The 144,179-nt window shown below is 39.4% G+C and overlaps 2 protein-coding genes across 10 annotated transcripts; both read right to left on the bottom strand.

The window, feature by feature from the left end:
- Nucleotides 1–4,043: 4,043 nt before the first annotated feature.
- Nucleotides 4,044–43,774, bottom strand: MND1 (meiotic nuclear divisions 1). Its single transcript, XM_051617861.1, has 8 exons — nucleotides 43,702–43,774; nucleotides 41,011–41,076; nucleotides 40,154–40,211; nucleotides 38,286–38,434; nucleotides 23,224–23,298; nucleotides 21,328–21,442; nucleotides 5,969–6,013; nucleotides 4,044–4,295 (listed from the first exon to the last, which is right to left on the bottom strand). Exons 1-8 carry the CDS (start codon nucleotides 43,702–43,704, stop codon nucleotides 4,189–4,191), a joined length of 618 nt encoding a protein of 205 aa, XP_051473821.1. The 5' UTR covers nucleotides 43,705–43,774; the 3' UTR covers nucleotides 4,044–4,188.
- Nucleotides 43,775–48,901: 5,127 nt separating this feature from the next.
- TRIM2 (tripartite motif containing 2) lies at nucleotides 48,902–137,682 on the bottom strand. Of its 9 annotated transcripts, none has more exons than XM_051617386.1 (13): nucleotides 136,718–137,083; nucleotides 105,243–105,259; nucleotides 88,023–88,204; nucleotides 86,105–86,342; nucleotides 79,750–79,901; nucleotides 78,851–79,031; nucleotides 75,073–75,796; nucleotides 66,634–66,737; nucleotides 65,233–65,400; nucleotides 58,849–59,029; nucleotides 57,131–57,201; nucleotides 54,336–54,476; nucleotides 48,902–53,329 (listed from the first exon to the last, which is right to left on the bottom strand). In XM_051617386.1, the coding sequence occupies exons 3-13, from the start codon at nucleotides 88,154–88,156 to the stop codon at nucleotides 53,177–53,179; spliced, it is 2,247 nt and encodes a 748-aa protein (XP_051473346.1). In that variant the 5' UTR covers nucleotides 88,157–88,204; nucleotides 105,243–105,259; nucleotides 136,718–137,083; the 3' UTR covers nucleotides 48,902–53,176. The 9 variants fall into 9 exon arrangements, with proteins under 9 accessions (XP_051473346.1, XP_051473343.1, XP_051473342.1 ...); XM_051617383.1 differs by lacking the exon at nucleotides 136,718–137,083 and adding an exon at nucleotides 107,531–107,775; XM_051617382.1 differs by lacking the exons at nucleotides 105,243–105,259; nucleotides 136,718–137,083 and adding an exon at nucleotides 137,421–137,682.
- Between the last annotated feature and the right edge of the window lie 6,497 nt (nucleotides 137,683–144,179).

Genomic DNA, 144,179 nt, shown 5'->3' with positions numbered 1-144,179 from the left:
TACAAGAAACAAGGTGAAGATAAGCACCAGCCAGATAATCTGACTAGTGGCAATATGCCTGGGTGACAGGAGGACTGTAAGGAGCTCTGATGCCAAACTTCTTAGTCATCATCACAGGTTGGGTTTCTTTTCCTGTTGTTCTCCCAGGAAGTTTCAGTTCTAGCTTTGCCAGTCAGTGACAGCACCACTGTGCCATTTGCTTCAGAGCCTGGATTTTCCCTTTTAAAACATGTAGGTTACTACACCCCAAAAAAGCAATGACATTTCAGAAGACACATTAACAAAAGGTTTAGCAGCTGAATTGCATCAAAACCTAAACCCTTGTGACTGTTAACATTTTAATGCTCTGCATGTACCACAAAACAAGCCCTGGAGTTCACGTTTGGCGTTGTACAGAGCAAGCAGATGGCTGGTTTAAAGAAAAGCTGAGGAAGAATAGCTTGTTTCAGGGCAGAGAAAGTCAGCAAACGTTCTTCAAACTGGTAAGGTTTCTAAGTAAATCAGGTACAAAATAATATTTTCTCGTGTCCAGGTTTGCTTCACAGTGGCTCATCAACATCAGTCTCAAAGAGTAGGTTTGCCCAACATCTCAGCCTAGTACTGTGCCATATAAACTCCTCATGAGATCATTTTGAAATCTGGAGCTGACAGTGCTCCTGTCAGAGTTGCAAGCTCTGCTGAAAAAAACAAAACAAAAATGCCTTCGATTTTCACACATTGCACTAGTAGCTGCTATAATTATAAACCTGAATTGTAGTAAAAGCCTGATGTCCTGACTTAGCTGTAACAGTTCAAAGTATTTACCTTACATGGGCAAAAAACCTACAGGGCAGAAGAAAAAAAAAAAAGAAAAAAAAAGAGGAAGACACATACATAATATAGCTGTGACATAACCACAAGAGTGACAGCAGAAGTGAGCATTTAAATCCCACCATTTTCATGTTACATTCTTTAGAAATATCCCAGATTCCATCTCAGGGAAACTGAAGAAACAAATTGGGACACAAGATTAATTACTTGTGTTACAGGCTAATAGACAAAAACATCTCAGGAGAAAGAAAAACCTTTTAACTGTTAGCGATATTTTAACTCAGCAGAAAACAAATTTCTCAGCTTCTATTAAAGTGAACATATCTCAAACCACATCAGCATACAAGGTTTCATCCTGTGGAATTTAGCAGTCTGCTGCATATCTTTTTAGAGAAAGAGCTTCCAAAAGTGAGCAGATGCAGCAGTCCAAAAGTGTCTTGGAATATTCCAAGACATACAAATTGTCTCTTTTTGTCTCAGAAAGGATCTGCACTTGCTTTTCCTGTTGAAAGTTTCTGATAATGCACCACCTCTTCCCTGCCTCTCCTTAGCTGAGAAATTTCTTTTCTGGCTGTTGCAAAATTGTGTCCTTACAGGAGGAAACACGTCCTTTCACCAGGCTTCCTAATCAACATCAGAAGACAGGGGCAGAGAACACAGTACAACTGCATGTCTGTGTTATATTCTGTACCTGTAAAACCAAACCAAACCTGTACAGAAAAGGGTATTGTTAGAAATTCCTTGCATTTGAAGTTTTGTGTCCAAAGCATGAGGGCTGTGTTTGACATTTTAAAGGTATTGCTTATGCTGGCTGACTGCAGCATCTCTAAGCAAGTCTACCTCAAGTAGAGTTATTATTTAGTTGCTATTTATGTATTTAATGGTTTTATTGCAGTCCACAATGCTTTCACCCTACAGACAGGAAGCCACAATATTGCAGCTAGACTTACATAGTTGGTCACCTTCCTTTCCTTCTTCAATTTGGAAAGTAGCCAAAGCAGTAAAAATCAGTAAGAAATCCTCATTTGACAGATACAAAAGGAAGCCTCAGTGTACTAACTACTACAGGCCATAAATTACCCAAGAATCCCTGACGAGTAAAAGTTCAGCCATGTGAAAGTGATTCTAAGTAGTAAGAACCATCAACAAATTCACACGCTCAACGTTCCTTTCTTTGAACAAGTCTTTTGAGTCACCCACCATCATACCTCATGTGTGGCAGATACATGCTCGCAAATGCAGATATGCCAAGGAGCTTCGGACACCTGTCCAGTGGTACAGAACAGATTCACAGAAAAAACAGACACTCTGCAAGGACAAAAAAGAAATATTTAAAAGCAAACAAACAAACCAAACACTTAAGAGATATCCTGCAATACTCTACAAAGAGAAGAAAAAAGCTTTCTTTAGGGTTTCACAGCACAAAATCTAAGAGTAAGAACAACCACCCAAGCTATGGTTTGGCACCATCACTTTGGTGGATGGCAAGAGCCAGCCCTGTAAAGAAACACCACATTCAGCTCAACATTATATGTTAAATATGGAATATATTAAGAATAAAATATTTTCAAACACAGGAAAGGAAACATCTCCATTGCAACAGTGTTGTAAGCATGGTGAAATTTTACTGTGTGCCTGGCATCACACATTTTCCTTTAGGCAGCAGATCGTTTGCTACGTTACCTCTGCAAGAAGACAATCTTCCACTTGGAAACCTCCCGATAACTTTGCTGTCTGTGTAGACATGGAATGGTGATAGCCAGGGGCACACCTAAAATCCTTGGATTTTAACATGCACTGAACTGCTAGGAAACATTTCAATTGGAAAGATCACAGGAGGCAGACTTCTAAGCATATTTGCAGCTAAATGTCACCTTTTCAGCAATACTCTCATCAGAGGTTACAAAAAAGACACTTTCCAGTGATGCACACATCTACCTTGCAGCAGGGCCCACCTGACTCCTACAGGTAAAGCATGTATCCTCCAGAGCTGTACAGCAGAAATGTGGTCTCACCATCCACAGCTGTGGGAGGTAGACCAGGCTGTACTCTCCCCTTCTCTTTTTGTAGCCACAGGTTGATCAGAGCTAGAAACCGAGCCTGATATAAAGCAAAGTGCCTGTGAAATGAAACGTTCTGCAATTTGTTTTGTTTGGCTGCTTTTTTAGCCTGAAACTGGAAAATGTGCATAAACCCAAAGATGCTTGATTTTGAACAGCAAATTTAACTTGGTTTCTCACATTTCAGATCAGCATCCTAAATCGTGGTGCACTGTTGTGCGAATGGATGGATGGGTGCTCCTTGCTCCCTCTCCTATCAGTAACAATCTTGACTAGAGAAGCTTTCACAGAATTGCTAGAGTTGGAAGGGACCTCTAGAGATCATTTAGTCCAACTCTCCCACTGAAGTAGGATAACCTAGAGCACTTTACACAGGACTGTATCCAGGCAGGTTTTCAATATCTCCAGAGATGGAGACTCCACATCCTCCCTGGGCAGCCTGTTCCAGTGCTCCATCACCCTCATTGTAAAGAAGTTTTTCCTCATATTTGAATAGAAATTCTTGTATTCCAGCTTGTACCCATTGCCCCTCATCCTGTCACTGGGAACTACTGAGAATAGCCTGTCTCTATCTTCCTTGCACCCACCCTTTAGGTACTTGTATACATTGATAAGATCTCCTCTCAGACTTCTCATCTCCAGGCTAAAGAATCCCAGCTCTTTCAGCCTTTCCTCATAAGACAGATGCTCCAATCCCCCTATCATCTGCATCGCCCTCCTCTGAACTCCCTATCAGTGTCAAATCCAGCACATTCACCGGAGCAGATTTAGCTCTGATGAAATTTTCCCAACAACAAACAAAATTTTGTCTTTAAACTTACAAACAGTTCTAGCCACACAATAAATAATCTGAAATCAGCCTTTCTACTCACATCCTTACTGTCCCCATGTTCCATTAATGGATTATGCCTCTTTTCTACTCCATTGTTGAGATGAGGGAAAAATTCTATTCCATTTTTTCCCTCTGCAATTTCCATGCCAAAGTCTTCAGTGTGTTTACAAATAAATACCTAGAGATTCCAGCTCTTAGTACTACTCGCAGTGAAGCAAAGGAATAGTAAAAACCAGTCTCAGGACTTTGTGATAATTACTCCCTATAGCCCTCATAAATTCTTACCGTGTCGCACAGAAGTAACAAAGAGACTGCAAGGAAAAAAAGGAAATGCAACAAGTATTTTTAGAATTTTATTAACTTTAACAAAAACTGCAAAGTAAAGGGTGGTCAGTTGTTTGGAGATTATTTGGATACACATTTAAATGTCAACTGAGAATATTTAACAAACTATGTACAACTATGTCAGCCATCATTTGCTGAGCACTAATCAATGTAATCCAAGTCTTCTGGGATTCCAAAACTTTTGTCAATTCTGCTCTCTTCAAATCCAAATTTACGTTTGGCCCAGGACTTTATTGAAAAGATGTTATCTGTAAGAAGAATGAAAATAATTCCATTTTGAATATTTAGGAAATCATGGATTATAGTCTTGGCTATAACAAAAATCCTTCCATTTGCACTACCTCTGTGTATTTGAATAATCACATAGAGAGAACATGATTACTAGGTAGATTTAGAATAGAAAATGTGAGGCTTTTATTAATGACATACTTTTACTCAGTATTAAGTATTCTTTTTTGGAGGTTCCCTTTATCTTTCCTTGCTTCCCTTCTATGAGAAGACTAAAAGCTACAATGACAGTGTAAGCCTGCTACAGAGTGATGAGGGTGTCAATATGCACAAGCTTTTTGAAGGTCCTTTTTCAACTAGACACCTACTGTGTGACTGTTCACAACTGCAAAAGTCAGATTAAAATTAACTATAAAGTCCTTTCTAGTCCTGTGATGTTTGTTCAGATAATGTGCATTTTGTTTGAAAGTTAAAACAAAAGGACATTCAAATAGCTTTATTTTACTCATCACTTGTCTTTTAGCATCACATTACCGCTATTTTATAGCGTATACCTTCTCTGCAATTTAACATAGTAATTCACTGCATTGTTGATGGTAACTCACTACATCATTCCTATAAATTGCAGCAGCATTCCTTAAGACAGGAAGTGTTCTTCTTAGAAATATTTTCTCTCCTTCAACCATCAGAAATTTGGTTTGAAAACTGTCTCTTCAAAAGATAAATATGCTACAGCATGTAACATAACAATTGTCTAATTAAATAGCAAAGTACTTTCTACAGGCTGAGGCATAGTGCCTTTAACTCTCTTAAGAACTTGAGAGCAACAGCCTGTCATCAACAGTAGAAAGCCCTGACAACAGTACTCCCAGCAGTTATTTTCAAATACAGAACTCTATTTCCCCATATGCAGTAAACAACTCACTGCAAATGAAAATGTAAAAATAGTCAAGAGACTATAACAATTGTATTCTGCTGCACTTGGCATAACCAATGATAGTGTTAAGTCCATCAGTAGTAGATGAATTCTAAACAAAAAATTACAAACTATATTCTAAATAATTTTTTTAAAGGACATACATATTGCTTGCTCTGCAAAATAGAAATAGAGTGATATAGCAAAGCTAAGCAACAAAAGAAAATTGAGTTAAATGTCAAAAAAATGCTATCACAGTCATGTGCCTCAAAACTGCACAGCATTTCTCCTATATGTTCGAGCTGACAAATTATTTTGAGAAGTACCTACTTTACATTAGCACCCATCATATGGTAGCAGCAATAAGGTTCCACAAAGCATTCTACTTTTCAGAAACAGATGAAAATTCAGAAAAGAAGAACTGAACTTTCTGAATATCTGGACATCACCATTTTCCATCTCTTTCTATTAATGTTTTCCTTATCTTAAGAGACTTTAAATCAACCAGGAAAATGAGCTGCAGGTTTTAAGATGGTGTGCAAGATAGCACCAGAAGAACAAATATGTTATGTGCAGTACATTCAGTAACTAAACTGAGAAAATGTATTCTTTTTTGAATCATGGTAATTTATTTGTAAGCAAAATACACTTCTGCATGCTTTTGTGAGGGCTATCCTACATCAATCTCTAACAGAATTCAAAATTCTTAACAAAGAGGTCTTTTACTGAAATTGCTCTACTCTGAAGCTGTGCTAAGAAATATAAATGTATACACACCAGTCCATCTATTGGCTGCCTCCTTGGCTACTTTGTTTGTCTGGCCTGAAACAGAGAGGAAAACAAGAAGAAAAAAGCATACATCAGAGCAAAATCATAACATAGCTTTGAGGCATAGAGATTAAATTTTATTGCTATCATTTTTAGGGAACCACACAATATAAGGAAGTTACTCTGCTGCATCCAAACCCTTCTTCTGTTTTATGCTTTTAAAGTTTCAGCAAGCACAAAACTAAGTTAAAGAGAAACAGGAGCAAAGCAACTTAAGATACCATATGAAAAACGGCGAGTTTTTGAAATGTATTTTAAAATAAAATAATCCTAGTTTTGTTTAGCCTGGGGGCTTAACTGTCTGTACCAAGACTGGATCTAGATATATGGCCTGAAGGTACTAGAGGGAACCGAGATGGAAAATACTTTATAATCCTCTCTATACATAAGTAGTCCATTATATATGTATGCATGACTCAATATAGATAAGGAAAATGACAAGGGTAGCAGTATATAGTATTAATCCAAAAGTTTATCATATTGCCCTGAAAGGTCTCCCGAGCTTTGAGAACCCCCCCAGTGAAATTAACATAAAATAGTGTTCCTGATTATTTCACCTGGCTTCCCTCCCTTACCACTGCTCCAGATCTAAATAAATAATACTAAATTATCATTACTACAAATAGCTTTTATACAGTTTCCATGAGGCAAAACAGTATCAAGAAAAATTCCTCTTAGATCATCTTCCTCCCATTAAAATAAGTACTGAATCAAATGAAGCAGGTTGGTTTGTAACGTGGGAATTTATCAGAATCATTATGGTTCTCATGCCTACACATAACATACTTATTCCAAGTCAGTCTTGTTAGTACTTGCATAATAATACTCATTTGAACGGTCAGCACAAAATTTATCTCCAGGGGTACTGTGAAGTGAATATATGATCAGGTATCTATTGTTACACAGATTACACTTCAGGCAGAATTAAATTATGTTGAAAAACCATCTGCTAGTACAGGAAACTAAGCACTCATTATTCTATCCATAATAATTCAGTAAGTGATCTGAATAATGTTTTAATCAGAGTAAAACATCATGTCAAAAATAGTGCAGTTTACAGAAGTGACCTACAATTAGAAAGCTTGGGCATAGCACAAGAAAAAAAAAAGAGATGGGCAAAAAAAGGGATTATTCTTACCTTAAGAAAGATACTCCTTATTTCCTTTGCTGACTGCTTGTTGCCACCCCCACTTGTTCAGTGCCATGACTGGAGCACTGACAACATACTGGCAGCCACTGCCATTTTGAACAATACCTAATGCTACACAATGCAAGTCTGCAGAGTAAGGGCTTTCACTGGTCAAGATTTTAATGTGCTACCTATTATACTTCACTCAGCATTTGTTTGAAATGCTAGACTGGGAAGCTGTACTTGACTCCAAGTAATGAAGGTTGAAATGAAGGGGGGAAATAGGATGGTATTAAACTCTACGGATCCACAGCTACAAGATGACAACACCCTAACTGGCAGGTGAGCCAACCTAGCCAACAGTACCTGTCAGATCTCAGCAAAGATATCTGCTTTGCTGGAAGCAGCTAACCAGCTGAGCCCTGCACATCTGCATCACACAGCAGCTCTAAGTCCCTGCAGCTTCCAGCACACAGCACTCTGCTTAATGCACAGTGACTGTATGGTACAGTGCATTAAAAAAAATTGTGGCAGCATGGTGCATTGACACCTTTTGAATGTTGCTTATGTATGTTAAAATACACACATGCAATCATGTGGTTTTAAAATGTGACTTGCCTTTATCAAAGAAAACACTGAGGTGACCAACAGATATAGGTGGGCAACAGGGCAGTTAGAATGACAGTGGCTGCCTATAACTGAGTTGTGGCTAGAAATGAAATCATGGCAGTAAGAGCAGGAAGCTATAATGGGGAAATCCCACAGTGGGCAGCACCTTCAATGACTTAAATAGTAGAGAAAAATTAAATAGTAGAAAAAAAAAACCCTCCAAACAAAATAAACTCCTGAGAGTAAGTTATACAAATAAAACAAAGAAATATTTTAACCATGTAATTCTTTCCACACACCACCTGGGACTGATCACAAACTGGCAGCAAAGTGTCATAGTAGAAGTGTGGAAGGATCACAAGTGGAGGCAGAACTTCAGGATGGGGAAGGTGACATTCAAACAATCTAGCTGAATATCACAGAAAAGGCTGCCTCGGTTCTTCAGAGGCTGGTAACACAAATCCCCCACATTACTTTACTGTCAGGGGTCTCAGGGTTGGGGAAACAAAAGTCACTTGTAAAGTCTCCAGCACATGATATCTCCAGGAAATGAATTCACAAGAAGTCAGAGCAAGTGTTTGCTGCTTGTGATTTCCCACTTACACTGGCTGGCCCACATGCCCATATACACAATAGCACCATAGAGATGCAGGTATGGATTTATTCTGCCATATTGGAAGTTGCTTTGACCATCAGGCCCATTATAGTCACAGCGATGCCAGCTAGCTTGGCAAGCCGCAAGGCACTCGCATGTTCCTCATACCCAGCTTGAGCAAGCTCAAGCTAACAAGTCAGCTTGCGCTATCTCTTGACATCAGGTGAGACTGCTGCAGGATGGTGCTGCAGTCTGTTCCAGACATTAATTCCTTCACTTAAAACTTCCCCTCACATTTCTTTTTTAATTTTGGGGTGAGGGAAACACACCTCATCCATTTCCAGAAACTATTATGTCATCAACTCAGCTGTTGCCTCATGGCTATGGGCTGAGCATTTAGCTATCTGAAGGCAAGAGTTAAGTCCCATGGGATCAGGCTCAACTATTGCCTACAGCTCCACCATAGATTGTCTGCCTGCTGTATCCAACACCAAAGAGAAACAAGCATAGGCAATTACGGACATGCATCACCTGAAGACACCAGCTACATCTGCATTGTCACCAGCATCTTCCAGAGGCCCCTAAAACCATCACAAGAACTGAGAGAAATGGAGGAATCTGCACCTTCACTACTTTCTGGAAATCTCTCATATTGCTTGTTGGAACTTTCACTGGTTGAGTCATCTATTTGTGAACGTGCATGGACGGCAAGGGAAAGGAGGAGTAGTAAAACAGATCCTCCCAGACACACCTACTTTATGTACTGATATAACTCAAAGGCATGCTACTTCTAATTGACTATTCTCTAGCTCCACAGGACCAGACATTGGCTTCCCGGTTTTTAGATTGCACTGAAAAGGAAAGTTTAAGACGTAAAGAATACAATAGCACAAGAACCTAAAAATGTATACACCAGAGAAGAATCAGGCCACAAACTATGTGAATTGTAAAAAGAGGAAACTAAAAACCAGCACTGAGGGCAAATGGCAAGTTGCTGAAACCACCACAACCACTGGGTTCCAAGCTCGGCTGGAGTCCTGCTGATCCTCCTTCTGACCACAGCTGCTCTATCAGAACTTGATTTTTGGCGGCTACCAAGTACTGCTTCAGAATGAAAGCTGTGTGAGACAATGAAAAGGCCAAATGTGCAGAACAGGTGAGCAATACAGGAGGCAACGTATGTTCCAGATGTTCTCGTTACCACTATTTCTGCACATAGACTGACCAACTACACAGTTGCTGTCTGGAAGCAACAGAATAATCCATCTGTTCTGGACATTACGTATTTATTTCACTAATTTGTGTGACAATGCATCACAGACTTCCTGCTCCCATGCCTGCAGGATACAAGTCGCTCACTCAGCTGAGGCACACACCTGTATTCTCCACTGACCAGTTTCAGGCATACTTGGCATTTTTTAAACAGGAAAATGGAAGCTTGCGTTTTCTGTCCTGAACTGAACAAAACCAGTCACTGTGTGCACAGCAATGCAAGACCCAGGAGCAGCCTGGCTTGTAACACTAGTCTACTATATTAGCAAAACACACATGGAAATATGCCCTAAACAGTGAAAGGTTATGGGTCAAAGACTTAGTTTTGACTAGTCCTTATGGATGTCTCTTCTTCCCTCAACACCAGGTATCTCTGGAGAACTGCATGAAACTGAAAGAACCCAGATTCTGGGAACTGAATCCTTGCCCAAAGCATCTGTGAGTGCCCTCCTCACAGAGACAATTCCCTGTATTCCCTTAGAGGAAAGCAAAGGCAGGGAAAGGAAGGACCAGCAGGAGGGAATGCCTAAAAAGAAAGTGAGGGAGGGTTGAAAACATTTTTTAATGTAGGCAAGTGACACTCTGCCAGTGACCAGAATGGATTCAGGAGCAGATCAGGAGATAGCTGACAAAAGGGTGTGTGGACAGCTGTAGGAGGGGCAGTAAATGCACCTACAGCAAATGAACAGCATGGGGTCAGGAGTGAAGTCATCAGAACAAAACCTTAACACAGCCACATTTTTGAACAAACCTTAACTGCGCAATATACATTGACTCAAATCTTAGCATGGTCAGGCCATATTGTTTCTGATCTTACTCAGGAAGCCCTAGTGATCCTCAGCATACTGCTGAACTACAGCCTCTATTCTTTCTGCCTTCCCCCAGATTCGATCACTTTTTTTCCTGGAAAGGGTGGTGGTGGGAATTAAAGGTCCTACTTGCATTTCAAAATGGAATGAGCAAAAATTGTTGAAGCCTTAAATACTTCCACAGGAGGAAAAGACCACTACATGCCTCATCAACACAATATTTTTATGCTCCAGGAGACTAAGTCAGTCTTTTTATCAGACTTTGGACACTTCTATGGGTGCAAGACAATTGTGTTGGCAACAACCACTACCATCTCCTCACAAATATTTTTCCAAACCTACTTTCAAGTTCTTTATAAAAACTTCTTTAAGTCCTGCACATATCATTAAAGGAATACTGAGGAAGCAGTCACTGGATAGAATTCAAATTCAAACTGTAAAGGTATTGTATTCCAGCTCTAATAGCTACACTAAAAACATGTCAACAGCCAGGACCAGCTCACAGCCACCTATAGACTTGGAAATGAAGAAAGAGCTCTAGCTTTCTTTCCTCTCCTAACTTCCAATCTGGCATTTTCAAGGTAACTTTGATTACTGTAAGTAATGTTTTTATGTGTCAACAAAATTTTCAGGTCTAGGAACCTCTTTTTCTACAGAATAACAAAAGCTAGTCATATTTAGAAAAGTAGCACAGTCTGGTGCCAGTTTTGACCTACCAGAACTACTGCCATGAATACATGGCATGAATACATACACAAATACATGCCACGTGTATGGATTGAACAACTTAAAAGATGCATGATTGCAGAGGGAACAGCACCTTTTCAAGGAGACAGTCACTCATCAACAGGAGGGCTTGTTAGCAGACACATGCAATTTATAACTGCAGACTTCAGCATGTGTGTGAGGGAGTAATTTTACAGTGTGAATCACAACTCTCCTGCATGAAATGCAGATAACAGCTGCCACTGTTCTTAAGGGCCAGCGAGGATTATTAGCTCAAAGATTCCCAATATTTCTCATGAAACTGGTCAGGGTAAATTAATTGCATTAAGTAGATTTGAATTCCAGCAATAAGTCTGCATCCACTTAGACTGAATTTAAATATGAAAAATGACAACTACCATAAGAACTGTATGTGAACTTGAATCTCCAATGACTGGTTACCCATTGTGTTACACAGAGTTACCCATCCTTCTGTTCACAGGCTGCCCTCATTTTACAGAAACCTCATTTGCCTTGCTGTCATCACACTGTGACAGATTTGTGTTTCCCTACCTCACTTATATTCACTGATGCACAATTTCAAAAACCTTTCCCCATAAATGAAAACATCTCATGCAAATAAAGAGCCCGTGTCTAAAGGCCAGAGTAGAAGGTGAACAACAGAAATTATATACAAGTCATCCACAGAGAGCTCAAAAGCTAACTGCCTACTAACTCCTACTGACATGTCCATTCACAAACTGACACCACAGACCCTGATCAAGAGACTGTAGCTTGCCACTTGGAGATTGTTCATGGCAATGACGTGATCACGTGGCTTCTTTAAAGTCCGTATTTGAGTATCCTGGAGACTACGTAGCCAACAACGCTGTCAATAGGGTAACTCAACATTGCAAGAACGGCTTTGAGAAGAATGTTTTGTAACCAAGTATTAGGCAGACAAACCCCTACACTATATGCAATCTTTACCTTCCCCCATATTTCCTAAAGAGGTGTTTCCTCTTAGAAGGAGGATAGCACATCAGAATTCTGTCAACTCCTTTGAATCCAAAATAACACTATTCTTCCCCCATACTCCAGTATTCCACATAACACTTAGCCCCGTGATATTAATCAACAAGTCACAATGCTTCAGAATTCATTACTAAATTCAAGCCAGTGCATAGATACAATCTCTCATTTAAATGATATCAAATTCAACAGAATACTGAGATATTACTGAATAATAAAAAGGAGTACCTCTTCTTACATTTAGACGCTGAATAAAATTTCCAATCACAAGTGCTGACAATTATGAATCCTACCTATTAATCTACAACTATTTTGAAAAGCACAGAACATAAGCCATTTGTGATAGAAAAATACTCCAGGCATTTTGATACATGAATTAGAAATTCTGTTGCAACTTCTGTGTGTGCATACATATGTATATGCTTGAAAATAAATCTAAGCAAATACAAACCATAGTGCCAGTCTTGTCTACATGGCAAAACATGGCAGTGCATAGTAAGACTACTAATAAGCTGATCCACATCTCTGGGAATATGCTTTTAAAGGGTCTGTGATCTTTGTTAGCATGTTTGAAAAAAAGTGTCAAGTCCCATCAGCAAAAGCTCCCTCTGTCCCATATGAAAAGGTCACACTGTCAGATTTCATCAGTATGTACACAGTGTCTCTTTGAAAAACGTCCAACAGAATTTGTCAGAATTGCTACAAAAAAATTCCTCTGTGCAAAATACATGCTCTTGCACTTAGGTTTACTGCATCCATGTACCCACAGAAAAGGCCATTTACCTTTCAAGCACCCTACCTGAAATCCCATGCTGAGATCTTAGTTGCATAACTACATCTATTCTTACCCAAAGAAAAGAGGGAGGCTACGCACTTACAAAAGGGAGGCAAACACACCAGCCTTCACATTCAGGGCTCCCTAACAATACTTTGTTTTTCTTTCAGGAGACAACCCCACTCTCTACACTTCATTTACTAGCAAAAGCTCTGTACTCCATACCCACAGCAAACTGCTGCTGAACTGCATTTCACAAGGAGACTCACCCCAGAGCACTATGGTGTTTGTCCAGCTTAGGATGTCACTCTACTGCACACCTCTTGTGCCAAAAGGGTTGCAGGGAAGTGTGTGGAAGGAAATGCAGGAGGGCCTCTGGTCTCAGCGCATGTGACTCAATGCATATTCAACCATACCTATGCCATTGCTGAGATGTTTGCAGCATGTTTTTAAGGTTTCCAGTGCTAGAGCTTTTACAACCTTCCCAAGCAAACTAGTTCTGTATTTCATTATTGCCATCCTTAGAATAGTTTTTCATCTTTTTTTTTCCCCCCCTGCAATTTAAGGCCATTATTTACTGCTGAGTTCTCCATATACAAGCTATTCCTTTCCTTTTTTGAAGGAGACTTAAGTATGTGGAATCCACCAGGACCAATCTTCTTTGAAGCCCTATTTTTGCAATTTTTTCCCTTAGAATGTGGCTAGTCAACATCTGTTCTTTTTGTTCTACTCCGAACTCCCTGGTTAGTTACACACCTCTGAAGTAGGATATCCAACAGTGACACAGTGTTACAGCTGAAGCCTCAAGTAGAAAAAGTATTTCACAAATCTCTGCTGGATATATTTGGTTTTGTATCTTACTATGGTGATTTTGCTTTTCTTAACAAGATTGTCTTATATTCAATCTGTAAACGACTATAACCTTGCCGTCTTTTTCAAACCCTTCCCCCTTAACTAGCTGCTCCAAATCATTTATGTAACACTATCCTCGCACTTGCCACTACTTATTTTTATTTAATATTTAGTCTATCTGCACTTTGTCATGCTCATTTTGAAGTTTCACTTTGTCCTTTGTCTATGCAGCCTCTCCTAGTTTCATCATCTACAAATTTAACAGCGCATCTTCTATTGTTCAGGTCATTAATATAAATACTGAGACGTTGACACCACAGATGGTTAGAACTCACTCGATTCTACCTTTCTGATACAGAATTGCTAATGAGCACACCTTGAGTACAATTATAAAGCAGTCTGAGATTCACAGTACTGCAGTTTCATCAAGAGACTGTTTCCCTACTCGCCTTACCACAGTGTCATGCAAAACTTAGCCAAAACACCAAAGACAAACTTCTAATCTACAAAGGTCTCTTACAGTTGCATAGACAAAACTTTTGTACCTTCTTGGTGTTTCCAGATTGTTTCTTCTCATTTGTCTGCAGTTAAACAGCACAGAACAAGGCATCTATATTAGGAATATACACTGATGGCATATATGTGGTCCTAATATATATATAGTTATAATCCAGATAAATCCATAAGGAAAACATACTCTACCATCTATAGCATACAGGAGATTTCCTAACATACAAGATTGGCAACACATTTTTTTCAACAAGGCCAGGGAAGACTACATTTGACAGTTCTGCAGCTTAGCACTGAAGATAACAAAATCCAGAATACCCTTCCTGACCTCATTTTGCATAGGCAAGTAATTAAAAGAAATAAGCCAGTATTTACATTATTTTTAGAAATCCTTTTGAACATAACCAGAAATTTATCAAAAGGGTCTTAATGAATGGCACCATACACAACTAACCTAGCAGATCTTATACTTGGAGAGAGAAGCAAAGTAATTACTTCACAAAAGCCTTTCTGTTTCTTACACAAATTAGCTATAGATTACTCCCATTTGATGCTCTCTGCCTGGCTTTAAAACATGGCCCAAGAGATTCCTGCTGAATAATTTCTAATCATGGAGTATTATAAGTATAGTCACAAGTAGCCATTTTCCACATCACAAATTTTATCAAGTGCTTACCATTCCTATGCAGCTCAACAGCTTTTGCCATAAAGATTCACTAGGCTCAGACAATAAAATTATTCCCACATATTTCACCTGTCTGCCTGTCACCCTACATATTTTTTCTCCCACTCCAATAAAAACAAATAAGAAACAAAACAAACAAAATGGAATAAAAATAAGCCTTGTGAGCTTTCCCATTTAATTTTTAGAAAACGTAACTTGCCAGAGTAGCCATTTTATTTAAGCAGGGTGTTATGTATGTTAGATAAAGATTTTACAATCTTGGGAGATGAATGACAATTATGAAAGCCAGCTGAAGAAGGTGGCGAAAGACTTAATCAGACAGATTATTCAGTGGAAAGACAGATTTCAAAGACCCAAGAAGAGTCCACCACAAGACAAAAATATAAATACCATCAGTTCCTAACTCAAGATCACAACTCTGACTCACTTGCTGTTACCACCAGTGAATTGCAGCACAGGAATGAAAAGCCAAGCTGGGAAGTTTTGTCAAGGAAGATTCTTAAACATACCACATTATGGTCACCAGTAATCACAGCCAGATTCTTCTCTGCAAATTCTGAAAGTTTGCTCTGTAGAAAAGATCAGCAACCACTCTCAATAACTGATGGCAAAGAAGTCTTCCTTGATTTTTGTACTTTTGTTTCTATTATTAGTAGATACCCCACAAGTTATGTACATGACTGTATATTGTCTGTTTCTTGTCCTATCCTCATCCTGATCTTCAGGAGATCAACACATTAAATACACAATTCTCTGAAAGATGAAACTAAGTAAAAAAAATAGGTATCTGCTTTTAAATCTATTAGTTTTGCTATGTACTTTCAAGCAAATGGCTGGTTCACTCCAAAGAAAGCTTAGTTTAACCCTCTAAGGCTAACATAAGAGTGGATGGAGACACCAGTCTAACTTCAACAGAACGACTAATTTGTAACTGCAGACTCCTGGTTAATGGTATTGATGCATAAACCATAAAAGGCACAGCTTGTCTCTCAGATGCCAGGTGTGTATTTCATGGTCAATAGCTAGAAAACATTCTTAATTGCAAACTGAACATATTGGATCTAGAGGTGATTAAAAAAAAAAAATTCTCTCTACAGGCTTGATCTGTACCCTGTTGATTTGGTGGCACCTAGAACTGGGCTTAAAATTCTTCGTAGCCATTCACTTTTCCAAGTGAATCACTAAGTTTATAAAAATAGCTACCTAATAGTTCATTAACCAAAAGTACTGACAAGGCTCTTTATTTTAAACAACTTTGCTCAGATATTTTCTGAACAACAGACTTCGCCACAAAATATAAAAATAAACAATTTTGTAGATTATCAGTGTTTTGACAAATGTTGAGTAAAACCGATGCAACTCATTTTTAAAGCCTCTCCATCAGCTAGTATAGTCTAATCTTCAGTTTATTTCTTTCCTACTGTTCCCTGCTTTGGGAACAGGGATTATTCCCAGTATTAGTAAGAAATCCCAAAAATAATCTAACATTTGGTACAAAGTTTTTATAACATTAAATACATCTGTATTCATAAGACATTTTCAAGTTGATTTGAACCTAACAGAACATAATAGCTGAGTGTATCAACAACAAAAAAATCCAAAACAACAACAAAAAACCCAAAACCCAAAGTATGCACCCCACAAAACCCAGCAGCTAAATCATTACCTTTTCAGCATTCAGCCTCAATATACTAAAATGAATGGAGAAACTGGTAAACCCAGAACTTTTTTCTTACACTATCTACATACCCCGATATAATTCTTCACAACAGCTTGTCAAGTTGTCATTTTCAGTGTTTAAACACATTAGAATTAGAATTTTTTGAAGCATCTACAATGAAAAAAGACATCTTCAAGTACATACTCCATATAGAATGCCATTTTCATGGTATTCAGTAAAGTCCAAATGTTTTCCCAAATTTTATTTTCATGTAGCCATGTAAGTATTAGTTTTAGAAAATAATCTAACCTTTCACTGGACTAGTAGCGATGCCTCTGAGATCCCACTTCCAAAGATTCAAAAGGGTAACTATCTGGGTATTTGTAGTTTGGAATCCAGTCCATTTGAAGGACTTACAACTCATGCCACAGCATAAAAATAAACAAAGAGAGCAGAAGCAAAATGGTTGACACAAAAATTGCTACATTACACATGGTTATATCTGGCAGTTTGCTAATTTTGGAGAATACAGTTAGTCCCGGCAAGTTCAGATCAGTGTTTTAAAGGGAAAAACCTAAGACATAAAAATTAGCAGCAATTGGACATTCTAAAAATATGCTAAATAAAACAGGAATGCTGAGAGGCAACATTTAAGACCAGCCCCATAAATATTAGAAATCAAACCACAGGGAAGACACATACTTCAGTCAGTATGTAACTATTTCTGAGATTACTGTCCTATGCAAAGACACAACTTAACCAAAGCATCCCAATATTTTAGTATAGTATAAATCAACATTCCTCTAGCTACAGTGGAAGAATAAGAAGTTTGACATTCTAGAAATGTTTATTTTAGTTTTTTAAGTTTAGCAGTTACAAGCTGGCCAACAACTCAGAGTATAATCCATATAATTTAAGTACTTAGGCTGCCAGACAAACCTTCCTAGAAAATTAATTATAAAAAAAAAATTATCATGTCCCTAACATTTAATTCTGATGGGCAGAAATAACTAAACTTATGTAGCAGGTTAATTTTGATGTTACATGAAGCTTCTTTTGTTTGCCTTATGAAAATCTGGATAAATTATGAATTATGGAAAGCTTGCATTCTTCATGCTTTTCTCCTCTATCAATCTGCAGGGAATCTAGCAGCATCACATGTATCCAACCACCTCTGCATACACACACCTTATGTCATATCAGCCTTTCTCCTGGAGATGCAGAGAATCTCTTCTCTAAAATGGCTACCTCCCTGTGAGAATACCCTTCCAGCATACAAAAACATGACCCTAAGCTGAGAAACAAGGTCTTTGTTCTGTTGCCAGCTGAAGTAGGTTTACAAGTTTAACAGAGAAGTATAAAAGTCCAAAGTTTTGGTTTTTCTTCGGGTTTTGGTTCTTTTGGTGAGCTTTGTTTCTTTGTCTGTTTGATTTTTTAATTCTGATGACTATTGTCATTTTTACTGCCTTCGATGTTGAGGAATATATAACTCAATTAACTTATAACTCAATTAACTCAGACAAGATGGCTTAAACAACATTTCCAAGTGGCAAAGACAAGCTTTAACCACTGAAATGCAGTAGTTTTTAGAATAAAGATGTATTTTTACAATAGATATATTTTTACAATGCCCTATCTGTAAAATGGAATTATCCAAATATATCCACAAGACAAGACTATTATGTAGCTTCCTCTAGTGGTCAGTCCCTAAATCTTGTTTGTTCTGCTATTTACTGTACAAATACTGATACAATATCAATACAAATACTGACATTCTGGATTAAAATGCTATAAACTTGGGAAGGCATTAGAGTTTATAGTCCAATACAAAAGCCAAGAAAATTAAGCCAAAACATACAGCAAAACATTTTTTACTGATACTAAAAGGACATGCAGTGAAGTCAGAAAAAAACAGAGTTAGTATTTTAATATTCTGATTTGCCCCCTAGTGAATATGCATTATAGCATATTTTAGTTACATGGTCAAACATTATTTTCCCACCACAAGACTCAGGAAGCAAGACAGATGTTCAGCTTTTAACTGAGTCTTCAGATATTTGCTATAATCATCCAAACTTTGTTTTGACCCTGAAATTAGTGTGTATATTTTAATAAGGCTCATCATTATAGGGTAGGTTTGTTTTTGCAATAATTCTTTGAGGGAAAGAGCAATTAAAAAGACATAGCAAAGCACTCACTAAATTTGAAGACCACTGAAATCAGATGACAATCTTTAAAATACCAGAATGAAAATCAAGGCAGCTCAAGAATATGGGATGGGAAATTAATAGATTGAAATATTATACTGAGCATCAGAAAAAATGCCTTACACATTGAAGTAATTAAGGAAGAAGAGGGAAATGCCAAATATAGGAAGTGGTAACTGCCCATTACAAAACATGTTATATTGAACAGTCCAACTCTTAAAAGGAGCTCAATTACACAACACAAAAGCCATCTCTAATCTCTAACTCAAAATTAAAATAAGGTAATTTAGAGTTAGCAATCTGTTCAGGTGATCTAAGTGAAAAGAAACACAAGGATTATATTACCCAAATAGCACAGCTAGTAGAACTTCCTCACTTATGTGCAGTTTGAAAATGCTTTAAAATCTGTGAAACCAGTGTTATGGTTTAACCCCAGCTGGTAACTAAATCCCATACAGCTGCTTGCTCACTCCTCCCCAGTGAGATGGGAGCAAGAATTGAAAGGGTAAAGCTGAGAAAACTCATGGGCTGAGTAAAGGATAAATTAAAAAGTAAAGCAAAAGCCACACGCACAAACAAAACAAAGCAAGGAATTAATTCACTGCTTCCCATAGGCAGGCAGGTGTTCAGCCATCCCCAGGAAAGCCCATCACACATAATGGTTACTTGGAAGACAAATGGCATCACTCTGAATGTCCCCCCGTTTTCTTTCTTCCCCCAGATTTGCAAGCTAAGGATGATGTCCTATGGTATGGAATAGTCCTTTGGTCAGTTGGAGTCAGCTGTCTCACCTGTGTCCCCTCCCAACTTCCTGTGCACCTCCAGCCTACTTGCTGGTGGGGTGCGGTGATAAGCAGAAAAGGCCTTGATTCTGTGTAAACACTGCTCAGTAATAATCATAGAATGGTTTAGGTTGGAAGGGACCCTGAAGATCATCTAGTTCCAACCCCTGTGCAGGTACAGGGACACTTCCCAATCAACCAGGCAGCTCCAAGCCCCACTCAAGCTGGCCGTGAACATCTCCAAGGAGGGGGCATCTACAACTTCCCTGGGCAACCTGTTCCAGGGTCTCACCACCCTCACAGTAAAGCATTTCTTCCTAACATCTAATATAAACCTACTCTCTTTGAGTTTGAAACCATTACCCCTCAACCTAGCACTACATGACTTTGTAAGAAGTCTGTGAATTATTTCAGGGAGAGCTCTACAATAAGATGATGGTATCTTATTTCAGTAACTCAGACAAGTGTTAGCGAAAAATTAGCAGTACTACTCCTCTTACAATATAAAGGTACAATGAAAACATTTCTGCATTATCAACACCCATTTCATGCACAAAGTATAGTCCCATACTAGCTACTATGAAGAAAATTAATGCTATCCCAGCCAAAAGTAGCACAATCAATAATTTTGATTACAAGCTTATTCTGTCAAACAGCACCAATAACTTTCAGGTCTAGCTAAACACCTTCCATTGCCTGAGTTTGCTTATTCCTTAGCATACCATTACATCCTTGGGGAAGGATAATGCAGCTGAAAAAAAATGTCACAGCCCCTCAAAATAAGTAACATCCATCCAATTTGGTGTGTGCTGCCAACTCTGTTTATGTTCCTGGCTTTCTCAGCACATTTCTAAAGGTGTGTACTTTGTTAGAAGAATCAGGAAACAGAAAGGTTCAGTCAGATATGTTCTCAGAAAAAGGTCTGTGCCTGTTTCTCATCACTCTGTAATGGCATTTTGGCATTACAGCAAATAAATATGTAGTGGTGTTTGGGTAGCAACATAAGAGCCTAATAAATAAAACATGAAAGCTGAAGTACAGAAAATTAAAAAAAATTTCATGCATGCTTTTTTCATGCAAAGGATCAGGATATTCCATATATTTCAGTGCCCAATTCCAATTAAGTATTAAAGTCACTCACCATTCCTCTTACTCCATTAGAATTAGAAACTCCAACCAAAACCCAGTATGCCAGAGACAGTACAAACAGAAAGTCAACAGTGTAATACCATATTTACAGATCAGTGAAAACTGCGTCTCTAATGAAATGCTTATGCGCTAAATAGAAAAGACAAATTAAGTAGAAAGATACCTGTATTGCCAGCATGGAATTAAAGGTAAATGGGAGCCAGAGACTACTCATTCGACATACATTCTAGGGGTCAGCACACTTAGAAGTGATAGAATTAATAGGGTCCTAAGAAGAATGGCCCAGATATTAATTCAAATGCATGAGAGTATTTCAATTTTAGGATTAACTGCTCAGTTACTAGCAGAGTGTAAGTATCAATAAAATCCCCCTATATAATAAATCAGAACGTGAAAAGAAGCAATCACTGTATCTGCATTGCTTACAGCTTTAAGAAAAGCTGCTCTTCTTTAGCTTATCTCTGCATATCAGATTTTAAGCTAAAGAAATGCAGATCTTTTTGTGCAAAAGTTCACTTTAAACAATAGAAAACTTACGCATTTCTTCAATGACGTCTGGATCACATTCTCTGTATTTGTCTATTTCTGCCTTCAGCTGCTCTTTCTTCTGCTGAAGGGCAGCAAGTTCCTTTATTAGAGCTGCACGTTCCGTCTAAGGATTTAAAGTATGTTGGGCAATATAAAAAAAAAAGCAAAAATAAAAATCAGTAACTACTGCACAGAACATTTTAAAAACAACAAAAATACATAAATTCTAAAGCTGTTTTCCCTACTGCTTTCTGTCAATTAACCAGTTGAGCATTTTGTACATACTCAAAACTCTCAGCTACACTAAACAGTATCAAGTAAAAACTGGAAGGAAAAATTTAAGGTCAAAATGGACAAACAAAATAACAATTTTTTACAACCTCTGAACTTGAGACAAACTCCAAACAGAACTCTTGTTTGGCTTAAAGGTTAAATGATACTTAGGGATGCTAGTCTAGTAATTAAAGAAAGCATTACAGAAAAATCTACCACTCACACCTCCACAAGTTGATATGCTGTGTATGAACACCCTCTGAATTTATTTTTCTCCTTTTTTCCCCCCACGATTTAAGAGCAGCGACCTCAAAAAACAATTCAGATATTTATGACGCAGCAGTCTTTTCTGGGAGAGTATACAATATCAGTCTCAAAGATTCTTTTGAGCAATGAGATCAATATGATCATCAATACCATCAACATGAGCTCTCCCATGGCCAACAAAGTACATAATTCTAATTCAATCTGTAGTTACAGCCAAACACTGTGACTGGCTGATATTCAAAGGACTCATGATAGGGCACTGGGTAGCCTAAAAAAGCTAGATAGCACGAGTTTTTAAACCATCAGGTTTTTAGTCAATGGTAATTCCCACAGCAGCCCAGCAGTCTGAACTGGTTTGTTGGTTTGTTTTTTGGGGGGGGGTTTTCAGACTTCCCTAGTCCCAGTATTTTGCCAACAGTCTGGATTCAGCACATTCTGAAAATGCAGATTGAAAATGGAAAGCTTTGAGACCCTGGGGTTGGGAGGGCAACTGCTCAGAGACCCACATTGTGATCTAGATTTCTCAGGACTTCTTCCTGTTGTATAATCCTGAATCAAAATGTTGGAAGCATCAGCCAACAGGACTTCCAGGACCAACAGCTTTTTGTGACTAGGGCAGGCGACATGGTGGAGAAGCCCAAGTCTCAAACAGTCTGACAAGCACAACTGAGAAACCTACCTGTATTTCCCTGATGACAATCAAATCCAGAGTATTTCTATAAAACATTTTGAATTGTAAGATTTGGCACTTTGCTACAAAACTGAGTTCCATCTGAAAGCTTCTGACCGCCCTTGTTTATGCATTTATTTATTGGAGGTTTAAACCACTTTAGACTCAGCATCTCAAAACAAATCAGCAACTTGAAGTATTTCTAATATGCTACTTCATATGTATGGTACACATGAAGCCTAAATATTATTTTGCAGCATTAACAGATACAGCATGCAAAAAACACCGAGTTTACACGGCTGCTCAGAATAGTAATTTAGAAATTTAGATTATAACTAAGATTAAAAAAAACAAGACCCCTAACACCTAAGTTTGCAGTTACTAGATTTGGCAGTTGAGCAACCACTGGAAAGTTTGGTATCTATCTTTGAGTAGTTCAAGATTTAAGTCTGGAAGATTACCAGACTGCAGGCAGTCACGCACTTTCACAGCCATGGGGCAGCCAGTTGTCAATATTTTACTCATTACTGCATGATCAACTAAGGAATAATCTGTTTGGGTTTTTTTGTCCCCTTCTCATCTCCAGTAATTAGAATTCTTGAAGGATTTCCAACTACAATATTAGCAGTTACAATCCATGCATACTTGTAGCCCTGTTTCCTGGTAGGAATGCCTCCCCCCATAAAGCAACTTACAGTATCTTCACGTCCAATTTTTGATTTCTCAATGCTTTTTTGTAAAGCCTCTTTCTTCTGATTGCTTTCAGAAAACTGATAGATGAAACAAAAAATGAAATAAACCTATTTCTGAAACATATATCAAACATACATACAGAATGTGTATACACAGAAATACATTTAGATGAACAGGTGGACATATGTATTTATAACTTTTGTAATAAAAATAAACAACATAAATACAAAAGCACGCAAATATAAGTCTGAAGTTCTGAACCACAGAAAAGAATTAGAGGAAGCAACCTGAAGTCTAAGACATTGTCACGAGCCAATGCCAGGGGTCTACATTTTCATTCCTGTGGCACATAATCTTGTTATGCACTGCATGTTCAGCATGGGGCCAAAATCCTATCTCATACCATAATCTGGCATCTCTATACAAGGGACTCCATGACATAGATCTTTTCAATTAGATGATTGCTTCAGTCCTTTTCCAGCTCTTCTTATTCAATGGAAGAAGTGACAAAAGCTGTAGCAGATGCACCTGCTCAGCTGCTGGTAGCAGTCTTCCCAAAATCCAGTATGCCACTGGCATGGCCGCAATCCCTTTTGCATACTGGTGAATAGAAGCCTCTCTAGCTCAAAGGCCTCTAAAGTCATGGCCCCCTTTTTCTGTGCTGCACTTGCACTGATACATTTCAGAGTTCCCTTCCTTCAGGCCTGAGGCAGAAGAACATCACAGAAGTCATACCTCACAGAGCTGGTGTGAATACTCCCTGCATTTTTCTTTTACTCCAGGAGGAATCACTCCTTATGAGAGATTCCTCTCCATTAACCTGTCACCCATCTTGAACCAGGCCCTTCCAGTTTAGTTGGAAGTTTTCCAGAGAAACTTTGGAAATCCTCAAGCTGAGCAGGATGTATGACTTTCTCCTCAGGGACAGAATACTCATCACTAGCCAAAGTACCTTGAAATATGAAATGGGACGAGTAAGAATGCAAAAAAAAAAAAAAAAATTCTAAAAAATATAGTTTGGAAAGTAGTTACTGCATTTGAAACCAACCAACACAAAACCAAAAACAAACAAACAAAGAAGAAACAAATAGTATACTTTGCAAGTACTCCCTCTTTGGTGTAGCTTTAAAATGTTCTTAGCAACAGAAGTTAGAAAACTAGTATATCAGACTAATTGTGAAGGCAATGAAGGTGGCTGCTATAGCACAGGCTTAATTTCCCCAAAAACCCTCACATGAAGCCTCCACTTCTATATTCCCTTCCTCACTGAGCGTCCAAACAACTGGAAGAGCATTCCTAGACATTTCTTGCAATCCCTGATCTTGGCAATTTAACCACATTATTTATCTACCTGGAGAGCTGAAACACCACATTAACACAATGCAAACAGAGCTGTTATAGAGCTATAATCAGTTCTCAATTTCTATTTAAACTCACATTCATTCCATATTTTCAGAAGTACATATGAAACGTAAATGCATGATGCTGCCAAGTCTTAGAGATCAGCCATAACAATAAAAAGAAACTCCATACTGGTGGTCCACATAGGTTAGGACTAACCCCAACTGGAGCTCACTGGGTTTAGGGATTCCTTTTATAGCTCCATCTTTAAAAATTACTCACTCCTTCTGTATGTGTTAATGCATGTGTGAGTATACAAGACAAGGTCTCCTTTCAAAAAGACTGTTTTCATTTCTCTTTATGTAGAAAACTGCACTAACGGTAAGGCATACATGATTTTGGGAAAAATATCTCCAGCTGTTTGCTCACTGCTTCAGTGCAAGTTACCACAGAGGCAGTGTGGGTTTCAGTATGTGGCTTGAAGTACACCAACATCTTAATTTTGGTGCACAGTTAAACAGCACTCTTTCTGGGCTTTCCACAAAATTGATGTAACGTTAAGTATGTTAGTCCCCATGTTATGCCATACTAACTGGAAGTATGCTGTTCAGAAGAAGACAAGGACTTGTGTGCAGTTTGCAGTTCCTGAAGCCCAGGGAAGACAAACACAAGGGCACACATTGTTCAGTATCTCTGAACAAAGAATTTTTCTGAAACAAAACTCAGAGAAAGCAGAGAAGTCAAGGAGCTTATCTAGGCCCATATACCACAAATGCAAAGAATAAGCCAATTCTTTCTGCAACAGAGGTGCCATCAAGATGTTGCTTTCTCTGTTTTTTATTTAATGAGGTTAGGAATGTTTCTGCATTCTCTAAGATGGAAGCACAGAAAGAGCTCTCAGGAAGTTAAAATAAAATCATAAAAGCTGGTTTCCAGCTTGGAAGCATGTTTCACAGTATGGCATTTTATTATTTGCTTGGTCCTCTATATTCCACAGCATTTAATCATGAAAGATACAGTAACAACAAACACTGAGAAATACAGAAATTTCTTAGATTCTGACCTACATAACACAATGCAAGGTTGCCATGCCACATGATTACAAGATTAGAAGATCTTCCTCTGTCTAAAAGCAATTATTTATATACAATTTTATTCAAGATTTTTGCTTTCTTCTCTCACAGATTTTAGTTTCTTGGCTTTTTTTTTTTTCAATTTTGTCTTCACAATCCAGAATTTACAAAATAAAATTGCAGCTCTGTGTATTATTTAGAAGTCACAGTGGGTACATTTCCATGACAACAAATAAAAGATTAGGATAAAGAGAGGAATAACAGAAGCAGATGAGATACCGAAAAAAACCACACATAAGACAAGGATGCAAAGGGTGAGAAACAGATGGCCAGGGTCTGTGCAAGGAATCTATGACAATGGGAGAAGGAAGGCCTGGATAAAGTGATGGGAACACAACTGAAAATAACTGTACATGAAAGAAGGGAAGACATTCAGCAAGGAGCCAGAGGAAGAATAAATACAGATGATACAATACTTAATTTTGAGAAGAAAGAGCAAATGGCAGATAACAGGTTATAGGGCATTAAAAGGAAAAAAAAAAGCAGAATTTGCAGGTGTTGTGTATGCATGACAGCAGAGGATCACATCTGGCCAAATGCAGTGACTTACTATCCCACTCACCAGCTGCATAAAAGCCTGACTGCAAAGGAGAACAGTACCAGATGGAACATTTCAATCCTTGGAGCAACCTTGGGACATTTTTCAAGGGAAATGGCAAATAATTTCTCAAGGAACATTAATCACCCTGAGAGAAATCTGAGTCCTGCCAAAAGGGGTGAGATTGATCTGGAGAAAAAGATACTTATTGTCTCACTTGTATGTTTCTTAAGAGAGATGTCTGGTCTGACACATGAACCATCTTCTGCCATAAGTGTAACTGACCAGGTGTGGAAAAAAGTACAGAAAGAGATACTCTACTGTACTAGAAAGTTCCATGTCTCCAGTCTGTCTGACTCCTCCGAAACAACACATGATTAAGCAAGATGTAAAAAAGCTAAAAAAAATGTAATCTAAGGGAAATCTGTTCAAAGAAGGAGAAGAGACAAAGTGATTAAAAGTTAAAAAGTAAAAAAAAAAAAAACAAACCCACACACGGAAAAACTCCACAACAGCATTTCCAGTGTTTGCAAAACACAGTGAAACACGGTGAGAGCCTATGAGATGATGGACTAATGAAGTAACTAACTAGCATCTATAAAACAGGAGCATTGGGAACAGTTTACGTAATTTTACAGACCACTGCGGTCAATTGACTGATCACTGGCCTAGCTTTGACACTAATTCAATCCAAAGACCCCCAAAGGGATGTTCCTTCTTACTTTCCAAGGTCTCACAACATTTACCTACACATTTGTGCAGCGGTTTGCATGTGCTCAGTGCTACATTCCAATGATACCCATCAGTTCCATCACAGGCCTTGGGGTCTGGTTTGCATCAAAGGACACAGATTAGATGCAAACAGGTAATTTATAATATACTATGCATGCATTACTACTAGGGTTCCACTTTGGCAAGTCTGTGATGTACATTTGGAAGAAGAATGTTTAACCTGACACAACAGCAGCAGGGTTTAGTTCTCTTCTCAAATGCTGCTTGATGCTGTCCTAGCTCTACACAAATGGATTTTTTATTCTCCAGCAAGTTTTTGTTGGTTGTGCTCCTTCTGGTTTCCCATTCCTAACCACTCTAACCACCAATAAGCCACCAAACAAGTAGTTTGTCTCCCTAACATATTAAAGTATCTACAAACCTGGTGTAAGCCATGCAAACACAGACCCTAGTATGTACACTGGACAAGAGTCAAACCAAGGTCTCATATGCTCACCACCAAGAGCATTCACAGCTGTTATCCCACTGTCATTATGGTCTTAAGGAGAACTATCACACACTTAGTTTTCTTTCAGCCAAAACACTCAATCAAAAATAGCATTAAAAACTACAGCTACTGTGAGCACCACTCACTGTAGCACTACAGAAGAATCCAAGATACCCATTTTTTAAATGTTTGTAACTTTGCAAAGTTGTTTACTTTCGTTTTGGAGCTCTCTGTGCTTTGTCTCAGGCCAGAGGCAAGGGCTCAATTGCTTTTAGCTTAAACAAAAGCAGTTCAAGAGTTTTAGGATGCCATTTGCAGTAAGTAGATGGGTGTACTTCTTTCTTATGTTAAACCTAACCCACCACAGAAAAACTTAAATGGAATTGACAGAAAGTGCTTCAAAGCATTCATATAGATTTTAGAGAAAGATAAAAAATTCAAAGCCAGAAAGCAGACCAATACTATAAAATGCAATGTAAAAATGCAAGGATTAACAGCCAAAGAACAAGCTGAAAATACTGGAAACAGACCTGTTGTGTTAAAAGGCACAGACCATTACTAAAGGAAATCGCTCAGCAATCACTGTTGCATAAAACAATAAAACTTAAAGAGGCAAAATAAAGCACATCTATGTGTGGATGTGCTTTCTAAAGTACTACACAAAGTAAGGATCCAACGGCTTATTTTATATGTACAGTCACAAATGCATACCTTCCAGGGCCTCTAAAGACACAGAAGTACACTTCTAAGTTAATTGATTATGTTTGCAGTGGAGTAGAGTACTGCTGTGAACTGCAGTACTGTCACCTCTGCTCTCAGGATGCCTGCCCACCACTCATGAAATGACATTTTTGCATATAACCCATCCAGTGAACAAAACTTCAGTAGGAGCAGGTTCCAGGTTCACTGGGACTTTAATCAGGGATGCAATGTACTCACAGAGAACCACAAACAGAAAACACACACTTGTTATGTGAACACAACAAAAATATTGTATTTTTTTCTTTCCTTTTAACATTTGTGAAAGGAAAAGAAGCATGCCATGTCTTACCCCAGGTCGTTACAAGTCACTTCCGCAACAGGAAGCAGGGAATAGAGTCAAGAAAAAAGCAATGCAGAGTAAGAATTTTTAACTCTGAAATTGAAGAATAGACAACAAGATTTTTTTTCAACAAGAGAACACCATAAAATGGATGGAAGACAGACTGTAGAAAAAGAGGAGAGACAGAGTGAGGGTCCATCAAATTTCTGTATTTAGATTTTTTTTTTTCTTAAATACTGCATTATGTACTTGGAGAGACATTCAATACAAGAACCCTCTTCTCTGTATGCATGCTACAAATTTTACCATAAAAAGATTACATTTAATGAAATTTTTGAGTCAGTTAAAAAACTTGAGAGAAGGCAGGGAATAAATATAATTTTCTAGAGAAAAAGGAGACCCCCAAACAAGTTATATTTGCTATCCAAAATGAAGGGCTGGTGCATTGACTCTTAAGTGAATAATACTTGTTCCAAAATATCACAATACTAATTCTGCCAGTGTGCAAGTTCTATCTTGTTAGAGAAGTACTGGAGAGGTAACAAGGAAGTATTTTTTGTTCTGGATTGTAAATTATGTCAGTGATTTAAAAAAAAAATAAAAAATCAGACACTCAGGATAAGTGAAGGTTATCTCAGGGAACTAGTTCAACAAATACCTGATTCTCAAAAAAAACTGTTTGACAAAACACTATAAAGATTCTCAGAAAAAAAAAAAAATCTCAAGTTAGATCTCTGCACTCGTAAGTAGTATTGATCTGATTTGCTCGAGTATTCATCTGGCCCCTCAGTTCAAGAAAGGCAGGGAACTGCTTGAAAGAGTCCAGCACAGAGCTGCAAAGATGATGGAGTGAAACATCTCCCTTATGAGGGAAAGGCTGAGGGAGCTGGGTCTCTTTAGCATGGAGAAGAGTAGACTGAGGGGCGACCTCATCAGTGTTTACAAATATGTTAAAGGCAAGTGTCAGGAGGATGGAGCCAGGCTTTTTTCAGTGATGTCCAGTGACAGGACAAGCAGCAGTGGGTACAAACTGGAACACAGGAGATTCCATGTAAACATCAGAAAAAACTTCTTTACTGTGAGAGTGACAGAGCACTGGAACAGGCTGCCCAGAGAGGTTGTGAGTCTCCTTCGCGGGAGACATTCAAAACCCGCCTGGACACGTTCCTGTGTGATGTGCTCTAGGTGATCCTGCTCTGGCAGGGGGGTTGGGTTAGATGATCTTTCAACGTCCCTTCCAACCCCTAGGATTCTGTGATTCTGTAATACTGATTTACTTGCCACTTCCACAAACACAATCCATTTTGTGTTTCAAGATTAAATTTAGGCCTATAACTGACATATTTAGCATGCTAGCACACGACAGTGAGACTGAAATCTCACATGGTATATTAGGCATGACTCTATTCTCAGATCATCTTGAGTATGAGTCCTTCTTCCTGCAATTGCTTTTGGATAAAGAAAACAGAACATGCAGGGTATCCAGAAGAAACAAATGAGAAATTCTCCCTCCACTGGAACCCATCCATGTACAAACCTGATATTGCTAGCTGCACTTATTTGAAGATTATAGTATATAGTAAACCCCTCTACATCAGAAGCAGCTTTTAATTCAACTATTTTCCATAACAGTTAAGTTTAAGTCTACTTAGAGAAGATGTCTTGTCATGAGCTTTTGGTTTTGCTTCATTTATTTTTAACACCATTTGGTGAGTACTGGCAATGCTAAAAAAAAATAACCACTCCAGGCCGATCTCCTTAATATTCAAAAGGTGAAAGTAACAGTTGTGCAGGCTGAATGAAAGAACTTAGTTTCTCTGGCTGCTTTCAGAGTTGGCAGAATTGACATGGCCTAAGGGATAGATGGCTGTCTACTCAGATACAAATATCAAGTATGCCCAGTGAACCTAAAAAAAACCCCAACAAAACCAAAAAAACAAAACAACCACAAAATCTGAAATGCCTCATTTTTCAGCCCTGTTTCACAAATGCAAGCAGTCTTATAAGGAAAGCTGAAAGAGTCAAAAGGCATTCACATGAGTGACAGAACTATATAAAAATTTATTACCTGGACATGAACGATGCTTGTTAGTGCACATGAATGTATTTACTACACCTAAAAAATCCAAGCTGGTTGTTAACAGGTCTGTTCAAGGCAGAAAGAACACTGAAAAAAAATATCTTCCCTTGGAAAGAAAGGGAGAAAAAAAAAAAGCTAAAAAATTTCCCAAAAGGGATTTTAAAGATTGTTATCCTAACCAGCTGGTCTGTACATTGACAATGCCTTCAGGGACTGAGCACAGACAGTCCAAGTTAAAATACAATATTCATCTCATATTCCCTGAGCTCAAGTCCTGCCTAAAGACTACAAAAAACAAAAACGTTATTCCACAGACTTTTAAAACACCAAAATACTACACTGAGATATTATCAGTAAAATAAAAAGCCTCAGTAAAACACATCTATCCAGTTTCAGAGTTTTGACACCACTCTCACATATTCACTTTTTATGCCAATTTCATCATTTTAAAGTAATGCTTAGACAGGTAACAGTGTCACCTCCAGTTCCTCATACAAAGAATAGTCTTTGATGGAAATAACACGTATTCAACAATAATAAACTGTTTGACAAGAAAGACCTTTCCTCTGAAGGTTCCCTGCTTCAAAATAACTTCACACGGCTTGTTTTTATTTCATCCCTTTCAGAAGAGAAAAACGTTATGAAGTGAGACATACATAACTGCATACTAGTATTTTTACTTCTGCATGCATGCTAGTTTTCTGAAATAAAATATGCTGTATTAATTTAATGACAACATCTTAAGGTGAAAGTCAAAGTTCAAGTTAAATAAGATTACAACTGACCATTTCCATCAAATCCAGCTTAGCAAGTACTATTGCCTCCACCTTATCCCCAGGCTGGAAACTCCTGGCCTTACAGCAGAGGCAAACTTACAGTGCAGAACATCTAAGCCTTTAAACTTTCTCAGGGTGCTGGGTTTCTGCTGATATGCTGAACTGACACTCAACCCATGCCACCTACTGTGGAGCATGGGGAAATGTGCAGGGCTGCATCTGTGTCGGATTTCACTGGGCTTCTGGAGCAAGAGCCCCAAGTTTACTCTGAAATGCAAAGAAATTTGGAGTAACAGTTTCACTGCAATGTCAGAAAGGGATGCAGCAGCCAGTATGCAAGCCTCTTCTAAAAGTAAAAGTAAACTGTGTGGTGGCATTACCTAAAAAATTCACAGTTTCACAGAAGAAAACTGTTAGAAAAAGCTAGTATTTTCCCCATATTATATCAGAATGAATGTATAATATACACTACTAGGACACTGTAACAATACATCCTTTTCAATGTAGTAAGATTCTTTCTTCAAACCTACTTTATAATCTTTGTAGCCCCTACAGAGCCAGCTTTTTTAAAAAAAATTCCTCTTAAATCATGCCGGTTTTAGCTGATGCTCAGCAAGAAGGCAGGAAAGGAAAACCTACACTCCACAGTTGTCATCAGTCTAGTTACTTATTAACACCTAGTAAAAGGAAAAGCAAGAAATTCAACTAATGAACACCAAATTATGAGGTTGCTTAATTCTAACAAGGCCTCCAGAGCACCGTATTTTTCGAAGTCTGCCATGACAGCACTAACTAAGCATACCCTCCAGGGCTTTGTAGCATGCCATTAAACATAATTCCAGAAGGCTCTAGTAAGTTACAACATTAGAAGAGTATTCTCAGCTGGATATTTTAGGACTTACTATGTCCAGAATGATTTCAAGACAAACATTTTTTAAATGCAAGATGCAAAGAGATAACAAAAACCCTGGACTGCTTCAAATAAAACTTTATTAGCCTCTTCCAAGAGAGTGCTCCAGAGAATAAGTTTTACAGGATCAACAAACAAACACATATAGATCTAATCCACATATTCTCAATGTTTAAATGATGCAAATTCTCAGCTGCTTGTGTTTAGGATACTTCTTACTGTTACAACTTCCACTGGATGGTGTGAAGTTAGCTGGTCATACCATACCAGCTTCACAGTTGGCCATTTCTTTACGTGTCTAGTCATTTATTGAAAAGAAAATACACTTTTATGAAAGGCTTCAAGCTGAAGATAGGGAGGGGCCACTAATGGTCTCTGTTGGGAGAGTCATTACTACTCAAGATAAAAAAACAAAACAAAACCGAAAAAAAAAAAAAAAAAAAAAAAACCAAACAAAAAAAAAAGGCAAGACAGAAGAGAATGGAATCACCCAGCAGACTGGGGCTACAGACTATCAAAATAGCCAGGCCAATCCAAGGAAGACCAAATAAGTAAACTAGAAAGCTAATGAGATGTCAAACATCAGGGAAAAAGGGAGGCCTAGTCTGGACATGGGAAGACTGCCATAACTGCTCAGTCAACACATTGGGATCCTGCCTACATAATAAAATAAGAATTAAAAGAAAGAACGCTTCAGCAATTAGACTTGTATTTTTCCTGGAAGGGACAACTTACTATTTTTTCTGCAACCTAATGAAATCATAAGCATACATATTAGAGAAAAAAGTCCAAATAAATAATTCCTAATATGCAATGCCATGCTTAATGGAAGAAAAAAACAATTATCAGAAACTCTCCCCAAGTCTGTTTCTGACATGTATCTTGAAGACAGGACAGGGAGAAGCATAGAAAGTCCATCTTATATCTTGCTCTGAAAAGATTGTTTAATCTTTGTTGCAGTACAAGGTGACACCATCCTGCTCTCAGCCTCAGAAGGCAGAGCAGCTACAATATTCTTTGCTGGTAAACTTTCTCTTGCAAAGCCTAAGAATACAAAACAATAATAACCCACATGAAAGCAACTTCACAATAAATAGCAATTAACAATAAAACAGTGTAATAAACTGTTTTGAACTGAACAGTGAAATGAACTGTCACAAAATCAGACTGGAAGAAAACTGGTTGTTTCTCCAAGCTACCAGCAGTCATACTAACAACTGCAAGATCTTTTAAGAACTTGGTGCTTCAGGCCTCTGTGAAAAATACTACACTGTGCTGGGACAATCCTCTATGACCTTATGTTTTGAGCATATATCCCTATTCTACTGAATTTCAGATACTCTTTGATGTCACCAAGAACTACTGAAACTGCTTCTACCTCCCTTCAGCCTCACAGTGTGAATACTAAACCTGCCCTATATGACTCTAGCCAAGATCCCCTGTCACAATGGCTATGGCAGACAATGTGCTGGAGAGATGGGATGTTCCTTAGGGCTTCTGAGGGTTGTGGTTTGCAGACTCATCAACTCTTGGGTGAAAAAGGCCTCACTATTACTAGTTACTTTAATTAATAATTATATTTTGACAAAATGAGATGTTTATGCTTAGCATAACAATACTGGAAGTTTAAGGTCTTTATTAAATGAAGAAGCGTGTAAGCAGAAATATAATTTATTGATGATTTTGTTGATTTCATGGCATGCTTAAAATGAGGAGACTGGAGGTAATTCAAAATTTTAGAACCTGACTGCCAGGAAAGCATTGATAAAGAATAAAACCACATCCTTTCACCTTTTCTATGGAAGGAAAAAAACAACCAAACAACACACTCTCACAGTAAAGCTTCCACAGTTCTCTCAAAGGTGAAGTTCCATTAAAAATTTATCCACTTACAAACCTTGTTAAAAAGATATTTCTCAATCCACACCCCAGCTCTAGTTTCCCCATCTCATAGCCGTACTGATGCAAATATAAGCCCATCTAACGAAAATGCAACCCCTGACATCTTTTCCTTTTTCAATTCACAGCTGCATAAGCATAAGCAAGAGATAAAGAACAAGCATCTGGCAGAAAGCATGAGCCACTAAGAGCAGCCATGCCACTGCAAAACAAATCAATACAAAATCCACAGGGACCTACTTAGCAATTCTTATTCTGTGAGCTATCAGAGAAAATAAAAGTGCAGCAAATGCTACACAAGCTAAAGATATTTGCTGTCCTTGCTTTTCAGAAAAACAAGTTGTTCAAACAGTGACCCCAGTTTAGAGAGCAGCACCAAGATCCTAATCCTAATCAGATCAGCACAAGATCTGCCATATGTGTCAGTTCAGGGGTTAGTGCCCCTCTCCAAATACCTGCCCCCACAAAAGAAATTCGAAAGATAGGGGCAGAGGGACAAGCTATGTCAACAAAATCTTTATTTCAAGCTTTGGATTTTAATTGCCATCTCTCTGTATAAGGGGATCACACTGATGACATAAAAATCCTTCCTGAAAAAAAATATCAATATAGGGTATAAACAACCACTGTGAGGTGTAACTTTAAACAAGACAAAACTGGCTTGCTCTCCCTTACAAATACCAAGACAGACCTCTTTGCTTACCGAGTCTCCAAGTTGGGGTGTGGCACAACAGTCACTAAAAAATCCGAAACAAAAATTGTATCAAAAACAGTTTCTAAACCAGCCTCCGCATGATCACAGGCTTTATAAGATGCAGAGAGCTACAACTTTGCTAAAACACTGTGAAGCACCAATATATGCAGGCAAAAGGTCCTATAGCAGGCCCAACTTGTCAAATGTAAGCCTCAGCATTATGAATTAATGGGAGAATGCGCATTTTGGAGAAGCTTGTTCTGTTTTTTCACATTGTTTTCAAATGTCTCTGTTCAGCATTTGGATTACCCCTTTCCCTCCACTACTTACCCACACCCTCAAAGATACAGTCTCCTGGTAAAAAGCTTTAATTGCAGTATAAATCAAACTGCTAAATTTTTAAATGTTTAAGAAAGGCAGCTTGATTCTGCCTTTTAACTGCTGAAGAAAGAGACCAACTCAGGTAGTTAACAAGTGATCTGGATGAGACACAGAAAGGAAACGTTTCTCAGCACACCACAAGCTGTATACAGCAATGATCAAAGGCGGGCAACAGAAATGGTACAATAGCTTACTTTTCTTCTCTGCTTTGCATGTTCTGACAAGAAGTTTTGTGATACTTGGTGACTAGATTTAGAAACCCTTAAGAAAACTGTATGTGTTTGCATCAAGAATACAAACACTAAAATAGCTAATTTGAACTTACAGACAGAATCTGTTATCTTGTAAAAATGTTCAGAGAGCTATTCACTGAAAATGCCACCCTTCCACTGTGTCAACAGAGAAGTTATTTTCAGCTATTGAAAATGTTTATCCTTGAAATGCTGAAACATTTCCACTCTCATCATAAAAGCAAGGTAATGAATATAAGTATTTTTAAGGATGTATGGCACAGTCTAAAGAGAGCTCAGATCAGTAAGCCCATGTTAGGAGCAGAACTTGCTTTACAAATAAAGATCTGGTAACAAAACTATTTCTTTCAACTGGAACAGTTTTATATTGCAAAAATGTTTATACCCGCATAGTTTACTTCCTACACAGAAATAACCATAAAAAAACTTCACAATACAATAACTCCATCATAATAATAATAATTCCATAAAAACAGGTGGGTTTATGTTTAATAATGTAACAGTACTTTTAAAGCAGTACAGCAAATATTTGTAGATAACCCCTGGATACTTATGGTGGAGCATATTATGCAGATTCTGCAAGGCACTCCAAGGAAGATATTCATCAGGATATGCAGGAGACCTGCTTGATCAATTATCTTTAAAATTCATAATGGGACTAGGCCCAAGTGCAAAGATAATAAATACTAATGCCTTCATTCAACTACTTAGCTATAATATGGAGCATGAGCAAAAAAAAAAAAAATTATCCAAGAGCAAATAATTTGCATTCAACAAGACAACAGCATCAGGGTGTTTGGTGAACAAAGCAGGAGTCTTGGCACGTTCAATTGCTCAGTTGGCACTTATGTTCTGGCAGAGTAAGTAGCTTGGTCTAAAACTTTAGTGACTATATGAATAAGTTGAGTAACTTTACTAGGAAACTCAGTTAAACTGATCTCCTGCTTCAGACAAAGGAAACTGATGTAGGAATCAGTGAATTGTTACTACCAGTCAATACAACTGAATTCAAGCCTAGTCATGCCAGAAGCTAACACCATGCCTGAAAGCAGTACAAGCACATCCAGCTGAATCAATTAAGTTTTCAATGTCTGGACTCATTTGAATTCTGAAGACAAAGGCAAAGGAGCAGAGAAAATTATCAGTAGGACAAATTAGTATTAACCAAGTCTCGTTGCACACAAATTACAGTTTATATCCATGACACTTTTAGGTAATCTGAGGTGCTGAAAAAGTTACTCAAGATACAGAGCAAGTCAGTGGCATAACCTGAAATTAAAGAGTCAGTAATTTTGATGACCCATACAGTACCACAAGAGCTATCTCACACAGCATTTTCCATCTCAGCAAAAGCAGCTGTCTGAAAGGTTGTCAATACATGATTCCAGTTAATGATAGAAAGGACTGCAGTACTTCCTCCTTACTGCCACAGACCTCTGAATGTATTACGGGATCATAAAAATGACATGAATTAGTAGACAAGGAGAAAGGAAGTGAAAGTTCTAGCAAGCCTTACTCTTGATCTTGAAAACTGCAGCAGATGCATCAGGACAGAGTACCAGTACTCTCCTCCCTCTGCCAGATCCACCCAAGCAGACATCCAAAATGCCTTTGGATGGCCATCTAGAGCACACAGGCCGGTAATGGAAACTTGGAGGGCAAAAGGAAATGTTGTCTAAAACAGAACAGTGGACCAAACTATTTCAGTTTAGTAATGAGTGAGATTTACAAGGAATAACAAAAAAGCAAAGAATAAGTGACAAGGTTACCTCTCAGCTGGTCACACTACACTAAGCATAAACAAGAAATTCCAGCTGCATTGATCAGGCTACTTAATCTGCTTCAGCAAGTCTTCAGATTCACAAACTGCTTTTTCAACTGATTTGGAGGAACATGTTTTTATAAAATTAATCCGGAGCTCTAAAGAAGTAGCTGAAGTTGACAATGCTATATATTCACAATACAGCAATGACAACACTAGATCTATGCCTGAAGAAAATAATCTCTATAAAAATGTTCAGATGCTACCAATAATTTTGCATCTTCGATGAACGGCCATAATGCTAAATAAACATGGGAAATGTTGGCAGTGTTGTGGTGCAATTAGACCATAAAGCTAGTTTACTGATCTTATCATGTACTCCAGTAAACTAACAAACTTTCCCATGCCAATTAAAATAAGAAAAAGTTCCTAAAAAGTAGGAAAGAACCAGATCAATAGAACAGCAGTGTTGTAACAGAAGATGACTTGCTCTTCTGCAGAAGATAACCAGTTTGGTCTTACCTCCTAATAAAAGTGCAATATGGGAATACTCAAGTACTCACAAATTAAGCTACTAATAAAAACAGACTGGAAAGTAGAATGGCCATAAGTAGGAAACACTGCCACATTTACTTGGAATATCCATCTTAGTCCTCTCATGGCTCTTAGATCATAACCACATGATGGCCTACATTATGTAAAAGACACACAAAAACATATGCCACGTAAATATTTAGAGGAAGTCCTTAAATAACGTTTTGCATCACGAATAACATGCTTTCAGCAGCAAGTAGATGAGAAGTCTTCTCAAGCTGCAACAAGAACAACCTCCAAAACTACTCCGAAGTAATAGCATAATAATGAGACAGAACGTCATATTGTAAGTGCCAGGTGATCCCTGTAGGAAAATCTCTGCGTATGTGTGCCCATGCACATACACACATGAGAGAGCAGGGTATGAAAAAGAATTATAGGAGGGTATGAGGAAAAAGCAAACCCATTCAGGTAATCAAGTACTTTGCTTTAAAATAGATTTACCTGAGTCTCCAGTTCTTCCAGTTTACGCTTCCTGGCATGAAGAGCTTTACTTGGAAAAGCCCAGAAATAATTGGAAGTTCCAATTCTATCAGTGTCCACCATGCCATCATCAACTAAGCTTTGCAGAATCTCTTTCACTGACATTGAGGCTAAAAAAAAAAAAAAGCAAAACCATCAAATTAAAATGGCATACTATCTAAACTGTGGAGAATTATGACTACCATAGCCATAACCTACTGTATGAATATATGACTCTAATGTCAGCCAGCTGGACAATTTCAAGAAGACACCATGCTTAATGCTTCACTTATAGGAATCAACCCCTTCAAAATCAGCAATTTATACATAAAAGCTGCCATCTATACTGTCTGCTACAAGATGCCTGTAGAACACCACTCACAAGCGTCATAAAACTTACATGCACACTACAGCACAATATCAAAACAAAGTCGAGAGGATACTTGAGAAGTTGAATTGCAAACTTAATTCTAACATGGATTAACTTTTAACTTTTTTTATTAGGAGTGTAATTACATTTTACTTTGAAATGCTTATCAAAGCACAGAACAACAGCAGGCACATCAAAACCATCTGTTTACAAACTCAGGAGGGACAGATTTTACTTTTGATTATATTCAGTTCCAACAGAGAAAGCCACCTTCAGTCAGAAGGATACAAAATATTTCTGAACGTAGTTGCTCATTTTCTAGCAAACGCGTGGTATAATTCACATTTTAAAAATTATACCTGTTCAACACAGCCAAATAGTTATTATTCTCAAGTGTTGTAAACTGTTGAGCTAATTAATGTTTTTAGTGTCTGACTTCCAGTTTCAAATCTAAGGAGATTCCAGATCAGGAACATCCTGTCTTACGGAAGCTATAGGCTGCGTGCCAGCATAGGGGCACTTCCAGAGGTTAGATGGGTTTTTTTTTCAGAGTAACTATGTTTTAATGGTTTTTAAAACCTCTATGCTACAGATTTTTAAATATAAAATTCCATTGCTTGTACTTGCTATTTTGCATCCTCTTCCTGCAAATTACAATTAAACATATGCATTTACAAACCAGTCAGCATCACATCTCTTCAGAAGCCTATGAGTGCCTCTGTCAGCTGCTGACATAACCAAAAAACTCTGTTTTGCGATACTCACACATGCCTGCAGTTCTTTCAACAAGTTCTTGTGCTCTTGCAGTGCCATAAAGATATGCTATATAAGGACAGTGGTAACTACACAAACATTATACTTTGTCCCCCTTCCATCAACGAACACAGGAAGGAAGCAGAATGAGGAACACATAAAACAACTCAGCAACTTAAGATAAATCCTCTTGGACCTAATCCTAAACCAATGGATCTCATCAGGAAAGCTTTCATTGAAAAGACAAACCCTTTCCCTCTACAGCTGTCCAGCCATTTTTCTGGGGGAAAAGCTCAACAGAACATTGACCATGTACATCTGGATTGGCATTTTAAGAAAAACCATTACAGACACAAACATACATTTTAATCGTCTGTTCACTACCTATGTACATATAATGATTTCAAAGACTGAAAATCACTGCAAAGCACGCATCTCAGAGCCTAGTAAAAACCCCCATCTCATGTTTTAGTGGTTAACCTGGAGTTAGCTGTGACATTTTAATAATCCCCTATTTTGGCCCTAACATGAGTGACAAACATCAGCAAACTGAGATAGGAGTGTTGATAACACTTTTAAAGCTACAGCCATTGACCATCGACCACCTTACCTTTCTGTCTATTTTTTCCATTATTATTACAGTCACAAACCTAAAATGGTTGCCAGGAAAATTTACACTGTATAATCTGTTCCAAGAATTATTAATGGCTCAAGAGAAATAACTTACTAATCCCTTTTTCTTTTGGAGCAATCTTCTCTATATCCTTCAACTGGAACACATCTTTCTGTGCAAAACATAGAAGAAACTAGTTTCAAATGACAGCATCATCCAAGCCTGAGTGTTTTGGTTTTTTTACACTAAATCAATGCCAACAAAAGCAAGAAATACATTGTATGTTTATGTTTTGCTAGGGAAACAGGTCATAGAATTAGAACATTCTGAGAATTTCGGGGGAAAAAAAAATACTATTATTGTAACAAGCCCTGTTCTTTTCTTTCATACTCTTAAGTCACCATATTTTGCCTGAAATTAAGACTGCAAAACCCTTAGGGGAGACAGAGCCAAGGTTAGATTGTCAGCACCAGATGCACCATGCTGCTCAATTACTCCAATATCACAGCCATTTTTTTAATAGGTAAAACACTCTGAATTACATACATCATCAATACAATTGTAGTTCTGCTTTTGGATCTCCAGGTTTCTTCTCCGCCATGACCTCTTCCACATCTCCTCTCATCTTTTTTAACACTCAGATTTCTTCCTCCCATAAATGGTAGAGAGATACTTTCTAATCTCTTGCTATCTTCTCTTACAGTAACAGACTCAAAATTAGGAGATTTGAATAGGAAGCAAGTGAAGCATTTACCACCACCTCTGCTTCTTTGTGACTTGGCTCCACCTGGTGATGTGCCACTTACTCAGAAGCTACACGAATGAAGCACTGTCCCTTTAATTCATACATCAATGACACATCAGTGAAATGCATAGCAGGATACACAAAGTTCATCTACATCTACAGTTAAGCTCATTTCAGGACCTATTTTTCCACTGATTTAAATGCAGGACAATGACAAGTTACTTACTGTTTCAAAAAAGATCTCCATCATGCGAGTTCTCTTCTCCTCAAAGCTCAGACCTTTTTTCTTAGACTAGAAAAGGAAAAAACCACAAACTACACAACACATTCAGGCATTTAAATAATTACCATCCACTCAGAATTGAAATCTATTTACCATCCTTCAAAATACCTTACCATAAATCCCAGACTTTCTGATAAACTACTTCCCAAAGAATCGTTACACCAAGCTAACACACCTGCAGTCTATTAAACTGGTGGATCTGTAAGTTTGGAGCTGACCTTTCACACTACCAAATCCAGCTCAAGCCTCAATGTTTCTTGGTATAACCAAAAAGTTCCTTGTTTTACCTTACTAGATTTAAAGTGGATTTATATCAGTTCTCAGCAACTCACCCAAATGTTTAACAGTGCTTAAAAAGATAAAAAGGAATGTCTTTTGGGTTTTTTCTTTACAATTGTTTTTTATCTTGTGATACAGTGATACAATAGTGTGAGATGTAGATCACTTAGGGTTTTTCAAAGAGATAAAGCACATTTTGAGGTACTATGTCTTTCTTCAAAATTCCTACCCAACTTTATAATTTCAAGATCACATTTTAAAACTGTGTTTCTTTTATTTATTTTCTTGGCAGTTGTGCAACCAAGCAGTAAATAACAAGGCTTGAAATAGAAGCAAAAGGCAGAAATTACTGCTGCCAAACTGCTACCAGTAATACAAACAGAAATATCCTCATCATTTTCAGAGACCCTATTTTAACATGCCATAAATGAGGATATAAAGTATTCCACAGAGAACTGGAGTTTTATTAATAGCATTTAGCATAGTCCTCACAACAACCCAAAAGCAGTGGCCATAAGGTGACTTGGGAATGTTTCCCCTTGCTCCACTCCCTCCTGTGCAACCTGCAAGACCCCTCGGTGCTGTGTGCAGCTACAGGAAACTGAATTGGGGAAGGAAAGCGCAAAATAGGATGTTGGCAGAAAAAGGTCTAACTTAAAAAAAAAAAAAAAAAAAAAAGGAAAGCATTAATATTGGTTGCCCTTGAGTCAATGGAAATGCTCAAGATGCTTTGAGAGAGATGACAAGGGTTTGTTTCCAAGCCCTGACAGAAGGGAGTCAATACCATTTTTTTACTTCTTAACTGCTGCTTCCTCCTTAAATAAATCACAGTAGGGCAGCATAAAATTTAAAGTGTGCATAAAGAGCAAAACAGCCAGATTGATTTGATTTTAAAAAACAAATGGAAAAACTAGCTAACATGAACAGAAGCACTTCAGTACAGTATATAACAAAAGCACTAAGAATATTTTTAAAGTCTCCTCCCTCCTGGTTTAGCTAGAGGTGCCCTACGTCAGTACTGACATCAAAGCTGTCTCCTCTGACTTCAGTATATGGCAGGATTAGAACCTGGACCCACCACGTATAAGGAAGAACAGAAAACAGACTGATCTTCAGCTTCTTTCTCCTTGCTTCCCAGACACCTCAAACCTCACTACTAGCAACGTAATCAAACCCCATTTGTGCACGATGTGCAATTTAAGCGTTTCTAAAAGCACGTGCTTATTAGCTATGCCCCTGAGGCACCAGGTTCACAGCAGTGCTCTGACAGAGAGAAGTAACTAATCAATGTGTTTTGTAGATTATTTTTTTTTTTTCGCATTTATTTCCACAATCTCTTCTGCCACTTTGCCAGGTGTTTCACACCATGTATATAAAACTCAGCAGCTACATCACAGACTTGTTTTGGTTGGAAAAGACCTTTAAGAGCATCAAGCCCAACCATTAACAACCCACCACTGCCAAGTCCACCACTAAACTGTGTCCCTAAGCACCAAGTCTTTTAAATACCTCCAGGAATGGTGACTCAACAGCTTCCCTGGGCAGCCCGTTTCAGTGCCTGATGAGCCTTTCAGTAAAGAAATCTACCTTCATACCCAATCTAAACCTCCCATGGCACAACTTGAGGCCGTTTCCTCGTTCCATCACTTGTTACTACAGAGACAGGCACCCACCTCACTACATCCCCCTTTCAGGCAGCTGTAGGGAGCAATAAGGTCTCTCCTCAGCCTCCTTTTCTGCAGGCTGAAACAAGCGCAGCTCCTCCAGCAGCTCCTCCCGGCTGTCGCTCGCGGTAGCGAAGGCAGCCACAGGCCGGCAGTGCTGTTAAGCCACCTGGCACACCGGGAATTCCTTCTGCTCACTCCCAACGCGGCCAGCCTGTTGACGCCTGGGCCCGCTCCCCCCGCCCTGCCTGGGTGTCTCGGCGGGACTGGCAAGCACCGTGCTCACCCCAAGCTACTGCCCTGCCAGGTACCAGTTACATTTCCATGGCTCTCCATGAAACCAGACCAAAAATAAGAACAGAAGCCGGCGCAGGCCATGGTGACGCTGCACCCCCAGACCCGGTGCGGCGGGTGTTTCTCGGGAGCCGCGCCGGGAGGGGCGCAGCCGGGGAGGGCCCCCGAAACCCCACGGGTGCCTGGCGGCCGCGGGGGCGCTCCCCGGGGACCACCGGGGAAGCTCCCGCAGAGGGAAAGCGGGGGGGGGCGGGAGACCGCTACTGGCACAGCGGCCGCTTCTCCGCCCCGGGCCCCGCAGCCTCGGGAGCGGCCCAGCAGGAGGACACTCGCCCCGGCTCACGCCGCCACCGAGAGCGGGGGGACGGCGACCAGGCCCGCCGCGGCACCCGCTTACCATGTCGCCTCCGGCGCGACCGAGCGGCGCGGTTTGATTTCGGCGCCCCCGGCAGGGAGGGAAGAAACCTCCGGCAGCCCGCCTGCGCAGCTCCGAGCGCCGCCCGCCCCGCCCCGCCCCGCCCCGCCCCGCCCCGCCGGATCCCGCCGCGGCCGGGGCGTGTGTGGCCGGCGGGAGGCGCGGAGCGGGCGCGGGGCCGGCGGCGGGAGGCGCGGGGCGGGAGGCGCGGGGCGGGCGCGGGGCCGGTGGCGGGAGGCGCGGGGCGGGAGGCGCGGGGCGGGCGCGGCGGGAGGCGCGGAGCGGGCGCGGGGCCGGCGGCGGGTCGGAAGCACGCCCAGCCGACATGAGGCTTAAGATAAAATCGAGGAGGGAGGGAAAAGCCAAAACCGATGCAAATAGACCTTGTATTCTGGTTTTTATCGCTTGTGCAGTCAGCCGGGGAACAGATCCTTGCGTTTTTATAAAGCAGTCGTGCCGTGCCGGAACGCCCGTTCTCGCTTCTCTCTCATTTTATTTTACTATAATAGCATCTTCCGTGGTGTTGTGGTGTTAGTTTAAACACGTTTCACGGGCGCCCGTGGAGAAGTGAAGCTTGGGAGCAGAAATCAGCTTTTGCCACCAGCAAAATTTTCTCTAGCTCTCATTTTGTCTTCATGTGTTTCTTAATACCGCCTACCCATTTTATATTTTGAGTAGAAAGTGCCATTTTCTTGAGAGATGTCGCTGCCGTATCTTCAGTGTACACTTGCTGTATTATTGAAATTAATAAAAATTAATGAAAGTTAGAAAAATATTTTAAACCCTGCTACCATTGGCTCTAACAATCAGGGGGAAAGCACTTGTTTCTGAATCCCTATCTACACCTGTAGGTTTGACAATCTGTGGGACACCCTTGATGCCTCCAGGTAGCAGGAGGCAGCGGGCCCCTGTGCCAGTGCTGCCTGCAGCATCTGCTGCCTGCTCTTTTGTTGTTTTCTCTGAGGTCCAGCAACAAAGGGAAAACAGGAGCACAGAAACGGTGGTCTTAAAGAATGTGTATTGTGCGACTAGTCCATTATAGGAGCAACAGGACATGGGGAAATAAACCCCCCTCTGCCCATGGAAGCAAAGGACGTGAGCAGAAATGGGGTTGCTTGAAATAGCCGTTTGTTGCGGTGACTTCAATTACTTACAGTTTGTTTTAATTATTGTGTTGTAAATTACCTTCCTTCAGCTGCAGCAGCTCTGGGAAGTTGCTTAGCAGGTTAACTGCAGTCGATTCATATGCCATACTAATTCTAGAGTTTAAATTCAAGCAAATGAAAACACTCAAGCTGAGCTGTTCCGGCAGTCCCCATGAAGATTTTCCATGGCCTTTGCAAGCTGCTCACTTTCCTGAGACCTGAGGTTCTCCCACGCACAGACCTGGCTGTGACCCTGTTCCTCATGCAGCAGCATATTACTAAAAATGAAAGGACAATATGAGTAGGAAGCTTGATACAAAACACAAAGCTTCTTGTTCTTTCATACTTCCTTGTTTTCAGCTCACCAACCTGCGATGACATTTGTTGGCACACCCCCTCACCTGTTGTGAGGGCTTATATTCTGTCCCCCTGCTTTTCCCTTCCTCTGGCCATGCCTCAAAGTGAGTTATGTCCCCAGACTCCCTGTGACAGTTGTTTCCCTCCCATCACTGTGACTTCCTCTCCCCCAGGATGTGGGCCCCTTCCTGCTCCTTCACAGCCTGAAATAAAACCAAGCTTCTCATCTATTTTTACCACTGCCAAGCAAACGGTTGCTGCGACATTTGCAAAGCACCTGTTGCAGCGTGGGTTTTCTCCAAGTGACACCTGTGAGTGGCAGAGTGGGTGTCAGAACTGAATATGCTACTGGGAGAAGAGGAAAAGGAGGAAGGGGTTTCAGAGGGACACTCGCACAGAAGTGGACTTGGGGCACAGATCTTGCATCAACTGTTCAGCATGCTTGTGATGCAGCAATGCAGCCATCATCCTGTCACACCTGGAAGCAGACTGGCAGCAAACACCCACCCAGGTCTCGACTCCAGATGGAGCCAGCACATGGCTGGAGCACACACCTGGAGCCACAGCTGGAAGGTATTCCTGGTTTCAGCAGTTGAAAGTGATCACAGAAACCAAGCCAACCCAGCACACATGCTTCCAAAACATTAGGTCACACTCTTGGGTGATGGTGGGGCAGAGGGTTCAACAGGTTTTCTCCACCCATGCCCCCTGGGAACAGCCAGGCTCAGCTGCTCTGCATGTGCTGACAGCCCTTTCATGGCCAAATGACTAGCCATGATTTTCCTCTGTAATAAGAAGTTCTTTAACACCTTCCAAATTTTGGAGCACAGGGGGACAGAGGTCCAAAGCAGAGGGAGAATACACAGGAGTATCTCACACTTGGTCATATGAGGGTAGTTTTCCATTAAAAGTGGAATAGGTAAAGTGGAATGAACTACTCCTAAGCTATATAAAGGTCTGACATTTTTAATGGGCTTCAAAATGTCTAAATATGGTATTTCACAAAACTGCTATTCATGTACTATTAATTTAAAAGCAAGACAGTGGATGGAAGTACTGTGGAAGGGGACTCACAACTGTGGCTTTCTATTAGAAGATTCTAGTTTCCCAGTGATATTCTTAAACTTTAAGAGTTTGAGTGGAATTTTTCTGCTAGGTGTCTGACTGAGATTTTTTAAGTACCAGCCAAAACAGTTTTTCACTGTTCCTGTTACAAATCTATAATTTAATTACATTCATAAATTCTGGTTTGAAAGGACATTAAAGTGGCAATGGCAGGCAGGAAGGTTAGGAAGTGAGAAAATGAAAACAGTCCTAGTTTAATTTTATTCCTTTCATATATATGCACCATAGTGCAGTCTAATTACACAAACTATTTTTTTAGCAGAAGGGAAGAACTCAAGGTGAATAGCAGATCAGTTTATTTCCAGAAAAGTAAAAGCAAACCTTCTGAGTCCCCCAGAGACCTCCTGCAACATCTGTATGACTGACAGCAAAAAGATGCTTCAGTAGAGCCTGAGGATGGAGGAGAACTCTAGGAGATGCTAACCCATGGGAGGCAATACCAACTCCTCTGAGGTCCAAGCAGTCTGCAGTAGAATGTGGCCAGGTATCAGGAAGCAATGTGATCCATGAGTAACCCATACAGGCCAGTCTCTGCAGCATCTGCTACCTCATTTCATCCTTGAGCGAGTGTTTGGACTGTAAAGACATTCTCCCTACAAACATCTAACCCAGTGAGAAATGCCAGCTGGACCTCCTCTAAAACACTGCTTCCATAGCTTTGCTAGCAGAGCTGCTGAAGCAAGCACTTACCAGCTAATTGAGGTGAGAAGCTTAAATGCTAGTTTTTTGGTAACTAGGCATTTCACTAAAAGAGCAAGCTCAGCCAACACATATGATGGCCAGCAGCCTTCAAGTGGAGGTAGCAATGTGCAGCAAGTGGCGGGTATCTCTTCCACCAGCACAGCTGGGGCCCGGGAAGAACATCTGTCCATAGAAATTACATTTGCTGTTCCAGTTCACTGACATAGTTTTGTCTGGTGCAAATGAGGGAAAAGTCACGTGAACTATCAGCAAAACTCTGCGAATGGTTAGCTGCAGAGCAGACCAGATGCATGTGAGAGAGAACTTTGGCCTAAGGAATAAAAAAATACTTTTGAACATTGAATAATGTATGAGCAGTTAGCACACTAAAGAGAGAGACCATGGTTATCTCAAGATGCACCCTTTGCTATTCCATAGAGTCACCATCCCTGGAGCTATTTAAAAGACATGTGATGTTTAGGGACATGGTTTAGTGGTGGACTTGGAAATGCTAGGCTAACTGTTGGACTTCATGATCTTAAAGGTCTTTTCCAACCAAAAATATTCTGTTTTGGTATTCCTGTCCCTTACATTGTTTCTCATTGGTGAGTGTGTTCTGTATTCCTTTTTACTGAACTTTTAAAAGATCCTGCTGCAGCATTTGGGTCAGTATTCAAGTAAGTACTGCAGGAAGGCTGAAGAGGAAGTTGGCCATTTACTGCAAAATTTTCCTGGTAAAGGTCAGTGTTCCCCAGTCTCAGCATCCTGCCTGCCTGTCTGTGATTTTGCTCAGTGGTGGAGAGCCTCTGCTGTAATAATCCAGCGGACAGAAAAAAATTGTAGCCCATCACTGAGAAAAGATTGGGAATGCAGTAAGAGTCTTGCCTATTCAGACTGTCTTTTTGCAGCTTCCAGGATATCCTGTGCCATTTCCTCTGTTCTTTGTGGTCTTTTTTGCATGGGAAGGAATAGGTGCTCTGTGACTCTGAATGTCAAACCAAGACTGCTCTGCTTCAAGCTGTGGGGGTTTTTTTAGCTGCCAGACTAATAAAGCCTTTTGATTCCTTTAGAGAGTTTGGGGGGAAAGATTTATGAAAATGTGTGGCTGCTCTGTATTTCAGTTGTGTCATTTCTGAGTGTCCTGCCACCAAGCAAACACACATCACCAGTCTGACCTCTCTTGTCCCCTCCAGAGAGATTGTTTCCAAGCCTAATGATGCATCTGAAGTTCTTACTTTGTGAGTTCCCAATCACACTGAGTTCTCAAAGGATTCAGGTTTGGAGAGTTCACCAGTGACCAAGATACACTTGCTATAAAAAACACGAAAAAGTTAATGTGAGCTGAAAATTTGTTTGCTGAGGGAAGAGTCAGATTAAACTCCTAAGGCAAATTTTCTGTTATTCTACAATAAATTAAATGTGGTTTTCCACAGCAGACCCTTAGAAGGTTGTAGCACAGCACAGCTTAAAGGTCTGTGTACTTCCACAATACAAATGGAAAAGCTTACTTCTTATAATCTTACTGCCAGCAATGAAAATGTTAATTCTGATGACTGACCTGAAGAAGGCTTAGTGGTTGGACTCGATGATCTTGAAGGTCTTTTCCAACCAGAGTCATTTTGTGATACTGTGAAGGCAGAGAGAAGACAAGGAAGCTCCAATTCCCCACCTTCTTCCCGAGAAGGATCTAAGACTCTCTTTCCTATGAGTCTACATGAGAGCTCACACCCTTGAAGCAATCACAGGGGTCTTGGCTTGTGACCTGTGCTGTCAGTGTTTCATTTTGGAAAAAATTACCCCTCTTCCTGCACTGTGGGGCTCTTTTTAGGGACAGTAAGTATGAGACATAAAAAATAAATCCTCAACCATGAAAATAACAGAGGAAACAAGCTTTATTTTTATTATTTGGAATTTTTGTGCGTGGTAAATGTACACATTTGACTCTGGTTTTCCTACATTTCCAAGACAGAGTAATTTTCTTTTAATCGTCGGCTAAAGCATCAAGATTACCGTGGCACACAGGAAGCTAAAACTACACACGCACGCACACACACAAACACTTTGATGTGCATCTTTCATCCTTGACCTTAAGGAGACAAAGTTTGTATTTAGCCTCACAGGGACTGAAAAAGAACCAAAAATTACAACAAAAAACAAACAACAACAACAAAAAGAAAAACAAGTGAGAAGAATATTTCAGTATGAGTGTCAAAAGAGTGCAAGGCTTACATATACACAAAACATATGAGATTGACTTAGAAAGATGGAATGTACAAAAACTTTTTAAAAAATAAAGAAAAATTACAGACTTACTCCTAGAACTGGAAAGCTGCAGCGTATCAATTGGTAGAGATTTCTAACAGGGGGTACTGCCATACACTGTGCAGCATAGGGAACATTCCCATGTCATAAAGCCAAAGCAAAAGTGTCAGGGTTAAGGCTGTGCTGCTCACAAACATCAACCGAAGTGCTGTACATTCATCAGAATAACACAACCTGTTAGAAATCTTCCTACTCCGTAGCACAAATACCTTTCACACACTCTTTACAAACAGGCCAAAACAATCACTGCTTACAATTCCTGCAGTAAGTTTTCAATGTACATCATGATTTCATAACTAGCTGTCACCCACAACCAAAAGTCATTTCTTTATAGCAAACACAACATATTGGGCACTTGTAGTTCTCATTATGGCAACACTAGATCCTTAGTTATAAAAAATACTGACATAAAATTGAAAACCCTCTAGCTTTTACAGAACAATAGAGCATTTACTCATAAATAACTCTCCATCTACATTAGGCAAATACTTTCTTAAACCATTTTCCTTTTTCAGCTACATTGCTGCTGGTTTAGCCTGTGTAAAAATCCCCTACTGTTTATGTTGGATTTATCTGAACTGGTCCTTTTATTCCATTCACAAAACAATGAAAATACAGTTGGCTAGTTTGTCCTAAAATGCTCCAAAATACACAAGATCTCATAACTTTTTGAGATTACTTCTGAGTTGAAGATTAGTTAAATTAAGCACATACTTTCACCATTCATGCTGCTAGTCAATTAGCATTCCAGGGAAGTCAAGGGAACGTTTGGTTATACCCAAAATCTGGCAGCAGAATGCCTTTAATAAATGCAAACAAACCAGCAAAGCAAGCAGTGCAATTTTAATGTTCACTTAATTGGAGGATAAATTAATCTGTCAGCTTTTTAGAATAAAATTTCTGCTTTGGTTGCTGTTCGTAAGGTTTGTCAGCCAAGCATTTTAGCTAAATTGGCTTCAGAAGCACACCATAAAAGCAATGTGTTTCTCTGTTTCCAGGTGCCTCGCAGATAAGGTCTGACCCGGGAAAGGAATTCCCTTATGCCACTGAATTTGAAATTGTAGCTATTTGAAATTTGCTATCTGAAGGAACTCTGCATTAGAACCATTTTTTGGCAGAGCAAGAGCTGCTCTGGTGATAATGTCTGAAACTTCAATAATGTCAGAAAATCCAAAAGACCAATCTTAAGGAAAAATCCACATCCCTAATAGCTGTCAGCTTGGTTTAAGGGGGTTGTGTGCAGAATTATCAGGATGCTCTCGGTTGACATAGGTTGTATAAAACCCTGGGAAACACTACTGAGCCAAAGGGACTGAAAATCTTTTGAAGAGAAGTGTATACATGGAATAGTACAATCTTAAGTATATGTTTCAATATATAGTTAGGGTCTGATTTCTGTGTTTCTCAGAGCTCCTGGCAACAGAAAATTTGGCAATGTTTCCTGAGTGGAAGCCATGCAAATTTAGTAAAATGTTATGATAAAAATCCAAATTTGGAGCTAGATTTGATTAATAGTATTCATAACTGACAGCTAAAATGCTATGTACCTTTTCTTCATTGGTAAATTAGCCATTTAAGGGCATTCTAATGTCAGAAATTGTTTGTTTGCCTGAAGGTTGCTAATAAGGACACTTAGAAGAAAATTACTTGAACATCAGAAAATCTGATCTACAACTCTTAATTTTTGATAGGATAGTTTATTGTGTAATGACTGAGATATCACTTTCAGTATTTTAGGACAAACTCAGTTCAAGCAGAGGATATTTTGTTCTCTTAGTAATAACAGACTTGCTTTTTATCATCTCAAAAAAGTTACTACAGGTTTCTTAGCTGCATTATATAGTCCAAACCTTAAGCTGAATACTCAAAATATCTATGCCAATGACATAAGGAAACTTTTATTTGCACAAGAATTTGAAAATTTGCTCTATGTGTGAAAAATAAATAAGGGAAAGAAGAGAAAACATAATTTAAGAAACAGTAATCCAGAACAGACAAACTCCGCATTTAAGAATTTGGGGGTCTTTGTTTTTACAACTTTAAAAAATAAAAACCCAAAACCAAAAAAACCCAAAACCATTAGTTTTTCTCAAATTAATTGAAACAACAACCTTAAACTTTTAGAAATAAGACAAATACTTTTAACAAGTAATTTAACAGATATTTCTTTCGATTTTGCAAACATTCTTAACATACTCCCCATGTTCCTGACCCAGTGCCGTTTTGTTTCAAGGCCGTAAAAATCAGAAAAGACAGACAGTACTTCCCAGACAATTGTAGGCATTGGCAGCAACCTCACCAGCTCCTCCAGCGAGGTTTAAGAGTGAGCACCACTCTATCTATATTAGGCTACAGTAGCAATTTATCCTTTGATAATTTGATTTAGAAAAAAAGAACAAAGCCAATGCTACTTTAAAAAGGAGAAGTTAACATTTAAAAAAAAAACAAAACAACAAAACCAAAAATTACAAACAGAACCAAGTTGTATGATTGTAAGCATTTCCAATTAAATTAATACTTCAACAAAAAACACAGTAAAGAGATCCGGCAGGAAGAAGGAGGGACAGTTTTCATAGTACTGCCATTTTCACATGGCATACAAATGTTCCAGTTTGCTGAAATAACCTACATTTACTTTTTTATTTTTATTTTTGTGTCAATCAGTCACACATACATACAAGCAAATTGGAACAAATCTCACAGTCCTTATTTTGTTCTCTAACAAAATTCCCTTTGATGAAGGACTTCAGGAATTGGTTCAAATTCATTTGTATTTGTAATGCATTTTTTTCTCATGTAAAAACAAACAGCTTTGGTAACCCTTGGCTTTCCTATACAACCTCTGTTCACCATAGTTCCTTTGGTTGTATAATGTAGGTCCTCCATAGGGGTACCTCTCTGGCTTTCTGTCCTGTGTGATGCTGCATTTTATTTTATTGATTAATATAATGAGTTGCCTTAAGGAGACATGGCAATGAACACATAGGAAAGAGTGGCATACATGAGGTTAATTGAGTTGACATTGTAATAACCCTGATCCTAATGAACTAGTTTGGTGTCAGAAGGTCTGTTGTTATACAGAAATTCAGCTTTCACTAATGTATCACTACAATTAAGTGTTTTCAGAGCTTTAGAATGTCAGGTCTCTGCAAATTCCTTCCACCACATTGAGCAAGAGGAAGAGTAAAAAACAAGCACATGAAACAATCCTTCATTAATCCCACATGAGTAGGGAATTTGCATTGATTCTCGGAGTGCTAAACATTGAGCTGTGTTAGGTCTAACAGTTAGAGCTAGGCGGGTTTTGTGAGACTTAACCTTATACTAAAAGGGCCTACTTGTTATAGATAGTAAGACTGAAGAATGTTAAAAGTGTAATACCTACCATGATAATGAGATCTAGAAGATTCCCAGGATCACCTCTGGGTTAAATAATGCATAACAATGATATTTCTTCTAATTTGGAAGCTCTGAGCAGGAGCTGCTCTTCGCAGTCTTCAAAAAGCTTTTCCCAAATTTTTCACATTTTTGCCTAATTAGTTAATTCCAGTTCCATAAGTTGCAGTTTGCACTTAGTATCACATTGTCCTCATGAATTCAGTTAAAGATGATTCTGTGTATTAACCCTTACAACAAAAAGTTCAGTGAGAAACGTAGGAGGTGCAAGTTTTATGTAAACAAGGTAAGTTTGGAAATTAACACAAGAAGTCCAGAAGAGACTCCTTCATTATTAAAAATTAATTCAAAGTAGGAGACATCCTGCATTGGATCTCTAGGACCAGTCTTTTCTTAAGGGTATGTGATTAATCCAGCTCCAGAGCTCATTGCTACTGTAAGTATCGATAGACCTTGAAGCAGTGATTTCCAGAGTCTGCAACTACAACGTGGCCATCTGAAGTAAGGGCCAGGCCTTGGGGACCATAAAGTGGGTCAGCAGAGGTGTTAATGTAGGATAGAAATGATCCACTTCCATCAAAAACCTTTGAGGATGAGAAAACACAGAATAAATGTTAGGAGTAAAAAAGAAAAATAGAGAACACAAGTCTGCTCCCAATTATACTGTTATACTTCTCATTTCTGAAATGGTTGACATACATTAGAACAAACAAGGGCAGAACTTGATCTGTTATTCTCATAATACACAAGTCCCTATACAAATGTATTTTCTTATTAAAAAGAACTAATTAAAGCTGCCATATCTTTGGCAAGAATTAAGCATGCAATGAAATAATAAAAATGAGCACCTCAGCTGTTCCTTGTTCTAAAAATAGCCAACTACAATAAACCAAATTCAATTAGGAACTCAACCAACACCTTGTTTTCCTAACAAATATTGTTGTGGCCAGCATGACTCTTAGGTTCCCACACAGAGAAAACCAGGAATCCATTTACACTGTTGACAGAGCTTCCTGAGATCAACTCTTATTCAGCTCCCTCATTTTTGTATTCAGTGCAAATAATACATACACTTAGGTATTTATTAGGCATTCTTTGGAACATAAGGTGACTTTGTGATTAGCACTTGGAAGATAAAAGGAGTGCATCTCTCATAACATAAAACCAGAATATTGTCTCAACAATTAAAAAATATTATAAAAATCTGCTCCATTTGTCTCAGGGTCTATTCAGATCATTGACTTTTTCATATTTTCCTCCATGTCTCTAATCTTATGTTATGGTGATTATAAATTACTGCTACCTCAGCAATGCTTGTAAGTTTCCAAAGTCATCAAATAACTTTTGGGAAACTACTTGGAAACAAGAGTCTTGGTCACAGTAACCATCAGACTTCCCAGCAGTCACACTGGAAAGCCCAGAGTCTAGAATGTCCATCACCACTTCTAAAAGTAAACAGGCCAGCAATTAAGCATTCTAAAAGGTTGTGATAGAAACCACATCACTTCTGATGCTGCTATCCTGCTTCTGAAGTCTTAAGACTTCAGTGGCCAGAGTTATCAAGCACCTTTGAAATACACAAATCTCTACCTGTATTCGGCTGTTTCCCCAATCTGCTACGATAATATTTCCATTAGAATCTACAGCTACTCCAGTAGGTGCATTAAATTGTCCGTTTCCTTCTCCATTTGATCCAAACTTCAGTAAGAATTCTCCCTCCTGGTTAAATACCTGTGTGGGTTAAAACAAAAGCCTGAATATGGCAATGTATAAATATTAGTCATCTACAACTACCAGTTCACCTGTTAACAAAACTGGGAATTCAAGAGTTCCCAGGAACACACACCCCCCTACATACATGCACACAGAGACAGAAGATGGGAGAAAAGGTGCCATCTCTCCTTCCAGTCTCATTATACCATACAGTATTTCCCTTCTCACTTAAGATCTGATTCAGCTCAGACACAGAGGTGGAGGGCCCCAGGAACCCCTCTGCAACTTGTGCATCTAGAATTCAGAAGAGCCAAGTGCAGATGCAGCACTGGGAGTCAGTCCTACAGAAAGACAACTGCTCTCTGACTTCTATAATCTTAACACACATTGAGAATCATGGTATGCTGCTCTCCATGACGGTTCAGCATCTGAATTCTCTATGATGGTCACAGGTTTAGACAGCAGAAATGTGGAACTGATCAATGACTATTCTGTCAGTGACCTGGATTCACCAATGGGACCAAATGAGATACAAGATCTGTCATTTACATAGTACCATAGCCCTCTCTTTTAATTTGGTCCATCTTGGACCCAGGTCCAGCTGTGCCACAAAGTCCAAGAGTGTTCTCAGAGACTGGTTGTGGGTTGCACAAGAAAATGCAAAGACCTGACAAGTGACAAGTGCACACTGAAGTGCTAAGAAGGTGAAAGACATGAGAAAGTCATCTTATTCTTGAACACCCATAAGGAACAGAGAAGAAGCACTTGGGGGAGGAAATTAATGAAGTACCAGGTTGGGGGCCTCAGATGACTAAAGGAAGTATAAAGTAAAAGCCAACAAATAAAGAAAACAGGCAAAGATGTATTCCTCTCTTCCTGGGTTAAAACAGGGAGGGTTACTGACCAAATGAGAGAGAAGCCTACACTGACTTGGATTTTCCATAGAAGATGGAAGAAGACACCCGAAGGAAGGAACACGCTTGAAGGTTCATGGGGAAGAGAGGATGTTACTGAGTGAGGATGTTGAATTCAAGGCACTGGTGGCAGGAAAAGGCTTTGGGACCCATAAGGGTGAAATTTATTCATTTATAGATTTATTTATTATTGAAAAAGAAAGGTATTCTCTGCTGTTTTGCCCATTATCTAACAAAATATAATAGCATCACCCAGATTATAATTGACTCTCCAGAGTGTCAGCAATTATCTGTACTGATTTAGAGCCCACTACAAAAATCAGAATCTTTTCCAGTAGTACTAAATTGTAACAAATAACATTCTAATGCCATTGAGTCACACCAGAGACAGACGGGAACACTCTGTTCTCATTAGGAAGGCAATAATTATAAATTCGTTAAATGCCACACTTCTTGACTCTCTTTACTTGCTTTTTTTCATTTTAGCTTGCCCTTGTTTTTAACTCTCTGAAGTCATTCTTGTTACCATGGCAAGCCCTGCTGGTGTAGGGGTAATTTATGAAGTCAGAGACTTGCTGCTGCTAAACCATGGAGGCAATTGACTGTAGGGCTCCTGCAGCAGTGTTGATTTCTTTGTTGTAATCCAAACCATGAGTAGCTACTTCCTTTCTAATTCCAAAAGGATACAAGAGCAAGGTTCCCATTCAGAAGGTAGATGATTCAGCACTGCTCAGAACCTAAGGGTGTCTGTGCTCAGTGCTTTCCTATTCCAGGTGCATATGTAAGATTTATCATTTCAGTAATGAACACAGAAGAACTGGACTGAGGGCCTCATCTTTGTGTTCCATCAGAGCAGGCAGCCATTAGGTGAAATCCCAGGGATTTCACTGGTGCGTGTTGGGACCGGCACACGTGGCCTGCAAACCTGGGTAGGAACCTGGGTAGGACAGGGTTCTGCTGCCTGTGTCCTCCTGCTGCTGCTGTGTGTGTTGAGGGAGAGAAAAGAGTGTGGGAAGTGACTGAAAGGGAATTTCATGGCCTGAGAACAAACATGCAGAGGTGACTAATTTCTGAAATGGCCTGTATCTCCTTCATACACATCTTCCATCACATGACATCTCAACATGAATTCTTGTTTTGGCTTATTACTGGGATAAACAAACATACCACCCTATCTTTCCATGACCGTTTAGCAGGCCATGAATCAGGGCTTCCCAGGGGTGCAAGGATTAGTGGCCAGTTCTGCCCAGGGCAGGAGGCACTGGATAAAAACCAATGGTCTGTGTTTCAGAGTTGTTAAGAGTACCATATTGTAAAAGGATCCAATAATCTTAAAGCTTACAGGCATGGAATTAAAGATTGCCAGGTATCTTGACTTTGTTAGAATTATATTCAACTAGAACTGTAGGAAACTTTAAATGAGAAATTCAAAAGCAACTACCAGTTTTACCTAAAATAAGAAAGAATATAGGGTAAATAACAGGTTTGGCAGAGAGCTAACAACAATAATGAATTTGGTATAATTTATCTCAGGTAAAACTTGCATTTAAGCAACTGAATTGCAGTGGCATCAAAGGCAAAGGAGTATATCCCCATTAAGCAATGATCTGCAAGCAAAGGTCTCTGAATAGGCAGTCCTTACATCAGACCTCATACATATAGAGTGCAACTTCTTTGTTTTTAACAATACTTTTTTTTCCCCAAGACAGTACCATGATAAAATAAAAAGCTTTCCAAGTTGTGATTAATTGACAGTACCTTGACAGAATGGTTATGAAAATCTGTAATAATAATTTCATTGTTGCTGTTTACAGCTGCAAAATGAGGACCTGCAATGCAGAGGAAGACAAAATATTTAATAAAATTAATACTACTACCAAAAAAAAAAAAAGTTTGCTTAAATTAAAAAAAAAAAAAGCCTGCCAGAATATTATATTTAACTTCTGAGCAAAAACAGTCAACTCGGGAATATGAATGTCAAAGTAAGAGTAATTTCATTTCATGTTTTAGAAAGATCAGCATGCTTTTTTATAAACACAAATAATTTCTTTTCCAGCCAGTTATCAGCTATTGTTATCAACAAGCATTGTTAATTTCTTCCTCTCTCATATACAAATGACTATTTAGATATTTATGTACTTATTAACAAGACAAAACATGTACTGCTTAGGCATAAAATTGTGTATACACTGAAAATAGTTCTCAAAAATGTTCATGGAAAGACTTAATTGAAATCTTCTGTGTTTCTCACTTCTTAAAAGCCTTTAAGCAAAAAAGTTTTAGGACAAATATAAAAGTTACTTAGAAGAACACTGTCAGGGAGAAAAGTGTATTTCTTTGATTTAAATTGTATATTGAACTATGTGTGCAAACTTGAATAAAAAACAAATTCCAGCTTGAAAACAGACAAGTACCTGAATCAAAATACTTGGTGCTATGTTGAGTTATTAAACAGATCAGAACTCAGTTTCAGTTTTCATAGTACATCAGTGTAAGCTGTAAAAAGGGTGAAAACCTTCACAGTGAAAACATTCAAGTAGTGACAATTCACCTGATCTGTGTAGCTTACCACCAAGAAGAGGTAATACTTTCTCAAATGCACTGTCACAGAGTATTTGCACACTTGTTTTCAGGAGGTATTCTTACAAATTTCAAAATTACAGAAATTGGACATTCCCAGAAAATTTTGGTGAAACGTAGCTGTGTTAGAGCCAAAGCTTTCATAAACTATATATATGGCACTTGTGCCATAAGACATTGCAAGACATCTCAACTAAGATAATAGCAGTTATACCATGGATGCTGTTTCTCTTATGCTGTGAACCAGTCAGAACATCAGACCAATCAATAAGTACTTACTCAGAGTGACCCAACACCTCCATATATAATTTGGCATCTTAATTTCAAATTTTGAAAGAGCAGCTATTCACTCTAAATATATGTTTATTTTTTAAACTTGATTGCATGTTTTAACTGCAAGCAGTCAGTTGAATGTAAATGGCAGTTTCCTCAAATTGGCATTTTTCTTTTGCATAAATGTCTCTTCCTGATCTCTATCTTAATACTACCCCATTGCACTCATTTTCTAATGGGAAGATACCACTTAGGGCATTGGTTAATGTGTATCTGGTCTGGGAAACACAAAGCACGGTGCTTTAGTTGATTGTCATGAACAGCTGAGTGTGGGCATTTCCAAGCATTTATAAAATGCTAATTAAATCAGTCTTTCTCAGGTCACTGATCTGAAATGCTTCCAGGCAGAGAGGTAGATGAAACAATCTTGTTACAGCTACACTTGCAGCACAGATGTTGCAGTCTTCCTGACCAATTAAACAAATGGTAAAGTGAATAGGAACTCTATGCTTAGTAGAGCCTTTCCCCCACAGCAAAAACAAGTAGGATATAGCGTCTTCAACATGCTCAAACTTCATGCAAATGTGAGCAGAAGAGGCAAGAAAAGGGGATTTACATATTACCATCAAGTGTACCTGCAAACTGCTTGTCACCATTTCCTCGACTACCGAACCTGGTGACTATTTTCCCATTTGGCTGGAAGATGAAGACACAGCATGCTTTATTGTCCACTACAATGATGTGTCCATTGCGATCCACAGAAACACCTTTAGGGCCCATGAGCTTTCCAGATCCAATCTTGGCCTAAAAGAGAAAACACAAAACAGAAAAATATGTTGATATTATAGAAATAAGTTAGTACAGTTCAAAGACTGTATTATAAAACATAGCAGGTTGCAGAGGCATTCTTATCATCAAAAAATTCCCAGGGGGAAGTGATTGTTTTTATCAGCTCTTACTGTATACTTCATGATTGTTTTCTTCAGCTGAAAATAAAGATTGTTTTCTGTATGTCCCTTCTTTAGAGGAAAATCTGCCACTTCAGCAACTAAGTCCATATATACAACTTGTGAGAAAAAAGAGTCATCAGATTTGTGTGTCTTGATAAACTACAGCAGCTGTCAGAAACCATCACAAGTGGCTGTATAGCCAGCACTAGTATACCAGCGGGACAGGCAGAGAGGCATAAAGGACTTCTGCCTCTTATTTCATTCTATTGCTGAGTCCAATGACCATGTGGTTTTAGATGAAGAAACATGTTTTACCACTGCCTGCTACATCAAAGCAGTCAGACCTCACTCCTGGAGCATCAGAGCTGGGTGGGATGTAGGCTGTTGCGTTTCTTGGGTGAATGAGACACCATGCAGCTTCTGAGTGCTGATGGAATTTGAGCACAGCTAAAACTCAGGCTAACCTTTACATCTTCCACCAGATCCATGTAGGATTGCTTCACCTGCTACTTAAACACCTGAAGTGTCTGCTGAAACCTGTGAAGGAGGTGGGATTGTGTTGCCAAACAGCAAATAAAATGATCTTTGAAACACTAAACAAATCAAAGCTTGCTCCTGTCTTAGGTAGATTAAATAATTTTCATCATTTAAAATAGGCCTCATGACTACCAAAAAAATCTTCCATCATAATTAGCAACAGGAGGGGAATTGTATGCAATATTCCATATTGTTTCAATGGAAAAAACTTCAGTGGAGATGGGGTGGATCTCACACACAGCAATTTAGGAAGGTTAGACAGCTGTCAAAATAAATTGGAAAGTGTTAGAAGCTTTCTTAATAGGATCAAAAAGAAAGGGAGCCAAGAATGGGACCTAAGCAACAGCCCAAAGCAAGCAGAAATAGAGGCAAAGCTTTCCAAGAACCCATGAGCTACCTGAGCCCATATACCCAAGAAGATTCTAGGATCGCCTTGCAACCTATTTGACATTTTTCACCATTCTGCATTTTTTCAGGCACAGATTCTAGAAACTGGTTTAATCTACGTTAAATTAGTTAAGCTTTGACCTCTCAGTTAAAAAATATTCTAAAAATACCACCTAATTGTTTGGGGCTTTTGTTGTTGAAATGCAGAAGCATCCTTTCTGGTTTTGGTTGTTTGTTGTTTTGGTGGTGGTGGTGGTTTTTAAATTATGGACAGATTTGGAAGCAGCTATCCAGGTTGATTCCAAAAGTCTGGTCTCCTGCCAGCTTCTTTACTGTGTTGGACAGGCAGTCCACCAAACAAGCCATGTTGAAATTATGGATCCCAGAACTTTCAGATCTGTAGTGGTTTGTGAGAGATACATCATAGAAACTGAGGTCCATCTGTTTGTTGGAGAACATAATTTCCTGTCTCCACCAAAATTAGATTAAATAGATACTAAGATATTTGTATATTTGTCTTCTTTATGAAACAAGACCATTTTTCACCTCACTGCCTTTGCAGAGTGGGAGAGATCATCACCTAGAACAAGCAATGCTGAGTTCTCTGCCCCTCTCTCCTGCAAGTGGTAAGGAGCAGCTGCAGCTCTGTCAGCCTGCAACTCTCAAGATGGGACAGAATACAAGGCATGGAAAAGATCCATTACCTGATTCATTTACCACAATTTCCTAATCTTTTCAAAGCAACCAACCATGTCAGTATCTGAAGGAGCTCAACAACCTTTAGTAAGCTCAGTACACTCTCATGGGTGGGATTGCAGGAAAAAAGTAGGATCCATCTCAAAATAAAGCCATCTAGGCTCCCCAAGGCTCTCTGGTACAGTCAGCAGCATTACTATACCACCTCTTTGAGTCTCAAAAAAAGAAAACACAAGGGAGTAAATTTTGCAGCTCCAAGACTGTGCTAAGCCAACATGCAATCATCACATGTCTATTTTATGTTCCGGTGCATATGCTGTTAGAAATTGCTAAATATTTAGGTAAAATCCACCTAAGTAAATCACACTAAAATATCCCCAGGGAAAACTATTGAAAATGACTTTGTGTTCACCAGGGGAAAGATATGAGCAAATCTACAAAATGTATTCAGGCTTACGTAACAACAGAGCAGCAAAAACATAAATGAAATGCAAATCAGTTTATTTATCTCCTTTGGGGTGATTAAATCATGTTCCCTTCTTTCCTTTCGGATGCCTGTGTGCTTGTCTGATTGTGCACTGCACCACCTCCTTACCATTTTTCCAGGTTTCCTATGGAAAAATGATTCACTCATGAGTACAGTGTATTCCTGCCCATGTAAATACATATGAAAAAAAATCATTAATAAATCATGTACTACATTAATGGGTACTCAGTGCTGAGAAGAGCAATAAAAATCACTATTCTTGGACCAGGATTTAAAATATAATTTGCAGGCAGAAATACATTATGTCCAGTTAGAGTTTGCAGTGCTTTTTGCTAAAAATTTCTGTTTCCAGTTTAGATCAAAATATGCTGATGACACATTACTGGGTCTGGCTGAACATATGCTTTGTATATTTTTATTTCAGAAGGTTTCTTAGAATTACAGGTTTGATTATTTAGAACAGAACATTATGAAAATGAAACCCAGCCACTCCTGTTAAGTGTATGAATGGAAGTATTTTCAAACTTTTCTGCCATTAGAAAAGAATAAAGTATAATGAATCATCTGAACCCTTAATACAAATAATGTGCTTAACTGAATTCAGTCTAGGACATTGTGTCCCTTATTTTATAGGCTCTTATGAATTTAGACTGGTTTGCAAATATGTCTTTATGAAGTCAACCTACCCGGGTCAAAAATACTCTACTGTGGGATATTACTAGAGGTAAAAAAAGCTAGCCTACATAAAAATTTATAAAGACTTTTTGACTGTAGAAGTAGGTGTGTTAGGGCTTTAAGTTTAACTCCATCAGTCTTGTTGCTGCCTGAAAGGTGCATGATTGTCAGGAATGAATTTACAGCCTTTTGACATCCCAACTTTTCCTGTTTGAGAACTTCCCTGATATGGAGATATAGCTTTGTCACACATCGCAATGTTGAAAAACAAATTGATTTATCATTCATGTGACTTAATTCAACAGTAACCACTTAATCACACTCCACAGAACTGTTACTATCTGAACACGCAACCAGCTTCAAGCAGTTCCCTTAATTCTTCTGATGAGGCAAGAAAGAACAAAAATCTATTGTATAATGTTTCATCTTTTCCCACTCATCTAAACTTGATCTTAACTAGACTTGAAGCCTTGTTAGGCTGATAACAAGATCTCTTAGATACAACCTTTCCTCCTCAGAGGACCAAGAATTATTCCTTTGGCTCTGTTTCCTGGTTCCTTCACTAGGTTGGAGCACCACCACTGGCACAGAAGCTGATACTGTTGCTTCGCCACGTGTTCTCTAATGAGCCTAGCAATGTCTTCTAAAACAGTTTTCTTAAGCAATTTCAGAGTGATTTTCAGAGTAAGCCAGCACCATTATCTGCCTTTTATAGATAAGGAAAATAAAGCACTGGGAAGTGAAATGGAAGATCGCTGGTCACTTGTGAGACCAGTGGATAGCCAGAAACAGAAGCCCCAGTTCCTAAGACCCCATCTGAGGCTTTATCATTCACAGGGTAATGCAGCTTTTAATTTTAATTTTAATAGACTTGTGTTTTGGTGTAACCTTAGATTAGGGTTTGTCCACCTCCGCATAATGCAAGTTTTACAGCCTTGAGAAAATGGAGCTGTTTCTGTTGCTACCAGCAACTGAGGAAGGTGACACTTTTCAGCCTGGCAGTGGAGGTTGCTGGGGTGAGTCAGCCCGGTGCTGTAATCAGGGAGATGCCTGGGCCTGGATCCAGGGAAAATTTGCCTTCTGGCTCACACAACTATTAAAATGCTACTAAGGGAGAGTAAGTGTAAGTAAATACAGAAGGGGACAAAACCAAAAATAGTTAGATTAAGTTCAGAACAGTCTCTGATAATGCAGAGTTAATGACTAGTAGACCACTTGCACCAGAGATCATATACAATGACATAGTCCTTTGAAGGGAAACACCATTATCCCTTAATCTTCCTTTCTGTGTATCTAAGCAAGTGTTGCCCAATTTAATCTGACAAAACCCTTGAAAGAATTACCATTGCCAACACAAGAAATTACAGATTCCTTTAGGCTAGATCTGGTACAACCGTGTCCTGTTCTTCAACTATATGATTACACCTGCCCTCCATACAGAAAATGCTTCTACAAACATTTGTATATTTTTCTCTCATAAATATAGCCTGTTGCATTCAATCTAAAAATAGTACTATCATTGATGTTGCATCTCTCATCTAATCAATCTAGTCCCAAGACCTATAAAGTCTGATGCATTAACTCCTATTAACCACACAATCATTGTCAACTTTACACAGCACTTGCAATCCAAGAAACACACTGACTAAAAACAAAGCTAGACTCCACATGAGAGGAACTATCTTAAGAATTCTCTTTTTCAATACCTGTCTCCCTGTCTATAACCTGTCTCTGGTTGGGTATAGCACATAGGTCCTGGCTCCTCCAGAGCCACACCTTTTTCCTCCAGAACTGGCAAATGCTGGACTTACAGCATGTCTTGAGAAGGAAGGAAAAAAGCCCTCTGTGTCCAGATTGAGCCAGCTCAAATTAAAGAAGTTAATAATTATTTAAAATACACCTAGGTTACTCAGAGTATCTGGATTCCTAACTAAATTACATCTTTCTTTGGTTTGGTTTTGGTGTCTTCATTTCATACAAGGACTTCAGCCAAAACCAAGGTTTTTCTACTACTCAACAAGGAAAATCTCATAGTCTCTGCATATGCATTGCATATTATTATTATTTTATTTTAGCTTCAAGTCTACACAGGATCTGAATACTTTTAAAAGCATGCACATCTGTTTCTCAGCTGGGGGTTATTGAGGACTATGCAAGTACTATTGCCTGTTTGCTATAGCATTTGTCACTTTGCAAAGACTACTCAAAGGAAGAACATTTCTTGGTACGTGTGAGCAGCTCAGGATCTGAGCTTTTTTGGTCATTAGGCTACCAGAAAATTAGCCAAACAGGCAATTTCTCTCCAATGCAGGATTTTAAAGCTAAGTAAAAATGGTAGAAATTTCCCTGCAGGTTCTTTATCTCACTGAGCAGCGTGTACTGCTAAGCTCTGCTATAGGTGACTATTTCTAGCATGCATCACCAGATTTGGTGCATTCAGAGGCAGAACCAAATTGAGGCAACCTTTAATTCTCTCTGGAAATGCACCTGAACCCAAGCAAAACAAATAGTGCAGGTTGGCAAGCATCAGTGTAATGTAGTAGCTACCTTCTTGTTTTACTCCTATAAAGAGTTGCTATGAAAATAAGAGGTGTGCTTTTCACAGAACTTCTGATTTCTGAGACCTAAGATTTTATTACCAGTGCACGTCACCCGACTTAAAACATACTTGTTTATGCTATAGCACTGGAACAACATCCTGGGTTGCCCTTCCTTGCGTTTATTACGAACAGGATCATACATTAATTGTACACTTGATTTGCTGATACATATGGAATAAAAATAGAGGAAGCCATCACCAGTCTGCTACCTTATTTTTCTCCTCCATGTGTCACTGAAGAGCCTTATGTCCTCCTCATAACTTTTTATGCCTGCGTGTGTGTATATGCATGTATGCACACAGCTTTTTGTATAATCAGAATGCTAATGACAGGCAGGCTGTTGAGCTAGTCCAACTAGACTCAATTACCTTAGCTATCCTCAACTATAAGTTACAGAATGACATTCAATCACCTAGTACATAGAACTGTAAAATAAAACATATAGTTTCTATTTGGGATAACATTAGCATCACAGCTGTGACCTCTTCCCATTAATTATGCAACATGGCTGTGTTGTAGGTTTCCACATCACAACAACGGAATTTGGACTGTTATAAACAAACTACGTTGTTTCTTGAAAAATAAAACCAACACCACAAAACAAACAAACCCCATTACTTCACATTCCTTTGTAAGATGGAGAAAGCCCAGGAGAGTTCACAGGGTAACTCATACCTTAAATTTTCCATCTGATGAGAATATGCTAACCCATTTGTTATCATAATCTGCAATAATGATGTCACCACTGGGATGCACAGCCACTCCTGTTGGCCGCTGCAACTGGCCAGGAGACCTTCCTCGTATGCCAAAACGGCTTTTGAACTGACCATCATTGGAAAATATCTGTAACAGAAGAAATGCATTTTAAACTTAAGTCTGCATAGTAATACCATATATTTCTCAGAGTTTAGATTTTAGCAAGTCACTAACACTATTGTCAGGAAGAGGGTTAAGAACATGAAGCACTTTCACACACTCCAGACATGAAAGCCTAATTTAAGAAGAGGCTTTGACCTGGACTCTAATTTCAAAATAAAAATGTTCTCCACACTTAAATTGCACTGCTTCTTCAGTTATCTCAAAGTACTTTACAAATATTAGTGAATTAAGCTTCACCATGTCCCTCTGAGTTGGAAGGAAGTGGTATTATTCCCATATTAGAAACAAGAAAAATGAGGTAGAGTGACTCAACCACATTCAAACAATAACTCTGTAGAAAAGCTAGGAATAGGACCTAAAAAAAAATTCCTGAGAGATGCTTTAGCCATGCAAAATTCAGTCCACTGATAAGGAGTCCCCAGTCCAGGGTGAAGTTCCTCTGAGCTGGCTGCAAACTAGGAAGTGTGAGGGTGCTGATGAACATTGGGCTCTGTCTCCTTGAAAAGGCCTAGAAGTGAATTCTTACTGCATGTGGCTTGCTGCTTCTCACATACTGAAGGACAAAGCCACACCCTGATCCCGTGTTCATTGCTACCACACGGGCAGCCTAAAGAGTGATGACAAACTGTTAATGGTAAAAAAGATACATGGCAAGCAAAAGAAAAAACATAGCTTGATTTTCACACAGGTTAAAGAAGCCAAGAAATCACAGGTGTCAGGGGTGCTATGACAGAAAAGATTTGATCATTATATCAGACAGAAAAATCAATTAAGAAAGCTAAGTCATTTGAAAATGACATCTACATGTTTATTTTTATATTTGTATTTGCTTAAGAAATTATATTTGTGGCACCTTCCCCTAGATTTATATTTGGAAAAACTGAGTGATAAATCTACAATGTAACATTGTATTTACAAAAGGTATTTTTGCAGATTATCAGACCACTTGTTTTATGCATTGCCAAACATCATGGGGAAGGAAAATAAACTCTGATATACATACTAGATATAGTGTAGATTTGAAAAAGATAGCTGCAGGTCAAGAATAATAATGGATGATAAACAACTTGGACTTCCTCTTTATTTTCTATTATCTTCTTGAATTGTACAAAACATGCCTTTCCTTTACTACAAATAAGGCAGAGGTGTGGAGGAAGGGAGAGAAAGAAAAATTCTCTAAGTGGCATATCCTCATACCTGCACACACTGGTTGTTACTGTCTGCTATTAATATTTTTCCATTTGTAGATGCTGCTACACCTTGAAGATTTGTAAATTCCCCTTTGTTTCTTCCTTTGGTGCCTAAAATTGAACACAAAGCACATAAGAAATCAAGTTAGACAGGACTAATCAGTCAGGACCTAAATGCCAACACATGCATTTATTACATCCTTGATCTATTATCTACTCTTCTAATTTGAAGAATTCTTATCACTGCTACAACTTCAAAGAACCATCTCAGTAACAGATCCACAATTGGAAGTACAAGAAGGAATTGTTCTTACTCTTTGCCATGTATGCCATCTACACCTCCATCAGTGTAATTACCTCTTTGGCCTTCACAAATCAGTTTCCCAATTTGCCTCTTGCATGAGAGAACTAGTAAAATACTTTTTTCATAAGTCATGGACTTTTTTTAAAAAGCGTGGATTTTTATCCGACTGACAAGGCAATGAAAGGGGTGGTATTGTGGGAACATATAGACAGAGGCTAAGATAAGAACCTGGATAGATTACAAGGTTTTAGTACAACAAGCTAAATCTCCTCAGTGAAGTCACAAAGTTGAGATAAAATATATCAGGGACCACTTTGTGTGGGACCATTTCAAGACAGGGAAGTTTCCTATTCACTCATACACAGTTTTCAGTCATAGGCTTTAAAAATTTCCTTAGAAGGGAAACTAAGATGAACAACTCATTTTGAATCATTGGAATGTGGACGAGTGAAGACCAACACCTGGAGACTGAATTCTTCTATAAAGACCTTAAATAATTCTAATAAAGCAGTATACAAACACTGAGAGGTCCCATTTTTACCAAGACAAAATGCTAAACTTTGTCTTCTTCTTCCCAGTGGGTTAAGGACACAAGGAGCTGTAAAACATCAAATTTTCACAGAAGTTCATTAAGTTTAGATGCCTCATTACTTAGTTGTTTTTTTCTGAGACATTCTGAGGAGCGTCACATAGTAACTGATGTCTTTAAGAGGTCAGTCCTAAAGTGGCTGATCCAAATTACACATGGAGCACAGAAAGTGTATCCAGATTCCTCTGTTGTTTGTAAAGGATGCTCAGGGGTCTTCAGACAAGACTGCATTTATAATCTTAGATCCCAAGTGTATTCGTAATGAATGAATGACTTTTGAAACAAAAAGGCTGTTCTTTCCAAGACTTGGATGCAGCACTATTTTTCCTGGTGAAGTATTTTTACAAGCATTCACTGGCTGTGTATTAGACATTAGTGGGTTTCAATTCATGGTTTTAACTGCAAAAGTTGTATTTTATTTTAGTCTGTCCAAAATATCCTGGAGCTCAGTGATTAAAACTATTCTGACTGTGATGCCCAATATAAGACATGCATATTAGCTCTAAGTTGTATTTAGCTTTCATTAGGGCAGTGTACACTATTAACACCCCTTCCTTCTGCTGTGAGTGATGGCTGTTGGTTGCCTTTTTCCTGTCACTGGCTCACAAGTAACACTTAATTCCTCTGCATTTCATGCTACGAGCATGTCCCTTTGTTTCAGTGCTTGTTTTCTTGAACTCCATATGCTGACATCTTCTGAACAAGGCAAATACTTGTTGTGTTTTGTACTGCAAGGGGAAAGTACATTTCAGGGAATAGTGAGTTACACACCAATTACATTACCCACGCTGGAGCCATTTTGGTGTCCTTTTTAATGAGCAGTGCCTGAGGGATGCATGCAGTAATTTTTTTTCCACCATATGCCAATGATAAATTTACTTTTTGCCTTTTAGCCAAAGACAATGGATGAAAAGGGAGAAACATTCCTTTTACTACTTAGAGCAAAGGAAAAACATTTGTTCGAAAAGAAGAGGCGCAAGTTACAGCATCTGGAACCAACTAGCACAAACATATGGTCTTTACCCTTAAAAGAATGTTCTTGAAAGTCCAGAAATTTCATTTTTAGAGATAAGAGAGACCTATATAAAGAGTTACACAGAGAATTCTTTAGTGGGACCTTGTAAACATACATCAAAGGAAAACCAGAAGAAATTATCCAAGAATGCCATAGTCAGATTTCACAGTAAGTTTAAGAATAGTATTTTATTAACACAGCGTGCAGATGAAATTCAGCTCCATGCAGAGTCCTTGTACATAGCATTTTGTAGCTATTAAACCCATCTCAGAGATCCTAATTTGTAGACAGGTAAATTATACAGTCCACTCTGCAGTGGCACAAATTTCTCTGAGGAAGAAAACTGAGGTTAGGGAAACATACCTTATTTCCCAACTTATGTTCAAGAGGATAACAGATAACTTTGAACTTTATGATTTGAATAATTCCCTATGCCAGCAAAGATCTGAATCCAAGCACAGGTAGTGGCAGCAGTTCAGATGATGAGAGGAAATCTTGTAATAAAGTACGCCAGCCCCTGGAAAAGCAGGATCCTGCAGCTGACTCTTTAATACCAAGGGATGATAGCTCCTTCCTGTAAGTAGAGATTCCAGCCTTCTAAAATACCTGTCTGATACAGCAAATCTCTCATTGCATGATACCATCCCTCTGTATCAAGGCACCCCATGCTTTCTCTTCTTTCCATTATGGGCAGTCACCCATCACTCCTTAGCCTAGGGAGGCACCAACATCTCAAATGCACAGGGATGGGGCTAGGAAACAGTTGTGGGATTCTTGTTCCAGTGTTTCCCAAACAGCCTGGTTTGGAGATGAAAGCCCAGCCTTACCTCCCTCCTGTTCTGAGCTACTACAGGGCACAATGGAGTAAAAGATATTTTGCTGTAACTTCTGTGACAAGATGCTTGGGATGTGGAGAGGACAGCAGGTTTTTCAAAAGCACAAGCTGAAGAGAGTTATTAGGAAGCAGATCTGTGGCCTGTGGAACAGCTCTTTTTATACCATCTTTGTATCCAGTTCTCTAAATAAACAGTCAGATTTCCTTAGCCCTGTCTAATTCCTTCTGGTATTACTGAGTGTAACCTGCACAAACAAATTAATTCAGCTTTGCAGATATGCTTTCAACAAGAGTATACATTTTCAGCTCAAGACAATCTAGTACACATAAAAGGCTTCATAATTTCAATCTGTTTTACTAATAATAACCTCCTTGCTTGCTAACCTAGATTTACCAGCTTCCTAAAACCCAAGGAAAAACTATGTCACTGCCCTCAGCAGGAAGGAAATGAGAGACAAAAACCCTGCAGAAAGATTAGGGATTAATGAGGACACTTCATAGGTTGCAAATAGCCATAACCTATTGTGTAAGGACCATTTATTTCCTGTCTACAACACTTTACATACTTCTTGATGTGTTCTCTACATAATACTGAAAAAAAAAAAGGACAAAAGTAAGCGGCATGGAAATGTGTACCTACATACTGCAGACACAGGTATAAAGGAGTTGTTTTCCTGTTCCCTAGCCTTGGTTCTTTTTTCCTCAAAGTGCCCTATCCCATGGCAGATAGAGCTGAAAGACAAAAGGATCTGTAGCAATACTGCACTGAATCAGATTGTTAAAAAGCTCTGTGTTTATTGTAAAATAAATGTCAATGGTTCTAAGCCAAGTTCCCATGTAAATCTAGGTTTTAAAATCAATCAGTCTGTTGGATGAAAGTACACAATGTTTGCAACCTTTAAAGAGGAATTAATAATTCAGTAGGAGCTCCAGGAGACACTCCCACACACTATTACTAGTGAAGTTTGGGTTGATTTGCATTGATTTCCTTTACACAGCATCTGTCCCTAAGAGCTTGGCCAAGACCACCTCCAAGCCTTGCTTGTGCAGTAAAGCCCCTGCTGCCACAGCGAGGTATGCACAAACCTGAGGGATAGGTCCACCTCAGAAGTACTTCTCTGCTAACACAGCAGCAAAAGCTGGAATGACATGAGTCAAACCAATACCAGGTCTCAGTTGTCAGGACATCAGATTCACACTGAGGATTTTGGTCAGAATTCTTCAGCCCCCATCCAATACAGGTATGACTGCAAACCTATGCGATGTAGGCCTGGCCAAATTTCACACTGGCTGTCACAAACCCAGAAGGAGTTCATGACAAGCCTCAGAAGGATTTGAGCTAATAGACTGGAAAATGAATTTCTATTTCCCTACTACTAGGCTTTCCTGTTTCTACAGAAATATTAATTCTTTATCACTCACTATTTTTTACTACTTATTAATGGATTTGTTCCAGAGTTCTGAAATACGGAATGAAGAACAGGTGTGCCAGAGGGGCCTCTGCATTTCATGTGTCATACTTCTGCAGTACATGGAACAACTGCACTTTCGTATCCCTTTCTTCTCCAACGTCCTTAGCCAGGCTGTAATTTGTCCAGGACAGGACCTTCCTGGAAAGGCAGAGAAAGGATGGGGGAAAGGGAGGAAGCAGGTGCTGCTTGCTACAGGGCAGATGGTTCCTCTGGGCCATCCATACGAGGGTCTAATTACAGTTGGAAAAATTTGTTTTTTCAAGAAGATGTGTACCCACGTAACCCACTTGTATTTTTGTAAAAGCTTAAAAAGTACCTATCTATAGGCAGCCCTGTTCCTTTCAAACAGGACAATCCAATGCAGAGGTTCAGACAGAGGCCTTCAAAGAAAATGAAAGAAGAAAGACCTGAACAAGAAGAATCCCTTTGGTCCTCCTAAGTCTCCTTTTAAACTGCACTAAAGCTATTATTACACAGGCCTTGTTCATGAGATTTTATGTGGAGTAAATTAACAGTAAGGCTCCTATTTGCTTTCAGCATTGGTAACAGAGCAGATGATGACATTGGCACCTGGTAGGAAGGCTGACAGAAGGAACTGTTAAAGGCACTTTCCCCCCCTCCCCCTCCCAAATCAGAGTGGATTACACACTTTGAATGTACCAGCTAAACTTAGATGCTCAGTTACATGACTGAACAGACAACTAAACACAGTCTGAGGAAAAGAAAAATGGACCTCTCTATCAGAGAGCAAACTCTCCATCTGGCTGCCAATCCCAAGCATAAATAAAGGAAGAGAAAAAGCAGGTAAAGTGGGAAACAGCACCACTACTGCTAAATGGTGTCAAAGAACCTAGTCATGAAAAGTGCCAAAAGAGAAAAAATAACTGAGATATATGGCACAGTATGGCAGAGCTAGAGCACAAGTTGGTGTCCTGGACAGAGCAGCTAACTGATGCCACCCATGGCTCATACCCCTACGTTGAAGGACATGAGACAGAATTACAAGGGTAGGTGGAAATGTCTGGCACTGTGATCATCCCTCACCTCCATTTACCTTTGCTCAGCATGGGTATAAGACACAGAAGCAAGGTAATGGAAAAGAGCCTTCCCTCTCACTTCAGTGCTTCCTATCTCTTGCAGAGGAAGAAAAAACCATTGCACAACAATAATTTTCTGAGTATCATAAGCACATTCCTGTTTTAATTTATATAAACGAAGTACATGCTACAGAGATACGCCATGGACACTGCCTTAGGAATCATGTCTGTTTAAAAAAAATAATTTTAAATGTTGAGGATATAAATTCTTGAGAAATAATAGAAGGAAGCAAGAAATACTCTGTTCTTGTAAATAATTAATTACATTAATGTATGAAAGAGCAGTCAATAGCTTGATGTGAACCACATGCCATTTTAAAAGCCATGAATAACATTGAATTGGTAAAAGATATAATGCACAATTCCCCATGACCAAAAGCACTTAGCTGTACTAATGTTGCATTAATGCTATCTCTCTTAATACTAGCACAAGAACAGTCTCCTGCTAGGAGCTGATCAATTTACTTGTGCATAAAAGCCCGTATATCAGCATATATACAATAGCATACTCCAGATACTTGGATGCCCGTGGGAATATTACAGTATGGTTCTCCAACACAGCTGTATGAGCTTCTGGCAGCCCAGTTGTAAGATTTATCTTGCCCAGATATCAAATCCAGATTTGGCCAGGGCTATCACAGGAATTCAACAATGGGTTCAAAATAGAGATACGCAGTTCAGTTGGAAAACAGTGGTAAAATTTATTTTACATTACCTCATCAGCAAATGAACCAAATCTTAACTTTTTAATGTGAGCTGAAACTGGAGCTAAATGAACTCTGAAATCCATGAAGGCAATCCCTGTGAAAGTGTCAGAAGTTTTACCTGTCTTCATTCATTTTGCATATTTTGGAAGCTAGAGCACTACAGCTGCAATGGCTTAAGAGACCTTTCAGACAATGCACACATAAGCCAATATAAGCCCAGAGGGACATCTCTGTGTAGGGTCATTCCATGAAATGAGTGGCTGAGAACTGAACATGTAATAGGATGAAGTATAACTCTCTGCTCAGTTTTTCAATAAAAGAGTGATCCATATATCCCAAATGCAGACACTCATGAGAGATTTTATCATGCAAAAGCTCTGACACATGTCAGTCTTGTTCTAAATATTTTCTCTTCTTTTTTGAGTGTAGAAGGGTGAAGAAGGGGAGGACACAGAACTCAAAAATAAAGCACGTGGTCATGATTGCATCACAACAAAAAAGAAACGGCACTGCACTTTTTGAAAAACAAGACTTCTAGAGTTTATGGTGTCTTGGAGAGAACAGTTAAAAAATATAAAATCCAACAAACACCACCACTACCACCAAAACCCAAACCAGTCCCACACCTCTATTTGGTCGTCAGGCTAGAAGCTGCTAACTAGAAGCAAGGTATACAGAAGCAGAATTTACAAACTGAAATCACTTTAATCCATACCAAATGCTTTGTAATAAGAATATTAACAATTTTTAAATAATTTCTGGACTTCATATTTTAAACTGTTTAGAACTAGGATTTCCACACTGGGACAGATTAAAGTGAACAAGAGAGCTTAGCATTCAGTGAAGGTGTCAGCCATAATGTGTAACAGAGTTCCTCCTGTTACTTAGAGGTATAATATACCTGTGCACATTTTCCTATCCTGCTCCTACCTGCTACAGTCCTGCAGACTCTTTCTGCCTGAATCTGTGCATCCAGCCCCCTCTCTGTGTAGTATACAGAAAGTCACAATCTTTGCAGAATAGATTAGAGAGATAGTGTCCTCTTAGACAGGGTACTAATTTTACAAAAGTATTCTACCAGTTTTGGATGATACAGCATGGTTACTGCTGAGTAGGGCTGGGACAACTTCAGTATTAATTGTCCTACATCATATTTCTAACTTTTGACTCATCAGTCACCATAAAATTTAGCCTTAGTGACAGTAAAAGCCGGATATCATTGCTTCTGTAAAAAAAAAGCTTGGCATTTTTATATTTATGAGGTCATTTATTTTACTGTGAAATGCACTGGCCATCTGGGAAAGGCTGGTCATTTTATGAGTGCCTTCCTCCAGAGCTTACAATGTACCGTCCTATTCAGCAAGCAAAGCACGCTTCGTGAATAGATTTTCTGATATAAAAATATTATGTTATTGCATGTCTTTATCAAAGAAAGGAATCTATTAGAAATACTGACATATAAGAAATCAGATGGACAGGGTTAACCAACTGACAAATGGTGTCCAGATGAATTTTCAATAGACTCATGAAAGATCCCTCCAGGATTAACCACAATCCATTCTCTGCTACAAAGGGGAAAGCCACCTTGCCAACTGGCTGTCAAACTTGGGAACACATACTGCTGAAATCCAAACTTGTATGTATTACGAATTAACTTGCTTTTTTCTTTCCTTGTGCAAAATGAAGAGTATTTTCTAACTATATAAGAAGACATTATATAAACATAATGCCCCAGGGTACAACCTTTTAAAATGACAAATTATCATCATATAGTTTTGAAACAGACTACATCAAAAGACCTGAAAGAAAATCACATTAAATGACACCAAGACGTTACATTTTTACCAAGCATTAGAAGTCCACAGATTAAGAGATACCATTACACTATATAAAGGATTAAACATATTTAGATATTGAAGGAAGAAAAGCAAATGAAGGAATAAATAATTTTGTCCTATGCCAACATAATCAAATAACTATATATGACCACAGGATTTAGCATGTATAGTTCCAGGTTAATTAATAAGATTGATCTTTAGGGCAATAGTTTTAGCAAACAAGTCCTCCTACATCCCTTCTTGCCATGCAATTTTTTAAAGGAAGTAATTTCATCTAATCTGAAGCATCAATCTTAATTTACTTTCATTTTATGATGGCTAATAGAGTACAGAAGAGGTGGTAAAATATTTTATCCCAAATCAAATGTCTGCATTTCTTCAACTTCTAATCAAGTATTTGCCACAAATGGAATTTCTCAAGTATATGCTTAAAAATTTACATATGAACAAAAGCCAGGAGTCCTAAAGCTATTATGAGGTTGCTCTACCTACAGATTTAGCCTTAAAAAAATTAAACATCTAGATTTTTTCATCTAGTTTCCCTGGGCTGTTTTTAAGTATGTCAATAGTTAGCAGACAAGTCACCTACCTACTCTGAAGATCAAATCATCTTCAATGGGATTCTCTTTTCTTTTGCCAGTGCTGTACATGCTTGCAGGTCTTTTCACAGCTTTCTGTTTCACGTGACCACTGCCAGGAGATTTAACACGCCTCTTAACACCTTCAGTTGTAGGGGACACATCTGCTGATCTGACCACTTTAAGTTTGAATGGGCTGCCCTTGATATGTTGATCATAAAGTCTCAGTGACAAAGTGAAGTCTCCTTCTTTCTGAACAGTATACAAAAATTCGTAAGTGCCATTTTTGTTGTCAAGTATTTCTCCATCCGCCACACTCCCGTCAGGTGTGCTCAGTTCAGCAGTGAGGTAAGCATTCCCAGATTTACAGAGCTCCCCATCTTTGTCCTTAGTTGTGATGGTAACAGACATGGGCTGTCCGATCACTGTCTGCCTCAGTCCCTCACCTGTGGCAACTGTTTCAGAGGCAACAGCATTGGTGGTTAAAATAGTTCCCAGATTGTGGATGGACTTCTTCAGGCCTTCTGTTTCCACGATGAAGTCCAACTGATCATTCTCACGTGGCTGCAATGGGAAGTCCCGCTCGGCCAGTTCGTTCAGCTTGTCGCTCATTTGCTTCTTCACCAGCAGAACTTCTGTCTCAGTGCCGTGGTTGAGGGCTTGGGCTGTAAAGTTGCTGCAACTTTTAATGCTTTCTTGTCCTTCAAGTAAGGTATCCAGCTGTGTCTGGAGGACCTGCGTGCATTACCAAACACCAGATTAGCACCATGTTACAAGAACTGTCCTAGCAGTATGTAGTAGCATGCTTTATGTCTGAAGGCTTTTGTAGAAACCTGACGTATAGTGCTTTATTTTAGAGTTTATTTTAAAGTTTCATTTTAAAAGAAGTACCACACTGATTGCTACCTGTTCTTGGAACGTCATGCTGCAACACAAAAAATGTACCCTGTTTTGAGTCGCAGAAGTTTGAAGTCTGCTCCATCTAACTCTCAGCAGTCACAGTTAATGAGATAGTTACCTGGAAATGAGCTGTGTGCGCAGAGATCGAGCTATTTAGGAATCACCAAGCCCACCAATAAGGGAGGCTGCAACACATTTCTTGATACTATTTATTCAGAGCCAAGGGAATCCTTGGGTTACTCCTCTGTGGAGATGGACAAGACAATACTCAAGATCTGTACTTCCATCTTGAGGTAAAGTGTGATTCCTTATCTCAATACCTGAAGAAAGGAAAAATCTCCCCAGCAGAAGTGGGTAAGTTGATTTCCCAGTTTCAGCAGGCAAGAAAGCAAAACCTAAAGGATGGGTTGTGGATATTGGGAAGATTTGGGTTGAGTAGCCTGAAATTATGGTGGGTAGCAACTAGCTACTCTATATTTAAGACTGAAAAAGAGTTTTTATTATAGGTTTAGTTCTGGCCCTCAGTCTAAAATCCTTAAAACAGTATTAACCTCAAAATTATTAGGTGTGGGCTGGGAACAAGGCTAACCTTTTTTTTAAAAAAAAACAACAAACAATTGGGAAAAGGAACCCTGAATTATAACAACATGGCAGAGAAACTGATGACAGTCAGGAAAGCCGAAACATTCCAGCTACCCTCCACACTTTCCACTGGCAAAATCCTCAAACCAAAGTCAGTCACACGTGTGGTATGTTTTTCCTACAGTGAAGAACTAGAGCACAGATATTACTGTGGATCAGGTAAGTTATTTTGTTGATGATCACTGTTAATTAAATATTTTCAAAACATTTACATTGATTTTAAAGTAAACTTAGAGCCTGGGTGTATTTATTGCTATGAGATACTGTTCTTTTGCTGAGACACACCATAGAACGACACTGCATTCTAAGGGCATTTTTCTCCTGAATTTTATAAAGCAACCTGCTTTTCACTCACTGAAGAAAACCCAGGCTAATGAGTTACTGACATGGAAAGTGTTAAAAACACAAAATATTTGGTAAGCAAACCAGAATGAACGAATTTCAAGACTACACTGAAATTTCCAGTTTCTGGTTTTCTAGGAATCTCTAAACCTCTCAGGATTCAATACAAGGCATTTCTAATCTGCCTTGTCTTCATTCCAGGACATAAGTAGTTAAACAGTATAGCTAATAAAGCTCCGTGATGACAAAACCCCATATGCTTGGGATAACAAACCACAAACTGAAGAGGAAGACAATTTGCAGCTATGTTTTAAAACCTTTATTTTTTCAATATAGTTTTCTTCCATTACAAAGATGGAAAGTATTCAGCCTTACCATAACTAATATTTAGAATGTGTTTAGAATATTTTACACGAGGTCTATTTGACAACTGAAACTGAATTGCCAGCTTTTAGTAGAGTGTAGCCCTTTTTTCATTTTTGCAAAGTACATGGCCAGAATGATGGAATATTTGGGTTTTAATTATTTTGCAGGACTACTGTTCATTCAAAAACAAAATCCAATTCCAATTGCTTATTTTATATAAACAGGTGAGATGCCTCTTCTACTGCTTCAGTGCAGCATTGTAAAAATCAGTTTATCTTATGCCCAAAATAGTTTTTAAACTATTTAAAATCCCATTAAACAACAAAAATATAATTTAACATATTCTACCTTGCGTGAACTTTGTACACATCATGAGTGTTTGCTTTGCTTGCTAAGAAAATAAGTTTTTGTGACACGTTGGATATGTGTAGATGAACCTGGAATCTAAGTCCACATTTTTTATGCCAAAAGCTCCTCACCTGCTACTTAGCTCTGGAGAGAACTAAATTATGTGTCCCAAGGGTTTTGGGCTCCCTGTGTTCCTGAAAGAACGTATCTTGTGCACGTGTTAGAATTGCTCCATTTTCACAGTCCCAGCAATACCTTCCTAATGATCAAGCCTGTTCCTGATCCAGAAATGCAACATTCCTCCAACTTCAGACATCTGGAGATGCTCAAGTTGCTCAGTAATTGCAAAGAATGCCCAAAGATGCCAATACTATCAGGCACTCCTGAAATTTCCAGCCTTGTAAAGGCTACTTTGAGGGAAGAGACCTTTCTTTTACATAAAATAGACAACTGATGTCCAGGAAGACAAGAACTAAATTCTTTCATTTGCCTGATTCAAACTTCCTGATCCTCAACAAAATCCTTATGCTCTAGGATACAGACTTATCTTAGTAAAAGGGCAGATTTCTGTTTACTTCCTCTGGAGCTTATTCTACAATACAGGGAGGAAAATGCAACATTCAGTCATCCAGGTAGGAAGTAAAAGAGTGATTACAGCTCTGGCATCTATTGTGCCCTGCATCCCCCTGAGAAAGTGAGATGTCCCTCCAATTTTTACTTTTTTCAGCCACTGACATCTAACATGAAACATGTTACCAGGCATTTGAAAGAAAAACAGTGCTTTAAAGCAAAAGAGTAAGCCCTGCTCAGTTCTTCAGGAGAAATTGCTTGGCCTGCATCTTCATGAGGAGGTTCACAGGATTGCAGTCCAAGGATTTCAGACTTCTCTTTGGTGTTGCCTTATTGTCATCTGCACATCAGCCTGTTGGCTTTAAGCAAATGCCTGCTTACTGTGTTGGCCATTTTGGATCCTCACACACCATGCACAAGGGGCTACCTGCCCACACAGGGTTTCAATTCCGTTTCCAAGGCTGGGTACCCACAACCAAGGCTCTGCAGCACAGAATTTCAGAAAAAATAAGTTCTCCTCTGAATCTAAGACACAATTTGTCAAACTGGTGTCCTGCATCATTTGTAAAAACTGGCTGATTAACTTAATAGCTTTTCATTGAAACAAAACATGCATCTTACTTTGTGTTTAAGGCCATAATTCACTTCCAGTTCCATAAGCAGCACGCTCTTTCGCACATTTAAAGTCTTCTGGAGTTCATCAAAAGTGGAATGAATGTCATCTACAATGCTAGCCTTTTGGTTGGTTAACTGGTGTATGATTTCAGATATAAAATGAAGTGCTGAGTCGATCTCTGGAAGCCTGAGGGAGGGATTAAATTACAAAGATTGCTGTTTCAAAAGTCATTAAACATTGGCCCTTGCCCTGATATCTTTTGATGAAACAATCTCATCAGCAGGCTCTCTTTAAACTCACTCATTTCCCAGAAGTTTCTTCCTTTCACAACCACGTGGTGGTTTTGGTCTAATAAAATAAGGCTAAACCAAGGCCCTCCCTTGTGAAAATCCATTAGACTTTAGGCATTTCCAACAAGGAGGACTTAGATTCTCTGTCCTTTATGCGAATGTACCTACTCAGGAAGATATAGCTAGATCTACCCCAGTCTTTTTGTTTGTGTTTGGTTTGGGGTTTTTTTTTGTTTTGTTTGGTTTGTTGTTTTTGTTTTAGCTTTTCTGCCACATTAATGTTTATACTAGTCTTTTGAGCATCCATTGAGCATATATTTATAATGACATTAATGACTGGCTACTTCTTTTCTCCTTAAAATTTTATGTTCATTCTTGGGAGGACACTTGCATTTCTTATGGCCTCTGTTTTGTGAAAGACAGGAATCTTTTACTCTTCTCTCTAATCTTTCACTGCATCACACACAATGGATTTTGCTCCTTATGCTAGTTTCATTATCTCTGTTTTCTAGGTTAAGGACCATGGCACTAGCACATTAAAACATCTACCCTTGGCAATGCAGGAAGCCAGTGGTAGAAATGAAAACAGCAAATAATCAGTGGAGTCTCCATACCTTTTGTTGACAGCATCTAACTGGACTTGGAGGGAAGCCTTGTGTTGCTCCACCACATCCTTGAGTGGTACTGTGGGATGCTCTGCATGTTCTCCCTCTGTACACTCCCGGCACATCGCGGTCTCGCAGGACTGGCAATAAAACTCCATCACCTGGAAAAGCAGTGCACAACTCTGAAACATGGCAGCAGTAACATCACTCAAAACACTTCTGACAGGGTCTTGAACTCATTACCAAGCTCTGAGAAAAAGTTTCTGCTTTCTTAGACACCAATAATTTACTGTCTAAAAGATAGCTATTATTCTTACATGTTTCATATCAAAATGCTGGTTTAAATGCATTTTCTTGTATCAGAAAGTGGCACAACAGCAGCCTGAGAAACACAATGCTGGATTTCAAGGCTGACCCTAACATCATGTTTATACTGTATAATAGTAAGTCTTGGTGTCTCTCTCAAGTACTCTGTGATACAACTCAAAATACCAGGGCATTCAAAGTCCCCTCTCTAATTCAATCCTTCATCTCCCCAGAGGATCTGCCAAAGAAAGTGCAGACTCATAACAGGGCCACCCATAGAACATGAACTTGATGGAGCTCACCAAACAGCATGTTTATTTGCTAGAGAAAAGCACAATCAATGAACCAATGTGCTGCAGGGAAAGATTTCCATATCCCATTACTAATCCCCTAAAACCATCAAAACCTCATATCTGAGATTATAATAAGAGTGCTGATCTACACTTGAAAGAGTAGGAGATTGCAACCCGTTATGCATCGAGTAAGATGCTGTATGGATATAGAAAAGATATGTATGTACATGTAATAAATACCCCAAATTCTGAATATATTAATGAAAGAAAAGAAATACAAAAGTACTGTTCCCAAAATCATACATTAGTGAATGTATTGCACATATATACAAATTCAGCATGAGACTTTCTTTTACAGCTAGGAAGTCCTTAAGCACAAAGGACTTATAAGTATATAAGGAAGTTTGTAGTATATGTTTCAAAGCAAGACACTGGCAACTCTCTTGCATTCAGAACATGGCATCACAGTCTTGAATAACTCCACTTCTGGCACTCGGACCTGGGGCACAAAGACAGTTGTGCCAGAGATGTCGATTGACAACAAGATAGTTGTGTAGAACTGGCTGTTTTCAGGTGAGCAGAGGGCCTTGTAACAGCACTGTGGCTGGCTGCTCCAAGACGTTTTAAGAATTAGGAGGGAGAAGTAAGAACCATGATTTACATGTGGCTGTTAGCATTAATAGGGATTTTTCTCTGGCAAGCTCCTTTCCATCTTACTCCCATTCTTCCCTCTTATCTCAATTCACACAATAGGTATTCATATGTGGTGAGGGTTTAGTCACTTGTTAGTCATTCGTGTAAGCCACTTTGCAGAAAATTTAAAAGCTGCTCTAAATAAACTGTGTAAGATCAAATATATAAATCAGCAAGGGTAAAAAAATAAATAAAAAAAAACCGTAGACCTTCTAAACAGTGATGGCTCTCATCAACACTACCCAGTCACTGTGAATTTAGCAGTCTCACAGTTGTAGATCCTGTAAGACCTGACAGTTAACTTACGTAGGCACTAAGATGTGATGCAGTCTTACAGTGCTTAGAGGAATTGAGTTAAACAGAGCTTAGAATATAAATCTTTTCAAATGCTTCAAAAATGTGCAACAAGAAACAACCAAAAGGAACAATATTTTATTAGGAAACTTAATTCTTTTCATATGGTCAAAAAAATTCATTTCTTTTGAATGAATGTCAAAAGTTCATCTTTCTGCCTCTTCATAATATAATGCTTAGGTTCAAGATATTCAAGCAAGCCCTTTACTTATTCAGTATTTTTGTCTTTGTATACAATTATTACAATAATATTTGGTATATTAAATTTTAGCCTAATCACTTTTCATAGAATCATAGAATGCTGGACTGGAAGGGACCTCAAGGGTCATCTGGTCCAACATTTCTAGGTAGGAAGACAGTTTAGAGGCAATGGCTGACCTTGTCAGGTTGAGCCTTAGAAGTGTGTTCAGTGTTGGGGAATCCACCACTTCATTGAGGACATTATTCCAAAGTCTGACTGTTCTGATGTCCAATCAGGATCTCCCCTGGGGTATCTTGCACCCATTATCCCTCATCTTTGCCATGTGACTCCTTATAAAAAGGGAGATTCCATCTTCTCTGTAGCCACCCTTTCAGTACTGGAACATGGCAATAAGGTCTCCCCTAAGTCTTCTTTTCCTCAGGCCTTTCCACTCTACCCTCAGTGGCTAACATGGACATCACTTTTTGTGACATTCCCAGAAAGCTTTTCATTATAACCAGTTTGCTTTACAAAACACCTCAGAAAGAAAAAGTTTGCCTGAACCCTTCCTTTCCAAATTGAAAGGAGCTCTTGGGCAGGATATATTACAGCATCTAACACAGGCTTCAGCTGTATTTCCACTGAAGTCAACAAGAACATTTCCATCAGCTGTAATGAAATGTGAATTAATACCCACTAGTTCTGAAATCCTATCCACTAACTCCCACCTTAAAACAGAGAAGTATATTTCAGCACAATCATCTAATTAGAGACCCACGCATATCTTCACTACTGCAATTTAACTGAATTTACAGAAACTTTAAATTTGCATAATCAAGGACACAGGTAATCTGAATTAGATTTCACAAAACCAAAGCACACCCATCCCAGCCCCTCAAAGTTCAGATCTCAAGATCTCATCAAAGACAAGCACTCCTTATTTGAAATCACATCTGAATAATCACATTGTTCATCCTCTACTTCCTATTTGTTTGAATCAAAACAGCAGTCCAGAGAAAAAGGATGAGTCTGCTCTTTGCCAGCCATCTTCCTCATGTTATACACATGTTAATTCCTCTGTCCCAGGGCTAATGTGTACCTTAGCTTTATATGTTTTGGCTTTTAGAAGAATATATGTTTGGATTACCTAAGGGCACTTCTCAGATATCTGCCAAAATTCAGACTGTGGCCTTTTATTCTCCCTAGCCATAGCTTTTGCCTTATCCATGAAGTAAATCTGAAAGCTTTAAGACAATTTTCCAATAAGTTTATAAGGCTTGCATGTCTTAAACCCTAGGCTTACATAAAAGTGAACCATGCAAATCCTTTGTATGAATTTCCACTTCAGTCAGATATGATTGTATCAGTCATGCTATTGCTTCCTAACTATACTAAATGCTCCTTGTGAGGCAGAACAAAATTTCACCAGCAGTGAGCTCAGTTTATTAGTTCTAGTGCTCATTAAGCGCCTAACTCAGACATTATGAATTTTGTATCTAGCCTCAATGACACAGTGAATATGACAGAGTACAGAAAAAAGTAATTCTATTTTAATGGGATATACAAACAAGTGACATGGTGGAAAGTACAGAGGTGAAGAGAAAAACACAAGATTCAAAAGATATGTTCTTAAGTCATTTAATCAAATAGCTGCTTTTGTATTTTTCTAAGAGAAGCATACAAGCAGTGAGCAATGCTTGCACAAGTTCAGAAAATGTTTTTCTGGACAAGGTCTTATACCTCTTAAGTTGCCAGGCTGTTCTACGATCTTCTGAGAAAAAGCTAGTCAGAGATAAGGCATTCTCTCTTGTTACAAGCGTTTAATTTAATATTGGGTATGCTCTCTTGTTACGCTCCATAGGCAGAAAATACACTGCACCTGTAAAAGCATGGACCCGAGCCTCTCAGCTGACTTTCACTTTGAACTCAAGTAAAGCTCAAGCATGGACTTTTCAGGATGGGTGACTGCAAAGAGGCTACACCACTCATTACATATTATGAAGTAATGGATGTATGATTTCACAGTCTTCCCCATCTTGGTTGTTTTACCTGGTTCCCAAATGATTACAGACCAATGTTTCCAAAGGAGGGTGCTTATATCCAACAAGAGCTACAGGTATCTAGCAGCTGAGAATAAAGCCAGTTTATTTTTAATGTGTAGATAGAAGATAACAATCTTATGTTAGGCTGAAAAGTTCCATAACACGTATGACCTACTACCCATATTACATATGTTTAACAAGAACATATATACGTGCTCTGTGTTGCGTGAAGCACTTGCTTATAGTTCAATCATAGGAAAACATCTCTCATGTTAAGATACTCCAAGCTAAGTTTCATTTTTCGTAAGAACACGCACAACAAAGTTGCCACAACAGAGAATGGGAGGATGTGCACAGAAGGAGTAGAATGCACACACATGTATGGAAAATAAGAGAGGTGGGAATAAGAGACCAATAGGAAGTGAAAGTTATCTAAACTGCATGGCCTGAGGAAGGCTAAGTTACAAGCAGACAGGTAAGCCAATGAGAAAATATCTGTGCATCCGTTCCTCTCTGATTTTAGTCAGAGAGGTTTAAACCCAGCATGGCTGGAGAGACTGAAACAAAACTTGTTTAAACAGAAAATTTTCCCAAAGGAATAAAAAGAAAATATGTTCATATTTAAATGAAATATACTTGCTGCAAATTTTTCTCTTGATAATAAAAATATAATGGGTCTGACCCAACCCCAAGCAATATGTAAAAACTGTGAAAGCATTCTCCTCCAGCTCCCACTTCAATCCTCCCTCACTCCCTGAAGCCCCCAGCAAAGCTGCTGGCAGCCAGGCATTTGCCACATGGAGCCCGCGGGCTGTGTTGCCATGAAGCCAGCAAAAGCCCATTTCCTCAGTCAGGGGTAAGGTGCCCAGCACCCTGCCCTGGGTGCCCTGCCCTTCAGCCAGACCCACCTGGCCAGCCTCATGCAGCTCTCCCCAAAGCTTATCTCAGCTCCTCCCATCACAAGGACTAATGTGTGCAATTTCGCTTTTAACTTCCAAGCTCATGGCACTTTAAATAGGAGTCATCCTCAGCCTATCCCCAGCCCTCCCAGATACTTAACAAATCAAAAAGATATTCCTGTCATGCACCACTCAGCTTCCTATAAGGCACACCGTGTTTCATGGCAAGCCAACTAAGTTTGTTTTAGAGGTCTTACAAACTCACCTTTCCCTAGAAAGGAGTCTTCAGAGAGGTCTAAGGTGACGTATTTTTAACTGTAGGCAAACCAGTTTTTTCTAAGCACTCCCAAAATATCATGAGCTGATAATGTAAAATGCAAAACAAGTAACGCCTTCATTTTGACTTTTTTCTGCATTTCACAACCAGATGGCTCCTATCACAATTGCTATATCAGAAAAAAACTATGTTTCATTTTAAGGAGAGGCAATAAATGCAAATAAAAGCTAGGAATGTATTAATCAGTAACCACTACACACACATAGGTATACACAAAAAAAAAAGTTACAGCAGTTATTCATTAATCAGAGTGTACAGCAAATCAGTTCTACAAGTCCACCTAATTGCAGTAGGTCAGTAAAGGAGAAGGAGCTCAGTGGCTTCTCTGTAAGAGTAATCACTATCTGTCAGCTGAATTATTCCTATGCAAATGATAAAGCTGAACTGAGGATCAAATAAAACATTCTCAGAAAGTGATCTTAAAATACAGACGTATTTCTTGGCTTGCATAGAAGCACAACAGCATTTGGTTCACAACACAGCTTTGCAATGTGCTCTACTTACATGTTTGCATAAGCCTGGCTATGAAACAGGAGCTAATATGGCTACCATAAAGCCACACAGGTTAACACTGAAAATTGTGAAGTAAACAGAATTAGAGCTGTTCTTGTAGTAATTTGGGGATAGTTACTCAGTTGGGGATGCTGGGCAAAAGAGTAGGTTGGGGAAAAAAAAAACAAAACAGCTTCCAAGAACTGATACCTGAGATGCACAAAACACTGCAGGATAAAGAGAAGCTCTCTGTTTCTAGCCTGTGCTGACCCAAAGCATCCTGAGCTAGAACATCCTTTTACTTGGCTCTCTATTAATGTGCTCACATAGCTTTTGCTACTGCCTCTGTATGCAGGTCAGTTAAGCTTATAAGGTCCCTGCTGTATACTGCATAAACTAGTCCACATGTTCCCACAGCAATAGTTGAGTCTACAAGTATGAGAGCTATGGAAACCCATCCCAAAGAGGCAAAGGCATAAGGTTCAGCACTTGCAGGACAACAATTTTGACCAAATGTACTGCAAGTTAGTATCATACAAGATGATTGGTAAGACCAAATAATATCCTGACTACTTTAAGATGCTCCACTAAAAACATTTAAGCGAATTTTAAGAATCATTTGTCTCTTGTTGACATACTACAAAATCAAGGAACTAGTGTGATTCCAATTCCCCCACTAACTTGTTAGAACAAAAAATATCCTTGACAAACCCAACCATCAGTACATATCAGTAACTTTACATATCACAGGAGTCCATCTCACTTACACTTCCATCATGATTGGGGCAGGAGAGTGGTTTGCCCGCAGCAACAGCAGTGACAGTCTCCAAGATGGACGACTCTTCAATGCTGTTGTCCGGCGTTCGTTGCAGGACATCCATCAGGTTGGTGATGAAGAAGTTGTTCTGGAGTGCAGAAACCCCTTTCTCTGGCAGAATAGAGGTCTGGCGGCACACGGGGCAAGAAAGGGTTAAGCTATGGGCTGGAATGTAATTCTGTAAGCACCTATGGGGAAGGGAGGTGGAAGAGGAGAAAGAGAGAGGCAAAGTATCATCAAAGTGGAAAAAAACCTCCCTTCAGTTTAAGAATGGGTTTGAAATAGTGCTAATCCTACTTATAAAAGGAAAGCTACATCACCAGGTTTCAGAAGTAAAAGGGGCTATGGGAATTTTTTTTTTTCCCCTTCAAATGTTTCTAGCTTTCCCACATGAAAAAAGTTCAATAAGCTGACATCATTATAAGAGTTATGTGCCTTTCTTTGCGATATTTGTGCAGAGTGGATTCATGCTTCCAGACATCTACTGCATCCTGCTCACAGGGTAGTAAAAATTATAAACTATCAGATAAAGTTCAATAGACATGAAAGTATTGCATCAAGTATTTGAGCCTGTGTCTTTAACTGAGTAACCGGTGGTTGACCCTTCTCTTTCCAATAGAATCTCCTTTATTAACTTGTATTTGTGGTTTTAGTCTTTCAGAGCTAAAACCTGGTCCCAATAAAACCAATGGAAATTTTCCCATTTATTTCAATTAGGAAAGTTATTTGGCAGTTAGCCAGAATCAACAGAGCCCTCTTTACTACATAGAGAAGCATGTTCTGGATTATCACAGTTTATGTTATGGAGAGTTTTGGAGGAGATTTTGTTTGGGTTTGATTTTGGGGTTGGGGGGTAGAAAAATTGTATTTCACAGAATATAAATCTGACAGAAAAGTTCTGTGATCAACAACATGCAGCAGACTTGTCCAAGTGACTGGTAGTGCCACTTTTGGCCTCGGAAATCAAGGGCAAACTGCTGGGCATGCAATATCGAACTGTAATTGACAATTCGGTATAGTCCCATAAGCACAGGGAGCTTTGCAGAATGAGATTTTTCAGGAGTCTGAAAGGGGAACAGTGCTACACCAAATTCGTCATGAGATGCTAACCAAGAAAGTGCTACACCAAGAAAGAGCTACACAGCTCTTACCCATTTCCAAGGGGTTTGCTAGCACCCTTCTTCATCCTCCCTTGGTAGCTCTCCTCCTCACCCCCAGCAAGGGCTCTGTGAAAGGCGAGCTAAGGCTTTGGACCTCAGCACTACACTTGGCAAAGTTCTTCCAGCCTTTCTCCATAACCAGATCAGCATAAGAGGATTACAGTGAAAACCAGAAGCTGACCTTAGAATATACACAGGAACTGAAATAAAGAAACTTAAGACACGGTGGTGAAAATCTTGACTTCACTGACTTTAGTGAGAGTTTCACTACTAACTTCAGTAAAGTTGGGATTTTCTGTTCTTCTACAAAATACCATTTCATCTAATACACTCAGAAACCCACTATTTTTGTTGCACCTTGTGCAAGGTTTATTGTTTCTAGTTACAGACTAATCAGTATAATTTTGAGGCCCAAATTCTGACTTCCAACACCTTTCACAGTGTTGTAACTGTATGCATTAGTTTCACTGAATTTACTTGTTATTTATTCTTGCATAAAAGGAATGTATTGCAAATACTCTGCTTCTGTCTTTTCTTCCTGGCTGCCATAAACAGAAGTGTCTTTCCACATTCCTCCCTCTAGTGCCTTCCCAGACATTATGTGCCTTAACACGACAAGAGTAAAGTCTCAGTCCACTAAAGGATGCAGAGTTCCATGCCTGTTGCAAGGCACAAATACGTAGTTATAAATATGAGAAAAGGACTTACCTCTCACAAAACGTGTGCAGGCAGGGAAGTACTTTGGGATTCTTGTAACGGTCCAGGCATATGCTGCAAATCAGAAACTGCTTGTCAATCTGACGGACCACAGGACTTGGGATGTTGGAGCCTTCACTGGCCATCCTAGACCACTGACATATGGGTCCTGCTCCCTTCTACCCTGCACAATGCTGGAGTGGGGTGGGGAAAAGAAAAAAAGAAAAAAAGAAAAATGGCTCATAAACTCCATCAAATCCAAAAGCAACAACTAATTCACTCAGGTTTCATCTTTATACAGGAATTCATATTTCCATATAAAATCAAAGTAATTAAGAATTAAGCCTCTAAAATGGAATATCAGTTATGAGAACCTGAGAAACAGTCAGTCCAGCCTACACCACCACACATATCACCTCCATCTGAGCTGGCATTCTGGAAAGGCATGTTGCTTCTCAACTGAAAGAGCTGCAGAGCTTTTCTTGTGCCAGCAGGTTCAGCCAGGGCTAACAAACATAGAATTTCTTACATCTTGTCCTTGTTTGAGCCAGGATTAAGCCAATTCTTTTGTTACTGATTTTTTTTTTTTTTTTCTTCAGTGAACTCACTTTTAAGCAGCACACTTGCTGAAATTGACAGCAAGTTTTCCAGCTGGTGGACTGATAACCCCCAAATGTTTATAGCTACTGCTGGAGACCAAGGCCACTTTGCTCTACTTGTTGGATCTGCTGCTTTGGACACTAAAGGAGCAGAAGAATCGTATCTACAACCCTCCTGCAGGGAGAAGCGGACTACACAGGCGATCTAAAATTGGCCAAATGAAGTATCCCAGACCACCATGTCATTCTCAGTATATATTCAGGGATCACAGAAGTCAAGTTCTTACGTCCATGGCTGGCGTCCAGGGAAGACTCACATCTATCCATCTCCTTTGATCCCTAGGCCTGTATGTTTGTGACCCCTGTATCTCTACCCTCAGCTCCTGTCTGCTCTTCTGGTAGCTCTGGAAGTGGTCCAGGACCTTCTCAGAACCGCCCAGCTCAGGGGGGTGCAGTGGGAGTTGCTGGGGGGGGGGAACGACACATGTGAGGGGCGATAGGGGTTTCGCACATTCCTGCACATATTTGTGTATATATGTACATATTTTCCTTTATCACTACTATTTCATTAAAGCTGTCTAGTTTAGTTTTCAATCCGGAAGCCTCTCTCCTTATTCTCTGTCTCTTTTCCCTACCTGGGTGGGAGGGGGAGGGGCATTATGGTAATTTGTTTCATTGCCAGTCCTGTGTTAAACTGTGACAGGTCTACAATTGGAACTGTACCAGCCAGTCAAATGGCTGCATCACAGACAGAGTTTGAAAATGGTTCTAACTGTTTTTTTTTCCCTTATCAGTGCTGGCGTCGCCAAAGATATGGTAGGTTTGGACTCCAGGAAGCTCCCCAGAAGGCACCTCCAGAACCTGCCAGTCCCTACAGGGGGAGTGCTCAAATTCTGCACCAGCAGTAGGGGTGAGGTAGGTGAAGTGAAAATCCTCACAATAAAAGAAACCAAGCAAAGAAGAGGCAAGTGATAGCTGCTAAGAATCAGCAAAGGTAGGGTGAAGGATACACAAAGCATATCCAATAATAAATTCAAGAAAAATGGCAATCTCGGCAGAAAGGGTAGTAAGAATCATGTGTTTAGGACTGAAGACTTCTTAACCCTGGAATCTAAAGTATGAAATAGAAGGGTAAGAAAAATTCTACTGACTGACAGAATTAAAATTGCAGGTTAAAGAAAAGCCAGCAGGCTTGGAACTCCTCCTGTCCTGGAACAAGGCACAGGGAGAGAAAATCCTAGTCTCTTCAGCTGAAGAAATGGATTACAGCCAATAGCATTATTATGTGGAAAGAGAAGACAGAGGAGGGAAAGGTAGGAAGCAACCTCAAGAGAAAAGCAAACTGCTTGCTAAAATAAAGAAAACCTGACAGGCAAAGGCCCTGGCTGGGTGACCCAGCAAAAACGCCTCTCCATGAGCATTTCTAGCAGGCTGCAGTGCTGGGAGGTGCAGGCTGCTCCCCGGGGAGCTGACCACAGTGCCTCTGTCACAGCCCTTTCTGCTTGTCCTCCCTCACCCACAGCGAAACACGGGCTCCTCTTCCATGTGAGTGGCAACCCAGCCAGGCTCCTGCACTCCAGGTACACTCCTGAGGCAGTAACTACTTCCCTAAACATTTTCTACCCCAGTTTGTAGTAATCCATTTCAGACAATTTGATATTTGGCTTGAGGGCACTTCAGACTTCCCAAAACAGAAGTAACAAAGCCCTCTGCCTTGGTGCTGATGTCACTCATCCAAATGTCACTCCATTCCATGATCATTTGCATGGCCTTTAGTATTTTATTGGCAGTGTAACATCAGATCTTCTTCCTGAGCTGAATGTGCTGCACACTAATCTGGCAGAGCTGAACTCATGGTTGTTCATCCTGAGCTATGTATTTAGCCATACAGGTATGGTTTCCTTACTACATTGAGCAAGTGGCCGTTTCTAGGATAATGACAGTGATTCTGGATTACACTGTACTCACTTCCATCACAACAGATTTCTGGGGGATCACCTCTGTGCTAGCAAATACAGCTCCATAAAGTCATTCACAATTAAAATAAGCAACAGCAGCAGTAACTGACATGTAATTCAACAAAAAACACTTATGGCAGGCCCTTTTGTTTCCTTTTTCCCAAGAATCTGCAAGGATAAAATTTGCTATAATACTCATAAAATTACTTGTTCAAGACATAAAAATGCATTATTTCAGGACTGAGAATTTGTTTCACTTTTAAAATTTCTTTCCCCTAAGATAAAATGTGAACATTACATTAAAAAAAAATAATTTTACCTATTTAAATGCCACAAACCTTAGGAAATCAGTTAGGAACCTGTGTTACTTTTCAAAAGCTTGAGTTAAAAAAATGGATTTACAAGAAGTAGAACCAAAGTATATATCTGTCACAAACAGAGTAGCAAGTGCAGACTATCAAATATGCATTAATGTATCCGTGCATTTGGCAGTGTAACACTCTGAACTTTGGAGATGTGTTTCAAATGAAAATTCATTTCACCACTGATGTGGCCTCTCACTCTGCTTGCCCAAAATTTAGGGGTGGGGACCCAAACAAAACAGGCAAGATAAGCAGAAGCAGGGAGATTGCTTTGATAAGAAGGACATTGATAAGTTATTAACCATAGAATTTTTTGTTGTAGACTAAGCACAGACTATTTCCAAAAAATTGTATGTAAGCTATGAAATAGTAGGTCTCTAATGCATGCTGCCTGTAATTTGTGGATGCTCCCTCCCTGGAAGTGTTCAAGGCCAGGTTGGATGGGGCTTGGAGAAATCCGGTCTAGTGGCAGGTGTCCCTAAGCATGCAAGGGGGTTGTAACTAGATTACCTTTAAGGTCCTTTCCAACCCAAAACATTCTGTGATTCTGTCATTCTATAATTTAACAGAAGAAAATTCTCTAGCAACCAGGTGTTTTCTGTAATTTCATCTTTCCACCATCAAGTACAGCTATATCAGCAAATAGTGTTTATACAGGAAAACACCTGCTGCCTGAAAAATTTCATACTGATTTCATCTGATCTTCATCTTGGTCTTTCATATTCCCTCAATCCCATTGCAAAATCAGGTGATTCTTTGCATTTCATACACAAAGTTCTTGTCAGCTACTTCAATCTTCAAATGTTCACACTTTAAGCTTTGTTAATGAAAGAAACAATTAACAATTCAGAAATAAGTGCTTTCAACATTTGGTATTTTGTCTGGAATGCAGCAGGCCATGAGTGTTATTTATCCCTGTGCTTACATAAACCAGGTTTAAAACATGCACCTGAAAATGGATTTTCATCAGTATATTTCAAGCTTTGGCCTCTACCTGGTACAACTTTTTACACGAGTGGTTCATTTAAAAAATCTTTTTGAGTACGGAATTTCCTGGATTCTGCAGCTTCCCCAAGCCAACTCCACCTTTGATGCAATTTTTATGAATATGATGATGTGATGTAGCTACAAGGATGATTTTGCGCATTGACTCAATGAAAGCAACTGTACAATAAAAGAGCGAGGAATAGCTGGAGATTTTAGATGATCCTTTTGAACTTGGCCAAAGACGCCTTTTACTCTGATTTACTGCAGTGCTAGCAGCAGTTCCTTAAAACATCAACGTTAAGTTTCAGATGCATTAGCAGTGGGAGATTTCACGAAGTAACACTATTTTTACAACAAAAAAAATTATTTTTTGTAGTAGCATCTTCTGAGCTCGGAAACTGCAAGAGCTCTTTTTGGAGGTTTGTTCTATCCCACAATCTAACAAAGACTAGCTGAAACATGAGCTTTGAAAATAAGCCTGAAAATCACTATGTATTCACACTTCGTGATGCAAAGCCAAAGGTTTGTGAAGCATTGCACCAAACAAGACACAAAACCCCACCCGTTTCTCTATTAGAAGCACACACTGGAAGCATTGTTAAGGTTTGCTAAATCAAGTGCAGAAAAGGCTTCTGAAACATATACCCTTTGTCACCCCTTTGAGGCTCAAGGTTTGTTATCTTTCCAGTCACCCCAAAAGCAACATTGTTCTTTTTCCTTCTGCTTGGAGATACGACTGCCGATTTTCATTCAAAACACACTATACAGCAAAGAAAGGAGAAAACAGTGGCTCTCTAAGCGAGGGGAAAGCCTTGTCCTGCTACGCATGCATGCCTTCGGGCACCAAAGTCGGGGTGTGGCCCCACCCATATGAAAAGAACTTCCTATAGTATTTCAAAAGGGGTGAAAAAAACACGTTAGGGTACAGCAAATAACAATTCCAGCAGAGTTGTTTCAGATTAACAGAGCAATGTAATAGGAAAGTGTAGCCTTTCTACAGGTATCTTCAAATGAGCTCCGGAATTCCTCTACAGTGACCAAATTCTCTATTAGTTTCTGTGGCCTGGCCGAGAAAAAGCTGTTTGGAAAACTTAAAATTGACTAGTAAATTCCCAGGATTTGTTCCTAGAAGAGCAGAATTCTCTGCTACTGATACACTGCTATCACGGAACTCCACCCATCCAGAGCTGCAAGTAGCCTGAAAGTACAGCCTAAGGAGAACAAATTGCTCACAGCTGGTTCATCCTCTTCTTATCCATGGTATTCACAACCCAGAGGGTCTATTGATGTATTACGAATGAATAGGTTTCCAATGGCAACGTCTCCAAAGGATCGGTTAGGCCTTGAGAGCTATAAGAAAGGGTGGGGAACCTCAATAATGTTGCTTCACAGAGTGGGGGCTGGGGTTTAAAAGTCCTTAAAACAGATACATCGCCTGTCCACAGTCTTCAGGAATAACGAACAGATTCAAGACATTTCTAGCAGCTGACCCAAAATTAGCTGATACAGAACACACCAGGCAAATTAATAATCATAACTGCCACACAGTCCACTTGTCTAAAAGGCTTGATAAGCTAAATTTGCATTCCTTTCTCTCCCACTCTTGCAATCAGCTTGGTGCCTTGTTTAAAACACAGCAACCCTGTTCATTCTTACAGCATGCAAAGCATAATGGAACAATCGGGGGCTGAAACAGAAGAAGCAACCCAGCAGGAGCCACCAGGAATAACAGTGAGCAAACTTGAGCATTTTAGACCTACCCATCTTTGTAGAAAAATAGCTTAATCAGTGCAGTGCTGAGGATAAAATCCTTGCAGGGATGGAGCTGCAGTTCCGCAGTAATCCAAACGAACACACCATCATCTGTTAATATTTCAAGCCTCACGCATAAAACTGTTTAAGAATCCCTATCACAGCACAGTCGTTACTAGACGCACAATATATTTTGTGCTCTAAGCAATGTTGCTCCATTCCACGAAGAGGACAGGTGGAAAGAAAAATGGAAGAATGAGAGGAGGCCCAGTGAAGTCGTCATGAATTATTTTTTTTTCCCCCCTCAGGTCATTCACAAGGGGAGACCCCTTCGGGATTCAAACCAATCAATCTTTATTTAAGCATCTCTTTTTCTCACTCAGCCTGTGTAGAAAGACTGCAGCAAATGGTGCAAGGGATTGTGGGATCGGGATGCAGCACAGAGCTGCAGCGAGATTCGCTGGGTTGTTTTTTTTTTCCTCCCTACTCAGCAATCAGCTGTTTCGAGGCTCCGCGCAGGGCCATTGAATTTGGGCACCAGAATGTTATTACAGGATTAGCAGGCGGAGACAGCTACCACCGTGCATCTGGCATGTCAATGCAGCTAAGAAATACATATGCAAATATCACTCGGAAATCAGAGAAAGGATTTAACTCTGAAGGGGAGAGTAAATATTACGTAACATCCATTACTAGGACAGTTGCCACAGATGAAACGAAAGCACTTTCGTTTATAAAGGGGATAAAGATTAACACTTAATGATTCCACCCTGATTTTTCCAGGGCTCAGAGTATTTCATGGAACACAATTCTTCCCTGCTTCAACTTTCAGCAAGAACAAAAGATCCCAAAAATACTCTTTGTCTCTCCAGATGTTTAAAGAAGAAGCAAAGAACCTCTTCAGAAAGCTGTGCTACTGACACACAAACCAGCAGCAGTTCTTTCCACTACGGAGCTGTGTATTTGATCTGACTCAGACTTAAGTCAAATATTTAAGGCAGCAATTAGTAGACTCATAATCACAGAATGCAAGAATCAAAGCTAACATTCTGTTCCAATTTTGTACAAACACTAATGCAGAGGTATATTCTCCTAGCTAAGCTATTTACTTGTTTTAAAAAAGTAAATAATAAAAAAAAAAAAAATCACAGATCAATTCAGATTTTACTAGGCTGTTACCAAAGGAAATAAAAATAAATTTGGTGCCTGTCATTTTTCAGCTATGCAGAAAAGTTTGCTAATAAGATGCTTGTGAATACACAGACACTACTGAAGTAAAGCAACATAGAATTAGCTTTGTCTTTCAGTTTAACAGCTGGTGTTTTTTGCATACAAGGTAGTATTTGTATCTCTAAATACAGTGTATCTTTTCTTTTGAAAAAAACAAATAATATGCAAGTATTTCGGCTAACTGAGGCTAACAAAACTTCCCACAAATAAAAGGACACAAAGGTTCATTTGCATCAAGAAGAAAAAAACGTGGGATTTAAATACTGTCTGTGCTACTGTGATTTAATTAGGGCAAATACAGATATTTTAGAAGTTTAAAATGTTGTTCTAAACTCATTAGGCCCAATTTCCAGAATATTGTATTTATTCCATTCTTGGACTGAAGAGGTAAGTAGTATTAATAATCATTCAGCATGACTGAAATTAATCTAAATTCCTGTTAAAAATACAGATGTTGTGTCCATCATTTACTTTCCACTTGGCAAGCATTTAGCCAGATTGGTTTTATACATCAGGCAGATCCAGCCTGTTTCCCTAGGTAATACCCACAGGGTGAAAGCATGTTGTAATCCAGTTTATAACCTGAAATGAAACATCAGACATTGTGGGTGCTTGTGCCAAAATACTGCTCCTCTGATTCCCTCAACATGTGCTGAACACTGTTGAAGAGAGAGAACAATGTGTGTTTCATTTTAGCGCCAACACTGAGCAGGTCAGAAGAAGCAAGCATCTGCACAGCAGGATCCACAGTTTAAAAAAATGCCAGAGATTTCAGCCGCATTTGTTGAGGTTTTCTTTTTTTTATGTTTGGTTGGGTTTTCTTTGTTTTCTTTTTAAACTGTCTAGAGAAGCCCCATTACAAAAAGCAAGCAATGTATTTAATTCCCAGGTCAGGGAGATCCAAAGCCTTTTGTTTCTGCCACTGGAACAAAGACACACTTAAAACAAAAACCAAGAGAAAAAATTCAGGAGTGTCACCCCCAGAACTAAGGTGGCAGACTCTCAGATAGAAGCATGCAGTCATAATGCAGCTGCTTGCTTTTCCCTGGTTCTTTCAAGCAGCAAATGTAATTACACTAGAACAGAATTACAAGTATTGCTCAAATTATTATTTCCATTTACAGTCAGTAGTAAGGACTACATACCCCTAGAATTCAAACCAGTCCTGTAACATACCTCATGGTGAAAGGAGACTGCAGAACTCACAGCTGCAGCCACTCTCACAGGGATCTACACCTCTAAACGAGAGATTGCTTCAAAGTGCAGTTCTCTTATAATTAACTTCAAGAAGATGCCTGCTGACAATGAGCTTGATATTCTGCAAATAATTTTGCTTCTTCAATATAACAAAAATGTGGTACTGTGGCAAGGAAAATGAGAAAAATTCATAGCATTTCCCTTGAGATTTCTGTTCTTAACATGTTGAATGTTGGTATGTGGGCTTCTTCACCTGAGTGAAGAGGAAATGGATTTGCAGCCCAGTGAACAGTCGTGCACTTTACCCCCACAGCAGTTACTACCAGCTTGTTTCAAATAGTTTTATTGTATGTGTATGTCTTTGACTTGGGAGATGGGAGTGGGGGTTGTTGTTATATGCTTGGTTTTGGGTTTGTTTATTTTATTTTATTACATGCCATGTAAAAGGCATGGGTTTTGAATAATTTACTGTTTTCCCTGTTCCAAACACAACCTGAATTAATATTCTTAAGGAGCCCATAAACAGTAAGTTACAAAAAAACCCCACAGCTAATTTACAGACCATAGGTAGACACTGGTATATCCTTCCTTAATATTAAATTAATCATCCCATAAAAATGGATGGGTTGTTACAGCCATCGCCCAGCTCCATGCTCTTAATTTGACCCTAGCTCCAGAAAAGCTAGTGGGGTGAAACAACCAAACTATGTCATTGTGGGCCCATGCTCACACCAGGAATCAGGGGGCCTTAGTCATCCTCACAAGGCACCTTTGCCTTTCCCCACTGCAGCTGTGCATCCATGCAGACCCAGCAGCTCCTGCAGAGTAAATGCCACTTCCAGCCCTTACTCTGCATTCTCCAGCAGGCCAGGCTATAGTTCACATGGGCTGGGAGAGCCACAGCTTCCTCCCACTGTGGGCTTGTAGCTAAAGGGCATGTCTGCCCTGAAAATCTCTGCTAGGTCCTGGTTCCTCCCCACCAGCTACAGCCTGGAGCCACAATTAATCCCCCATCTTGTGATTCAGTGGAGCAGATGCTTTTCCCTGAAGCTTGTGACCCAATACAAGGCTTGTCATAGCCTGGGAGGCAAAGAACTTGAAAGGTTTGCCTGGGATGTAATGCTGGGCTGCTGCACCCATCCTCCTATTCCTTTGGCACCATATTCTATTTCCTTCTGCAATACACCTGCACCCAGGCTGGCACAGCCTGACCTCCCTGCTCAGCCAGCCCAAGTTTGGCTGATGTGACTGCTCTCCCTGCCTCTCCCCAACACTGATCTTGCAAGTCAGGCAGCAACAAACACAAACTGCTTTTCTCCCCTCTTTCCCTTTTTGGATATTTGCCATCGAGGTGGCAGGACCAGGCACAATGGTTGCCAGAAACAAGCTCTGTAATCTGGCATTTCTTCTGCACAGCAATGGGCTCACCTTCAGTGCCACTGTCAGATGTTGATGTCATGAATTAAGTTAAAAACTTTCAATGGCTGAAGGCACAGGAATAACAGCAGGAGAAGCCACTGCTATAAGGGAAAGCCTTCTTTAATAGTTTTACATGTTTAATGCTTTGTTGCTTTTTCCTCCTTCCTTTCCTCAGCCTATAATCAAAGTTTATAACAGGGTGAACACCTGAAATACATGGGTGGGCCTCTTATGACATCAACGTACTAATGCTTTATACTCCAATTTGTAAAGGAAGGAAGGGTTATGGCTGGCATCTAATACCTCCTCTTCTTTTCTCCCCATCCTTACACCCTCTGCCTGCCTTTGCAATGCCCTTTCTCCACCACCCTTTGGTGGTGCAATAGTCCTGTTTCCATCCCTATAGACCCCATCTCCCGGCTGTCCTGCCCTTAGATGGAGAGGGGACCTGCTGGTGGCTGCCCTGCACACACCAAGGAACACGACTGGCAGGTTAGAGCTCATCTGATCACACAGTCACTCACCTGAGCTACACCACCTACCTTAATGCTACATGTCTGAGGTTTTCAGGACCTTATTTTGGGTCAGGGCCTCGCACAATAAATTCCAACATACTTGGAGCACACTGGATTTACTACACACGCATGAAAAATTTGAGGGCATGCAGTGGAAGCCCACAAATCCCTGACCAAATAGCCAACGTTCTCACAAATGAAATTTCAGAGAAAAGGGGTAGGAAATTGAGAGGAAAAGGGCATGCCAAGGAAAATGATAGAATTAAACTGTCACATATCAGGTTAAATGACAGCCTCACAGCTGTCATTTAGGGCTCTTTCCGTGTTTAATAAAATGGCATATTCTCAGGTAAGCTATTTGAGAAAAAAAACAACCAACACATCAAAAACAAACAAACAAACAAAGCCCCAAACAAAAAATCAAAACAACAACAACAACGAAACCCAAACAAACAAAACAAACCCCAACAACAACAAAAACCCAGCAGTGAGGTAGGTCCAAGGAATTATTTCAGGGGCTAGATGTTGTACAGGCCTAAGTAAAAGGATTTTAAATTGTACACTTGACATCCAAAGCAGCAAGGCAGAGGATCTCTACTGAAAAACCTCCTACCCTGATTAACTACCTAGTGCTGTTAACATCACCCTTGCAATTGTACATTTTTTACTCTCTAGTCCTATCTTTTTGTTAACACTGACAGATCTGTGTTCAGCCTTTATAGGTACACAGGCTGAAATAAAACCAAGCCAAACTGACAAATAATTAAAACTGCACATCAAATTGCTGCTGATTCCACAAACATCTGCTCTGAAATGCTACTTGCAATAAAAGTGCTCCATGGAGACTCCATGCTAGTCACTGTTAACCCCTGCAGGCACAGGATAACAGGCAGTACAGACAAAAAGCAGAAGGTTAAGCAGGAATCTATTTAGAAAGAGGTCCTTGGTATTTCTAAATACTGATAATACAAGGTACATTATAAAAGGCTCTAGGCATTTTTTTTCAGAGTTGCTGAGCAATGGCTAGAAAAGTAAAAGCAAGCAGAAAATGCCTAGTGCTTTTGGTTCTGAGCTGTGGGGTGAAGGTTGAGCTGCTCAGAAACCATCTCCTCCACTCCCCCCTGTGACAGTCTTCTGGATCTGCCCCATGCTGCATCTTCACCTGATCTTACAGTTCTGTAATTCTTCCTTTAGGAGAGGTGATACACATCAGGTACTGGAGCTTAGTCATGTATTCTCTGTTGACCACTGCAAAGTAAAGTTCCTCTGTTTCTGTTTCCATTTACTTCAGTAGGATTTTGTTGAACTAGCACTAAGTTCAAAGCCGCAGAAAGCAGCACGCAGCAATCACCACGTCATGTAACTTCTTCATAAAGTTAACTTAGGGACTGCCAGCCCTTTAGAATTGTTTGCTTGCAACCTTCAAAATCCCACTTCCCAGCAAATACAGCATATGGAAAATACACTGGGAGGGAAAAAAAAAGAAAAAAAAAAAAGAAAAAGAAAAGAAAAGAAAAAGGTGTTTGACAGCAAGAAACAGCAGACAGGATCAGAATGTAAGCATTAAAAAGGCAAACAATGAAGGCAGAAAGCAAAGGAATTCGAGTTATATTAGCACACAGCGGATAGGGCGCCTGAGCAGGTAAGGTTTCTGCCAAAAAAAACATCTTGAGAGAGAGACTAAGAAGGAGGTGGAAGGAAAAGACCCTCTCCAGCATCTGACCATTCTGGATTCAGGCTGACATCCTCTGCAGATCTTCAAATTGTTTAAAAGATGAAATATTGGTAGCTGCATTTTCACGTTTTCATGTTTACCTCAGCCTTTGTACAGTACCCACCTCATTTTCTTGCCCAGAGCCCGGCAGCGATGTTACCTTCTGTGTTTGCTAAGTTGTCTTCTGTTTGCTAAGTTGTCTTCTGTGTTTGCTAAGTTGTCTTCTGAACTGAAACATCTTTCAAAGACACAGTGGCATTTCTAAAATTTGATATGGTCCTTAGGTTCAGAGAAAACCTTGCTCAAGCGTTAAGTGGCAGTCAGAGGTTTACCCAGGCAGGCTCTTTATGCTGGCCAAAATGCAACACTGAACTTTCACAGTCAGTAGGCAAACACGTAGCTGAATAAGGCAGGTAACCTGGCAGTGCCAGCAATCGTGAGAAACAATGTCAGAGCAACCTTGGCAAAAGGAGCTCTGTGGATTTTAACAATAGTTGTAGGCACAAGAGCTGTGCTGACCAAACAACAGTAACAAAAAGCCATCCAAGCGCACAGAACCTGAGCTTGCCAGCTCCAATGCTGTGTCCTCCTTCACACTCACAGGGTCACTCCATTTGACTTAGCAGTAGTCAGCTCCAGCAGTTCAAAACTTGGAAACACCCAATGGCTGAACTTCACCCAGTAAACATGTCTTTCCAGTCCTCAGCAAGGACACTCATTTGCTGATTGCATGCCAGCACTCCTATTTAAAGCACTGTTGTTATGAGAAAAAGCTGAAGCCTTTCTATAGCAGAGATGAAGTTCTCCCTGTATCTTGTGCCTTATCTGCAGAAATGCATTAATTCCCCGTATGTGTTTCCACAGTGGAGTTTCACTACAGCCACAGTAAGATGCAGTTACCTGACTGCAAAGCCCACCATATTCCTGAGCACTTCCAGGGAGGAGGAACCAACTACTTCTCTGGGCAACATGTGCCAATGTCTCACCACCCTCACAGTAAAGAACTTCTTCCTAATAGCTAATCTAAATTGTCCCTCTTTCAGCTTAAAAATGTTACCCCTCATCCTATCACTACAAGTACTTGAAAAAGTCCCTCTCTGGCTTTCCTGTAGGCCCCTTCAGGTACAGGACAGCAACTATAAGATCTCCCTTGACACTCTTCTTCCCATTAAGTGTGATGCAGCCCTGCTCTCCTGGGTGTAGCTGAACGCCTGCCTGCTGATGGGAAGCAGTGAATAAATTCCTTGCCTTGCCTGCATGTTCAGCTTTTGCTTGATCCACTAAATTGTGTTTCTCTCAACGCATCAGTTTTCTCACTTTTATTCTTCCGATGCCTTCCCCCACCCCACTGGAAGGAGTGAGCAAGTGGCTGTGGTGCTTAGTTGCCGGCTGGGGTTAAACCATGGTGAAGTTACACATAGTAAACAATAAAATCCACGACAGGGGTAGGTGAAGTAACCAGCTCTAGGCACTGCTGTTAGAAGAAATTGGAAAGTCCTAGTGGAAAACCAGTTATAGGACATCACACTCTGCACTATCTCAAGTACTGAGCTTCTTCTCTAACTCAGATACTACAGGCAGAGGCTGTTAGGATGTTTTTCAAATAACTTAAATGCTTTTGGAAGCCTGATGAAGCAGCAATCACCAGGTTTCTGGTAGGTGAAGCACATACTCTGAGTTAAAGTTTATTCATAATTGATTTTTCATTCACAATTTATATCTATTGCTTTTTACCTTCCTTTTTATTTGCTACAGATGAGAAACCTCTTTTAAAGCTACCAGTAATGTGCTGGATGCTCCATGTCTGATGTATTCTTATGCCCTTCTGTAGGCATCCATTGTCAACCATCACCCAAATTATAAGGCTAGGCTAGATGTACTTTTTATTTGACCTAGGCAAACCTTCAAAATACTCAGTACAGACATCTATTATAGTGGCTACTTCTTTTTTGCATAGTTAATGGTCATTAATGGCTTCACAGGGTTGTTCTTATCACTTTGCAGAGCCCTGCCATTTAGAGATGTCAGGTGAAAGGAATCCATCAGACAGCTGCCCTAACACACCACTGCTGCATGAAGAATGCCACTCAGGGCCATGGAATAGAATCATAGAATCATAGAATCCTAGGGGTTGGAAGGGACCTCAAAAGATCATCTAGTTCAACCCCCCTGCCAGAGCAGGGTCACCTAGAGCACATCACACAGGAACGCACCCAGGTGGGTTTTGAATGTCTCCAGAGAAGGAGACTCCACAACCTCTCTGGGCAGCCTGTTCCAGTGCTCTGTCACTCTCACAGTAAAAAACTTTTTTCGAATATTCACCTTGAACCTCCTATGCTCCAATTTGATCCCATTACCCCTTGTCCTATCACTGGTCAACACTGAGAAAAGCCTAACTCCATCTCCCTGACACTCAGGCCTTACATATTTGTAAACATTGATGAGGTCACCCCTCATCAATACCTTTAGCACATACACCCATTTCAAAGTCATGCAGACAAGACACACAACAGTAGAGACTGACTGGCCATCATACCCAGCAGAGAAAGGTTTCATAGTGAATACAATACTAATACACCATTTCTCTACACTTGTGCCTACCTCTTCCAATTTATTTTATCCTTACGGAAAAAGAAAAAAGAAAGAAGAAAAAAAAATACTTCTAGTGATAGTTCCTCAAGAGTGATATTTGTCTTGTTTCTATGAAGAGGTACCCTGTATTCTTTTAAAAGTACTGCCATAGAGTTTGGGGGAACCAGGCCTTGATTGCTATCCTGTTTCTCCTAATTTAAAAGTTTAAAAGTTATCTTCTGCAAGAGTGTATCCCAGAGGTGAAACAATTAATTTTGTTCAAGAGGGTAAAATCAGGAACATAGATAAGAATCTGTCACAGAAGTTAAATATGGGAAGAAACCTTTCAGCTCCTCTATTAACTTATATTCAAGACTGTGCAATGTGTCGGCTTCTGATAAGGCAAACAAACATTTTGGACTTTGCAAAGAAAATGGAACTACTAATTTACTTTTTTTGTAAATTCACCTTATTGTATACAAATATTTTTGCATACAACAGCCTAGCCTGTGTTTGTCTGTTGGGTTTTGTTGTTGGTTTTTGTTTGGTTTTTTTTGTAGGAAGCAGTAGTAAAAAAGCTAATTAGAATGAGAAAGCTAAGAGATGAGGAGGTCCTCTGCCTACACAGAACATGTAGCACAGTTCTTCTACAATAGTCCTCTGTGACATATTGTCTTCTGTTTTCTGTGTAATAAAGGATTGCAGTTATCTCCACTGAGAGGTTTTAAGTAAAAGATTACATTTGTGAATGAATGGACAATTATTCCTCTTTAATTAGTAATGAAGGATCTCAGAACAAGTTTGCATTTCACAATTAAAATTTATTGCCAGCTATTTCAGATGCAAGGCAAAAAACTTAGCCCTGCATATTTGATAAATAGGGTGAAATCTTCATGGGGCAACATTCATTTTATCTCTTTATTATAAAATATTTTCTGAGCCGACATGCAGAAACATCAGTTGTTCCCAAGACTACATAGAGCAGACTAAAAATTAGGTAGTAAGTAAAGAGACTAACCTGTTTTTTTGTGGAGGAGAAAGCAAGCCTTTCAAGCACATTGGGAAGACCCACACTCTATATCATAGTATTGCCTCAGAGTAACACTAAGGACAAACAAAAACTTCAGATGGTATGACATTAGGCTTTGGCTCTATCTGATTTTTGGGCAGTTACTTGAGCTCTAAATATCAAATTAAATCTGCTTTCAAGTTAACAACAAAAAACCTCCTGGAGAAGTTTATTTTGTGGGAGTTAATCCCTGAAGGTTTACATTAGCACTTCCACCACTATAGGGGATTACAGGAGAGAAAGTTGTAGAAGCTGTTTCATGAATACTGTTTCCTCACTGGAAAAGGAAGAAAAAATTACTGTGCAAATGCAGACAAGTCATGGCAATTTTTCCTCTTGAACAGTTTGTGTATGCTGCAAAAGGCTTGTTCCTCAGTCTTGAGTTTTCATTCCTGGGGGGTCATTTTAATTCCTGAGGAGTCATTTTAATTCCTGAGGAGTTTGTAAACAGCCTGATTTCTGAGGTATTTACAACACATAGCTATTCTCAGAAGAACAAGGGTGACCTTGAAGACACCTGACATGATTGAACCCAGTGGCATCTGCTGTTTTTTAAGCCCTGTTTTCTCACGGAGTATGCAAGTTCTCCAGTAATACATGGGCTGAATATGGCTGGGGCTAAATATAAGTACTAAGTCTCTTCAAGGACCACTATAGAGATTAATGCATTCAGAGGCACACAGAAACATAATCGTTGGGATCTTTTCAAGAGCATTTTCAAGTTCAGCAAAATCTTTTGAGTGCAATTTGTTGTTATTGTTGTTCTGTAAGTGTGTCAAGTGCATTTGCTCAAGATTCCATCTGTTTTTTTGAGGGTTTTTGTTCTGCACAACGTGCAGAAGCATCTTTGTACTTTCATACTAGTCAGAGTTTTGTAGCTCAGAATAATCCAACCACTGCTCTTTCCTTGCTAAATCAACTCCTGAGCTCTTCACAAAACATACCAGTAGATACCACCTTCAAGCTCACAAATAACCAAGTTCTACTAAACTTTGATGTAGAAGGCAGGCATAGTATAAATCTTTGCAGAGACTGAAACTTTCCCTTTTTCTTTAAGGGATCACTCCATGTATGACAATTATCCAAATTAGAGGTTCTATGAAATGATACCCTCAAACCTAGCACTGAACACCCATTAAAAAAGAAAAAGAAAAAAAAAATCACAAAACAAACAAAAAGCAGAAAAAAGAGGGGATTGTCACTTCACATTTCCAGAATTGAAATTAAAAAACCATCAAGAAAGGAAGCTCATGGTAGCACAGAACAAATAGCTTTACATGACAAAAGAACAGAAAGTCACCCAGAAATAAACTGATCATACACATATTTAGGCAGACTAATAACACTAAGACAAATAAATCCATACTGGATTAGGAGCAGGCAGATTGCTGAACATTCATCTCATGCATTTAAAACCAAAAGTAATTGCATCTACTCCAATCTTTATGTCTCTTTCACAGAGGGCATCCACACTGGCATAAGGACTCAAGATCACCATCCACCTAATTAATTGCTCCTAAAACACATCCAAAACTGGTAATACTTGGAAGGTTTTAAAGAGAGACAGAATGAATAATACTTTTACACATGAGCAAAAGTGCCAACCATAGAAAGCAGAGTTGTCCAAAGTCCTTCAGGTTAACATTTAGGGTATACATTATGACAGTAAATTTTACAGTAAAATAAATTTAATTTGTCTTTTCCTAGTGGGGAAACATGCACTTTAACTAACAACCATTACATCAAGAATAGATATGGAACAATTTATTATTATTAAAGAGCTCAGCCTTGGAGTTTAAGAAAAAATAGGAGGGAGTGTTACAGATCTGACAAAGAAATGAAAGAATTAAATATGGTACCTGAAAATATGCTGCTTCTGAAAGGGCATGAAGAGAAAAAAAATAATAATAAGTTTTAACTTAAAATCTGGTTTGGTTGCATTGAAGAAGGATTCGCAATTGTCTTGGTAAAATATTATATTGTACAGTATAAATTTTCAGCTACTGCTGAGTCTGAAGAATGCTTTTTTGACCCACAAACATCAGCAATAACATAACCATAACCTGCAGTCTCTGGAAATAGCATATCTCATTTTGGTTGAAGTGGATTTCAATCTGACAGTCACTGGAGTTCCTCAAAAACAACACTTAAGACCCCCACAAAAGGCATTAAACATATGTATACTTCTAATTTTTATTCTGTATCTGGCACGATACATTTGCTGTCTCCCTTTACAAATTACACAAAGAAACCACAGAGTTGTCTGAAATAAAAATTTGCATTATTTTAATTTTTCCCTCTTCCCAGAAACCCTGTAATTAAAGCTAGAATTGGTTCTGTCATAAAACCCACTTTGTGTTTCCTTCTGGCCCTCAAACAGCATGTATTAATGGTGCTCCTCAAAGCAACAAAGTTCTGTTTAACCTTCTCCCTGAGGAAAGCCATGGTGTATTAAAGGTGCATCAAAGCCATTTCTCACGAAAAAGGATGAATCTCAAGGACTGAAAGGAGCCCTCAATGAAGAAAACTCCAACCTGCTCTTTATAGCCAATCTGTGGGCACTGCAGGTCCAGATCACACCAGGGAGTTTCTTCGCAACTCAACAAGTTGGTCAAGTGCTTTGCCAAAAAGTTTGAGGAAATCTTTGGTTTATGGTAAGCAGTTCTGTATGAGGGGCAAAGCACAGAAGGCTTATTTTATTTCGTCAGGAGCCAATAGAATGATTCCCCAAAAACAACTCTCTGGAAACAGGGAATAACTTTCTTCTGCTGGCTTTGCTTTTTAGCAGGACGAAGCAGTCCCAAGACCAGGTACAGTAGCTCCCTGGTACCTTCTCTCTACAACCACTCCAGACTTTAGAGATCATGAATCCATCTTCCAGAAAATGATGGGACTAGCTTTAAAATAAACAATTTCATACAGACTTCTAAGGAACTAAAACTTTTTAATGTGCTTTTCAAGCCATACAGTTTCTATTCTCAAGCTTTTTTCAAATACTCACATTGTTTAGAAGGTCTCATTAGTATTGCTAGTCCATTTAATTTTAGTTCTTACACAAACAGCAATGTGCAATTTTAAGAAAAAATTCTGATTATTATATCACAAAAGATGGCCACAGAACTGTAAGCCAGGTAATAAATCCATTGCTTCAAAGACAAAAAAATCCAAGGCTGAATCAGAAAGCAACTTTTCTTATGCCACATCCCTAACTAAGAAATATTTACTCAGTCATTGTACTTTCACAACAATTTTCTTATTTGTTCCCATGTAAATGAACATTTATGTGATTGTTTTGGACTAATGAATGTCTGAGTTCAGGGCAATTTTTGTGTTATTCTTGGTATATTAGCTGGTGTATTATCATTATAATCCCTTGTTTTTATTTAAAACTATCCATCTGCATGACAGTCTGCCTAGAACGCATTTTGAAAATAGTAAATAAACTAAAAGGGAGGAAATCAACCAACATAAGTAACCTACACAGAGCTTCACACCAGGTAGTGGCTCAAGTTACTCTTCACAAAAGCACAACAGAATACAGCAACATTAATGCCAACTGCCAAGTTCAAAAAACTGAACCTTGTGAAAAATAAAACTCTCCTAATTAGACCTTGGCATTATCCTCTCAGATTTACAAAGTCATTATTTTGCTTTGAATAAACATCACTGTTTCTTTCCTAGGCAAAATCCGTGGCTCTGTTTCAGTTATTTCTTCTCAATATTAAAGAACAGGAAGCATTTGTTTTCCGCTGTCACATCCTGTCCTGTTTACACAGCATCACACACAATCCCCTCTGAAACTCCTGCTGTTACGGCAAGCCTGACATACATAGTTCAGTCAAAACATTTGCTGTTGTCTTTTGCGAACTACAAATGAATTTCTGCAGAAATGCTGAAAAGGTTTAAAGGTTTCGACAGGCATCTAAAGTCTAGCTAGCATGACTGTCAAAGCAAGGTGGTGTCAAACCGCTCGGCTTCCCCGCAACCACCCTGACTTAAAGAAGAAAAAGAAAAGACAAAGCGATTCACTCATTCACACAGCAGAGCTCCCGGCAAGGGCTCCCTCGCTGTAAAACCTCTGCTCTCACAAAATACTCGAAAGCTGAAAAAGCAGACAGTTAGAGACAAGTGTGAAAGGGTAACTTACATTCTTTAGAAAGACAGTGGGAAAGGACTGCTGCAGGTTCGTCGTTCTCTTACACTGCTGTTGGCAGAGCAGACAACATACAAAGTTCACCTAAAGAAATCTCTCCTTTTAATTCTCTCTCTCTCAGTTCATTTACTCTGGAGTCTCTCAGCCTGAGGAGATCCGACAGTCAAAAGTTTATCCTCTTGTATGTCCGAATGATATGGCCGACTTTCCTTGGACACATACCAATGATGCAGTAAAAATAGACAAAGGGGGGGGGAGGGAAGAAGCAATCTAGCTTGAGCCTGAATCTTCTTAACTCGGTGTTTTCTGTAAAAGCTGCTCTTATGTCAGAAGCTCCCATTCCTATACTAACTTGCAGAGCTCCGAGCCATCCGTCTGGTTTTCATAAACTGCAAATTACAGGCAAACCAGGGAATATATACAGTCCAGTTTTAGCAGAACTCCCCAAGCATCAGCTTTACAAGTAACCTGAGTTACAAAGTCTTTGAAAATAAACAGCCAGCCCCATGCCGAGATGGTCTCCCGCCTGCAGATGACCGACTTCTCCCCCAGGCAGCCCCCAGCAGCCAAGAGCTCCACTCACCCCTCAGGAGGGTGGCATCCGGGTGTCCCCCCCACTGTGGAAACAAACCAACCTTGAGCCCTCTCTCCCAGCACAAACAGCCACTCTGGAAAGGGGGGAAATAAAATTCCAGTGCATTACTTGAAACAGTTCAACAGTTTAGCAAGTAATTTAGAACAACCTGTTTTTTATAAACTGGGAAGGGAATGCTGATCCACTTACAACCTTCAAATTCTTCCAGGTGGGAAGCATATCTGTTGTTTTGGGAGGCTGTGTTTTCAGTTTGGTGGGGTTTTTTTCTCTACTAAGGCAACTCTCAGAGTCAGCAGGCAGTTGCTTGATAGTGAACCATTAATTACAAGAATGAGCATGTTTACCAAAAGTATCATGAGCAAAAATTTTGAAAAGCACCCTGCATGACTTGAAGTTCCCAAGTAACTTTCAGTCCCTATTTTCAGATAGCTAAAGGTGAACTGCCCTGATTATATTTGGGTACAGTGGCTTGAGGGGTCTCCCATATTTCTGGCTTTTGAGTCAGTACTGAAGAACATTGGTTTCCCAATAAAAAAATGGTAAACCAATTTTATAAAGAATAAAAAACTTTTGCCATTGTCTAAAAGTAAAGTTGTTATTATCTCCATGTTATTTTACTTAAAAATACCAAGTTTTATTTAGTTGTTAGTGTTGCCTGAGGACTTACGCAAAATTTTCTACTGTGAGTAATTTTACTCTATTTGAACAGTGAGAAATGGCTCTAAATGAGGCAGCTTTCACTAAAGCATGGATGAATCAGTGCAGTGAGTCATTAACAAAATAAAAACACCATTGTAAACACGCTGCCTAAAAGTTCTGAGCCTTGGCACAATTAGGATTGTGCTGCTTGTCTAATCATCTTGCACCTGGATCCCTGGATGCAGGATTGACATGACTGGAATGTTAAATGTCATAAGCAGTTGAATTTTTAAAAAATAAAAAAATAAATAAAAACCAAGACACTCTACTCAGTAGAAGCAAGGAGAAAATTAGGAACTAATTTTATTTGCTTGCCTTTTTGACTGTGCTATCACAATTCCTTCCAAAAGTTGCATAACCTATTGAATTATTTCAGTGACATCAGGTAGAATGCTAGAGATCTCAAAGGTCTTTTATTCCTGCAGCTTTTGTGAAAACAGGCAGCGCGCCACATGAGTGAAATTCAATCCAGTGATCCAATGTAAAAGGCTACACATGAGCTCAGTTTTATTATTAGCCACCAGAGTACCTCACAGAAACAAGAGGTACGTGAGAGCAGATTTCAAGTGCCTTACTGGTCAGCTGCTACCACAGTTGTGCACCTTTGTCCTACATTCCAGCATTTTTCCTCTCTTCTGTTCTCCTACCAAGGTAGTAAGCAGTGAAACACATGAAATGCACCAACATCAGCTGAAGCAAACAGTAATATATTTTTTTAAAATAGCTGTAAACAAGGACTGTTAAAACTTGAGTTATTCTTCTCCCACTTAGTAAACAAGTCAGATGAACTAACTATAACTTGTTTTTATCAAGATTGAGATTTTCCATTAAATCAAAGGATTTGATCCTGGTGGAGCAGACTTCCAGGTTTGGGGTCAGAAATTATTTCATGAGGTACAGCAGAGTAGCTCTTGTGTGATTTTCTGGACATGTAGACCCTTTTCCCCACTAGACTATTACAGTACAGAACAAGATGAATGACTGTTATCTTTGGAATAAGAATTTTTTTTTTTTGGTGAGACATGTTATGCTCATGCTGACTGAATGTTTTTCCCCCCAAGAAGCAAATGCATTAATTCATACTAATCTCTCAGGTATTCTTCAATATATCTTTTCTCTCAAAAAAAAAAAAAAAAGTATATATAAAAGAAATCTATTTACATAAAAGGCTGCTTTCACAAAAAAAAACAACTCTGTATAAATAAAATTCAAGATTCAAAAATATAAGACATTTTAAATGACCTTTCATTTTCTAGGCTTTGAGGATGATTCTTATTCACCATAATTTTCTCCCTTCTTTTCATAGAATCACAGAATCATTTTGGTTGGAAAAGACCTTTAAGATCATCAAGTCCAACCATTAGCTTAGCACACTGCCAAGTCCACCGTGTCCCTAGGCACCACAACTACATGCCTTTTAATATACCTCCAGGGATGGTGACTTGACCATTTTCCTGGGCAGCCAGCTCAAGTGCCTGACAAACCTTTCAGAGAAGAATTTTTTCCTAATAAGAGAGAAGGGGCCAACCTCCACCTCCCAACAACCTCTCTCCAGGTATCTGAAAAGAGTGAGAAGGTCTTCTCTCAGCCTCCTTTTCTCCAGACTAAAGAACTCCAGTTCCCTTAGCTGCTCCTCATAAGGCTTGTGATCTAGACCCTTCACCACTATCATTGCCCTTCTCTGGACTCGCTCCAGCACCTCAATGTCTTTCTTGTAGAGAGGGCGCAGAACTGAACACAATATTCAAAGCGTGGCCTCACCAGTGCTAAGTACAGGGGGACAATAATTTCCCTACTCCTGCTGGTCATACCATTTCTGATAGAAGCCAGGATTCTGTTGGCCTTCTTGACCACCTGGGCACACTACTGGCTCATATGCAGCCAACTATTAACCAGCACCCCCAGGTCCTTTTCTGCCCAAGCAGCTTTCCAGCCATTCTTCTCCAACCCCAACTAGTATTGCATGGTGTTGTTGTGATCCAAGTGCAGGACTTGACACTTGGCCTTGTCAAAGGCTTTATTAAAGTCTAGGCAGACAACATCCACAGCCTTTCCTTCATCCACTAAGTGTGTCACCTTGTCATAGAGGGAGATCAGATTAGTCAAGCAGGACCTGCCTTTCAGGAACCCATGCTGACTGGGTCTGATCACCTGGCTTTCCTGCATGTGCCACATGATGACACTCAAGCTGATCTCCTCCATAACCTTCCCTGGCACCAAGGTCAGACTGACAGGTCTGTAGTTCTCCAGATCCTTCTTCTGGCCCTTCTTGTAGACGGATATCACATTTTCTAACCTCCAGTCAACTGGGACGTCCCCAGTTGTCTAAGACTGCTGATAGATGATGGAAAGTAGCTTGGTGAGCACTTCCACCAGATCCCTCAGTACCCTTGGGTGGATGCCGTATACTTGTGTATGTCTAAGTGCTGTAGTAGGTAATTCTGTTTTTCATTTCCTCTTTCATATCATCCATGTAGGGTACCAGCATCCTACTGTCAATAGAAAGCTCCTGTATCCAAGCAGGCTGGCTATGTGTTCCCTCACTGTTGCCTGGATATTACTAAAGTAACATTTCATGCCCACTTTCACACATTGTCTCCAGGAACTTTGAGGCAATCAAGTACCATGTCTAGCACATGTCTAGCACAGGGATGTTAGTTTTCTGGAGAAACTGAGTTATTAATCAGTTTGATGGTGAGAAAATGTACTGTAGAAACCTTGACATAGGAAAGACTGCAACAAAGAACAGATCAGATAGAGGAAACAACCTGCTAGAATCAATCTGCCTTCTCAGAAAAATGGCAGCTTCCATTTAGGATGTTCTCAAATGCCAGCGACAAAACAACTCTTATTTTCCATGTAAATAGAAAACAACACTGATTTTTCACAAAGACCAACTATGTTAGCAATGTTAGGAAAAGAATAGAGTAGGATGCACTTAGGTATTCAGTATACTGATTATATGCAGCTTGTTAAGTAAATTCTTGAAAGGTTTTTTTTAAATCTCACTGCATGTTCATTAAAGCTTGGAAAAAATGCCTCTCTTCTGTCAGTGATGGACAAATTCTACTGCACAGTAGGTGGCAGAATATGTATCTCTCTTGGCCTGGACTCTGTTCCCATCTAATCTAGTGTGGTTGTATTGGGATTGCTGCATTGCAAAGATATAGATGAAAGCAGTATGTTTTCCATCCTGTTCTTTTGCAATTTAAATACTGAGAAAGTGACAGGTGAAAGGTCTGGGTTTGGTGGAGGATGCAACTTGCTATTTAAATTGAATCTGTGAAATTGCCTGAATGATAGAAGCTCAGGATGGCAGGTTAGCAAACCAGAGATGCACCTCAGCTATGTGTTCACCTTTCATTTTAGCAGCAGACTCTTGGTGTAGGATTTGAAATATGTTTATGCAGATTTCTAGTTAGTCATAGTTCTAGTTAGTCCTAGATAAATAATCTGATGCAAACAAGTTGGCAGGCATGGTGCAGACTGAAAAAACACAAGTCTGATAAACTGGGACAATCTACCCTTGGAGGAGTTCAAGGCAAAGCTTCAGTTCACTTACTGTTGATGAAATAAGATAACATAGATTTTGGTACTGACAATAACCCATTTTTAAAAGGCAAATTAACTGTGATACTATAAATCATTTTACCACCAGCACTTTAAAGTCAGCACATGGAATATCTTGGGTCTGGATTCAGATACTATGCTTGTATTGAGTTGGCTTGGCCTCACTTTCTACATATTTTATTTCAGTACTTCAGCTTGATGCCCACTGACCTGAGTTTAGCAAAAGCCTGTCCCCCTCCAGAAAGATACATAATTGTCAGCTGATCTTCCAAAAGGAATGTAGTGTGATAATCTGTTGCAGCCTGCTCCTACTGTTGGATGAGGACTGGGCTGTTTCAATGCATTTGGTATTTTGCTTTCTAATGTATGTATTTTGCTTTTTAATGTACCACTTAATTTTCCACAGAAAGAAAATAAGCAGCTCAGACAAAAACATAATGCATTATAACCTTGATGTCATTTTTAGAGAAGCCTCGTGGCTGCTGCTATTTTCACTGCAGTCTGCAGTAGCCCCTGGCTGTCCTGAGAAAAAAGGGAGAATAAGCATAACACTAAACCACTTTTTCTCATCAACTCTCACATCTGTGACTGCAGGGATCTGGGCTTGCCTGGCGCACATCTCATTCTGAGCACTTTGGTGAAAAAGAGACATGCAGGATTTTACCTTCTAAGTGAGCTGGAGTGGTGGTCCCTTTTTCCCATCCTGAAGCCCACACTACAGGGAGTTAATGGCTGGATATTTTGTATTTTTTAAGTAATAAGCCAGCAAACAGCATCCAATGCATATGTCCTGTGGTTTCATCAGGGAAGGTCAAATATTGGAAAGATATAATTTCAAAAGACAAACCATTAGACTGTTTTCAAAGGTTCCCTTTCCCCTTGTCTGTATGCTCCCATTTCTTACCTTGCACTGAGGCACTTGTTGGACTCCCAGTGAACAGATATGATTTGTTGCCTGACAGAAAACTGACCCATAACAAAACACATCAATTTTCTGCATGGTGAGTGAAGTGAATAAGCTCACAGGGATCCACTGTGAAACAGCAGGTGAGCCCCACACTCCTCTTGGCTATAATCTTACTTCAAGCTTCAAGTCACACTTTTGTGGCAACCATGACCCTGAAACATTGAGATAGACTCAGTCTGTGCCAAGCTCATGCTTCTGCTCTGTACTGCCCCGAATCATAGCTGCTACTCTCAGAAATTAACCACCAGCCCTGGCTCCTAAAAATTGTAATGTTTCAGTATTACTGTTTTTCACAAACTTTCAGATAAGTAAACTTTCTTTCAAAAACAAGTATCCAGGAAACACTGGTGTAATACACTTTCATATGGCTGCATTCATGAAAAGTTCTGAACCAAAAGTAATGTGTCCAAATCCCTCTTTTTGTTTGAAAATATCGTTCATCCAAGAATCAGATATCTTACCATGTGACCAATAATACACAGAAATGAGCACATGAAGAATCACAGCAAACAGTTCAAAAGCAGTTCTGGGCCTGAGGCTGGTTCACAAGATATATGTTGAACACTGGACACTTTGTTTGCCAAGAGAAATAGAAAGGGCTACATTTTCTAAAAAATACACCATGCTTATATGTTTCTAGGTTTAGTCTTTCTCTGACCTTGCCTGGAGCTGCCCATTCTTACCACATACAAAGGGCTAGTACGTGCCTCGTTTACCCTGGACCTGTCCTACTTTCTTGCCTTCAAGTACAACAAGAAAGAGGAAGTGGAAGGTATGTTGAGACCTTTGCACTGAGGAACCTGATACTTGAAGGCAGAAGAAACAGCCTCTTGTTGCTCAGACTGCAAACACTGGGCTGTAGTGAGGAAGACAGAGTAGGAGGAGAATATGGCAAAGAGGAAAGGGCTCTGGGGAAGCTTTTAAGGATTGTGAGGCAGGGAGAGCAAGCATCTTAAATGGTATGGACCACAGAGGTTCAGGAGGATGAGATCTGGGAGGCCTGGAAAAAAGGTAGCTCCAGGATGGGAGGAGTGGAGTTGTAGCAGAGAGATGAAGAGGCTGGAAACTATGGTGGCTGAGGCAGGGGGGCACAGACCACAGGTGCTAGATGCTCTACACTGGCATGAGCTGGAGACCAAGTCTAAGGATGAGGGGCTTCAGGCTAAGAGACACTAAAAGGCAGAGGGAAGGGTTGAGAGGCTTGAGACTGTGCAGGGCTTTGGGTCAGGTGGGAATACAAGACACTTCTACCAAGAGTACGCTCATTTATGTACCTGCACACATATACAAGAATGCTGACCCTGCTCCTTCTACTTACATGACAATCTTTTCCCACTCCTGTATCCTCTTTTTTGCAGTCAGAACGACAGTAGACCTGGCTCACATTTGGAGTGTGATAGCATATAATTTTCCATAGTCAAGGAAAACCAAGGAAAGGTTTTGATGTAGCTCTGGGTTCCAAAGTTGTATGAGTGTCAAATACATATTTCAAAGTGATAGAGAAGAGTGAATATCAGGAGAAAATTATGGGAGAGATGGAGAGAAGGAAGCAAACTTCTCTAGACAGATCATCTCATGAAAACAATGTCTGAAAACTGGATTAACCCTGAAAGTTCAGCCACTGCAGTGCTGTAGTTAATCTTAACCTCATCAAATATCTATCACTTTGCTCTTAAACATTCAAAGGCTAATTGAAAAGAAGGCCAATGCTACTGCTCTAAAGCATCTTAAACAGAAGCAGAAATTAAACCATACATACGAGAACATATTGTTATTCTCAGAGTCCCACTTCAGCCCTCAAATAACCAACCCCACTATTGCCATTAGTGGGAGTTTTGCCAGAGTAAGACCTGCAGAATTCCATGCCAGGATATTTCTATAACAAACATTAACATCTGACAGTTAGGGTACATTAGGGGGTTATACTATACCTTAGGGAGCATTAGGTAAAATGTCAACTGAAGATGCTCTATAAGGAGAAATATGTCAGGAAGAAAGCAAGCCCCAGTATTATTTGATTTCATGAGAGAAACTTCAGTGCAAACCTTGAATCTTGATGAGTACTGTGCTTCTCAGTTTCACATGCTGTGAACTAGCAGTGATACAAGGGAAAGGCTGATGACAGCCATGATAATTTTTTTAGGCAGCAGCAACCAGGAGTGAACACAGCAAGCCACCCACTCAACTAGGAATATTTTATGCTATGAGCATAAATTGCTGCTTTCTTAGACCTTTGGCCCAGCTACAAAGGCAAAAAGGAAGGAAGCTGAAGTATTCAAAAGCTCCTTCGTGGAAAAAGGAGCAGTGACATCTGTAATATTTCCCACCTACTTGAGCACATACTAGATACAGTTTGCTCTCTGAGCCTGAGATGAATTTTGCACATAAAACCTACTTTGCAGTCCTTTTATTTCCTAAATGCAGTGCTTTCACTGAGTAACACCACCAAAATAAAATGCACACATTAGGAGGAGACTAATGCTCTTGATGTATCAGTGAGATCTGAGTTCTACAGCTGCTGGGTTTAACTTTTTAATAGAAAATGCTGCATGCTTAGCATTTTCCATTGTTTAGAACCAACCAGTATGTTCCACTTTAGTGTCAACAACATCCCTTACCTAGAAAAGGATCTAATACCTAGGAAAATGGACCTCCAATACAATTTAAGATTTTAAAAACTTTTACATATATGGGTGAAAGTTGAGGATATTAGCATTGAGGGTATTAGTCAGAGGGTTCATATTTAAGAGAGCAGATAACTTATCTAAGAAGGATGAGGAGGAGTTGTTTGCAAATCTCAACCTCTATCTCTATGAAAACTGGAGTACTCACGGTGAATGATTTTACAAGGAAGTCTGTCCAAACCTGACAGAAGGCTACCATAGCTTTGTTGGTTCTAAGTCCTCAGATTTTTCCTGTTACATGCAAGTTCAGTTTTCTAGTCAGACTCAAACAGCTGATGGGAGGGGGGCACATGTGACATTTCACTCACAGGCTCTCTTATAATAACCTTCACTGAGGTGTGTCAAGCATATAGGACACATCAGTGGAGCACCTGCTAATAAGCCAAAACTCTAAGATGAAAAGCACCTTTAAATCTTCCTGCTTTGACTAAGAATTCTAATGCTCCAAGTGTCACGAATTACAGCCCCGGTAAGTCAAAACTCTGATTAATCTAGAGAGCTGTTATTTCCTGAGAGACTGATGAGTCCTGCGAGCTGGTCTGACATTCTCATGGGCAAAGAAGGGGAAACCTAGTAGATCAGATTCAATGTTACAGGCTTTTTAACCTGCTAATTGTATTTGGGAAATACTGGTAAGACATAATGGTAAGAGGCCAGGGTTTTATTCAACCCCAAATTGATACCTTCTGTTAACTGCTGAATAACTGAACAATAGCTATATTGCAAATGTGCCGGCACACTAAAGACTCAGCCACAGGAAAATGTTGACAAGGGATCCCACAATCAACATTCAGTGCACCTATAGAGCCAAGGGAAAAAAATGAATTGCAGTAAAAACTCAGAACTAAGATCTGCTTCCCCCGGCTATTTCCAGCTTTCTTGCAGATTTCACTTCCCGCTTTTGTAGATTCAGGGTGATATGCTTATCTGTTTGCCAGGCTATCTAAAGCTCAGTTAATGAGTATTAGTAAATAATTGTTTTCATAAACTGTCTACCATCTCAGGATCAGAAAGTACAATTATACCATATGCAGTTCAGAGTAGTCAGGTTTTTTAATGCAGGATGTTGATTCAGCATCCTGTTTCAGCAACCCCTGTGAATACATCTTGAAAATTATCTCTCTGGGAGGAAAACAAATCAATTTTAATCTTCTGCCTGTTTACTCTGATGTTAATCAAACAGCCACAGTCCGCCTCTACAGAGCAAGCCACGTTGTGCTGAGCTTGTGATGCACAAGGGAGTTCTTTCTTTAGTGCAGAGGGAGACAATGTGGTAAGCATTTTGTTTATTCCTAACTATGTACTGAGCAAAAACTTCTAGGTGTGTATTTATGCCTGATGGGTATCTCATGGCTTTCACTGTTACTTAAGTACTGAGATCCTGCTTTCTCAATCTATAGGAAAAACAAAACAATGTCATTTTCATCTTTGCTAATCAAGGCTTAGTATCTATGTGCTACTTAGAGAGAGTGACTGAAAACCTCTGGCTTGTATTCAGAGCCTGGCACAGAAGCAGCTTATTGCTGTAATTAGCTTTAGTTCATACACTACCATAGCACACACTATATTGCTCTAGAGCATCAAGACTCATCTAGTTCAAATGTGCTAACTACAAAAGCTGCTCATAATTTGACCACTTTTATTTTAAAGTTTCTAACTGTCTCTTAGCCACTGCTTCCCACAGATAATACTGCTTGACTGGCCCTCTGCAACTCAAGACTCAGTGAATGATGCAGCCTTTAAAAGCATTATAGACGAGTAGGAGAGTTGAGCCAAAGGTCTCCAGACTGCATCAATGCCATCTGCAGAAGCTGTGCACAGCCCCAGAACACAAGCAGCATGGCAGGGATGAGGGCACAATCCCCAGGGATTCCCCCTATTTGGTACATCCATAGGGGGCAAGTTAAACAAGCTGAAAAGGACATGGCATCAGACCTTTCTTCGGATTTGTTTTGTTTGTTTGTTTTTTTGCAAGACTTGACTGAAATTTAGAAGTAAGGTTTTTTCTGTGATTTTCAAAAGAGGCATAATGAACACACTTATTTACAGTGACAGCTTCTTTTTTCACCCCCAGGTATCTTGAACTCAAAGCCTGAGTTGAATTTTCTGGAGATCCTGCCATTTCTGGTTCAGGAGAGAGCTGAAGTAGTAGTACCCTGGAGAAAGGACCATCCTGGCACCATCAAAGCACTGTCACAGTGCCATACAGGATATTTCCAGCTGTGTCAAATGAAGGAATAACTAGAAATATTGCTACAGCATACTCTGCTTGAGGCTTCCCCCTCAGTTTTAAGCTGAGAGCAGTTTGCATAAGCCAAATCATGAGGAATTTCTCTTAGCCAATCTGAACCCTGTGAGATGCACACAATAATCCCTAGAAATTACTATTTGCCTTGTCCATTAGGATTTTGTAAAATAAAGAAAAAATTAATACAATAAAGTGACCTTAGTAATAGACCATTGAGCGCTGACACTAACTTATATCTATAGTCATGGCAAGGTCACTTAATCTGTCATATCTTTATTTTCTTCTGTAGATAGTTCTGATAGCTCCTCAGTTGCCACATAAAATCTAGACACAACCTTGCCAAAACTTCAGGGGCAGACTAGTTCTGAGATTCTGCATGGTGTCCAGCTCTTACAGGGACCTAAAGATTTTCTTTGCTGTTGTAAAGTGTAAAAGAGAAAACTCTGAAAAGTCCATCAGTATTTGCATGATTAAGTGGAAGAATACTGTCCAAACACAGAATATTTTATTTAAAAATCTGAACATTAGAAAGGACATATTAAAGACAATCTCATTCCATCTCTGCAGTATTTTGCTCAGTGAAGCAGTGAATATTTCCCAATAGCAGCCAGTAAAGAGGACTGAAATCTCTGAACATGACTTTGCTTTTTATACTGCTAGGCATCTATATTAGAATATGACAGCACCTATCAGGATTTTTGGAAGCATTCATTTTATAGTATCCCAGTTCTAGCCCTTTCACACTTTTCCAAACAACACTAATTATAACGTTTCAAAAACTGCTGCTCTTTGAAACCCCACTGGATGATGAAATACTGCAAACAAAGCTAAAAATGAGAACTAGCTGCAGAATAATTAAAATAAAAAAAAAAAAAACAAAACAAAACCACCAAAAAAACCCCCACACAAACCTGACAAGTTCAAATGGATTGTGCCCCTATTAACATCTTCCCTCTTGCCTCCCAGGAAGGTCTCATTTGAAATTGAAATCGTCTAGTCCTCGTAGTCATGACACTGCATACAAAGTAGCCACTCTTTTACTTCAGACAGAGGAAAATATTTTAATAGCTGCCTCTGAATGACGCTGCCTACCTGCCCTGCTAAAACATGTGCTTAGTCTTAAAAGAAAAGCCACAACAAGACAGCAGGCTACTTACAAGTCTTCCATAGAGTCCACGCAGGAGTATCAGAGACGGAAATTGACTGTGCCTCTGATCAGAAGATTTAGCTCCCTGCAGCATTCAGACAGTTGGTCCCATTATGGCCATCAGGCGGCTGAGTTAAAGGGTGGCCTTGCACAAACATAAACAGCTTGTCAGCACAAGCCAAAGAGGCGGGCCTGCCCTGCCAGCCACAATGCGAGCCAATGATTAGCTTCTTGGCATGCTGGGTGTTCAAGATATTGTGTTTCATTCTTAAGTAGAGGAACAAGAGGGACTGACTAGGAAGGGCTATTGCTTGACAGTTTATGGCTAGGCAGTAAAATGCTTATGGCAGAAGGAAAAAAAATCAATAAGGCACCTCAGGAAAAGCACATCTTTGATGCATATTCATATGAACACTTCTAGAAAGCCCACAGGCATTCTCAATGCATTGTTCCTTTTTGGTCAATCAGTCAAATAACCAACCTGTAAATTAAGTTTAGCCCATATTCACTCCAAGGAAGCTTCACTTGCAAAATCTCTGATTTTTCTTCTCTCCACGCTTTTCCTTATTCTCATCCTTCCTAATGTACTTTGTTTGCTGGCACTGTGGTTTCTCACTTCTGTGTCAAAAATGTCTTACCCTGACCTTTTTGACCTGACCCCCCAACCTTCATTGATCATCTTATGATTACTTCCCTTCAGCTCCATCTTAACTGCTTGTTCTTTTCATCCTGATAGCCCCAAAAGAGCACAGTCACAGCACAGGGACCTTAGGATAAGGTTCTGTGAGACAACCAAGCTGATCTAGCAACTTACTGGATGTCAAAAGTAGAGGTGTTGATTCTCACCTCTCATCAGCACCACACGGTGCCCCCCTGGCTGTCATACTGAGTAATTTCAAGGAAAAGTAACGAAACACAGAAGCAAATACTTTGTCAGTTTTAGTGACCTTTAAAGAGACAGAAGAGGTATTGCATGGAGCAAATCCTCCCTGAAATGTAAGCTCCTTCTGATCTTGCCTCAGCCATCTATGATCCCACCTGTTTTCCAAGTTCCTCTCTCTTGTTGTTTGAATTGAATTGTTGCTAGTTAATTGAATACCCTGCTTACAGCTGCTGATCCCATTTCATCCCAGCTCTATCCTGCTTTCTTATGACTCTAATTTGGCTGTGAAGCATGTCTGCCATCAAAATCAGTCTCTTCAAGTCTATTATAATAATTCCCTGCATAAATATCTTCCTTTGTACTTCAGTTTTAGCCTCTCTGAGCTCTTTTCTGCTTTGGAAATTACTAAATTCCTCCTTTAAAAACATGCCATCTTTTTGCCTTCTACTGTTTCTTCTCTGACCTTTATGATTAATTCTTCTTTCAGTATCTACCTCTTCCTCTCTCACATTCCCAAGGCACCCTACTTCTTGTTATATTCTCTTCAGCTTTTACTCTTTGCTTGTGCAGGTTCCTGTAGCACTTTTATGTCAATGCCTTATAAGCAAGCATTCCTGTTTTTCAGATTTCTTCCGTTCTCCAGTCCCATATTTTACCCTGTGTTTTAGGCATACTGCATTAAATGCCTTGACAGCTCCTGATTTTAAGATACTTAGAATAGAATCACAGAATCACACAATCATCCTGGTTGGAAGGGACCTTGAAGATCATCAAGTCCAACCATAATCTAAATCCCCCTACTGTAACCTAATTTACCCATTCAGTGCTTAAATCATGTCACTAAGCACTATATCTACATTTCTTTTAAACACTTCCAGGGATGGTGACTCCACCACCTCCCTGGGCAGCCTGTTCCACTGTCCAACCACTCCTTTGGTAAAGAAATTCTTTCTAATATCCAGTCTAAACCTCCCCTGCTTTCCTAGGGGCAAATTAAAGCAGTGCAATCACACTACATTCATTACTGTATAGTTTTGGCAGAAGTCCTTTCCCTCCCCCTCTGCTTTGGTAAAGGAGGTGAGCCCTCTGCAGAAGCAGATGCTGCAGTTAGCACCTCATTCAGATGGGAAGGCATATTGCAGCTCCAGGGCTTCTGCTGACAGGCTGTGCCACATATCACTGCATCACAATGTGCTGGGGTCACACTTGCAAGTTTTTCTTCGCAATGAGACATACTAGGCACGTTTTTCAATGATATCTAAGATTCTGGTGCAATTGCAGGGCTTCATCAGCTGTCACTCAAGTGTATCACCTACACTGGCTATACTTGTATCCAGATTTCCTGCTTTGTTAACCCCGTGCTGTCCACATCATCAACATTATTTTACCAGAGCTCTTTTCTTGTAGTATTTTTAACATGTAAATCTCTAGCCAGATCCACTGGGTGATCACAATATTTGATTACTTTAACTATTTTGATTACTGAGCCTGGATCTTATTCCCAATGCACCCACATTGTTCTCCACAGAAAATTCAGCAGCTAAGGTCATCTTTTGTTCCATACCCAGCCACATTGCCTACAACCCCATGAAAGCCATGCTTTCTTGTCCTGAGCTTCAAGGCCTTTTCAGAGTTTTTCCTTTCTTATTGGTCCACTCCCACTGCTCCCTTCATCACAAGGCCTGTCTTTCAGCCTTCTCTCTTTCTACAAAGCTCTTTTTTTTTCTTTCTTTTTTTTTTTTTTTTACCTTCTCATCTATGCAGAGAATGCCCTGATTCATCAAATCACCTATTCTTCTTTCTTTTCTACAATTCATGTGTTACAAAACATAGATATAATGTAGCAGAATGAGAGTGAGAAGCAATAAATAGGCAACAAGTCACTCCAGGAGAGATGTTTCATCTGCCTATATACGTTGTATGCGCTAGAAATTTTCTAGCAATCAACCATATACCATAAGTTACACACTTTACACTGTTAAATTTTTTATGGAACAGAATAGGCATCAAAAGCCCTTGATGGATATGGATCAAGAGCTGAAACACTGTACATGAGATTGTGAAAGGACTGCTATGAAAAGACTGTAGATGCACAAGAGAAAGCAGGCTAGCAATTGCATCCCTGATTCCCATGGCAATTTATTTAAGATGCTAATTCAGTGTAACCACAAAGAAACAAAAGACAGAGCAAGAATGAGCTGATTTAGTGGACTATGTTGAAAAAGCACGCTTTAGACAAAGTCACCCTGGGTGTAACTCCTGCAATCCCAGTCACAGAATTATGCCAAGGATGAAGCTGCCTCTTTCTCCTTAAAGCCTTGTATAACACAGGAAAATTGTTACCAGCATTGCCAACAGTACTAACCAAGGCCGAACTGATTTAACAGCTTAGTTTTACCAAAAGGCTCTTCTCTCTTCATCAGCTTTCCCAGCTGCAGAGGCCTTCCCTCCTTACACATGCTTCAGGAACAGTGTGAAAGCTCACAGACCAGATTTGTCTTGCTGATGCTTTTCAGACAGGTTAATGATCTGACTCGTCTCCCTGCCATGTTAAACAGAGCAAGAGCCATTGGAGGGAAGCAGTAAACACATGAGGCTGGAAATAGCAGAGGCAAAAAGGTGGAGACCAGAATAACCACCTGCTTTTTCATTACCAGAAAGCTGGCTGTCATCCTCAGAAACTACCATCCATTCTGAGCTGAGACCTAAAACTATGAGGCCCAAAACCATGCCACTCTCAAACAGAAGGTCCCAAAAGCTCCTGTAAATCTTTGTTTGTTTTCCAGCAAGCACTAAAAAGTTTTATTGACATGTAATTTCCAAAGGAAGGTGAGGATTTATTTTAATTAAATGCAAGTTTCTGAAAACAGTAATTTTTTTTCCTAGGGGAAAAAAAAAAAAAAAATTGCTAGAAGGATTCTGATAAGCAAAAAAGGGAAACAAGTTTCTGTATCTGAAACTAGAAAGGATTTGGATCATGAATCACCAGAACTTAACTTTGCCCACTCCCTAGGTTGCAGGCTTCATAGGTTAACAGTATGAATCTGTTTTCTCCCCTATTACCATGCATGCATCTGGCTTCTACCATTACTGTTTGCTTGGTAAAACTGTGGGGGTTTTTTTTCCTTTCCCTTTTTGTGGACTCAGCATAGCCTCACTCTGCCCTCTCTTCTCAAAACACAATCCCAGCTGGATGCCATTCAGCCTGTCCTCTGCTTCTCTTTCGGGGGCCTACAAGGAACCTCAGGGCCCCAGAGGCTCAGCTTGAACAGTTCATGTCTACGCCTCTGCTAGGATGAGACCTCCCCTACCTCTCCAGCAGTAGCTGCAGATGCTGCAGAATGGAGTGGAGTGGAAAGGTTTTTGTGATGTTTTACTGGCCTGGTTTCAATTATAAAGTGGGTCACAAGTTACTCCCAGAAAGCACACAAGCTCAAGCAATGAAAGACTTTGGATAATGATAAAAAAAGAAGTGAAACTCTGTGGATGCGTTGATTTTTCTTTAAAAAAAGGAAAACAAATGGCAAAAATGTCAAGAGGAAGAGATCTTGTGCAGATGCAGCACACTAACATGGGAGGCTGCAATCAATGGGAACCTGGGCTTAGTCCCAGCTCAGACCCATGTGCGTTTTGAACTTTGAGCTCTTGGACCATTTCCTAATTATAGAGAGCCAGTGACACATTGTAGAATGATTTAACCCTTCGGTGGTGCCTCATGAAGGCTAGCAAATGCCCAAAAAGACTCTGGGGATGTGTCTAACCCCTGGAGGCCACATCTGACTACAGGAAATATTCCTGAGCTCCAAATGACATAATGAAACAGCTGCTGTCAGCAGCTCGTTCTTCATGGCTCTCTATAAAGAAAGGTCAAGCTTACAACTACTCCTTCCTGCACTGCTGAAAAATTGCTGGGATCTGGCCCCCTAATCTGCCAGCTCCCCATCCAGAATCTGCCTCTCTTCAAGCCTTGTCATGTCTCCTCCAAGCTCATCCAGTAATGCCACACCAAGGATCAGATCAGAGATACCTGCCTGGAACTTAATAGTGTAAATAATGCCACATTGCACACAGACACCTGCTTCTTTTCTTCACAGACGTGGAAAAGCAGCAGACTATTATAAAAAGGTAACAGTAACCACAAACAAAAACACAATAGCATTAGAAGCTCTGTGGAAGGAAACAAGGGTTATAGAGCTGATGCACATCAGCAGCTGTCATATTATTTCTATCCTACCTTATTATCACTGCTGTTCTAGTTAAATCTGGACTAGTGAAGTGCAGTAAACTACTTCACAGAAGTACTGCATGGACATTTACAGTCCTTTGAAGCTCTCACTGAAGACATTTTGCACATATAAACTATTACTACTTTCATTATGGGTTTGAGAAATACATCCTTTGAAAGATAATCAAGAGGATAACTACTCTGGCAGGATAAGGTTTGTTTAAAATTTCCTGCCACATCTGAGGTCACTTATTCCAAACATAACAAAAATACAATAATAGAGAGATGCCTCCAAAAATACATGCACCGGGGGTAAAAATGAGGTTGCAGAGCACACTAAACCCACAAGCCTGAATTCCATCTCTACAGATTTTCCCACAGTTTCCTTGAGTCCTATGTCCTGGTAAGAGGTGGTTCACAGGTCCCAATTGCCACAGAGCTTGGAGGTGGCCTTTCAAGTACAAACTACTCTTTGCATGTGCCTTTCATTTGCCATTCAGGTGTGCTCATACTTCCCTGTGGGCCGAGATGCCCCTGCTCCCACAGAAGAACTCAAGGGATATATTCAGAAGAGCTCTTTTGTGAAGACCTTGCTGTGTCATACAGCCAGTAGGTATGATTAATTAGAAGGCTGGTTCATTATAGCAGTGGCTCCTGCCCCCATTAAAACCCTATTCATCTTGAACTCAGCAGTAAATATCCCAGTTGCCTCTTTGGCACAGAACCAACACTCTGCAACAAGAGCAAAGGATGCTGAGAGACCAGGAGGTATTTGCCCATCACAGGAAAAATGCTCAGATTAGCATGGCAGTGACCTTGGTTCAAAGAAAGCACTTTAATACATGCCTTCCTTTTAAGCATATGAGAAGTCCCGCTGATTTCACTGTCACAACAATGAGGTCAGCCATGGATTTATCCAGGAACTAAAAGGAATTAACTCCCTTCACACACACACACACACTTTTCCTGAATAATGGCCAGAGTGGTCTGCGCCTCACGATGCCTATGTGCCTTGTCCCTCCCCACTCCCAAAGTGGATCAGTCATTTCCCTCCCCTTAAATGAGACTAACCATGCATTTTATGTCATCTGCCTACTTGCTGAATTGGAGTGAGGAGGATAACAAGAAAAATGCTATACCAAGCTTACTTCTACACCCCCTTTCTACCCAACAAGCCTAGAGAAACTGTGCTAGTTACCTAGCATGTGGAAACACTTAAATAATTTAAACACTTGAAACAGAACTGCAGAGGCACAACAAAGATCAGAATCATTCACTTGAATGAACAAATGCTTTTAAAAGATGGTGATGTGTACTTATAGAAGCCCACAAGCAAACACAACAGTCCCAGTTTTCAGTATCCTCATAAAACAGGCTGGTAAGAGGGAATTTTGATGAATTCCAGGTGTTCTCAAGTCAGGTTCCTGGTGATTACCCATTCCACTATAAAAACAGGGCCACGTCAGCTCTCGAGCAAAGCTCTGTTACAGGAGTATTCTGAACAGTAGGAGAGGGAAATATGACCTTAGTATCAAAAGATATTGCAAACTTTAGCCATGTGGGAGAACCCAATTAAAATGTGAGAGTCCCCTGATCCAAGTAGCATACGGCTAAAGCTGTCATGTAATCAGAACCAAACCATCTCCATGTCTGGATTTAATTATGTCATGCCATTTTATAGTAGCCTAAGAAAACTAAACTAGGGGTCAAAATAATCCCAGAGTAATTCTTCAGTCAATCACACAAAAAGAACCCAGATAAGAATGGATAACAGAAAATATTAGCAGAAATTATGAGTGTACATAGGTTCTTAATAAAGTCAAGAACAACAAACAAGTCTATAGACACATGGCTCACTGCAGAGTGAAAACACCAACACTATCACAAATTTTTCTGTGGTCTAGAAAATACAAGCTAACCCACAAAACTTATTTATACTGAAATAACAGAATTCTGTTCAACATGATCTCACTGATTTGAAAAGAAATTGAATTAATGGAATACTAAAATACTTCAGAAATATATTTTTTTGTTATGAGTGCTGCATGCATTCAAAACATTCTCCATGAGAAAATATTGGTATGTTTATACAGTAAATTATGGGAAAAAATGTACATAAGTACATACTTGTAATTAAAATGGCAGTACAAAGGACATGACTGAGAATTAAACATAACATTTATTTTTTTATTCAATATGAGTCTAAAATCAACTACATTGCTTTTTATTTGCAAACAAAATTTTCTTGCAAATATTAACTGGGGGAAAGGAACTTAAAGGCTATTGAAATATTGCCTAGCCAGCAAAGACATTTAGGGTATTGTATATTCTATATACAATAGAATATTCTGTGTTTATTGCTCTTGAGCAAATAAATAAAGAAAAATGTGTATGTAAAAGCAATGCCAACGTTTTTTCTGGAGTTATGCAGAATGAAGTAAAATTACAATCTCTATAACCCAAATCCAGCATTACTGTGATACTTTTATAGTAATATGAGTTCAGTTCCATCTCAGTCTGCTCTTTGTTCTACTTTTTAACTGCCATTTAAAACAACAACAACAACAACAACCACAACAAAAAATCAAACCCAAACACTTCTTTCCACATTCAGTCTTCATATTGCTCTAAAAGTACTGAGCATGCTGCCTCATTCCTTGATCAAGGACTCTCTGATTTCATTTAAAACCATCAGAGGTGTCTTACTGCAGCCCAGTGCTCTGCCAGGGCCTTTGTATGTTGACCCTGTCTATGAGATGGATCAAATTATAGCTTGCACACTGTGAGTTTATTTGCATGCAAGGAACAAAATCTGTTGTGAGGCAATATTGCATAGTACTCAGTGTCTGGATGAACAGCAAGCCTTCAAAATTTCTGTGCATTCACTTATGCTTTTTTGCGTGCTTATCAAGATCAGCAATGGGGCACGTTTAAAGGCAGCTTCTTGCTTTGAAAAGATTTTCGTTTGCTTTTGTTTGCTTTCTCACTTGGACTCAAGTTGAAAGAGACCTCACAGAAAGAGGCAATAATAATTGCAATATAATTTCTAAAATTAAACAATTGCTTGGATTATGCAGTTATTTTAAGTTATACTTCTGAGACATTTTAAGGACAGGTCAAAGACAGCAAAAAGCACAAGTCAGGCAGAAAGGAAGCTTACCTTGCAGTCAGTTCTTCTGGCATCCCTAAATACGACAATGCTTAAAAAAACCCACATGTGAGCCCTTTGATATTCCAGAGGATTCAAGAGCAATAATATGCACAGTTCAGGGTAACAGGACACAGGCACTCTGTAAAGGAAATACTTTGCAGATTCAAAAATCTGTTTAACTTTTGAATGAGGGAAAAAGTTTATTATTGCCAGTAGCATTTCAAAAAATTAAGTTGAAGATGTATGGACAAATATTTTTGCCTTTCATATCCTTCCACATCCACAGTAATCACAGCCTCTACAGAGAGTTCCAACACCACTTTTTAGAACACGAAGAAACCACAGAGATATTTAATATCATCCTCAACAGAATGAATCACCATTCAGATTTTTTCTATGAAATCTTGTAACAGCTCTACTTAGGAACCTCCTCACTACATGGAGGTCCTGAATATCATGTCATCTGCACAAAGCAGCATTTTGTTGTCAATTGTGCATTTTTAGTGCATTTTGATAGTATCATCTGTAAGCACAGTAATTTCATATTTCTCCATTAAGTGACCCTGATTTCAACAGTTAATTCACAATCTTTAGTGGCTGGGGTAAAATTTTTCATGCTAGATGTTTGTCTTGTTTAAAAAAAAATCCAGCCAAAATAAATGAGTTACTTTTGAGAAGAAGACTAAGAAAAATCAGATTGCTTTGCATGATAAAAATCTGATGCCTTTATTTGAGAACCATTAAAATCTTCTAAAACACTAAATACTAGGGAGAGGCTTTATTCCAAAGAATGTCTTTTTTTAAACCACATAAATATGTACACTAATTTCACTATGTCTTGATGCATACTTATTTGGGAGATTAGTTTTTTATGTGAGGCAGCTTTCTTTCTGTCCTTTCCTGATGTTTGTGTAGCATACCACTGATGTTCTAGGGGGGAGTTTTTTATGCTGATGATGTATTGGTATGAGTATGTCCATAGCTATTTATGTTCAGCCTTATCTGACAATCATTAACAGAATTACACACTCACAGAAGCACAGAAATGCCCATGAGGAGAGGGATCCTCTGGATCATCTGGGAGGTCATCTGGTCCAACCTCCCTGCTTGAGCAAGGCCACCTCCAGCTAGAGTTGGCTGCCCAGGGGCATGTGCAGTCAGGTTTCCAAGAGCAGAAACTCTATAGTGATTCTGGACAAACTCTGCTCACTCATTCTCACAGTGAAAAACTGTTCACGACATTCAGAGGGTACAAGTGCTTTAATATGTGAAAAACTCCTGTTTTCTAGTTTGTGCCTATTGCTTCTTGTCCTGTCACTGGGCACCACTGGGAAGAGCCCGGCTCCATCCTCTTTACGTGCTCCCTTCAGGTATTTGTACACATTGATGAGATCCTCCCCAAGGTTTCCCTTCTCCAAACTGAACAGTGCCAGCTCTTCTCAGCCTTTTCTCACAGGAGATTTTCCAGTCCCTTCATCATCTTTGTGGCCCTTCACTGGACTTCCTTGAGTGTGTCCATGTCTCTCCTGGACCAGGGAGCCCCAGAACTGGACACAGCACTCCAGGAGGTATGGCCTCACCAGAGCTGAATAGAGGGGAATGATCACCCCCCTCCACCTGCTGGCAATACCTCTTCTAATGCAGCCCAGAGTACCACTAGTCTTCCTTGCTGCAAGGGTACTACTATTTGAAGAAACCCTGCTTTTGGATGCTAGCCAGTTAAATACCTGTGTCCTCCCTGTAGAAATCAGTAATAGGTCAAATTCCAACTGTTTAGTTTTTGGTTTTGGTTTTTGGGTTTTCATTTACAAACCACTATACCATCTACAGTTTATAAGAATAACACACACCTAGATTTGGACACAATATTTTTGATCAAAGAGAAGTGAACAAGCCTCTAGAAGAGATGAGGTGAGACTAAACAATGCACACATTTCTTTTGTGAGAAGTCCTTTCTTCTCCATTTGTAAGACTGATTTTTCCTCTCCTATGTAGCAAGTCTCAATCAATTACTACAAAGAGAAGACTGATAAAATGTAAAGAGATAAAAAAAGAAACCCACTCAGGTAGGTATTTTGTATCAAGAAATAAAAATTTATCCAATACTCTGTAAAATCATCTAGAGATATCAGTACTGCAGTCAAATTTACATAAAGGATTGCACAAGAGATGGCCTTAAGTCTAAACTTTGCAACAGAGGAAGTTATTAAACAAGACACATCAAGCCCAGTTCAACAAAAGAGGACAGATTAAATTCACAAGGCACTAAAGGAAACTCTAGCATGAGGATAAGTATTCCCATAGGTAGCTCTCTCAGAAGACAGTGCCTTTACATATTGCCTTACAAAAATTCCCCAACATTCAATACTGCTCTTTTAACTGTATATATTGTATTAACTGTAAATATAGTATAACTGTAAATATAGTATAACTGTAAATATAGTATTATTTCCTCACTGTCAGGGCTGTTCCTTCCCCATTTACAGCTATATTAGCCAGCTCAAGCCCTTGTGGTGGTCAAGAAATGGGCTTTGCAGGTGAGCAATAGTTGAAGGCCTTGGTCCAGACACAGCCCATAGAATCTGTTCAGTGAATGAAGCTAAGTGAATGGAAAAAAGAGACTCCTCTGTCACTGTATTTCGCCAAGTTGGCCCTTAGTGGGATCTTCCTTTGTCTCTAGCAAACAAAATAGTCAACAATTGTTAGCAGCAACAATTAAGCCATTGATTGCGCCTTTTGGAAAATGATGGAGTTTCTTGTACCATCCACACCCCAGCTGCACTCTTTATCAATTTGTCCTTCATTAAATTGTGCTATTTGAGCATCTGTTCTGAATCAGTAGATAAACAAACCACTATGGAGTTCTTGGTACACATACCATTGAGAGACAGTCCTGAAAAGAGACAGCAATCCATTGACCTAGAGAATTGCACTGTCACTGTGACAGGCAGCCCTACATCTACTTTTAATCTCCATACCTGATTAAACCAATAACTTGAAGGGCTCTGTTGAGCTCTCTTTATAACACCTTTATTTAGGTAATTCACCAGATGCACAGAAGATGACATAGTGATGTTGTGTCACTAGTTGCTCTGGCAACACACAAACTTTCCTCAGTGAAAAAGGGAGGGGAAGTATTATGTAAAAGAAAGGGCTTTCCAGACAATAGGGTCAGAGTACTGCAGGGGTCTCTGCTGCTGAAGGATCTAAGCAATCTTTTCCCAGCTCCATAAATCAGGGCTGCATAACATCGGCTCCAATTTTACCTAGCACTAGCTGAGGATCAGGAGCATCAGAGAGCTTGCTTATTTCTGTCCTCCACAGCACTCGTGATCAGGTGAGGTCCCCTCTGTGTCTAACTTCCCTCATATCGTCAAGAATAAAGCAAAGCAAAACCTTTCAGAACCATTTTAAGGACAGAACCCTAAGCCAATGATGTGGCCTTTTGTTGTCCCAAGAGAATAAACTCATACTTCTCAAGAAATAACAGTGTTTTGCATGATGGTCCTTCCTTACCTACACTCTCTGATGCTGACCAAGAAATGGACATTTCTGTACAATAGGAATTAGATGCAATTTCTATTTCAGTGCATAAACAATCAAGGTCAGAACCAAAACAAACTGTCACGAGTCTCCTAATAATTACAATGAAAATAATTACTTATTTTCTCATCAATAATTATTGATTTCTAGAAGACCTCTGATGTCCACAGCATAGCATTCATTATAAGCACTATACAAAGCTATTCATGTTACAAGCTATTGACGTTAACTCTGAACAGAAAAAAATTCCTTTTTTTAATTACTCCCCTACATATGTAAAGGAGACTCAAAAGTACTGAAGCCTCTAAATTAAGACTACCCATCTTTCTAAATCAGAAACAAGCTGCAGTAATTTATTGTTTCTGATTTACTGCCCTTAAAATCAGGTCATTACTTTTAGGAATGCTTTGAAATACATGAATGATAGGACAGAACTTCAGAATGTTCTTAACAGTAATCCATACCACTCCTGGGTTTACATTTTTTTGCCCTTGACCTTCTAGCTTATCCTTTTGGGAATCATATTATTGTCTCATATAAAAGAGGCACCTGTTTTAATATTCCTGAACTAATGAGTTCTGCAAAATCCTTTCAAAGCACCAGTTAACCAGACTGATAAACTACTGCTTTATCCATCCAGATCAAGCTAGATTTATGATTAATTGCATGCTTGCAAATAGTATTTCTGACTGTTTTATTCATTGTTCCCTGCATGCAAAAATGAATAAAGACATTTGATGAATACAATAGCCCTTCGTCTTTGGAAGCTTGCATTCATTCAGATTCTCTCAACTGCTTTATGGAAAGGACAACAGTGCCACTGTCAGAATATATTTAAATTTTGTCTGACACCAATGCCCACTGTTAGTTTTTAATAAGTCACCACAGTTATACAAGTTGCTGTGTCAATGCAAAAAGAGATACTATTGCATAGTACAATTTCAAACTCAAATTGAAATATCCTGTGAAATTCAAGGTATTGTATCTTCCCAACTGCAACTTGGCCCTAGAAGTTCCTTTAGATTTTTTTATTCCTACATATACAACTAGGTTTATGAATTCATAATAAATATGTCACTTAGAAATCATAATTGTTTGCGCAATATAAATTTCCAGAAAGAATTACGCAATTTTGCCCAGTTATGCCAGTTACATTGCTCAGTTAAGTTATAGCTTGCACTCATATTCTACAGCCTTGCCTCATGAAGGATGATATGAGGAGTATATAAACTGAATAAATTACATACCTTCAGAATTAAATAGTGTATTATGGTATGGCTGTGCAAACTAGAGAGTTGTTCTGACTGATTTCAGATGGCAGATTGAGTTTATAGGTATAAGAACTACTGTGCTCCTTACATCATACCGTTCAAATAAAATGTATGTAGCAGAAAAAGTGATGTTGACAAACGTGTGATCTTTTCTGAAATCTACTTGTAAGACGGGTAAGGAGCAGAGAGATAGGAAAAATCAGTCTTACAGAAAGTCCAGATGAAGACTCTCATTCCATATACTGAACCCCACTGTTCACCTGCCCAAAATACAGCATGTGGTCCCTGATGAGTCACTTACTGTCTGACAGTCATGTGTCAGGTTGTTGCTATTTCATGTCACTACTATTTCATGTTAATAATTAACACTGAAATTTAGATTCTGTAAATAACCACAGGTAAACATGCTTCATTAAACTTAATAATTAATATTATAACCTTAGTAATTATTTTTATAATGAGCCTTATTAATTTAATAATTGACAATAGCATCTTAATTATTTTAAGGGAAATCTTCATCTGTAGCCTACAACTCTTTTGTAATTGCAAGTCTTGTTTTGGTCAGTTGAGCTAATTTCAATTAATATACTTCATTAACTTAATAGCTAAACATTAACAGCCTGAGGGAGATATTCCAAGTAAGACAGCTTTGAAATAAGGTCACAGTAAGTGTATGTAATTTTCTTATTTTAATTATGTGCCACTTCAAGCCCATGTCTAGGCAAACTCTGGTATCCTGATAACCAATTCAGTTATAACATAATACTGACATTTACATTCTGAATTCAGATAAAAAGCCAAACAAGAAAGGGATGATAAAGGGTTTTGCTTTATTTTTAAAATAGCTTGTAAGTAATTTAGGGCAAAGGATTACATTCTGTTTTGATACAGTACCTAGCTCAGTGAGCTTCCATTAAGTGTTCCTAGATGCTACAGAAATAGTAAAGAGTAATAATATAAATGCAAAATAAAATGATAATCCATTTGTGCAACTCAGAATTTCATATCAGGTGTAATGACTGATGTTTAATGAACTGATCTGACACTGCACAGGTTCTTAGGAAATAACCAACCAAGCCCTGTATAATTGGATTGAAAAGAAATTGTAGCTGCTAATTAATAAATTCTGCTACTTTCCTCAGATTTTTTGCTTCATACAAAGCCCACAGAAAACAGCAGCGTCCCTATTTTATTTTTTCTTTCACATTATCAGGAATGATTGAGTAGATTGTGCCTACATGTGGTTTGTTGTTTGAAAAATCAAATTCAAAACTCAGCCTACATATCTGGGCTCTGATAAGTACTGGTACTTCGGTCACCTTTTTCTTCCTCAACTAGATAAGCATAATGTTTTTTCTTCCAAACAGATTCTTAAATCCGAGTAAATCTCAAATCACAGAAATGATTGTGGCAAAGCAGATAGAAATTTGAAGTCAGGAAGGAGAAAGGAAGGGAAGGGGGAAAGATTAATTTCTGCAAGAGATGTTTATAGGAATTTGTCCTCACCTACCTCATTGGCTTCATAATTCTTCTTGTAGGGAAAATAAAGGAGAAGTGATCACGGAATACTGACTGGAAAGAAAAGACTGACACGGAGACTAAGTCTTTCTTATGACTACAAAAGAGAGAAGATGGAGTGCAGTGCTCCCAGTTTTAAATGGCAGGGTGGGGCGGGACACATTTTACCTAGGAGCAGAAGTGAGTAACATGAAAACACAGTTAAACAAGTTGCCTGCTTGTAGTAACAGAGAACTTGAAAGGACACAGAACTCCAGCCTTGAAAGGGAAAGGAAAGAAATTATGGAAAAGTCTATATTCCTTTTGAGCATCTTGGTAAGTAACAATGGATTTGGCACCATTAAATCTGGCCATTGACTGCTTTGCAGGGGTTGGTTACCTGGGTTGGCAGCTCACTCTGTGCTTGCATGGAGAATATTGAGAATTCTCTTGAACTGCAGCCAGCTGCAAACTGGCCAGACAAGACTGGCCTGATGTAGTCAGTGGTGTACCCCTTCTTATTCTCCAAATGAGGTCAACCACAAGGTGAACAGGTTAGTTCCCTGATGCACACTATCTAGCTTTCCTACCGGCCAAGGTAAAGGACCTGGTAGTTTCACACCTCCCAGAAATACTCATGCAGCAGGGGGAAGATCAACAAGGCAGGCAATCACAAAGTCACTGATTTGTTTACCAGGGGGTAAAGGTATCTGAGAAGCTGACACCCCGGTGAGCATGGGAATGCTCACACCTCAGGGCCATTGAAGAAAGTTACAAAGCATGGATGCATGTAATAGCAAATGAGGTTTCAGCTCAGTGCTGCAGCACCAAGAACTGCAGGGGATTGTTTAATATTCAGTGAGCATATGCCTAGAAAGTCAGTGCACACGCTATTAGAATTTCAGCATCCTGCTGTGCATCAATGAACTTTGCTTAGGCTTCATTAGGATCCATTTACATGGTGAATAAAAAATTTGGGTGGAAAACTGGTATTTGATGCAAAGTGCAAAAGAAAAGGCAAAAAGCTGCTTTTCTAGACATCCATCAGGAAGATGGCTGAGCAGATTTAAAAAAAAAAACCACAAAAAAACCCCACACCTCTGAAATTTTTCATCCATGTACTAAATCTCCCCAGAAGAACTTCTGAAATTATTCAGGACACATATGAATAATTTCTCCACATTTTAGAGACAGGAGGGGCTTTTGATGTTTAATCCAGGCAAGCAGTGGATTAGCTGCCTTCAGCTGAAAGCCTGCCAGCTGACAACCCTTCCCCACACATATGGCATTTGATGTCTGCCATTTTAGCATTTTCACATTTTTCTGAGAGACATTGTCCTGAAAGGTCAACACTTGTCTCAGCAGCTGGCTGGCTGCCACTCAGGCTTGGGAAGCTTAGCTCCACAGCCGTCATCAAAAATGACCATTTTCACAGTTTCAGGGAAGCTGTGAATTTCTGACTGTATATGAAGGAAAACAGAGACAAAAGGAAGGGAAGAGAAAATCAATGAACAAGTATTTCTACATATACATCTGTAAGTTGAATCTGAAGTACTGCAAAAGCAGCTTATAAGCAACAGATTGACCAAACATATCTGTGTTATAGTAGCATTATCAAGGGGATTATACCATGAATACATTTAGCCCTCTATGTGCAGCAAACACCACAACATACTCTCTCCCTAGTCACTTAATGGCAGTCACCTGTTAACTGTGATGACACTTTCACATGCTCATAAAAAGCTTACAGTAACACAATGGTCCCTAAGAAATACCAGAACGTGTAAAGAAAGCAAGGAACATGACATGACAAAACAAACACACCAGATACAGCCTGCAGTTCTTGTGCAATTATCTGACATTTACACTTGGTACTGATGACAGGCTGTTTTCAATAAGCAGATTTCATTCACAGCACAGTAAGCTTTGAATTAAAAAGGAGAATAAAATCCAATATGGTGCTTCTTCAGTTCTATGAGACCAAAATTCACTAATAAACAGCAATTCTCTTCCCCTACAGCATCACCACAACACTGAGAAACCTTGATCTCTGCTACTTCCCAACCACCTTACTATCCTGTCTTCATGCCACATAGCAGATAAAGATCATCTTCATGTACAGACAGAGTGAGATTGGTGAAAAACATGCACTGCTCACCATGCTATGTTCATCGTTATTATCAGCTCACATGCAGACTTACTGGTGCCCCTTAGGATGACTATTTTCTTGCTCTTCTGATAATAAGATACTGTCGAGTTTCTTAATAAGAATTCCAGGTCTGCATTTATAGATTTTTAAAGAAAAGATTCCCAGTGAAAAATATGACAGATTTCTCTCCTATGTGTTCACAAGTAGTCTTATTACTGCTGAAGGATCGTCCTTGCTGTATAGCTAATATTATCTGAGCAGAAAACCATCTCTCTGGAAGCATCTCCTGCATTTGCTTCTCCCCTCACAGACAAAGTGGCAAGAAGACATCCCAAATATCAACAAACACAACCGCAAAATGTTTGTTCTGGAAAACTTTCATGCATCCCCTTCCCTCAGTAGCTCTTCCACTAAAAGCCAGAACAATACTGCAGAGAAGCTTTCCCTGTCAGGATGGTTTCAGCTTTCATCTCTCTGCTTTTTCAAGCAGAACACTGAGATAGAAACCCTAATTAGCAATCTGAAAGTTCCACATAGGCAAGGAATACTTACATTTGCAAATGTATTTGTGATATTTATGTACTGATCCAGGGAGCGGTGATTACAAAGTAGAGAAAGAGCTTTTTAGGTTGCCTTTCCAGCCTTGCAGCAAGGGAAAGAAGGCTGTTATGTGAAAGCAACTAATTTCTATATGCCGTGCTCTACTTGCTTCCCATGTGCATACAACACAGCTGCCAGATTTAATAACCATGTCAGCCTGCTTTTCCCATAAAGCAGCAGAGAGATGACAGGATGAAGACGAAGTAGCCAGCGCGTTAATCTGCAGCTATGGCTGCACTAAGCCTTGAATTAATGTCACAGTTTTATTGCCCTTGAAGAAAAAATGTAAAACAAATCAACATTATTTATGAAAAAAAAAAAAAAATTGCAAAAGGATTTCAGAAACGCTAATCCATGCTTGCCTTAGTGACATCAAAGTACATTAAAGAATTTTATTTTATTTTTTTTCTCCTCAGTTAACAAATCCTAGGACTAGGGTCAATTCCTTTTTACTACATCCTGATCTTTCAGAATACATTCTACCTGGCAGCGCGTGCTTGTCCCCCAGAAGAACAAAACCATCAACTGACAAATTAGTCGAGCTCCACTTCCCTCTGAAAGGAAGTATTTTCATATCTGTCTTTGCTGACTTCCTTCAGAAAAAAAAAAAAAAAAAAAAAAGAAAAAAAAAAAAAGGGGGAAAAATTCCATTTACCATTTAAATTATCCCACGCACAGTGTTTCCTGCAGTGCTCGACTTTAGTATCTGGTGTGGTCAGTTCACTGCCAAGATGGAGCATTGCCGTACCTCCAGCTGCAAAGCCAGTTCCATGTGAGGGAAGGGTGGCCAGAGTTTACATGAGAAGAGAAGGTGCCAGTCACGCAATCAGAAACAACAAACTAAATATAAACCCAGAAACGTTCAGTTGAATCTGCAACAGTGCAGGGATGCCGCAGAGATCATATGACATCTGTGTGCGTCTTTTTCTCCCTCTCTCATTTATATTCCCTTCACTTCCCTTGGAGGCACCTGTCTCAGCAGGGAGTGGTTTCTGTGGAAACTACAGACAGTCAGTTTTCCCCTCGGAGAAACTGTTGCTATGGCAACCTTACATAATGTATATGGCCTAGATTTAAAAAAAAATAATAATCTAACACTGAAATTCTCATTTAAAAATTAGAGCTGATGTGTCTAGGGGGCAAAAAATAGTATTTTTTAAATTGCATTAGAAATGTAGGATTAAAAACTCCAAATGGTATTAAGAATTAAATGAGAGTATAGGGGGAGCTGCCATTGCAGCACTCACAAACACAAAATAATTTCTAAATTTCAGTAAATAATGTATACTATTTAGCATTTGTGGGAAGCATTTACTTGAAATTATGGCTCAATGTAGCAATCAATAATCTTACAAAGTGGAGGGGTTTTTTGTGTTTATTCTTCCAGCAACCAGGACCTCACTTAATGACATAAGTTCAAATACTGCTTACATATACCCTGTTAAAAACTGAAATATCAGCTCTACATTATGAAACTGTGCTACCTTAAAACTGGAGGAAGTGCCTCAAAAGAGCTGTGTGAGTCAGTGAGGCATAACACTCAGTGGAGCAGAAGCAGAAAAGGCTCACTGCTGTTTATATGACTTTCCTCTCAGGTCAGAGGAGCCAAACCTGCCCACAGTCGTGGTGGGAAGGGCAGGTCTGTCAGATCCTGTCAGGGAGACAGGAAGGTTAGGGCCCCTGTAATGGGGCTGGATGAAGAGGCTTCTAAATCAGCAGCTGAAGACCTGCCTGGGTTGGGAATTACATGAAGTGGCAGTCATGTCACAGATGTTTTGTGACCCCTGTGAAACGGGTAGGTAGATGTTTCTCCTCCCTCTCCTATCTGCAGCCACCCTTGCTTTTATCTGAAACACAAATCAAAAGTCACACGGTTAAGAAGATAAAGTTACCCATTTACCTCTTCACAAAATCAGTTATTTCAGTTTGAAAAATATTGTATGGGACATTCTAGTAAATCCTGCCTCTGAGGTATCTGTGTCGTGACTCAGTGGATTGAGATCTCTCCTGATCTGTTGGTCTAGCAGCTTTTATTAGCATGAACTACATTTATACGGGGACTGATTTTTCTTCTCCACTCCTATTCAGGGAATAAACAAGAAAGAGCACCCTGCCTTGCAGAACATTTCCCCAAAACTTATGCAATGTTCTCCCACACTCCATTGTGTAAAGGGGCTCTCCAGGTGGGACAAAGCAGACAGGAAGCATCGCTTCAAACCCCACAGCGTTTACAATCCTTTCTTGTGTAGCAAAGACATTTCTATAATGGAGACTCATTGCTGCCTGAAGGTGAGGTGGTGTTTGGGATATTGCTTCACTGAGCAAGTGTTCAAGAGCCAAGACCAGGGTTTCACAAAAAATCCTGCTGGTACCACAAGTGATGGGACATTTTCTAATACAAAACCCCTCAAAGAGGTTTCCCTGTACTGTGAAAAGTTTGACTTTTAATTTAAAAAGTGCTCAATAAATTGCACTGAATACCCTAACTGACCTATACAGAAGATCTACAATCACACAGAGCCTTGTCAGACACCTTTTCTTCTGTGAAACTCAAATGAAGATGTGAAAGTGTTAAAAATATTACTGCTCTTTTACATAGAAAAACAGGAAATCTGGAGCATGGTTTTAACTTCAATTGGATTTGAGAAAGTTCAAGGTTACCAGGACACACTCTGCACTCCACATGACTGAAATTTCTATGATTTATCAAGCGTCACATTCCCAGTCAAATATTACAAAGGAGTCAGGCCTCCCTGGCGTTTGATTTTTAAACCACAGGGTTCCCATGTGCTATCCACAGGACATACAAATGTGTTACAAACAATCTTTCGCTCTCTGAAACAAAAAAAGAAATTAGAAGATCTTTTCAACAAAACATATAGACCCACTTCTGAATTATTCTTATACAGAAAATGACACAATATTTAGACAATGTCTACTGAAATATGTATTTAGTGTTCCCAGGCAAGACAATATATTAAAAAAAAAAAAGCATTAAAATGAAAAGTTTCCTTAAGAAGAATAGACAGAGCTAAACTGTCACCTAAACTCATGTAGTTCTGACATTTTTGCTATATAAGACATTGAACTTCAAAGACTACCTTGCACAAAGATAACACCAGGGACAAACTGAGAAATTACTATTATAACAAGGTAAAGCAAAGAAGTTAGTACCATATTTAAAAAAAAAAAAAAAAAAAAAAAAAAGTGAACATCTGACAAAGAATGAGAAGGCTCAACTACTTTTCGTAGCTGTGCCAACTCTCCCAACATAGGTTATCAGCTTGAGCAGAGTGAAAGCTGACACAGTTACACGACTTCTAGACTGAGCTAAGTAACATATAGCCAGCTCACCATGGAGGCAGCACGGACTTGGCTCCACCTCCATTTATATATGTAAATACCCTGTGCATATTCAATTTAGGAACACTTGCAGCTTCCAGGAGCACAGGACAGTGTTCAGGCACCAGCCTCAGGAGAGGGCATCTTACTAGTACTAGTGTACTTCCAGTAAGTTAGTCTAGAGCACCTACATTTCTTATCTTAAACTCTGCCTTTAGCTACCCGAGGGTCCCAAGCTTCCTAGATTTCTGAGCACACTAAGGAGACCTGGCTGAGATTCTGCTAAGAATGCAGTTAGACTAACAAAATAAAGGTTTATGATCACAGGAGGACTCAGGCACACAGAGATGCAGCTGTAACCTGTGAACTTGCTGTTAGCTTTCTTCCAGGAGGGAGTTAGTTCACTCCAGGAGTCCAAGTTTCTCCTGACAGCCCGGGATCTGCAACAATGGTTTCTTAGTGAATAGATTCAGAAAAAATGTAATTGAGCTGTTTTGACCTGGACATTGTTTGGCTCATGTCACTGAACATGACAGTAACCCTACAGCTTATCACACAGCCGAGAAAGGCAGACTTCCAGTGGCTATTTAAAATGGAATCCACCCATTCCAGTAGTATTTATTGTATGTTTCTCACATCTTTTCCCATGTCACTACAGCAAGCCTATGAAAAAAATATATTAACACCACAATATTACATATGGCTTTGCTCAGAGATGGAAGTGTCAACAGAAATCCTCTGTATGATATTACATTATTTATTCCAAAGGAAATCTCTAGTTGACACAATGCCCCACTTAACTTCATGCTGGACCTTTACATAGACAAACTACTTCTATTTCCAGGATACTGACTGCTCATCAGATTTATACTGCTTTTGATACTGTGATCTTTCCTCCCATGGTCGTATTCTAGAGAAGAGGTCCTCCTTTCTATCTACATGGATTGACATGTTTTCGATGAGGAAAAAAAAATCTTAGCAGTAAATAAAGGGAGAGGCAGATTCACAAAGAGACACAGGCAGGGGTGCCAGTTCTTAACCACAAGGTGCCTTGCAGTCTGCAGATCCCCCTGCCAAGAGTTCTCTGCTTAAGCAATCCACAGGAATGACACCCACAAAAGCCAGCAAGTTAACACAGAGTTGCCTAACTTAGCTACTGAGAAATGCTGAAAAAGTAATCTTAAACTCTCTCCATGAACTTGGTATCCTCATCTGGGCTGCAGGAAAATGCCCATCTCCATCTGGGTTTCATACATACATACCCATTCTCTTGAGTTAATTTCTTTTCTCACAAAACCTGACTGGGGAAGAGATGAAAGGCAATTACAGTGCACAAGAGATGACAGATTTGGGCTCAAATCTACTAGCAGTCATATGGAAGTTTAACCAACATTCTCTTATTTAATCATATCATTTTAGGCTATTCTGAGGTAGGAATCCTCCTGAACCTGCTGTCCTGATATTACTAAATAACAAAGAGAGTGAGGGAGAGAACAAAGACCACTCATGTAGCTCAGTAGTCAGGCCGTTAGTTTAAGCTATTAACCCTGACAGTCCAATCTCTGCTTCAGTAATTGGCTGCTCATTAGGAGCAGAATCAGGTTTCTGTGTCCCTGATGGCAGGAATATTTTGTTGGGGTTCAGCAAGAGCTTTCTGAGCTCTGCCAGACTAACTGCATCAGAGAGGACAGTAACAGAGTGTCTTCTGTGATGGTCCTGGTGTGTCTACATATGTGGGAGATGCCTGGTTGCTCAGTCCTTGCTGCTGTTTAGCATCTCCAGATACCTGGGTTACATGGCAGGTTTCAAAAACCTACATTTCTGCTTGAAGTGTTTAACACGGCCATGAGGTACTTAAGGCCACGTCTACAATATGGGAGCAGGGATCTCCATACTGACTCACAAACCAGAAATGCTGGGGAGTTCAGTGCAGAAACACACAATCTGTCTCTGTGCATGGTAACTAATAAAGCACAGCACTGTGCACAAGGCTGCACCCCACTGTGACTTTTCCTGATTGAGGGTTCCTGAACTGTAGTCTACCCTAAAGATAGACAGGTCCCACATCTGGATTCAGCTCCTGCATAGATCCTACCTGAGTTCAGCCAAGGAAACAGTCATGATGAGGATTAAAATTAATCTGGTTTCATCTAGTCTAGAACACACAGGAAACAGATCAAAGATGGATTTCTGTCTGGGTTTCTCATGGATTTCAATTTCAGTTAATGCTCCCAACTGCAGACCTGCCTACTTCTTTCCTTGTTTTGAAAGCAGAAGTCATTGCAAAGGCTCTGGCAGCCCAGCCAGAAAATAGTGACAAATAGTGTAAACTGATCTGGCAGGCTTCATTAAGGACAGATTAAACACTGACAGTCCCCAAGGTTTTTGTGATATGATTGCATGACATGGCCAATGAACTAGTCACTCCCTAGGGTGAGAAGCAGAGATGATGTTCAACTGCCTGGAGAGTGGAACATAGTCTGCTCTGTGAAATTAAACGTTATGACAATGTAAGATGCAAAGCACCATCTCTAAAAAAGGTGCTTCACCTTAAATAAACCTTGTATATAGCTAAAAACAAGTCTGTCTATTCCTAAGAGTGCTGGGTGACGTAGAAAAAAAAATCAAGAGACCTTCAAAAGGCCAATGCAGGAACTCAACAGTCTATCCCACCAGAATATCTTGCCTTTATTCCTATTTAAAGTCCATAGCTCTCATCATTTAAGGTTGTTTTTTCAAGAAATATTTTAGAATGGTTCCCCATATACTGTGTCAAGTATTATTACGAATGTCTAGAAGTCTGAATTGTCTGTGCTCATGGCAAGGTTGTCTAAAACACCTAAAACACCCTCCTAGTTTTACTATTTACTTGTAACCTAATAATTTGTCTTGCTCTGTAGGGTGGTGGATCTGTAACTTTCTAATCACAGAGACTGCATGGTAACAATTCAAAATTCAATTCAATTCAAAATTCAATTAAAAAAATACTCAAAATGCTTCCAGATTCTCTCTTGCATCACCAGTCCAAATAAATTGATTTTACTTGAAATGCTGCCACTTAACATTGTGTTACTTGACTCCTGTAACCATTCTATGCAAATAAAATGCATATTAAATCACATGCTTTTAAACTGAAATTAATAATAATAATAATAATAATAATAATAATAATAATAATAATAATAATAATAATAATAATAATAATAATAATAAAAAGCCCTGTGACATCAAAAGAAGAATCTTAGCCAGCAATCTATCCCATTTGTAGCTACAGAAAGGATGGAGTAGAAAGAAGCTGAACTGAGTCTCTACAGCTACAGCACAGGAGGCCACATTAAGATAATGATAAACAGAAGAGTAAAAATTGTCATTAAGCATCTGAAATTATAGAGTTCTAGCAGCATACAAGTGAAAGGTGAAGCCTCATCTGTGCCTCACTTTTTAATCCAGAAAGGCAGGAAATTCAGATACATAACCATTAACATTATAATTGAAAATTGGAAAGCAATTCTGCAAGCTTCCATAGAACAGAGGGTTTCTAATTCAGGCAGAAAATTATCCAAGTTTCTGCATTTCTCTGCTGAGATCTGGACTGTATCTATTGACATAAGTTTGGACGAGGAAAAAAAAAAAGTGCTGTTGAATTTGTGCCAAGTCCAGAATGTACTGCATCCAAGAAACACAGCGCAACTTCTTAGCTCTCTCGTGGATTTAGTCACATGGAAGGCTTTTTTTGCAGTGCAGTAGGTTCTGCCTTTAACAGCCATTAGTGATTTCAACCACATCTGGACACATTTTAATCATGTTATGTGTAGCAAAAGTCTCTTGAACATAGTACAGGCAGTGTCTGTAGAGGTCTACCATGCTTTTTATTATTAAATAAAATCATTTGGTGTTCTTCCAGTTACTACAGTACAGCAGGTAAGAGACAGTAAGTGGAACTGGTATGTTGGTATAACATACAAGAAGCTGCATAGTTTCATTTGGAAACCAAATGAGCTTGGTCCTTGCCTTGTCAGCCTTCCTATTCCTCCTGTATTTTAGTAACTCAACACCATCACCATAACCAGCA

This window comes from Apus apus, chromosome 4, assembly GCF_020740795.1.
Source record: "Apus apus isolate bApuApu2 chromosome 4, bApuApu2.pri.cur, whole genome shotgun sequence".
NCBI lineage: Eukaryota > Metazoa > Chordata > Aves > Apodiformes > Apodidae > Apus > Apus apus.
Note: the sequence above shows the minus strand (reverse complement) of the source record. Positions and strands in the feature narration are given on the sequence as shown.

What these genes read in the sequence shown, in the direction of transcription:
- MND1 (XM_051617861.1), bottom strand. An exon ending in TGGAAGAACTGGAGACTCAG is followed by an intron (nt 23,299 to 38,285) that starts GTAAATCTATTT and finishes TTCATCTATCAG; the next exon opens with TTTTCTGAAAGCAATCAGAA. An exon ending in AGACGTCATTGAAGAAATGC is followed by an intron (nt 6,014 to 21,327) that starts GTAAGTTTTCTA and finishes TCTCTGTTTCAG; the next exon opens with GCCAGACAAACAAAGTAGCC.
- TRIM2 (XM_051617382.1), bottom strand. Translation starts at nt 88,156, where the DNA reads ATGGCCAGTGAAGGCTCCAACATCCCAAGTCCTGTGGTCCGTCAGATT. An exon ending in TTAGATGCTGTCAACAAAAG is followed by an intron (nt 79,032 to 79,749) that starts GTATGGAGACTC and finishes TCCCTCCCTCAG; the next exon opens with GCTTCCAGAGATCGACTCAG. An exon ending in TTCATAACCATTCTGTCAAG is followed by an intron (nt 54,477 to 57,130) that starts GTACTGTCAATT and finishes TAACCCACACAG; the next exon opens with GTATTTAACCAGGAGGGAGA.